The following is a 144179-nucleotide window of genomic DNA, read 5'->3' on the forward strand; positions in this document are numbered from 1 at the left end:
GAGATGAGAGGATTCACCAGAGTGGAGAGCAGAACAGGCAGACTGACTGAAATACACTGCTGAGGGGGGCAGCAGGCGAGACAGGAGAGGTCTGCTGCGCCATGTGGGCCAACCAGGGATCGAACTCTTGCTGCGTGGCTGGCAATCACTTGATAGCACTGTGTCTTTAACCCCTATGCCATAAGGGAGGCCTCTCAAGAGACTTTTCTTACTGTTCTCTTTTAGCTGTGGCACATGGAACCCTTGGCAGAAGGCAGTGTTTTGCTATCTTGAATGTGTGACCGAACTGTGCACAAAAAATATATTGTTTAGAGAAGAATGGGCTAAGTTAGAAATTAAAATTTGTCCTGTATTTTTAGGAGAGTGTTACATGGTGGTGGTAACATGTATCCTGAATGTATACTGCTATCAAGAGTTTAAGAAAAACTAGAACCACTTATGTATAAAAGAAGTTTTTAAAGCTAAAAATATAGGCCATTTAGAAATAGTTTGTAGGAAAAATTAAAGCAAAATGGCATAAAGATCTTTCTGTGTTTCTTAATAGTTAGGGTCACATGGAAGCTTGGAGAACCTAGGAGGGAATAACTCACTTCTGTTTTGTGTGGGGGGATGTCCAAGGAAAAATCCAGCTTGTGTCAGGGAGGATAAGGAAAGAGGGTGACCCTTTGGTGGGAAGCCAGACTGGTGGGATTGCGGGGGGTTACTGGAAGAAGAAGGGAGAGGATATTTTCTGGCCACAAACTCCTCTTTGGGACCTATGAAAACAGGCTTGGAAAAGTGGAGGAGAGGGAAGCAGGAAGCCAAGAGGAGGGTCAGAGGGGAGGTTGTGAGACCCTCCTGTCTCTAAGGAAGCAGCACCCCCTACCAGAGAATCAGAGAGCACATGCTCTTTCTGCATCATCAGAGGCTTAAGGATCCATTTCTAGGAGGCACCAGAGCAGAGTAGTAAAGAGTCATTTCAAAAAGCCTGTAATTTATACCCTTGAACATTGGCTTTGCCATTTAGGAGCTGTAGGAGTCATGTGATTAGGGCAGGTTTTTCAACTCTGAGCCTTATTAGTTTCCTCCTTGTCAAGGGGGTGAGCGTGTGTGGCGGGGAGCAGGGTGTCAGGAATACTGCTTTCTCCCTGAGTTTCACTGCTCTTTTGGTTAAACTGTCTCTCTTCCGCATTGAGAGAGGTATTGTCCAGCCACCCACACTCTCAACCAGTGATCACCTCTTTTTTTTCCAGAGGCAGAATCTGGCTCTCAATAGAAGAAAGGGACTTTCCAGCTTTTCTTCAAAGTCTTTGAATTCCTTTCTGTAGGTCTGCAGCTCCCCTATTCAAAGCTCATCTTAGCATTTGCATCAGAACTTTCCTCTTGCTCTGCCTTGAAAGGTAATGTTCCACAAGTTCCATTTCTTTCTCATGGCAAATTCTCATCATTTCATTTCCTTTCAATTAAGACCTGCTTGATCTGGCATTAAGATGACCTGTTAGGTTGGCCTTTCTGATCCCTTCTTCTGCAATGTTGGTGTAGAAGAGAATTGCTTCTCTCGAATGGTTAGATTTTGATTGATTTTGGAACATCAGTTTCTTCCTGCACCTTCCTGCCTGGTCATCAACCTGGCCTTCATCCCTTGATTTCAACTTACCACCCTGTTCTTTTCAAGACAAACCACCCTAGAATACTACCTGGAGATCCTAAGTCTTTCTCAGTTGCTCTTAATAGTTTTAAGTGGGATATAGCTTTTTCCTTCAGTGAGAGCCCTGCCTTGTGGCCTTTAGAAGGAATCGATCCTGTGAAAACCGAGGCCTTGGGCTTCCAGTCCCTAGAATACTTAAGATCATAAAGTTGTGTTGTTTAAAGCCATCTATTGGATTGTCGAGTCATGGTGCATTTTTGCTTGAAAAACATAGAAAAAATACATCATGACTTTTCAAAACATTCTGATAGTTTGTGATACTATTATGTCAAGGAAGCTATTATGGCAGCTTCCTTGAAAATTAATAGAGGAAGAATAAGAACACCTTCAAATCAAGAAAACTGTTTTGTTTTTTTTTTTCAAGATTTATTTATTCATGCATACAAGATAGGGTACAGGCCAGATGTACAGGAGGGTGAGAGGATTCACCAGAGACAGAGCGGGGAGCAGAACAGGCAGACTGACTGAAACGCACTGCTGCAGGGAGCAGTGGGCAGGCGAGACAGGAGAGGTCTGCCGTGCCATGTGGGAATCTTGCCGGCCAGCTGGGATAGAACTTGTGCTGCAGAGACTGCAGACAGCTTCACAGCGCTGCACTCAACCACCTGTGCTACCAGGGGAGGCTCCAGGGAACTGCTAACACAGCAACTATCAGGCAGTATACTCCACCATCTCCCTACAGAGATGCAGACAGGTTCTTGATATAGGACAAGGTGAGGGGCACCCAGAACCCTCAAACCTGCCTGCTCTAAATGGGTTCTGTCATCCGCCAAATCAAGACAAAACATACTCTTAGTGTATGAAGCCTTCAATGGAAAGGAACTTTAATACAATTAGTATGTGATAGAGAAAGACAAGGGAAAGAATATAGTTTCCAAACCAAGCACCCAAAGTGACCCATCCCCTCATGGGTAAAGGCCCAGACAAACAGAGTTGGCCCAAAGCAGGACTGTTGAGGCCCAAAGACTTGCCACAGGTCTAAGACACTTTCTAGTCAAGACCTACAGGAAAGGGGCAAAGGGGCCAGACAAGTCTGGAGGAAAAAGAGCATAATCAAAATCTAAGACAAGATGAAGGCTGCCATTGTCAGCCTCCCCAAAGGTCTCTCACCAGGTCTCTGTCACTTTCAGGTGGCTCTTTCCATGTCCCCTAAGTCCCTGGTACAAGTCCACAGCCCAGAAGCAAGCACAGCTTCTTCCCATGTCTCTCTGTTCCGTGTGCCTCCTCCTTGATTCCCTTCCTTCTTCCAATCTTCTCTCATTTTCTTTGCTGCTCAGCTCCACCCTTCCTTGGGTGGGGCAGGGAACCTGGAACCTCCCCTCTCCTTGGGGACCACCCTGTTATAGTCTCACAATGTCAAGTCCTTCTGCCTTGAACTCCACAGCACCTCCCAGGTTAACCAAAAGTTACAGCTTGGGGGAAGGGTGCAGAGCCCTGTCTGGAGCCAAACCTGGGTCATTCGACCAGGCTGACTGCCACTGGAGAGGGCTGGACGCAGGCCTGGGTTTATGTGGTATGCCAATTCCCTCAACACTACCTAGGGCTCCTTGTTTCTTATAATTAATCTCTAGGGCCCAGAGGTCTCACCTTATCCTCTGCACTCCCTTAAACCCATTTAAAATTCATCATGATTGCTATTGGATAGATTAAATAGAAAGTGCATGAGAGGGCAGAAGGAGCACCTAGTCCAGTCTGGAGGTTCAACCAAAGAGAACTTGCTGATAAAAATGAAGCTGCAACTTGTCAGTAAGGAAAAGAAAATACTACATGTAACACCTGATTTAATTTTTAAACATTTTGCAGGTGAAGAAATTGTGGCAAAGAAATTGTAGACTAAACATTTAATGATTGGTCCAAGGTCACACAGCTTGTTAGTGGTGGAGCTGGACTTCAGCCATGGGCACTGTGGCATCCCAGGCCACACTCAGGAGGCAGGGGTGTGCGGGCAGGGAGAAAGGGATTGTATGAACTGCTCTCTCCAGCCACAGGCAGCAGACTGTGGTTTGTCAACAATTGCTACCAGTACAGTCCCCACCAAGTTCCCAGTTCTGATTGGAGGGGAGCCCCTGTCTCTATAATGTACTAACATTATAGAGCAGAGGTGACTGCTGTCTCCCAATCTAATAAATGGCTGAGCTCTTCTTGACTTAGACCAGCTCCTGTCAATGGTCTAGATTCTGAGCAAGGCCTCATCCCTCATGTGCTCCCCAGCAGAAGCCTTTCAGAATCCTGTGACTCTAGGTTCAGAGGAGAGATGTAAGATGAACACAATTTCTACCACCAGTAATAGGGAGGAATTTTCCTTCACAGAAGGACTTGAATTTTTTTTTTATTTCTCAGCAGTGAGGGTGATTGAAGAATCCACAAATTATGATGCAAGTTATTTGGGAGGGACTGTCAATTAAGTGATTTTAATTTAGACTTTTATTATTTAATAGCCGAGGTTAAAATTTGGGGAAATATCTCAAGGGAGAACTTTCCAGTTTGTGGGTGTCCCCAGAGCTGGGCTCCCTTTCCTCTGCTCCCCAAACCCTACTTTACCCTTTTTTGGTGGTTCCCAGCCCCGGGGTCCCTATACCTTTCAGTCAGACTATTTTTTAGTTTCCTTGTTTTTCCTACAAAATCAGCCATGGACTTTTCCAGTACCTTAACCACCTGCTATAAGGAGTTGCAGGGAAAGGTCAGAAGCTTTTAGTTGTTTCTTGTTCTTGCTTGCAAAGAAAAGAGGATGGAGGAAGGTCTCTTATGGGATTGGGTGCCATGTAGGTTGTGCATTTATCCTGGTGTGAAATTTATACCTGAAACTTATATCATTTATAAACCACTGATAAATCAAGAGGTATTGGGAATAGTAAAAAGGACAAATGGGAGAGGTGGCAGGGAGGACATGCTGTCTGTGGAATGCAGATACATGATCTCATTTATAAATCATCCTATGTTGTTTTCTTATTCCCATTGTACAGATGACAAAATAGATTAAGAAGGACCAGTAACTTGCCTGCTGCTCCCCTCAGCAGTGTATTTCAGTAGATTCACCACTCTGTCTCTGGTGAATCCTCCCATCCCCACCCCTCCCACCTCTGGCCTACACCCCCCCCCTTTTTTTTTTAGATTTATTTATTTATGCATACAAGAGCTGGGATATAGGCCAGAGGTGCTGGAGGATAAAAGGATTTACCAGAGACAGAGTGGGGAGCAGAACAGGCAGATTGAAATACACTGCTGAGGGGAGCAGCAGGGGAAACAGGAGAGGTCTGCTGTGCCATGTGGGTCAGCTCCCTGGTCCGGGGATTGAACTGGTGCTGCAGTGGCTGAGGATAGTTTCATAATGCAGAGACTTAACCCCTTGCACCACCAGGGAGACCCTACACCCCAGTTCTTGTATGCATAAATAAATAAATCTTAAAAAAAGAAAAAAGAGAAAAAGAAACAGGAATAGGCTTCTGAAACAGGAGGCTGCTGCTGGGGGTTGGGCAGAGAGCTCCCTGACATGTATGGGTTGGGTGAGAGGGCAGGATTGGAATGACAGATTTGGTGGCCTCCATTGGAGAGGATGGTTTAGGCCCAGAGTGAATGCATCCTGAGGACGACTGGGAAGAGAGGAGGCTAGTTTGGGCTAGGGTCCATGAATGAAACTAGGAGAACTGGGCCTCTCGGGTGGCGCAGCTATTGAGCGCTGGGCTGTGAAGCTGCCTGCAGCCTCTGCAGCACCAGTTTGATCGCTGGCCACCGGTGAGGGTCCCACATAGCTCAAAGACCTCTCCTGCTGAGCCTGCTGCTCCCCTCAGCAGTGTACTTCGTCAGTCTGCCTGTTCTGCTTTCTGCTCTGGCTCTGGTGAATTCTCTCACCCTCCTGCACTTCTGACTGTACCCAGTGCTTGTATAAATAAATAAATCTTTAAAAAAAAAAAAAAAGGAAAAGAAACTAGGAGAACCACAACTGCTCTCTCTCTGGTGTTTCTTTGACATCATGTAGTCTGATTTTCTCGGTGTTTGGTTGGGTCACCTGAGTAGCAGATATTAAACTACATTTTACATAAAAAGATATTAAGGGGGGCAATGAAATGATTTCATAAAGTCAGATGGCTTATTTGGAGTACAGCTAAAAAAAAAAAAAAACAAAAAAAAAAACCTAGCTATTTCCCTAACTCTTCTACTTTTAGTTAAGACTTTTTCCAGCTCCCTGAAAAGCAGACCACATCCTGTAAAACAGCCTGTTTGGGGCATTAGTTCATTTCCATTTTTATACTTCTAAAGCACAAGAACAGTTAAAATACCCAGGGAAGAAGGATGTCCACTGTTTTCCTCCAGCAGAAAAAAAGTACAAATAATCAGTTCTTAAGGGAATGTCAGTCTGACCTGTCAAATTTTATGTTCAACTTTAATCATTCAGAAAGAGAACTTGAGCATCTCTCTGACTAAAAAACATTTTGGTTCATGTATGTTAAATTTTTAAAAATTGCTAACTTTTTCATCAATAGTTTTAAGGCGTTTCCAGGTCTCTGCATAGTTCTAAAGAATTTCTAGAATTACAAAGAAAATACCATCCAAATACACATCTGGATAGGATGGTTTGGCTAGATATTTTTTTGTATTATTGTCCTTATGCACTATTGTGAAGTCATTCACATAAAGGTGACAAGATTTAAAAACGAAAAAGTCCATAAATTAGAAAACTGAGTAATTATTAGAAAACTCATTTATAGAAGAAAAAACAAAATCTTTCTAATTTTTTGCTAGGACAGAATTCTTTCCCTAATGAAAGACCTGATATTTTGTATGGGATCATCATGTAGAAGAATCACTTTGTAAGGGTTGTATGTTAAATACATCAAAAATTCCTATAAAAAACAAAACTTTAAAATATGCCATTTACAAAGTACTGTGTCACTTTCACTGTAGTAAAAAAGCTTCCACTGGGTAACAAGTTTAACTTGATTTTTCTTGTTGACGTGCATTCTTCAGTTCTTATTTGAAAGGGTTGTATAATTTATCACGCGTCATTAGAAATACAATTTATTAGAACAAAGACTGTTGTGTAAGTGTAATTACATCTTCCTGTATGATTAAATGAGGGCTGTATTGGAGCTCTTTTCTGCAGTGGCAGCTGTAGCTAACCAAGTTCAGCTATAAAAGAATTCCTGTGACTAACTGGTACTAATTGTTTGCAGAACAGCCAGTGGGAGTAATATTCGTGAATGCTATGGAAATGAAATATTCCAAGACCAAATGGTTTATTCCTTGTTTTCACCACTTTGTTGTGATCAGATTATATTATTTGTATAATCAGACCAAGTGATATAGGAGCATTCAGTCTTGTTGTTGAAGATAATTTAATATCCCTCTATTCAGGCCTCTCATAAATGGGGAAACTGAGGCTTAGGGAGCAGTTAAAGGGTCATTTAACTTACTGACCTTCAAATTTTTTTGCTCACATCCCACTGTGAGATGGTTAAACATACTCTACAACACATATGTTGCTTTATATATTTTTTAATTTCTTTTTTTAATATTTATTTATTTATGCATACAAGAACTGGGTTGTAACCCAGAGGTGCAGGGGGTTAAGAAGTTTCACCAGAGACAGAGTGGGGAACAGAATAGGCGGATCTACTGAAACACACTGCTGAGGGGAGCAGCGGGCAAGACAGGAGAGGTCTGCTGTGCCATGTGGGTCAGCTCCCTGGCTGGGGATCAAACTTGTGCTGCAGAGGCTGCAGATAGCTTCATAGTGCTGAGACTTAACCCTTTGTGCCACCAGGGAGGCCCCCACATATGTTGCTTTATAAATGATACAGCTTCATGTAATTTAAAATGTTGGTTCTCAGGGCCTCCCCTGGTGGCACAGCGGTTGAGCACTGAACTGCAAAGCTGCCCGCAGCCTCTGCAGTGCCGGTTCGATCCCCGGCCTCAGGGTGAGGGCCCCACATGGCGCGCAGACCTCTCCTGCCGCCCGCTGCTTCCCTCAGCAATGTACTTCTTCGTCAATCTGCCTGTTCTGCTCCCTGCTCTGGCTCTGGTGAATTTTCTCACCCTCCCGCACTTCTGACTGTACCCAGTGCTTGTATAAATAAATAAATAATTAAAAAAAAAAAAAAGAATGAACATATAAAAAAATAAATAAAATAAAATGTTAGTTCTCAAAGTAAATATTACTAATATTTACTAACATACGCACTCAAACTGAGAAAAAGGAAATAGATGGTTTAATATTTTCTTCCCATACCCCAAAGACTATGAGTTTGTGTGCATCACTTTAGGTCATTGAAGTTAAAAAAAAAAAAAGAAAAAGAAAGGAAGAAACAAAGAAATTAGCTACTGAAGAAAGAGAATCTGTAGGAAGGTTCAAGATTACCCTTTCCTGGCCACTATGTCTCCTTAGTCTCATTGTTCACTCCTCCTCTGTCCCAATGGCCTAACTCTCTTCCGCATTCCCACAGAGAACATCTTTCTTTCACTCAAGAAGGCTCTTGGCTTCATCAAGATTCTACAGTGGATTACTTCTGTTTTTGCTTTTGCCACCTACAGCTACTTTTGGTCATCATTCAGGCCTCAAGTCAGACACCTTCACAAGTAAATGTGTGTAATATAGATATGGAATCATCATGTCCTTATCAGAGATTTTTCGTTTTCTGCCCAATTCTGTGTGACATTTGCCATCTCTGTCTTTCTGGTCTGCTCCGCTGCCCTTCTGTTCTGTCTCAGTTAATGAACATGCACGGGGAGAATTGAAAACATCCCATGGCTGACTTTACTGTTACTCTCGTTGCCACTTTTTGTAGTCGCTGAGCACTTCAACCTGACTAAAGCTCTTACAAACTATTAAAATATTTACTGGTCCCAGTGTTGTCCAAGAACTTTTGCCTTGTAACTATCAAGGAGAGATGTGTCATTTCAGTTCTGTGAATAGTACAGGATCCCTAATTGTATCTGTGCGCTTTTGCTTTTTTTTTTTTTTTTTTAAGATTTATTTATTTATTTATACAAGCACTGGGTACAGTCAGAAGCGCGGGAGGGTGAGAGAATTCACCAGAGCCAGAGGGGAGAGCAGAGCAGGCAGAAGGACCGAAGTACACTGCTGAGGGGAGCAGCGGGTGGCAGGAGAGGTCTGCGACCCATATGGGACCCTCATCTGATGGCCGGGGATGGAACCAGCACTGCAGAGGCTGCAGGCAGCTTCACAGCCCAGCGCTCAACCGCTGCGCCTCCGGGGAGGCCCCATGCTTCTGCTTTTTGAATATGATACTTTGGGGAAGGAAACACATGGTTTATGTAGAGGGGACTAACTAACATAGTCCATCAAAACTTCTGTTTCCCATAGCCAGGGAGGTATTTACTTCTGAAAGGGAGAAATGTACTAGATGAAATACATGATAATGTATTGCCAACATTTTGAGAACCATAATTTGTTTTTAATAAACTAATGGCCTTTTCAATAAATTGGCGGATTTAAGATTTTGCCACTTTTTAACATATAGGCTGTGCCTTTTCTAGAAATTTATATTCTCACAATTTGAAATTTCAGGGACCTATACACATTGTTAAATAAATGGTATGAATGGTAATTTCTTCAGTAAATTGTTTACCTTCCAAAGTGTTTACATCTTAATCTTTAACATGTATCTTCACATATCTGTTGCCATATCATAATAGGAAGAAAATCTCTATTTGGCATATATAAGACCATATAGCTGAGATCTTCTTTAAGAGCCTTAATTACATGAATCATATTTAGAAAAAAAAACATAGTTCAGGTTTTACTTCTCAACCTCGTTTTTTTGTTATGAAAATATTGTAATTATAAAGACTGGGTATATGTTTGATTTCTGTTGCTCTAAATGACCTACAGTACTTATAAGGTGTATTAATATTGTTTGGACAACAGAAATTTCTAATAGATGTTTAATTAATTTAGTAATTCTGTCCCATGAGGCATAAGCTTCCATAATGTTGGCCGTTTAATAGACTTGCTATATAAATATAAAGAACATGTTTCAACTGCATATTCTGTACAGTATTACTCTTAGCAATAGTTGTCTGTTACCCTTTGTTTCGTTCATGCTACTTACATGCAGGCTGAGACCTAGTTTCTTTATGAGTAAAAATAATCTTTTTTAATAGACCCTATTCATAGGGGTAAAAAAAATAAGATTGCCCTTTTCTTTTGGAACATTTACTATTTAAATTCATTTTGATTTTAACTTTGATATTGTGAAAATAAATGAGATTCAAATTTCAAATAAAAAGAATTTAGGGGATGGGGTGGGTATGGAGATCTAGGGTAGACAGAATTGCTACAGCATGACTCCTATTTTACTTCCTCTATATATATGAATTTGTTTAGAAAAGGAATAGCATAACTCCACTCGCATAGTAAATAAGAAAAAAATTGCTCTAAGAAGTTAACAAGGGAGATGCATAAGTCAGAACTCCTTTAGGGTAACAGAAATTCAGGTAAAGCTAACTTTCACAAAAGGCAGTTCATTACCTGGGATATTCCAGGGTGATTGCAGCTTAGGCAGAGCTGGATCTAGAAGCTGTAGTGATGGCGTCACATTTCTGTTGTACTGTTTTTCTCAACTTCTAGTGAAGAACCCCGCTGTACTTGGTGGGGAACATGAATGTCAGCAGTCTTGCCATCCTGCCAGAATCTGGTTAACAGTGGAAAAAGGATATTTCTCTGTGAATGTCATACTTGCATCCCAGAGAAGATAAGTCAACCCTGTCTGGGTCATGTGTACCATGACCCATTAGGTTGACCAGTAGGATGGACTTTACCCCAAGGAAAGAGATGAGGAAAGGACTTCAAAGCCAAGGGGAAGACACATACTAAAAAGGGGGAGAGGTAAGTTTTACCTCCAAACTGTGTTTTCATGCTAATAGAGCTCAACCATGCTGGGTTCTAGAGATATTTTTTAAATATATTAAAAAAACAAATCAGGACCTTCCTGGTGGCTCAGGGGTTAAAGTCAACACTATCAAGCTATCACCATCCACTGCAGCATGTCTTCACATATTTTGATTGCTGGCCAGGGAGCTAACTCACATGGTGCTGCAGACCTCTCCTGTCTCACCTGCTGCTCTCCTCAGCAGTATATTTCAGTAGATCCTCCTGTTTTGCTCCCCACTCTGTCTCTGGTGAATTCTCTCACCTTCCCATACCTCTGGCCTACACCCCAGTTCTTGTATACATAAATAAATAAAAATAAATCTTTTTTAAAAATGTAAAAAAAGAGACAAATCTAGAATTATTTCTCTATTGATTAATTTTTGTTTTGGCATTGACTCAAATGAGGAGTTTATAGTTTAGAAAAACATTAATATAAAATGACAGCTAGAACTCCTTCATTTGTCAAAGTGCAGCCGTGCAGCCTTTTAGCGAGCGTTATTTGTAGAAGGAGAAAATTTGCTTCTGATTTAAGTCCACCCAGAGGCACACAGGCTTTTTGGACCAATTATTACTAGACTTTGAGATAAATCATCTCTTGGACTATAAGTATTTGAAGGATTATCGGCCTCAAAGATTTATGTGTGGCTTAATTGGGGAGTGTATGTTAGCTTGCTGGTGTTTAGAGCCACAGTCATCCTGCAAATCATTTTCATTAGTGCTTTATTTAAAATTCTTCAGCCTAATAATACTGACATTGCTATGGAGTCTGAAGGAGCTTTCATTATTTATTAATATTTGTGGTTTGGCCTCCCCCATTCCTCCCCACTGTAGAGTTGAATAGTTATAGCCAGAGATACACTAAAAGCACAGCGGCATCTAAAGGCACAGCAGCTTCCGGTATTGCAGAGATTACTTCTGTTGCTTCCTCTGAACAGTGACTGAAGTTTGCATGGCCTTGTTCTAAGATAGACAGGATGAGGTACAAGAAATACATGGGTATTCTGGAAGCAGCAGTTGGTATCACTCCACTTAACAAAAGAGAACTTCTACCTGAGAGCAGAAGACATGTGAACCTTTGGCAGTACCCCGGGTAAGTGAAGGCCAGCGATGGGGGCTTTGGGGTGCCTAGAAAGATGAAAGCGTCATCTCTGCCATAGAGGAACAGATTTTGAGTGTTTCATTAAGAACTTGCTTCTTCCTGGTGGATGTGGTCTTCCCAGACTGATATGAAAGTCATGGTAATAATACTCTAAGAAAATTCCTGGTCTAACAGCCAGGAAGATGATGAAGTAATGGGTGTGTCTAGAGCTGATTTTTAATCCAGATATTTAATTTTTTTAACCTGGTTTACATATGCAGCATTCTTGAAAATATGCCCTGTTATTTTCCCCTATAGTGCAAATAGTTTTCTGATTAAAGTGCATGTGCAGACTGTGGGTTAGGTAAATACTTTTCTTTCTTTCTTTTTTTTTTTTTTTTAAAGATTTATTTATTTGTTTATACAAGCACTGGGTACAGTCAGAAGCGCGGGAGGGTGCGAGAATTCACCAGAGTCAGAGCGGAGAACAGAGCAGGCAGACTGACGAAGTACACTGCTGAGGGGAACAGGGGGCAGCAGGAGAGGTCTGCGCGCCACGTGGGACCCTTTTCTGGCAGCCTGGTATCGAACTGGCACTGCAGAGGCTGCGGACAGCTTCGCAACCCAGCGTTCAAACGCAGCGCCACCAGGGAGGCCCTATTTATTTATTTTTTAAAGATTTGTTTATTTATACAAGAACCAGGGTACAGGCCAGATGTGCAGGAGGGTGAGAGGATTCACCAAAGACAGAGTGGGGAACAGAACAGGCAAACTGACGAAATACACTGCTGAGGGGAGCAGCGGGAGAGACAGGAAAGGTCTGCTGTGCCATGTGGGTTTCTCCCTGGCCAGCCAGCAATGGAACTGGTGCTGCAGAGGCTGTGGACAGCTTCACAGCGCTGCGCTCAACCGCCTATGCCACCAGGGAGACCCTGGACTGAATTTAATTTTTAAACTGAATGAGCCACACATTGGCACTCACCCAAGGATCAACTAAAGGAATCTGTTAGCTACTGATACTTCTTTTTAAAAAGTAGAATCACTGTCTTATTTTTATCATGTAAGCACTATATATTCATTATAGAAGGTTGAGAAAATAAGGGGGAAATCACCCATTGTTCCATCTGCCTAAGAGAATGACTATCATCTTTCAGGTAAGTTGTTCTCAATTGGTATTGATGGGAGGTGGGGGTATTCATTTTGCCTCCAGGGGGCATTTGGCAATATCCAGGCACATTCTCCTTTGTTACAATCCCCGAGGTTGCTGCTGGTATGTAGTGGGTCGAGGCCAGAGATGCTGTCCCACATCCAACAATGGAGAGGACAGACCCACAACAGTTATCCAGTCCCAAATGTCCATACTGCCATTGTTGATTTAGGTAGTTTTCCTTTCCATCTGTAGAAGGGAGTTTTTATTAGAAATAAATTAATATTTCTTTGTGAAAATTTAGGGTTGCCTTAGAATGAAATCCTGGGACAGTATTCTCATTATTTTTCTGCGCTCTTGAAAGTAAAGGAAGTATATATGTGTGTGGAAGGGGCAAAAGGCATATAGTGACTCCTGAAGTGTCCCGGGGGTTACTGTTGTTTCACAAGGATGATGCAAAACACATTGTGATTCTTCAAGTACGCCCTGGAGACTGAAAATACTGTAGTGTGGTCTTTTGTACCCGAATGACAGGAACTTAGAGCTGGGAGGCTTTTTTGTCATGACACCAAATAGGTTTCATGTGGCTTGCCAAAACCAGTCAGTGGGTGGGTTGCTTGGAGTGTTAAGTTAGGGAGGACCCTCTATCCAAGTCTAGGTTTAGCAAAAAAGGAACACTAATTTATGAGGGATGTTTGTTCTGTACACACAATTGGATAGTGAGGAGCTATGCCACTTGGTTTATCTCTTTCTGATTCCTTAGTTCTAGTTGAGTCTTTGGATTCTACAAGTATGGAACTCAGCCTAATGGGTCATCATGATCGAGTGCTTGGCCCTTAGACAGCAACTGGATGTTCTTAGTTTTTGGCTAGGGATCATTCATTAATGGATTCGCCCTAAACAAACTTACAAGATTCAGATGTGTAAACTGATTGCCAAATTATTCATTTTGCTTTGGAGACAGATAACCTTTCCCAGCAGTTGGAACGAGTAAGTACTCTAAATAGAACCGTCTCTGCTTCTCCTCATTTCCCAAGTCAGGCCAAACAGAAGTCAAATTTTTCATTTCAAAGTGATCCTTAATAAGGGGCGTTGAATGTTCTTTTTTTAAAAAAATGAGAACTTTATATTAAGCCTAATGAAATATCATTGCATCATGGGATGTTGTCCTTTGGACGTTGTCCAAAGTATCTATAATACTTTGTCTTCTTTAAAAATACCCAGAAAAAATGTTGCTTTGCACATCCTTATTTTTTTTGTTGCCTTCGTTGTCACCTGACAGTATTAATATCCTTCACTAAGCTTTGACATATTCATATCCTTCGCTAAGCCCATAGTAAGCTCTCCTTTCTGGGTATCCTAGGAGAGGTGTCTCCTGCTGATTAACCTCATTAAACCAGTTTTAAATCCTTCAGAGGCACCTTGATGTCTTACTTCTCTCACTTTAATGTGTGCATGAATTCCTGTGTTAAAATGCGCAGTTTAATTCTATAGGTATGGTGGGGCCTGAGAGGCTGCATTTTAATTAGCTCCCAGGTAATGCTGACAGCCCTGGCCATGCCCAGTGGATGTCCAGGCGATGCTGATGGCTCAGTCCAAGAACCACACATTTAGGAGCAAAGAGCCTAGAGAAGCACTTTCTGTCATAGTCTACTTACTTTCTCTTCATCTGGATTTTTTCTGACCTTCCTGAGGGCTTTTAGAACCAATACCGCCCCTTCCTGCAGTTAGAAATCCCCGTGGGAAAGTAGGTGTTTGGCCAGGCTGCTGCAGAGAGGGATCTTCCTGGGAGCATTCTGACCTGAGGTTTCTCCTGGACTGGTTGCCTCAATAGTGAGGCACTGTTTTTTGCAAAAAATCTGTCCTTTCATTCTTGTCAAGATGTGTTCCAATTGCTGCAATATATGCAGAATATTGCATAGTTTTCAGGAGTAGCTGCTTTTGTGTTTTAAGAAATAGTTGAAAGTCTGGTTATGATCAATCTTCAGACCCTCAAGAAATTCATGCACCACTAGTGACCTCCTCCTTATAGGACTTTGTCTTGATGTCTGCAAATGGGCTTTCTTTCTGTAAATTGTAGTCACACGATAGGCCAAAACACCCCATGGGATGACTAGGTGTGCATATTGGCCCCTCTATCAGCAGTGGTAGGCGTTCAACAAAAACTTGCTAGTGCTGGGGCCTTCGTGGTGGCGCAAGGGTTAAGTCTCAGCACTATCAAGTTATCGCTGGCCACTGCAGCACCAGTTCGATCCTGGTTAGTCTGGAGCTAACCCACATGGCGCAGCAAACCTCTCCTGTATCACCCGCTGCTCCCCTCAGCAGTGTATTTCAGTCGATACACCTGTTCTACTCCCCACTCTGTCTCTGGTGAATCTGCTCACCCCTGACACCTCTGGCCTGCACCCCACTTCTTGTGTGCATACATAAATAAAATAAATCTTAAAAAAAATTTTGCTGAAGCTTACTAGATTTCAGTGTAGCCATAAATGAAGGAAAAATTTTGAAAAAGGAATTTATACCCTAACACAAAAATACTGAGCCATCTTTGGATTCACCTTTTAAGATTTAGTCCAATTTTCCAGTGCTAACTCCTGTTACTTGACAGTTTTCCATATCTGTCAATACTGTTGAAAACCATGAATGTAATTTATTTCTTTCTGCCAGGGTTTTTCTTAATTTAGGGGAGGCCCTAATCAAAAAGGTGTTATTTTAGAAATGGGTAATTGTTACTGGTGGTTCCTACACATGGTGAAAACCTCAGGAATATTATAAAGGAAAGTTAAAACTAGGATGTTTTAGAAATGCAGGGAAATAATTTAATTAAAAGCAAGTCGTTTCAATAAAAGAAAAAGGTTGTCCTTGGAACTGATACCTGTTGAAAATGTTCATATTAAGTCCAAAAGCATAACCAAGCCCATCTTGATTTGCTGGTCATTTATTTATCTTTGAAAGTAATAACAGAAGCCAGAAGCCATGTATGGGCTGGCTCTAATCCTGTTGCTTGGTTTGTAGGATGTCCAGATGGCCTTGCTTTCACCAGTGTCTACATTTCCTGCTGCTCTTTGGAGAAGGGAAATGTGTCCCCTGCCTGTACAAATAAAAACGACACTATCTTTTATTTCTATTTCATTGTGTAGGGTGTATTTTGCACCGATGTCACAATATGACTTTGTCTAGCAAACAGAAGAATGTGCCTGGAGCTGGTGAGAGGCCACATTCTTCCTCCCACTGGACGTGTCCCCTGTGACTCTGCCCCTCATGAAGTTGCCGCCTCCTTGTGCTATTTGAAGGGCACATACAGGATTAAAAATGTCCAGAAGGGATAGTTCTTGGATTGTCTTGGGATGTGAGGTTAAAACAAAAAGTATTTGCTATTTTTTCTGGTTAGGGATCACCCATACATTAAAATAAGATAACCGAGTATTATAAATGCTTTGAGAAATAAATGTCCTTTTAGTAAAATGTTTTCTCTATTGTACACCTTAAAGTGGCAAATTATTTGTTATGTGTAATTTATAACAATTAGAAGAGTTTTCTCTAGATACTTTCTCACCTGCTAGGCATTTTGATAACCTGAAAAGTGAGGGGTTTTTTTTTTTTTGTTTGTTTGTTTTGAAAAGTGAGATCTTACAAGATCTTGTTCCTCAGATGACTCCAGCTTGGGTGGATTTTTGATGCCAAATTTTCCATGGTTACTCATTTTCTCAGTTTTTTTTTTTTTTTTAAAGATTTGTTTATTTATGAATACAAGAACTGGGGTACAGGCCAGAGGTGTGGGGGCCGGGGGTGGTGGTGAGAGGATTCACAGAGACAGAGTGGGTTGCAGAACAGGCGGATCTACCAAATACACTGCTGAGGGGAGCAGCCAGCGAGACAGGAGGGGTCTGCTGCACCATATTTGACTCCATGGCTGGGGTCAAACTGGTCCTGCAGTGGCTGAGGATAGTTTCATAGTGCTGAGTCTTTAACCCCTAAGCCAGCAGGCAGGCACTGGGGGTGAATTTTAAAGGATGCAGGATTTCTTTTCGAAAGGAGTGTAATGTTCTAAAATGGACTGTGGCGATGGTTCTTGGTATCTGAATATACTGAAAACGAGGCTGTAAGCGGATGAAGTGAACATACAGTATATGAACTTGAGTGCGTATAGCAAGATCTCACCTTGCTGGGAATGATCACGTTGGATTTCTGACGGCACTATCTGTTTCAGGGTTCGGAGAGCCACACTTTTATCATCTCCCTGTGAGTGGGATCGGCACCTCAGCGGCACCTCCTGCCACGAGTCCTCCTCGAGACTCAGACGTGGGCTGGTGGACCAGCCGCCTCACCAGGTACTTGCTTTTTTGTCTCACATTGACCTGGTTACTGGCTTCTTCCATCAAAAGTTTGATATAGATTATTTCACTTCCAAGTATAGTCAAGGTACTATTTTTTATGTTACTGAGAAAGAAATTGTTCAGTATCAAGGAACATTTAATTGTAGTGTCCTACTTACCAAAGAACAGAAATATCTTTTCCACATTTTTAGTGTGAATTGATAGATATGAATTTGCCATGGTTGAGCGAGTGCTAATTGAGATTCTTCTTGGTGAAAGTATATGAATACAACTCCTGAGGTTCAGAGTAAATGCCTAGTGAGGGATTTTGGTGTCTCAGGTCATAGGTCATCCTTGTAGTCCTGTTTTTTCCATTATCTTTGGGGTAGTAGAACTAAATAACAGTGTAAGCACTTGCTGAGCATATAAAGACATCAGTCACACTGGTTTCTAAGGATTAATTATGTACAAGCTTTTAGTGAAAGAGCTAAGAGTGAGCATTATCTATTTACTGATTCAATTTAAGTATGAGTTAAGTGAGATTTACAAGGTATTAAATTTTATTTTGACAGATGCTGGGATTATATTTATTCTTAGTTACACTTTAACCCCTGATTATAGGCCAGTTCATGGCTCACAGGAATGTGGTTGGAATTTTTTTCATGCACTTGTTTCATAATTCCTGTCTATTTAAGCTTACAGCCCCTGCCTGGGTGGATTCCAGCTAATATCAGAGCAGGAATTCAGTGGAGTATGAAAAGCACACTGCTATTCTCAAATCCCAATGCTACCACCTTCTAATTGTGTGCTCTCGGCCACATGTATTAATGTTTCCGAGACTTAGGTCCTTCATCTGTAAAAAGGGAGTGTTAAAATAAAGACCATATGTCACAAATCGACTAGTAATGTAACAGTTATTGGTAAAAATCTGAAAGCTTTCCCCTTAAGATTAGGAGTAAGACAAGAATGCACACTGTCCCCATTTCTGTTTAATTTAGTAATTCAGATTTGGCCAGAGATAAGATTAAAAACCAGGAGATAAAGGGAATCTAAGGTGGAGAAATAAAAGTATCACTAATAACCCTTAAGGCTCTATCAAAAGCTATTAGAAACAATAGATGAATATAGCAAGGTTATAGCATACAGCATACAAAATCAACAAAAAATCTATAGCATTTTTATATACAAATAACAAATAAGAAAAGGAAATCAAGAAAAGAACTCCATTTACAATCTCCTGCCTCAAATAGAATGAAAGACCTCAGAATTAACCTAACTAAAGAGGTGAAGAACATTACAAGAACTACACTACAAGATGGTATGAAAGGACTTAGTGACATAATGAGATGGAAGGACATCCCATGCTCATGGATGGGGAGCATCAACATAATCAAAATGATTATCCTGCCTAAAGCAATATATAAATTGAATGAAATTCCCATCAAAATGCCAATAATACTTTTCAAAGAAATTGAATAAAAAATGTTGAAATTTATATGGAAGCATAAATGGGCAACTATCCAAAGAACATGAACCCGCCCCCTTTTTTGACAATGAATCAATAATTTGCTCGTTGATTCAAACAATGTATTTTTCCTAATCTAGAAATGTTTCCTTAATATTCTAGGCATTCTTAGATACCATATCTCTCGTTTCACACTTATGCTTTCCATGAGGCAGGATTATCATCTCCACTCGACAAATGGAGAAATCAAGACTGGAGAGCACTATTTGCCAGAACTTTGTTTCTTGCCACTTTAAGGGGCTTTGGTGACCCCTTTTCTAATATGGCAAAATCACCTTTGCCTCTTTGCCTTCAGCAAGAATGTGAACATCTGGGCAGAGCCCAGTTCCTAGACGTGGACTCTCATTGTCACACAACTTAGGTACCTTAGAGTTATCACTGAATCATCTCATAATATGGGCTTAGAAAAGTGAGTTGCGGGCCTCCCCGGTGGCGCAGCGGTTGAGCGCTGGGTTGCGAAGCTGCCCGCGGCCTCTGCTGCGCCGGTTCGATCCCCGGCTGCTCCCCGGCCACCGGAGGAGGGTCCCACATGGCGCGCAGACCTCTCCTGCCGCCCGCTGCTCCCCTCAGCAGTGTACTTCGGTCCTTCTGCCTGCTCTGCTCCCCGCTCTGGCTCTGGTGAATTCTCTCACCCTCCCGCGCTTCTGACTGTACCCAGTGCATGTATAAACAAAAAACAAACAAACAGACCAGCAAACAAATAAATAAAGCATGCCTCTATACAAAAAAAAAAAAAAGAAGAAAAGAAAAGTGAGTTGACAGTGAAAACTTATAACTTTTACTTCTGTACACCTGGGAGTCCCCTCTCCCCTTGGGAAAGTCCACAGGGCCTTAGTAGGAATACTTGGGAGACTCACACCAGCAGCCAGACCTTCCAGTATTATATTGTTTGAACCCAGAGCTGTAGTTCTCAAACTTTAGCTACATCAAATTAACCTGGAGGGTTTGTGAAAACAGATTCCTCCCTGGATCTGACCCCCTGAATTTCTGCTTCTGTCAGTTTAGGGTGAAGCCCAGGAGTTTCTAAAAAATTCTCAGCCAAGCCAGTAAGTCTGGTTTTAGGACCATACTTTTAGAACCACTGACCCAGAAATTACTTGCAACAGCTGGTTTAGAGCACAGACTAGATCATAGGTGTGTGTTGTTAGTTTCCTTGTCTGTGGGGAGGGGATTCTTCTTCTTCCTTTTTTTTTTTTTTTTTAAAGATTTATTTATTTATTTATACAAGCACTGGGTACAGTCAGAAGTGCGGGAGGGTGAGAGAATTCACCAGAGCCAGAGCGGGGAGCAGAGCAGGCAGAAGGACCGAAGTACACTGCTGAGGGGAGCAGCGGGTGGCAGGAGAGGTCTGCGCGCCATGTGGGACCTCCTCTGGTGGCTGTGACCCTCCTCCGGTGGCCGGGGAGCAGCCGGGGATCGAACCAGCGCTGCAGAGGCCGCGGGAAGCCTCGCAACCCAGCGCTCAACCGCTGTGCCACCAGGGAGGCCGAGGGGATTCTTCTTAATGAGCAATGCACGCAGCACTGCCTGCCACTGAGGGAAATTTAGAGAACTGTGAAGGCTCCACGCTGGGGATTTGGGAGTCTAATTTAGAATCTGTAACTGCATTGCTCTGTGAAAAGGGCTGCATTTAGAGTAGGTGTGAGCAGAAGGCCTGAGTAGGGACTAAGTGAGGTGATATTTGAACAGAAACCTGAAGATGAAATGTTGGTCAGTAGGTAACGGTGGGGGAAGCAAAGACTACATCGAAGGGTCTGGGGATGCTGCATTAGACTAGAGGAAAAGTTACCATGTTTATGGTGAGAATTCCATTATAATTCCAGTGTGAGGACATACCAACCTATCGTAATAACAACGAAAGCTTTCTGTTTATTTGGGTGCTTATTATAGTGTGGTTGGTACTTTGCTAGGCCTTTTACCTGCATTGTCTCACTTAATTCTCACACCCACCCTCTGAAATGTAGATCCAATTATAATCCTGAGCTATAGGAGTTTCCTAGGGCCACAGTAAAAATATACCATAGACCTGATGGCTAATAAAGATGAAATGTATCATCTCACATTTCTGGAGACTCTTAAGTCTGAAATGAAGGTGTTGATAGGGCAGGCTCCTGTTGAAGTTTATAAGGGGGGGGGTCTGTTCCAGACCTTTTTCCTTGGTTTATAAATAGATAGTTGTTTTAGTGTAAGGTAAAAAGTATCAGGTTTTTCTGCCCTCCCACCATCAGGATAGATGATGGAAACCTGTGGTCCTGAATGCATGCCTGATGGCGGGCACCTGGAGTAGGGTGTGGGCATAGGTAGATGGGATTCACCTGGGCTAAGACTGGGCTTTTAAGGGTGCCGTCATGGGGACGCCAACAGAAGCAGATAAGCAGAAGCGGAAGAACCACGAGACCAAGGCCACCAGAGACCACCAGAGAACCCAGATAAGAGTGAGGACTTGCTGGGGGCTGGGAGGCCTGCCAGCCTTCCGGCCCCCCAGCACCCCGCCATGTACCCGGTAAATCCCAATAAAAGCCTGCAAAAGCCACTGAGGGCTCCAGGACTCTCTCCTTCTTTTTCCCGGTATAGGGTCAAGAATGGGCACAGTGCAGCTTTTCAAAGATCCAGCAGACCGGGTAAAGGAAGAGTCAGGCTGGCAGGCCTCCCAGCCCCCAGCAAGTCTTCACTCTGGGCTCTCTGGTCTTCTCTCAGCTTCTGCTTCTCTTGCTTCTCTCTCAGCTTCTGCTGCTTGGCTTCTTTCTTGGCTTCTCTTTCTCTCAACTTCTGCTGGTGTCCCCGTGACGCCGCCCTTAAAAAAAGCAGTCTTAGCCCAGGTGAATCCCATCTACATATGCCCACACCCTACTCCAGGTGCCCGCCATCAGGCATGCATTCAGGACCGCAAGGATCCATCATCTATCCTGATGGCGGGAGGGCAGAAAAGCCTGACATTTTTCCTTACCCTACACCCGGTCTACATGGGATCATAGAAAACCTGCACTATGGCCCTGTCCTGCCTCTGCAGTTGTCTTCCCTCTAAGGGTGTCTGTCTCTGTCCAAATTAACCCCCCCCCCCCCAGCACACATACACCTTTGTTTTGGTCCATTGAGGTATTTTATCTGCACATATATTTTGTATCTCCAGAAAAAGAATTCCAGAATTTTCCCTCCTGTGCCTTGCTTCTGTATGGTCCATGATGCCCTCCTAGGTTTTTACTACATTTACATTTCATTGTACAAAGGTTATTCTGCCATTTTTCTAGATCTTTGAGTTGCCCATCAAATCTGGGGCTGATCACCCCATACTTGTTTAACCTGCTGTGCGGTTCACAGCAATTTTCCCACCTCTTTCAAAATCATCAAAGTAACCCTGCTTCATCATCACAACTGGAAATGAGGATGCCTTTGGAGCACAACCTAAAGGGAGCCTGGCATTGGCCTCTCTTCTCGACATGTGGAGGCTCTTGAGAGCATCAGCCAAGGCATTCACACGCACCGTTGTGGGGCCACAGAAAGTTGGTGCAAAGAGCCAAATTTCCCCCTTTTTATAAAGATAAGAGTCACACTGGATTAGGCCCACCCTAAAGACATCAGTTTACCTTGATTACTTCTGTAAAGGCCCTGTCTCCAAATAAGGTCGCATTCTGAGATAATGAGGGTTAGGTCTTCAACATACACATTTTGAGAGAGCACAGTATAAAACATAACACCGTTTTACAGTTGAAGAAATGGAAGCTTTGAGAGTTTAGATAGGCTTCCTAAGGAGCACAGTTATTAGAACAAACCAGGCAAACTGCCATTTTTTTTTTAAAAGATTTATTTATGCATACAAGAGCTGGGGTACAGGCCAGAGTGTGGGGGGGTAAGAGGATTCACCAGAGACAGAGTGGGGAACAGAACAGGCAGATTGACCATAGTACACTGCTGAGTGGAGCAGCCGGTGGGTCAGGAGAGGTCTGCTGCGCCATGTGGGTAGCTCCCTGGCCGGCCAGGAATCTAACTCACGCTGCAGAGGCTATGGACAGCTTCATGGGTTGCGTCTTAACCCCTTGCGCCACCGGGGAGGCCCCGCAAACTGCTACTTTTATAGGTCAAGAACAGCCAAGTACACTCTACCCTCACTTAACAGAGGCCATGGATTCTTGGAAACTGCTACTTTTAGGGAAACTACATTTAAGGAAACCAGGCCATTTTGCTTTATGTCAACTGGGATTTATTTTTTAACTTTTTAGAAAACACACTGAATGAACCAATATTATTCACACATAAGCTGTGGTTCAATGTTATAGGTTCACCCTAAGGAACAGGGTTGTTGAGAATAGTTGAAACCCAGCTCTGTCTGACTTTACCCAGGTGTTCCTGCCTTCAGTTCTTTATGACTGCTAGCATTTTTTTTTTTTTTTTTTTTTGTGACTCATTGGGAAAAGCAATGGTGTGGAGCTCAGAGGTCCAAGCCGCTTCATTTCTGGTTCTTGATTTTCTGGATAAGACACTCTTACATTTCAGTTTTCTATCCTGTTTGTTTAAGGGGACTGCTAGGAAATTATTAGAGCATATGAGACATTTAAAATTAGTGGGAAGGGCCTCCCTCGTGTTGCAGGGGTTAAAATCTCAGTGCTATCAATCTATTTCCAGTCACTGTGGCATGAGATCCCCTGCCAGGGAGCTAATCCACATGGCACAGCAGACCTCTCCTGCCACACCCGCTGCTCCCCTCAGCAGTGTATTTCACAAGTTCTGCCTGTTCTACTCCCCACTCTGTCTCTGGTGAATCTTCTCAGCCCTGCACCTCTGGCCTACACCCCAATTCTTGTATGCATAAATAAAAATAAATCTTTTATTATTTATTTATTTATTTTTTAAAGATTTATTTATTTATTTATTTATACAAGCACTGGGTACAGTCAGAAGCGCGGGAGGGTGAGAGAATTCACCAGAGCCAGAGCGGGGAGCAGAGCAGGCAGAAGGACCGAAGTACACTGCTGAGGGGAGCAGCGGGCGGCAGAAGAGGTCTGCGCGCCATGCGGGACCCTCCTCCTGTGGCCGGGGAGCAGCCGGGGATCGAACCGGCGCTGCAGAGGCTGCGGGCAGCTTCGCAGCCCAACGCTCAATCGCTGCGCCACTGGGGAGGCCCCCAAAATAAATCTTTTAAATAATAATTATAAAATTATTGGGAAAGGGACTGTAGTTTTCACGATGCTGTTTTCCTTTTGTTATTAAAATGTTAAATACCCGTAAACACCTAGGTTTTCTGAGTGCAGACAGCCTATTCTTAACTTTCTGCTCAAACTGGTCTATACATTTGTTAATAGTGTGTTCATCTTATCCTCTTAAGTACATTTTCTTGCAATGATTTTAGCATTCAGGGATTCAAGCAATTTAATTGTCTGTCATAGGGCTTTCACATAAGTAGTTTTGCCTTGTTTCCACACAATAATTCCATATCTCCCTCTATAAGTATTTAAAATGAAAGCATTGCGGCGCCTCCCTGGTGGTGCAGGGGTTAAGACACAATCTATGAAGCTCTCTGCAGCCACTGCAAGCACAAGTTAAATCCCCAGCTAGGGAGCCACCCACATGGCACAGCAGACCTCTCCTGACTTGCCCAGTGCTCCTCTCAGGAGTGTATTTCAGTGGATCTGCCTGTTCTGTTCCTCACTCTGTCTCTGGTGAATCCTCTCACCACCCACACCTCTGCCTGTACCCCAGTTCTTGTATGCATAAAGAAATAAATCTTCAAAAATAAAATAAAATGAAAACATTGCTTTGAATACTTACGTACAAAGACTTTGTCACTCAAGTAATTCTCACAAAATTTCCTTCAGGATACTTGGGCATACCATATAAGAAGAAAAATAAAAATAAAAGTGGTATGTTCTTGCTTTTGCTTGCTTTAATTATACTCTAATGTGTTTTCCTAACAAAAAATTCAAGTGTGTGATTACTCACGAAATTAACAAGGCAAAGTGTTGGTCATCTGGCCTATCTCTGGAAATCCAAGATGTCTGGACATTTTAAGTATAGCACATAGATGAGTAATACTCAAAATAGGTTCCAAAACATACATTTAATTATACTCCTGCGTGTTTAAGAGACTCTGGAACCTAAAAATTAAAAGATAACTAGAGGCTTAAAAAATCCAGAGCCCTATCGTCTCTCACTGTTCACTGCCATATTCCTTAAAAGGTTTCTCTCTGTGTTTCTCTGTGTTTCTCTGGAGCCCTTTGCTCCAGTACTTTCTCCTCCACCTATTGCAGTCATTTAGGGGGCCAGTAGTCGGTTTCAGGTTATTCACCTATGGGTTAGGCACTGTACTGCCTGAGGAAATTTGCACAGAGAGGACTCTTCCCGGCTTGGAATTGGGTTCTAAGTTGCAATCATTGGACCTCCCTGGTGACGCAAGAGGTTAAGACCCAACCTATGGAGCTGTCCACAGCCACTGCAGCAGGAGTTCGATCCCTGGCCAGCCAGGGGGCAACCCACATGGCACAGCAGACCTCTCCTGACTCGCCCACTGCTCCCCTCAGCAGTGTGTTTCAGTTAGTCAGCCTGTTCCATTCCCTGCTCTGTCTCTGGTGAATCCTGTCTCACCCCTCTGCACTCTGGCCTGTATCCCAGTTCTTGTATGCATAAATAAATAAATCTTTAAAAATAATAATTTGCAATTAGCAGCTGTGGTACTGTTTGTGCTGTCTATACCCACCCGCTGTGGTGACGATGTGTGGGGCAGCCTAGAGACAGTTTATATTTTGATTCCTATCTAACCCAGTAAAGATGTGATAAGGAGGGCGTCCCTGGTGGCACAAGGGGTTAAGCACAGCACTGTCAAACTATCTGCAGCCTCTGTAGCACGAATTCAGTCCCCCAGCCCCCTGCCAGAGAGATGACCCAAAAGGCGCAGCAGACCTTTCCTGTCTTGCCTGCTGCTCCCCTCAGCAGTGTATTTCAGTCAGCCTGCCTGTTCTGCTCCCCACTCTGTCTCTGGTGAATCCTCTCACTCCTCCTTCCCCCGCAACTCTGGCCTGTACCCCAGTTCTTGTATGCATAAATGATAAATCTTAAAAAAAAAAAGTTGAGATAAGGACTTTCCAAGTAAGTCACTTGTGGTTGAGAAGGGTGGCATCACTGGAGCCCTGATTTTGATACTTCATCATCTTGTCATCAGTTAAGTCTTCTTTTTTAACCAAAATTTTCATCTTGAAGAAAATCTGGTTGAATAGTGAGATTGGACAAATATCCTAAATAGGATTCACCCATCATAATTATGTGGTACTTGAAAAAATTACGGATTTTTGAAAAGATATATGCATAATTATGTGTGAGTATAATTATTCTTAATATTTAATGTCAATATTGGAAATATAATTGTAAGTATTAAAAATAACTTATTTTGATGTTAAGTTTGGTTACTTAAATAATTAGCTCTGCCAGCACACTTTGAAAGAGACCTTGTAATAAGTTAAAATTAAATTTTCCTGAGCTGATGACTTTAGCTCAGCAGAATAAATACAAGAAGAAAGAATGCTTTCCCAAGACCTCGAATAAGAACCAAAACCCTTTGGCAACTGGAGGATGGTTCTACAGAGGCAGAACTAGATCAGGGAGGGAAAAAAAATACGTAAAAAAAAACTGTGACTGGGCATCACAACTAGGATTGCTTCTGGAAAGTGATAGGAAGATTGTTTGTTTATGTGATTTAATGTGCAGAATGTAAACCTCGGCAAACTTTTACTCTCTTGGAAATAAATGACAAAGTTGTATAAAAACTTACATAAGCACGCTATTTATTCTGTTTATCTTTAACACATCTTACAGGTTACCAACTTCTTAATTTATACATTATTCACTTTGGATGAATTCTGCCTGAGTCTTATAAGCCATTTGCTTCCTTGTTATCTAGATAAAATAAAGATTTCATCCATCTGATTTTCACTTTGTCCTCTCTCCCAGTATTAGAAAGAACTTTAAAGAAAGGTATTTTTCAGCAAATTATAATGTATTCATACAAATGGAATACTATAGAGCTAGAAAATTATGAGATAGATCTTTATTGCTATGAAAAAAGTAGTCGAGTAATTTTTTTTTAATTTATTTTTATTTATTTATGTATACAAGAACTGCAGTGCAGGCCAGAGGTGCTTGGGGGTGTGTGAGAGGATTCACCAGAGACAGAGTAGAGAGCAGGGCAGGCACTTCTACTGAAATACACTGGTGAGGGGAGCAGTGGGCGAGACAGGAGAGGTCTGCTGAGTCATGTGGGTAGCTCCTTGGCTGGGGATGGAACTGATGCTGCAGTGGCTGAGGATAGCTTCATAGTGCTGTGCCTTAACCCCTTGTGCCACCAGGGAGGACCCAAGTAATATTTTCATGTATAATTAACAGCAAGCAAAAGAGCATGTGTGGTATAGCCCTACGGGTACACCATGTGTAGGACACACCATGTGTAGGACAGCCCCCTCTGTTCACAGATTATTGCCTGGGAGTGGCACAGGATGAGAGATTATTCAAAGTCCGTGTGAAGCAATGAGAGGCCTAGAAGGGCTACACTGAGAAGTAATATGTAGCCCCCATCCAAAGGCAGTCTCGTATTTATTAGCATCAAGTACAAAGGTAGGGCAAGTATATAGGAGTGTGCATGTGTGTGGGAGCAGTTATTGGGGATATAAGCTAGGGTGGAATGACCAGGGCCTATTTGTTCCTGCTGACCAACAGGAACGATGTGGACCTTTATTGTTCCTGCTGGTCAAAGCATATCATCTCTATTCTAATATCTGCCTGCTGTTTTCAGCAGATACTGGTTTCCCAGTATGTTCCTCATACCAGGACTTTTGCACTTGGTGAGAGGCCCCGGGTATAACCCCACACCTAACTGATGAGCAGGAACTCTGGGCACCAAGACAGCAGCCCCAAGAACAAGGGGTGCTGGGAATCCTACAACAGATGTATTCAGAAGGATTCTCATCTAATTACCAACAGTAGTGGGCTCTGGATGTCGACATTTTCACTGCATTTTGCTATGTTTTTATGATCTACTGTATGATGTGGGTAAATAAATTTTTAAAATATTTTATTTTATATATTTACATCATTTTTCATCTTTGCACAATTATGCATATTCATTATGGTTATATTCCCCATACAATTGCACACCCCCCCCCCTTATTTTGACTCTAGTCCTTCCCTCTCCCCCCCGTAGTGTGTGTCTGGTTTATAGTTGCTTGTTGATTTTGATTTTTACTTTGTATTGATTAGTCTTTTTCCTGGTCTCTTATTTAAGTTTTCTAAATTCTTGCTATGAGTGAGACCATCCAATATTTTTCTTTTTCTTTCTGATTTATTTCGCTGAGCATGATCCCTTCCAACGCCATCCATGTTGCTGCAAATTGCATGTGTTTATCTTTTTTGAATGCTGAGTAATATTCCATGGTGTATATGTACCACATCTTCTTGATCCAGTCATCTATTTTTGGGCATTTGGGTTGTTTCCATATCTTAGCTATTGTAAACAGTGCTGCTATAAACATAGGGGTGCAGGTGCTCTTTGGAATTGGTGTTTCTGTGTCCTTTGGGTAAATACCTAGGAGTGGAATTGCTGGATCATATGGAAGCTCTATGTTTAGTAGGTCCAGAAATCTCCACACAGCTCTCCACAGTGTTGGACCAGTTTGCACTCTGTGGGTAAATAAATTTATATAAAAATACTTGAATCCAAATGTAGTATGTATACAAACATATATGTAAATAAACAAATATAAATCACTGTTGGATCAGACCTTTTCTTTTGTAAATCAAACACAAGACTTTTTCAAATAGAGAATTATTTTCTTACCTAAACAATGTCTTACCTGTCTTTTGCCAGAGAATAGTAACAATGCCCCTGTAACAGAATTTCCCAAACCTCCGTGATGATAAAACTCACCTGGGGTGCAATTTAAAAATACCAGTTCCCCAGGCCCGGGGACTCACTGATGTGATTATCAGAGAATTTGAGGTGGCTGTCCTACTGAAACAGAAATGTTTCTTTCTTTCTTTCTTTTTTTTTAAATCCTGGAAGTATATTTTCCAAGCCCAGCTTTCTTAGTTTTAAGAGGTAAATTTGCATGGCTGCCCTGGAAAGCTATCAGTTTGCAGACTTTTTCAAAGTTTCCTTTCAGGTCTGACAATGCTTTATAAATCTAGGTGACTTTTCAACACCTTTAATCTGTGTCAATCAAGGATGCTGAATTCTCAGGGCAGAGGATTCTGCTAGCCATTTTTTTTTTTCCCAAGCAAGTCACGTGTTGCCAGAGGCCCTGCTGGTTTCTCTTGAGGACTCAGTATCTGACAGTCCACTGGGCCTCTCTCACCTTAGATTCCCTCCCTGGCCTGTGAGGCGATGGCCTTTTTGCTTAGTGGACATTTTAACTTATTAAAGTGCTTTTTCTTAAAGTACTTACTTAGGGAGAGTGAGCACTGAAATTCAGTGACACCAGAATCCCATTTGAATCAAGGATTCTGATTAACTACAATATTGCATGGAGTTAAACACATTTGCATTTGTGGCATTTGCCTTTTTATGTTGCAGAGGAGAGTTTTATAAACCTGTTTACAGCATTGTTCAATTGCTGTATCAACAAAAACCCTCTCAGGTTCTGAAAAAAGGGGCCAAAAGAAAGATAATGACAACAAAAATCCCACCTCTCCCTTCACTCCGTACAATTGAAGTGGAGCCAGCAAACATGGGCCATGAAGCAGTGATATGAACAGGCTTTGAATCCATTTTTTGCAGTTTCCTCATCTCAAAAGAGGGGCAGTAATACCAAATATTTAGGGGTGGTGGTGAAGATTTACATTAAATGGATTAAAATAGTGTTTGAAAGATTTTCAGCACGCAATGTGCATTTGACCATTATTAGGGTTTCTGTTTTTACTTATTTATTTTTTAAAGATTTATTTATTTATGCATACAAGAGCTGGGGCGCAGGCCAGAGATGCAGGAGGTGAGAGGATTTACCAGAGACCGAGCGGGGAACAGAACAGGCGGATTGACTGAAACACGCTGCTGAGGGGAGCAGCGGACAAGGCAGGAGAGGTCTGCTGCGCCATGTGGGTTTCTCCCTGGCAAGCTGGGGATCAAACTCATGCTGCAGAGACTGCAGATTGCTTCACAGTGCGGTGCTTAACCCTGCGCCACCAGGGAGGCCCTGTTTTTACTTACTTAAATGGAGGGTTAAATCATGGCATCTGTCCCTGACAAGAGAGTATGGATTTCATATAGCCTATATGTAAACAGTAGTGAAATAATAAAAGCTGTGGTGAAACAGAGTGCAGGCTAGACAGGTGCCTTTGCTAGGAAGGGAGGCTCCTCCATAGAGCAGAGCACTCTTCTTCCCAGGATCTCTCTAGACCAGGCTACGATCTTCACTCTTGGTGTCGCATCTAGAATCTTCAGGCCTGGAGTTGGCTTATCCTCTACTGCAGCCCCCTGTTGACCAGGCTACTCACCTTGACCTTGCCTGCCAGCCTGAGAACACCCCAACAACCAACCCACTGAGTCGGCCACGGGAGTCAGCCCAGAAGATACGAGCCACCACCTTCCATCCCCAAGTCTCCCAGCCCCAGCCTTGGGCCTCCGCAGACTTACAATCCAGCCAGCCACAGCTGACTCTGAATCACACAGCTTATTCTTTTTCCAACTTTGTAACCAGCTAAACCCATCATGTCCAGAAAAGCTGTAGTGTTTGTACATTAGGGGAGGGTGACAGGGTTTGAGGTTTGTGCCAGCAGCACAGAGAAAGCAGGAAAATAAAGCCACCATCCACTGAGAGTCTCCCTAACTGATCGCTGGTGTGTGGATTATTTTGGCACTTACTCTAACATTGTTTCAGTCTAGTAGTAACAACATCTCTGCCAATGTATTACCAATAATAACAATAATCATAAATTGAAGAGAGAGAGAGATGTGCAAATAAGCTTCTTTGCTTTCTTGGGTTGCTCTCCCATCCTGCTATTGTACTTCTCAGAACTGTAAGCAGACCACCCACTGCCCCCACTTTTTCATATCCCTGCACTGTGTTCTCTGAAACCTGTTTCACAGAAAGTGGAACATTAGCTGGACTTTACTCTTTTTTACACTGAAACTTGGCTTCCTGATAGCCACAGTGGACGCTTCCTACTTTAGACAGAAAAGAGAACTCTAAGCAGGCTCTGGCTTTGTGGACTAGGCAGAGAAGCTCACACAAAGGCTCTGGGGTAGGAATGACTTGGCAGGGTCTCAAGAACAATAACCATAAAGAAAGGCCTGGGAGAGTCTAGGAAGTGAGCTGGGGAGAGTGCAGGATGAGCTGACCTTGCAGAAGGCAGCAGGGCCCACTCCAGCATGGCTTGGAGGTTGTATGTTCAGGCTCTTACAAGAGGGTGACTTAAACAACAGGCATTTATTTGTCACAATTCTGGAGGCTGAGGTGCTGGCAGGTTGAATTCTTGGTGTGAGCTTCTTCCAGGTGCTGGGGAGAGCCACCTTCTCTAAGTGCTCACCTGGCCTTAGGAAAGGTACTTGCTCATGGACATCGCGCTCTCTCTCTCTCCTGACCTTGTTCCAGTCTCAGCACTTAGTGATACCTGTACTTGAGCAATTCTCAAGCCTTGTCATCATTTGGTACTTATCTTCCTCTACATCACACAGTGAATAAGCCTCCTCTTATGCATTCCCTTTGTCATCTCTTTACCTACTCCAGACATAGTAGGCATTCAAGACATGTATATGGGACTTGTTTGTATAATTCCAATATGCCATTTAGTGTGCTGGCCAACTAAATCGCTCAATTAAGCCATATACTTTTCAATGTCAGGTACCTTTGCCCCCATTTCATAATACTTTATAACCATATTGCTAATATACAATGTGTATGCATATTTGTATGTGTTTATATATCCCAGATCTTAACATCCTTGAGGAAATCCAATTAAAAGTATTTATCACATTTATTTAAGGTTTTTTGACCAATGTGTTTCAGAGACCTTATACATTGTGATACATCCTGAAAGATGTTGAAAAATGTCCATCCTACAAATAGTAACTGCGATTTAAAATGAAAAAGACAGGGCCTCCTTGGTGGTGTAAGGGTTGTAAAGCATCAGTACTATGAAGCTATCCGCAGCCACTGCCGCAAAAGTTTGATCCCTGGCCGGGGAGGTGACCCACATGGCACAGCAGACCTCTCCTGATTCACCCACTGCTCCCCTCAGGAGTGTATTTCACTCAGTCTGCCAGTGCTGCTCCCCACTCTGTCTCTGGTGAATCCTATCTCCCCCTGCACCTCTGGTCTGTACCCCAGTTCTTGTAGCATAAATAAATAAATCTTTTAAAAAATGAAAAATACTGTAATCCTATCCTTACAGCAAATCAAGCTCCCATATAATTTCTAATTCTTTTATACATTATTCATTATTTCTTCATTGTTGTCAGCATAGATAGTAAGATTTATGTTCTTTTTTATTATTTTGTTGTTTCTTTCCTTTTTATGTTCTTTGTCATTGATGACTATTGTTATTCTTGCTACTATAGAGAATTCCTTGTTATAATTTTATATTTTTAAAGATTTATTTTTATTTATTGATGCATACAAGAATTGGGGTGTAGGCCAGAGGTGCTGGGCAGGGGTGGTGAGAGGATTCACCCGGGAGAGAGTGGGAAGCAGAAAAGGTAGATTGACTGAAATACACTGCTGAGGGGAGCAGCAGGTGAGATAAGCGAGGTCTGCTTCATCATGCGGGTTAGCTCCCTAGCCAGGGATTGAACTTGTGCCAACTCATGCCCCAGTGGCTAGTGATTGCTTGATAGCACCACCAGGGGGGCCACCTTGTTACAATTTTAAATGGCTTCCATCTTGCTTTATTGTCAGTGGACTGCCAAGAAGGGCTGCCGAGCCTTCATCACTTCTGTAATCTAAACTCCAGTCCAGTCTTTTCATTTAAACAGGCCTGGCCAACAAGAGCCGTGGTCCTGTGCTTAGTGAATAGGCATCATCAGTTTTTTCTTAATTAACCTCTTCAAAGTTCCATATTGTTGCCTATTTTTCCCTCCTTGAAATTCAATCATCCCTTGAATTTTGGGATGCTCTGCTCCAGAGGGCTTTTTCCTTTCTGCCAGTTCCTCTTTGGTCTCTGTCCTGGGAACTCAAGCTTACTCCCTAAATATTGGCATTCTCAGGGATGGATCTTATCCTTAATCCTTCTCACCTCAATCTACATCATGACTCTGAATAGTCTCAGCCACTCCTATGACTTCAACTTTCTTAATCCCTCAATGATCCCAAATTTGTTCCCTCACCTCAAATCCCTCTACCCAAATACTCATCAGTGAGTAGCACATAGTAGACATTTGAACACCTCCACCTGCAGGATCCCAAGCCCTTGGAATTCAGTTCTTTTTTTTTTTTTTTTTTAAGCAATTATTAGAATTACTTTTTTTTTCACATTTTATTTAAATTTTATTTTTTATATTCCCCGTACAATTACAACCCCCTTATTTTGACCCCAGGCCCTCCTTTCCCCACCCCCTCCCCCCCATAGAGTGTCTCTGGTTCATAGTTGTTTGTTGATTTTGATATTTTTTTTCCTGGTCCCTTATTTAAGTTTTCTAGATTCCTGCTATTGTAACAGGGTGGTCCCCAGGAAAGGGGGAGGTTCCCTGCCCCACCCAAGGGAAGGTGGAGCTGAGCAGGGAGAGGAGAAGCTACAGAGGAGACTGAGGAAGGAAGCAGGATGGAGGCAGGAGGAGACCTGGAGGAGGCACATGGAGCCTAGAGACACATGAAGAAACTGCGCTTGTCTTTTGGTTGTGGACTGGGTGGCACAGATGTGGGTTAGACACCCATGGGGAGGTGACCATGGCGGTTTTTGTCTTGATTTTGATTTTGCTCTTTTCCTTCTGGGCTTGTCTGGTTGTTTCTGACCCTTTTCTGTGGGTCCCCACTGGAAGTTGCTTTAGATTTGTGGCAGGCTTTGGGGCCTTGCTTTGGGCCAATCCCATTTGGATGGAGATTGGTGAGGGGACGGGTGACTTTGGGTACTTGATTTAGAAACTATATTCTTTGCCTTTCCTGTATTGTTTCCTAATTGTATTAAAGTTCCTTCCCATTAAAGTCTCATATGTTTTGTGTTGATGTGGCAGATGGCAGGACCCATTTAGAACAGGCAGGTTTGCAGGGTTTGGGCTGCCCCTCTCCCTGCCCTATAACACTGAGTGAGACCATCCGGTATTTTTCTTTTTCTTTCTGGCTTATTTCACTGAGCATGATCCCTTCCAGCTCCATCCATGTTGCTGCAAATTGCATGTATTTATCTTTTTTGAAGGCTGAGTAATATTCCATGGTGTATATGTACCACATCTTCTTGATCCAGTCATCTATTTTTGGGCATTTGGGTTGTGAAACTCAGTTCTTAACTAAATTCTTCATCCTTCCACAGATCCTTCCAAGATTTGTTCCCCCTTCTGCGTTCTCTATTTGGTGAAGTCATCATCATCTACTTAAGCAAGTTAGAAGCCTGAGAGTCACTTTTGACTCACTTCCCTCTTTCTTACCTCAAATCTAATTGGGTAGTCATCCAGCCTGCTGATTCTGCTTCCTTAATTTTTCTTGAACCAGCTCCCTTTTGTCAAATACTGCTTAACTGTATAGACACATCATCTCTTATCACATCCACACAAGTGCATTTTTTACTGGTTTTATCATATTTACGGACACTCCTTCCCCCAACCTTCACCTGCCAAATCCATCTTTCAAGAAGTCCACAGGTGATGTTTACACAATGTCAATCGCATCACACTTTTACTTGTTCACAAAGGAACACAGCCTGTTTGCCTGCAGGACCTCACCTCTGGGCACCTCAAGAGCAAGTCCGCCATTTTCATCATTCCTTAGGAATTATTATTCCCTTCACCTGCAAAGGCCAGTCTGCCCTTTTTGTCTCACAAATTCATTCCTATCCATCCTTTAGAATGCATAAGCAATTCCTTCTTGGGAAGGCTTTCCTGAAACCTCCCCCAGGCCTTGGCTTGGAACTCCTGAAAGCCCCTAGACCACCCTGAGCCTTCCAGGAATCTTAGCATTAACATAGTTTCCATTATTTGCTGATTGTTTATTGTAACAGACAGAGTTTCCTGAGACAACTGCCTAAGGCTTTTTCTGTGGGGGTACTTCTGGCTTGACAGGGGTGTTCTGTAATTACTTGTACAGAAGTTCTCTGGAGAAACAAATTCTAAGAGTGGGGTTCACAAAGATGCAATCCCAAAAACACATACTACCAATTGTTTCTCCAAAGAGTTGTATTGGTTTATACTGCCACCACCAATGCTACTGTATCAATTGAGTCATTTTTCTTCAACAACCATTATTAAGTGCTTGCTATATGTCAGGCATTATGCCAGAAGAATAGTATTTTTAGTATGTGAGTCATCATTTGGAGTGGTGCATTCCAACAGAATTTTTTGTGATAATGGAAATATTCTATGTCTTTGTTGGTCAATATGGTAGCTGTTAACGCAGGCTGCCAATTGAGCACTGGACATGTAACTAGTGTAAACTATGAAACTGAAATTTTCATTTCCCTTTACTATTTAGTTAATTTAGACTTAAATGTATTAAATACCCACAGATGACAAGTGAACTGGGCAGCTGTAGAGAGAAAAAGGGAATCATTAACCGGATAGAATTGTTACATCTGGATTCTTTTCTTCCTTTTTAAATGTTACTGGTACAAGCTCACATCACTAATGTGACTAATTGACAAATGCTGTTGTTATTATTATTATTAGTCAGCACATGCTCATTCAGGAAACATTTTTTAAATCTGTGCTAAGATAAGGAGAGTAACACCTTACCTCAGAAATACTACCAAATGTCTGAGATGTCAAGGGAAGTGAGAAATGTTACTCACAGTGCTGTTTATTTAGAGGCGTGCATTTAGATACTTAAAAGGACGCCAGAAGTCTAACACTTTCTGAGAGGCAGCTGCTGGACTTGTTTTTCCACCTAAACTGCCAAACTTGTTTTGATTAGGCAGGAAGTGAAGCAACTTTTCTGGAGAGAGCACAGCATCTGTATCTCCTCAGCTGGTTGGACCAGACCTTTTACCTTTTTACCTTTTACCTTCTACTTGTGAGCCTGGGTTGTTCTGCTTTTCATTTGAGGACAGCAGGTTGAGTCCCACTTTTTTCTCTTACAACATGTTTTGTAGATTTCAGTCCAGTGTTTAATCAGTGTACCTGTTTTGATTCTCCACATAATTTACATGCCCCTCAAATAAAGAAACTTATCTATCTCCCATAGTTATTTGTTCACAGAAGACCCTGCGTTGAATTGGTTGAATCCTGTGGGATAAGCAATTGTGAACTTCTGGTGGTAGCCTTTCCTAAGCTGATGACAGGAGTGCCAGTGTTTTTATTGGAAATATGCAGAACAGATAACCTGGAGTATATTTTCCTCAAAAGTCTTGTTTTATTATTGAACACAAATATTTTACACGCTCGGAACTCAGGCAGTCCGTTCCTGAGCCGAGAAATATGGGGTACAAGGCCGGGTGAGTACAGACTGGCAGGGCGGGCCTGCAGGCAGGACAGAAACTTCGGGGTTCTTGGTTCGTCCCTTCGCAAGAGATGGAAGTGCTGCCAGGGGGAGCCTCCGCGAACCTCTCCAAAGACTGTCTCCCGGCTGCGACCTCATCCCGAATGGCGAGAGCAGGCCAGTCCCCCAGCTTGTCCCGCACCCACAACTTGGGGCGCTTCCCTAGGCGCGCGCTGGGAGCTGGACCTGCTCGCCCCAGTGCGCGCCGCGGCGCGAACCATCGCGCGGGCCGGCGAGGGGGAGTTTGCGAGAGCGGGGGCGAGGGACTCCGGCCTTCCCAGTCCCTCTGCTGCCACCGGCCCCTGCCGCTCCAAGCGGGGATTCGCGCCCGACGCGGCGGGCGGCTGGGGCCTGGGGGCCGGGCTCCGGCGATCCCTCCCCCTGCGCGCGCGGGGGTGGTAGCGGCCCATTTGAGAGTTTCCCGGGCCCGGCCGCCGGCTCAGAGGCGCTGCGCTCCGACGGGGGGGCGGGTCGACGCCGCCTCCGCGGGAGGAGGGACAAAGGGGTGGGTCGCCGCGGACCGGCACCCGAGCGGCCGCCGCTGCAGGTCCCTGGGCTGCCGGCTGGCGCGGAGCAGGAGCAGCAGCGGGGTTCGGACCGGCGCGCCCGCGGGGGACTGGGGCCCGACATGCCGGTGCGGAGAGATCGCGGGTTTCTCCCGCGGCGGGAGCTGTCAGCGTGGCCCCGCGTAAGTGGCTTCTGGCCTGTGCTGGGTTGGGAGAGGGGCGCGGGGACTGAGCGTGGAAGCGCGCGGGGGGCTCCCCTGATGCGCCATCGGTGGATTCTGCCCCACGGACGTAGGACTCAGGGCCGAGGGTCTGTCTCACCGGGCGGGAGTAGTGGTTACTGGCCTCCTGGCTTCCCGGATCCTTTGCCCTGCTCTCCAAAAGCCACTGGAGCTTGAGGTTGAGTCGCGAAGTAAGGGAAACTCTTCAACCCAGCCTTGGAGCTCTGCTACTTTGGAGTAACTCGTTGTGCCTATTGTATGCTTTCGTGTTTTCCTTCTGTTTCAAACCACGTTTCTACTTGATGCAAAGTTACAGGTTTGTGTGCGGGAGGCAAACTGACATCTCTTTGGATTGCAGAATCTTCATTTTTCCCTTTTGATCAGTTGGTTCTGCAGTATAAGTAAAAGTTATTTTCAATAGGGAATAGATGGGATTTTGGAAGAAGCCACAGCCGGGGAGTGATGAGTGCTTTCTACTCTGATATTATCTTACCTGTCACTGGTTCCCTTTCTTTTGTGGCTTCATTTGTCAAGTTTCCCCTTTGACACAGGAGTTTAAGTTATAAATAATCTGGGTTTTGACTACAGGGTTTTAACATTCTTGAAGTGTGGACGGATTTGGGGAGTGAATACTCCAGGGCTTAGTAATGGAATATAGCCTCCCACCTCTATTTTAGCTTTGGTTCTTAGGCAGAGCTGCTTCCCTGGCAGCTGTAGGGGCTGAGTAATGGCTGTGGTTTCCCTGAAGTTCCCGGTGGAGACTCATCCTATCAGAGAAACTGCCCTGTCGTTGCACACTCTCTCCCTCCGCTTGGGGAATCCTGGCAGAGCTGGAAAGAGGCCCTTTTGTTCAGATCTTTAGGATGCCTGTGCTGGGGGTGCTGACACTGGGGGAGAACCCGTCCGTTTTTGTCAGGAACATTCTGAAAGACAGCTTACAAGGTTTATCCAACACACCTAAGAAGGAGATGTTTTCAGTGAGGTGTTGGTGGAAGTAAATTGCATTTGTAACTTAGTGGCATTTAATATCCTGCCTAAGAGAATGAATTTAATTATTTGATACATTTCACGAAAACCTCATGTTATTGTGGGGAATACAAATGTTTAAGTGTGAGCCCCAGTCTTGTTGAGAAATCTTGCGTATAATTAAGAATCCCTTGAGTTCCAGTTAGAAACATGGACAGGATGCTGTAGCTTCCCCTCTCTTGGGAGATGAAAGGCAGGCATGCTTCGCTAAGGCAACAGTGGCTTCTGAGATATTTAAGTTTTTCAGAACTGCTGCCAGACATTGATCATGAGGAATTTTCACCCTGAAATGTTGCTGCAACTTTTTAGGGCTATGGAGCTATAACCTTAATGAACACCTAACATTGCAGACCCCTCAGGGGATATTGAAGTGATCAAGACTCACTGTCTGCTTTCAAGAATCGGTTAAACATGAAAATTTTAGACTGAGTTTTAGATTCTGCAACCCTCTATGGGGATCCCTGGGGTTGAGGGAGGGAGTGTGCAGTGGGGAAATGCCACCAAGGGTGAGATTGTCCTGTATACTTGCCCTTCAGGGATTCTTGCTGGGGAGAAAGGGCAGTATCTGAAGAGATAGCCCAGGCAATGAACTACCTTAAAAGTAGGTAGTGTGCACACACATAGGACTAAGTGAGGACTGAACGAAATGATGGAGGGTACCTTGGTAGGTAGTGGATGCTAAGTAAGTCCTCAACTTGATTTGTACAGCAGGTCCTCAATTTGTTAATAAAGTTGATGAGCAAAAAAGAATCCTAGGCAACTTTGAGCAAAAGAATGTTTTTTCTAGGACCTGGTTTCCATTATACCTGGTTTTGCTTAAATTCTCAATTTCCAAGAACCTATCAGCTTTAAATGAGGACTTACTGTAATATGAACCAAAAATATGCTGAAAACAAAACTCTGGGTCCTGGTTTGATCAGGGAGGTGTGATCTGGAAGTTTAGGTAGGAGGTACCAGGTGTCGGTGTCAAGGCAGGAGCTGAGGCAAGAAGAAAGAAATGCTCACACACTTGTAAATGCTAGTAAGAGAATATTGAAAGTCATAGGAATCCCTTAATGTATTAAAGAATTCACTTCCTGAGCCTCCCTGGTGGCACAGGGGTTAAGCACAGCATTTTGAAGCTAGCCACACCCTCTGCACACCCTTGATCCCCAGCCAGGGAGCTAACACACATGGCACAGCAGACCACTTCTGTTTCACCTACTGCTGACCTCAGCAGCGTATTTCAGTAGATCTGCCTGTTCTGCTCCCCACTCTCTCTGGTGAATCCTCTAACAGACACACCCCCCACCCCGCACCTTTGGCTTACACCCCAGTTCTTGTATGCATAAAAAAATAAATTTTTTAAAAAGGAATTCACTTTCCCTACAAAGAAGTGAACCACTTTCCCAGTAAACACTTCACCCCACCCCCTACACATGTAATATTATTATTTTTATTATTGTTTTTGAGGCTCTCAGAGGCGAGAGGCCAGTACATTTTTACACCACCCCTCTGGGAATTCCATTTGCAAGGACATTTGCCTACATCTGTTTAACTTTTGATCTAGTTCTTTGTGCGCTCACAAAAGGTGACAGCCAGCCATTTATCTCTGCAAGATAAGTGTGGGATTGCAGGGGAGATGATCATATCCCCACAGTAACTTGAGTTTCTCTCCTTAAAAAGGTTTTCTTTTTAGAAGACAGATAAGTTCTTGAAACTGGGTGGGACTTTAGTCCTGTGAAGTGTACTAGTATGTTCTGTAGTTTTAAAAGATCTGACGTTTAAACAGAAGATTTGTTTGGGGAGTGGCGGGAGGTGTGGGAGTAGAGGGGGTGGGGTAGAGGGTTGGGAAGGGTTAGTTATCATTGCTGAAGCTTTCAAAATACTTCCACCAAGAATATGAGCCATCAGGGAATTCCTGGCCTAATCCCTAAAACAAATCCCATTAAGGAGTAGTGGCTACACATTGATTTACTAGGTTGAGCGCTGACTCCCTATAAAATAATAATAAAAAAATAAAATAATCTTGCTGATTAGACTATGAGCAGTAATGGGGAACCAACAATTGCTGGAGCCAAAATAGCCTTAGATCAGCCAGTCTTGGTATTAGGAGGTACTTTCCATATCAGACGTGATTTGGGGTGTGATAGGGTGTGAGGGTGTAATTGATGCAGATGTGGTGTGTGGGTGGATGGGGGGAGACAAAATCATCATCTCAGGTGTTTTACTGAGTTAAGTTTCTTGATTCTAAATCCAGGGTCAGGGTCAGAAATAGACCCAGAGGTCATATTTAATACCTATTTAGTGGTTAAAAATTTCAGTGTTTACACGAACTCTTTTAAAGCTAAAAAAAGAACTTCCCCAAATGTCCCCCCCTACTTTACCCCCACAAGAATTGATTTGATGACCCGACCCGTCTTAGTAGAAGCCCAGGTAGCTAACAGATTTATGAGTCTGAAGTGGTATTACCATTGAAATTTTTTTGAAAAACTGTGTAACAACAGTGGGAAAAAGTTTTCAGGCACTTACTTTTAACATCCAAGATTGGCAATAGCTAGTTTCTGGTTTGAAGGTTACCTGTGAGACAACATCCCAGAAACCATAAAGCTTATGCACGACCTACCTTACTGCCCCAGAGCCAGAGTTCTGAGTTGCAAAGTGCTGTTCTCAACTTGGTTAGGAAACACACTTAGAACTTAGTGTCTGACTGCTGGAGCCCCCAGGCCTATGGGCCTTCCTGTGGCCGGTCTGCCTCCTGGTTTTAAAGGGGGCTAGTACCTCCTTCATGCATCCATCACTGCACTCAAAACTTCATCTCCCTCTTTCCTTGTGAGCCCAGAAAACTGCAGGCCGTCCTATTGAAAAAATACCTAGTAAATTACTGTTTTCCCTGTCTTTCTACTGTTCCCCCCAAAGTATGCTCTACACAACAACAGGCACAGGGAGGGGCATAGCCTGTAGTTCAGTTTCTGTGCATGATTGTTTTATGTTAGGAATAAAGGGTCTTCACTTTTATTTCATGGTCAGATTGCTTAAAATGAGGCAAAATGAGAATTAAAATAATTCAATTTAAGAAAATGTGTAAGGTATCAGGCTGGGTGGTATTAAGAAGGTAAACATTGTGAAGATAGCCCTCGAAATCTCAGACATGGGGAATACTTCTTAAAATATCAGTGTAGTGTTGATTATGGAGAGCATGGCATACCTTGACCACAACTTCAGGACAGTCAGACACAGAATGGCCTTTCAGAAAAGCCAGGAAAGTTGAATTTGATGGATTTGCTGTTGGAGCACGTGTTTCTTGCTCTTGTCCACCCAACTCTCAGCTATTATTGCAGATACTGTATTGATGAAGCTAGTTAATATCTTGCCTAATTTTTATTCCTTTCTCTCCTTCCCATAAGCCATTCTGCAACCTTTTTTTTTAAGATTTATTTTATTTGTGCATACAAGAGCTAGAGGTAGGCCAGAGGTGTGGGGGGGATGGTGAGAGGATTCACCAGAGACAGAGTGGGGAGCAGAACAGGAGGGAGCAGAACAGATGGATCCACTGAAATACCCTACTGAGGGGAGTTGCTGGGGAGACTGGAGAAGTCTGCTGTGCCATGTGGGTTAGCTCCCTGGCCTGGGATCTATGCTGCAATGACTTGCTGATAGCTTGATAGTGCTGAGACTTAACCCCCTGTGCCATCAGGGAGGCCCCCATTCTGAAACTTTTAAGTTCTGTTGGTGTGATGCTTGTGAGAGACTCAAATGAAAAGGGGAGATATTTCAGAACTATCTGGAGGCTACTGTGTTTGGGAATGCATCCTGGTCACACCTATCAGTGCTCACAAGTAAATGTGTTTAACTTAAAAAAAAAATCCTTCAGATGGGTGCCAATTGGAGAATTTTTTTTAAAAAAAACATTTATTTATGCATACAACAGCTGGGGTACAGGCCAGAGATGTGGGGTGGTAAGCGGAGTCACCAGACACACAGTAGGGAATGGAACAGGCAGACTGACTGAAATACACTGCTGAAGGGAGCAGCAGACAAGGCAAGAGAGGTCTGCTGTGCCATGTGGGTTTCTCCCTGGTCAGCTGGATATCCAACTGGTGCTGCAGAGGCTGTGGATTGCTTCATAGAGTGGTGCTTAACCCCTTGCACCACCAGGGAGGCCCTGGAGATTTTTTTTTTTGGGGGGGGGTATCTTTTATTGGTCTCTAAAATATGCTACAACAAGGATTGTCATTGGGAGTCTTGGGAAAAAAAGAGACTTCCAAAGCAACTTTGCCTTGACCTAGAAAGATGAACTATTGAAGTTCACTGTCAAGTATGTAAATACAACCATCTAACACTTTGTTTTGGTCATCAAAATCACCAATTTTGTGTTTTCTCACACTGCATTTATGAGAAATCCTAAGCCTTCAATTAGTAACTTGTACTTTAGTCATTTTAAATCAGTATGATATTTGTTTACAGCCTGTGCCATATAGTTACAGTTAAATCAGGTTTTGCACCTTAAAAACATAATGCGGCTCTCCTTAGTCACACAAAGTTGCATGTTATAAATTGTACCTAACTTCATTTTCGTAATGTTTACTATAGCTTTCAGACTAATGTTTAGTCTGATTAGGGTATTCTTGGATTATAGGTTCTATTTTGGTTTCTCTTCCCTCAACACTAGGTGGGGTGGGGAGAATGGGGTGTGGCAGGAATGGTTATGGTGAAGTGAAAGCTTGCCTTGATAAATCCTTTAAGAATAAATGTTTGTGTTTTAAGAAATCAGCTTATCAGAGAAAATCAAATTATATCATTAATGACAAAGATTGTGACATTCCTTTGAATGTTTACTAAATTTTGCCTGTATGCATATGTAAACATGGTCTTCTGAATTTATTAATATGGTGTTATTATGTCTATTGTAGATTTTAATCATCCATAAAAATATATACATGGTGTCCATGGGGGAAAATGGCATCTTTTGAAAGTTTAAATATACTATGCCTCATCTGATAAATATCCTAAATATATACTTAACATATTTATAGTTAGTGACAATAAGATTAGTGACAAGTCAGATATGTTTGAAGGAATATATGTTTATATAATATATTGTGGGGGGGATTTATTGGGATACTTATTTTTGCTGGTAGGCGATACTAAGCCATAATTAATAGATAATGATTAAAATCCAGTTATATCATTGCCTTTGTATTAAAGAAAAACTTTGTAGGGATGAGAGAATACTGAAAACACTCTAGATTTTGTCATGTGAGCTGGAGGTGAACAGAAAATAATGCTTTCTAGTAAGAATCTTTTAGGACCTGCAGCTTCTAGGACCTTTGTTCTTCCCAGGCGGAAATAATGTTCTTAATGTAGTTGTTTCAATTGCTGAGAGTAATTTTTTATCAGAGTCTTAAAGGAAGTGTTGGAAGTTCTCCGCTATGGCTGACTACGGCTATCTCAAATATATCTGGCAAAGCAGAATAGCAAAGGGAATTAGCAAAACTAACCATTTCAGCTTTTAAAAAGAATGAATTGTTAAGAAGAAACTTCCTGGTGAGCTCATTTTTAGAAACCTGGCCCCACCCTCACCCTGTTTCACCCAGACTGAATCAGCTGCCTGTTGCCTGTGGCTGGTTAGTGTGCACAGGCCAGTATTAAGGCCTTATCGCGGCTGCTACTTGCCAGTCACTTCCAGTCAGCTGGAGCCTCTCCCCTGCCTGAGTCATCACACAGCCCCAAAGCTGACAGGGCACCAGACACATCCCCAGTGCATTTACCACATGGAACTGACTCAACCTGGGGAGTCTGGTTGCTTAATCCCATGAGAACTAAAGACTTACTGAGAAGTGAGAAGTGAGTGACATTTCCATAGTGAGTGTATGATAGTGAGGAAGGGAAACACCTGTACAATGACACCCCCACCGTTCCTGTAGTGGCTCAGAAGCTGTACCAGTAATGAACTAGGTGCTTTAGCTAAGCCATGTCATTCTAGCCCTCAGTTTCTTTACAGAGAAATGAGTAATATTTTATGATCTCTGGAATTCTTTTGGTACTTTAGAGGGTTTTGAATGTTTGGTTATAAAGTAGAAGAGTAATTTCTCTTGGTTCTAAACATCTTTGAGTATGTCTGTGCTCCTTAGACAGACAGCTTCTGTGTTCTTCCTCCTTCCCTCCCTCCAGCTCTTCCTTCCTTCCATCCTTCCTCTCTCCCTGCCTCCCTTCTTTCCTTCCTGCTTCTTTAAAAAATGAGAGCCAAGGTCATTTTTCTAAACAATAAGTTAGAGAACCCAAGAGTGACTTTTAGTCGTTTAACTCAGCAAGTGATGGAAAGATCTATTATTCAGTTGCAGCTTAAATAATGTACCAGCACACTGCATGCTGGATTGTCTTCTTACTCTGTAGCCCATGCCAGCAACCACCATCCTCTTCCAGAGCTTCATGAGAATTGTTTTTTCTCCTTCCTCTACCCCTCTGCCCTTCCCAGTAAAACTTGCGAACTGGGAGCCTGCAGCTCTCCTCTTCCTGTGGCCTTCTCTCCCAGGGGCCACCTTGCTGTAGCAGGAAGGCCTGCCACGGGGAACCCTTTCTGATTTGTTCTTCACAAATGCACTTCAGATGAACCTACAGGTTCCTGTCGTGAAACTTCATTATCCACTGACTAATGCAAAATCCTCACTGTCACCAAGTTTCAGCATTTCTTCAGGCATTTCAGGGTTTTGTAGCCTAACTTCAGGCAGAGCACTTTGCCTACCTCGCGCTGATCTGCTCAGTGTCCGGATGAGTTTTAAGAGGAGAGAGAGATTTGTGGCCTCTGAGACACCCATTGAAATTTTCCAGAAATGGAATGGGAAACATTTGTTCTCTTCCTTCTGGTGTTATTGTTAGAGCCTGAAAACAGGCAAGTGGTGACACATTGAAGTGAAGAGGCTCTGAGTTCGTTTTGATTTTCGGTGGCCTTCTTTCTGGTAGAACTTCAATGTGAACTTTAATTAAAGGTCTGGGAGGATATTTAGTTTACTGACACTGCTTAAGCGCACAGTTTGCGAATGTCTTTACTCAAGAGTCATGAAAGATAGACTCAGTTACCAAAGAAATGAGGTTCAAAAAATTAGCCTGAAACTGAGAAAAATTTTCCTGTACTATAGTAGTATCCGAAGCCTGCCCTTCCAAGCCTGCTTATTCAAAATGCAGCTTTTTCTGTATTTCTGTTGTTACGGTGTTTTGTTGAAATGTAATTTACACAGAGTAAACTACACAAGCCTCCAGTGAGGAGTTTGAGATTTTTTTTTTTAATTATGGTGAAACACAGAATGTAAGGTCCATCATTTTAACCATTTTAAGGAATACAATTCAGTGGCATTTAGTATATTCACAATGTTGAGCAGCCAGTGCCTTGACCTAGTTCCAGAGCTGGATGAACTTTTAGGTGAATGTATCCACCTCTGAGATTACCACCTAGATCAAAAACAGAACTTTCCATCACTCTAGGTTTTCCCTTGCCACTTTTCTGGTTGTTACCACCCCATCCGCAAGGGAGCACAGCATAACCGTCTGTGAATCACCCTTTATATGATTCAGTAATTCTTTTTTGTAGTTGAGTAGTGTTCCTTTTAAATGGAATTTATATGGAATACCACAGTTTGTTTATCCATTTCCTCTGTTAATATTTGGTTTGTTGTTGGTTTGGGGCTTTGTGTGTGTATGTGTTTTGTTTTGTTTTACTGCTATAATAAAAGCTGCTCTGAAAATCACCTACACTTTGTTTTATGCACTTATGCACCCATTTCTCTTGTGTATTTCCAAGGAGGTGACTTCATGGAGACAATTAAGTGCCTAATTCAACGCCTGTCTTGGAGGCATGACAACCAAGGAAGGGCCCATGACTAGCTTTCAGATTTGCCCACAGAAAGTTAGAAATCTGCTACCACTGATCAAAGCTAGAACCTTCAAAAGTTCCTTTCATTTTCTCAGACTCTGCAGCCCTAATACAACTAAAATGATGGGGACTTGGGGATCCCTACAAAGCTCAGATCAGGGAAGTGCATTGTTCATCTGGGACTTCTGCTATAGTGCAAAGGAAAACAAATAGCATCTGCTTTCATCCTTCTGGACCTTAAACACCAGCACTGATCGACTCCCTCTTGGCAAGGGAGGCAGGGAACTGAGTGCCAGAAAACAAAGTTGGCATAGATGCCTCCTGGGCTTGCAACCTAATGGCAAGTGGTTATAAATTCTTTGCATCATCGTGACTGACAAGACACAATGCCACTGCAGCCAGAGGCTTCCGCCCCTAACACGTGTTCAGAGCCAGTCTTCTGACTTGATAATCACCTGCTGGAGTCTGATGTCACTGTAGCACTGACCAGTCAGAGGAGGCATTGCTGCTTTAAAGGGCCTCAGTTTCTTTACTGACTACTCTTTTCTATATGAGTACTTTTCTATGTGAGTAAGCTTGAGAAATTATAACTTGCAGACCTACAAATGAATGCAGAATCTGAAAGTTGCCTTAACTCTAAGAATTGTTGCTTTGACTTATGAGTTTAGGAAACTTAATGTATGACTTCAAGAAACTTAATGAGTATTTTCTTTTTGAAGTCATTCTTTAATTTGCTAGTTTTTAGTAAAGTAAAATTTAATGTAGCACCTTTAATAAAGTTGCTACATGGATCTGTTTTATGGGTGGACTATTCCTTTATCTTTTGACAATTAAAATGGAAAGAGATTGGAATTTTTAACGTGTTTTGCTTCTCAAATCTCATGCTGACAGCATGCACCAGTCTACCACAACTTTCGACTATTGTGTATGTCCTAGTTCTAGCTTATTTTATGAATTGTGAGCTAGACTGTATGACTCTTGAGGCCTTTAAGCATCTTGAATCAATTTTGGCAAAATCCTCCCATCATGGACGTCAAATGTGAAAGGACTGAGTTAATTTTTTATTTTGGGATGTCTGTGAATCTGCTCTCTCATTTAAATAATTTTTCCAATGACCCTGATCAGTTTTAATTTCTAGGGCCCTATTATTTCTTGGAGGTGGATTTTTAGAAATAAAGTGGGCAAATGATCAATAACTTAACTAATATTATTTTAGACTTATGTCTATAATGCTACTTCTAAAGGCTCTTTTGCAGAGAAATTCGAAGCAAAACAGAAAGCAAATATTCTCCTTGCCAAGACAAGCCTGCCCAGTAACTTCATTTTAGTTTTTAGCAGATAGAACTGGCTATTTGCAAAGCTTGCTTACTAGAAATACAATGTAGTAGAAATACATTGACAGAATTCCCTGTTTTATCTCCTTTTCTCCAGACTTATCCAGTCAGCCAGGGCTACAATGGATGTCCAAACAGTTTACAGAGGCTAATACAATGGACAAAGGGTTTCACTGTTTGGAGAGTGGAAAATAGAGCTGAAGGGGAGTTCTTAAAGGCATTGACCTAATTTACTCTTTCGATAAAAATGATAGGTTTTAAGTATATGTTTTTTTGATCTGATATCTGTAAATATTTCAAGCAGTAGTATTACAGCTTGAGGAAGGTCCATGTGGTGTTGCTTTGTGTATTTTTGTAAAGCACAGTCTTCAGTTTTATTTGACAGTATGCTATAGTTAAAAAAAAAAAAAAAAGGCCAAGTTAGGGAATTAAGAAAGGCAATTGCATTGCACTGTTTTCAGTTCCTGAAATCTCATTATTATCAGGAATTGGTTAGTCTTCCACTTTTTAAAGATAAAATGTGGGGAACTGGAACAGTGAAAAATAAGTTCAGGCATTGCTAAATTTTGAGTATGGTGTTTGTGATTTCCTTTGTCCAGAAAGCATAAGTTGGTGGTGTTTTTGCTATTTATTTTTGCCCCAGAGAGAATATCCATCAACTTGCCATGCCTTTCAGATACTCTTCCCTTTACTACAGCAGCAGACAAGAATATACAAGTCACTGTGGGGGAAAGGCTCCTTTGACTTAGTTGTAAATCCCAAGGAACAACTGCATTGTTGTTGTGAGTTGTTGCAGAGTGTTTGGATGATTAAGTATAATGTTGACCTGATTGGATGATATCCCAGCAATGAACTGTCCTGAGAAAACAGCAGTAACATAGCACTCCAGATAGTCCCCAGATGTGTTCTTTTGGCTTTATCTTTGGGGTAATGATTTATGCAGGGAGGTAACTGTATTGCTGTCATGTCTGTCTGTGTGTCTTTCATGTGTTCCTACTTGGATCTGTGACCGTGTGTGAGGTCTGCTACACGGATAGTCACTTATCTTCATGAGGAGCATCATCAGCTTTTGATTGGGATGCGCTTAATCAAAAGAAATAATGGGAAACAACTGTAAAAAATGGCCTTGGTTACAAACATCAGTGCAGATGTTTATCCTTTTAGAAGAGCAGTGTTTTCAATGAGGCCTAGTTGTTGGGAGTGTTTAGTGGGTCAGTTTTGACATGGGAGATTGAGTGTGAGTTCAGCAGGGCTGGTTCTTTTTTTTTTTTTGAATATTTTTTTAAGATTTATTTATTTATATATACAATAACTGGGGTACAGGCCAGAGGTGCAGGGGGTGAGAGGATTCACCAGAGACAGAGTGGGGAACAGAACAGGCAGACTGACCGAGGGGAGCAGCAGGCAAGTCAGGAGAGGTCTGCCGCGCCAGGTGGGTAGCTCCGTGGCGGGCCAGGATCAAACCCGCACTGCAGAAGCTGCAGACAGCTTCACAGAGCTGTGCTCAACTTCCTGCGCCTTCACAGAGCTGTGCTCAACTTCCTGCGCCGCCAGGGAGGCCCAGGGCTGGTTCTTTGCATTAGTAAATGAAGGAGGGTGGAAGGAGGAGAAAGGAGTAGTTTAGTCTCAATCCCCCAGGGCTGAAATGTGAGCAGCACAGGTGTGTATTTTCTGCCCTTTTTCTAGTCTCCCCAACGCCAATTGGAACAACAAATCTAAAATATTTATTAATAGAGTACTTCCCCCAGGACTCAGAATTGATGAGTTAGACCAACATCCATAGACCATCTAGTAAGACTGACACTTCAGCTGTGAGAAATGGTGGACCTGTAATTCTCATCCCTTTGAAGTCCAGTTTCACAGTGGGCAGTGGAAACTTACACTGTTTCCACCCTCTCTTTAAAAAATTTCTTCTAACCAGCACTTGCCTTAGTTTGTGGGTGCTACATCCTTGTTGTCTGGGCGGGGACACAGCAGCTTCCCAACATGACATCAGGAACCAAGATTTTTCCTTCTCTACGTCCAGCACCTTTCTCTGCACAGTGTCTTGCCCAATAAATGTTGAGAATACTGACATGTAGTTAATGATCTACTTGGAGGATTATCTGGAACAAGATTCTGATCTCAGGCCAGCTTTCCCCATCGTATGGGATTGGGATCTGTGAACCTTTCATATTTTAGTTTAGGTAAAATATAACCAGAAAGTTGGTGTTGCCACCAGAACCAAGTGTAGTTTACTTTGAATGATCTTCCTTTTGGATTCTGTACCCATTAACTTAATCCTTATTAGTTAAAAAAAGAAAAGAAATGAATAAGAAAACTAAACAGAATCATCCTAAATGGTGACGGATGCTAAGGACAGTGCTAAGGTTTCTTGAGGATCAAAGTGACAACATGGGCCTCCTCGGTGGCGCAGCGGTTGAGCATTGGGTTGTGAGGCTGCCCGCAGCCTCTGCAGCACCGGTTTGATCCCCGGCTGCTCCCTGGCCACCGGAGGAGGGTCTCACATGGCGCGCAGACCTCTCCTGCCACCTGCTGCTCCCCTCAGCAGTGTGCTTCGGTCCTTCTGCCTGCTCTGCTCCCCGCTCTGGCTCTGGTGAATTCTCTCACCCTCCCGCGCTTCTGACTGTACCCAGTGCTTGTATAAATGAATAAATAAATCTTTAAAAAAAAAACAAAACAAAACAAAGTGACAACAGGTGAAGGAAAGCAAGAATCAACAGGTGTCAGCCTCTCTGGCCATACTGGTGTCAACACCTTGCAGGTAAACATGAGTTATCTATTACTAAATTTTCATAAATTTAGAGTAAGGGTTGGCAAACTACTGCTAATTGCCTGTTTTATTTTGTTTTATTATTTCCCCTGCCTACAAGCTTTGTCCCTAGCTTTTATGTGATTACATATTAAGTGGTTATCTAATATTTATATCATATCTCACCTAACTGCAGAGCTGAAAATATATACTTTGTGCCTCCTTAAAAAAATATGTGCTGGCTGGGCCTCCCTGGTGGCTCAAGTGGTTAAGACACAACCTATGAAGCTATCTGCAGCCACTGCAGCACGAGTTTGATCCCTGGCCAGGGAGCTACCCACATGGCACAGCAGACCTCTCCTGTCGCACCCGCTGCTCCCCTCAGCAATGTATTTCAGTCAGTCTGCTTATTCTGTTCCCTGCTCTGTCTCTGGTGAATCCTTTCATCCCCCCCCACCTCTGGCCTGTACCCCAATTCTTGTATGCATAAATAAATAAATCTTAAATAAACAAAAGGAAGAAAACATGCTCTAGCCCCTGGTTTTCAGCTCCCAGAGTGGTAAATTTCAGTTTTTGCCTCTTCCTCTGCTTTCTGGGTATAGACATGTCAGGATGATGACTTACGGAAAATTGTAGCTTCATGAGGACATGTTCATCTGAAGTCCCTCTGCGCTGTGGGAAATAAAGGTGGCGGGGGGACACGCCTGAGCACCGAAGGGCTGGTTTGCTTCTGGCTTCACAGGAAGGGGCAGCTGATAAGTTATGAGTGGACATTTCCTCTCAGTTAAGCAGTAGCATAAATAACAAGAAAACATTGGAGAAAATAGACTTCAAAGTGTATCTGTTTTCAGGATGCCAAAAGGCCATATAAACCTGAAATTCCCTTCTGTGATGACACGTTTTTCTCTGGATTTAGATGTTCTTATTTCTCTGGATTTTGGCTTTGGGATGGATAATGTCTGCTGTATTTCTACTTTATTGACTATTTCAATTTCAAGCAGCCTCATGTCTTCAAAATCTTGAAGAAATGTAACGCAGAAGAGGAATTAGTGATCAGGAGATCTGGAAAGGCCTTGAGCTAATAGACATCTCAGTGACTAAGAGCCCAGCTCATGTGCATTAATTGCCACTGTTCTCTCTACTGTTCCAGGCCTTTCTACATTCTTTGACGGTAGGGACTGCTCGCTCTTTCATCTCCAGTGCTCATGCAGAGCCTGGCACAAAGAGGTGCTTCATAAATATTTATTGAATGAACCAATGAATGGAGTCCGCCTTAACTCCTGCAGTTTTGAAAACCAAAATCTGAACACACAGTCCATCTCTAAATTTTTTAAAAAGATTTATTTATTTATTTATTTATTTATTTATTTATTTATTTATTTATTTATTTATTTATGCAAGAACTGGGGTACGGGCCAGAGGTGTGGGGTGGGGAGGGTTGAGAGGATTCACCAGAGACAGTGGGGAACAGAACAGGCGGATCGACTGAAATACACTGCTGAGGGGAGCAGCAGGTGAGGCAGGTGAGGTCTCCTGTGCCATGTGGGTCACCTCCCTGGCAGGGGATCGAATTCGTGCTGCAGAGGCCACTGATAGCTTCACAGGCTCCATCCCAGCCCCTTGCACCACCAGGGAGTCCCTCTGCATCCCTAAATGTTGAATGACTGAATGCAATCTGATTTGTAAATCTTGTCCTGATGAAGATTAACTGCACCAGGACCCTTTGTAGAGCAGGGCTCTACAAATATAGGGAGCACCCCGCAATTTTGTTGTACTTTATAAAATCTACCATCTCAACTCACTTGATCCTCATGTCCCCGGTGGAGATGGGGACTTGGAAAGTTTACATGTCATGCAGCTGGTCAGGGACTAACCAGGGACTTGAACAACTGATGAACTAGAACAATCGGAGAAAGCTTCAAGTGGGGGTTATTGTCTGATTGAGTGTTCCTGGGGAACCAAAGTCTGACTCATCTTGGCAAATGATGTTACCTGAATTTTGTTCCCAGAGACAGGCTTGCTGGTTGTTGTTCTCCTTTAGATGATGTTCTTCATAAGCTGTTTCTGTGGTGCTTGGGCTTACTGGGGTGTGCATCCATTTCTCAGAATGTCTAGTAAATGAATGTGTGTTGTATGCCCGGACACTGACTTCTTTTTTTTTTTTTTTTTTAAGATTTATTATGCATACAAGAACTAGGGTACAGACCAGAGATGTGGGGGTGAAAGGATTCACCAGAGACAGTGGGGAGCAGAACAGGCAGATGCACTGAAATATACTGCTGAGGGGAGCAGCGGGCAAGACAGGAGAGGTCTGCTGCGCCATGTGGGTTTCTCCCTGGCTGGGGATCAACTTCATGCTGCAGAGGCTGTGGACAGCTTCACAGTCTGAGACATATACCCTTGCGCCACCAGGGAGGCCCCCTGGACACTGACTTCTTACCCACTTATCCACTGCTCAGTAACGGACCACAAAGGTGTCTTTGGAACCTGCCCCTGGATGGCCCCTGCACCGGGAATTCCATGCCAGCACTCATTTTCCCTGCTGCCTCCTGTATTCAATAACCTGCTGAAGACTTCAACCCAGGCTTACATTTCTTCCTGTTTCTTAGTAAAATGAGGAATTTGGCCTCAACTATATAAAAATAACCAGTCCACTTGTGCTATTGACTTGCCTAGACTTTTACTGATTATATTTACAGATGAGACCAAGAACTGTCCTGAGCTCCAGGCTCCTGCATCTGCCTCCTTCTGTGCCTTGCCCTACCTATGGTGGGCTCTTCTCTGTCCTCCTCAGTGGTTTGCATTCTGTTTTCACAGGGTCACTAAGAAGGAAAACCTCCCTGGTCTCCCAAAAGGGGCCAGTTTCTCCTCTGCCGGTCTTTCTGTGCTCTCCCTTCACAGAATGCATCATATTTTGGTGACTGGCTTCTTGAAGGCAGTGAGCGTGTTTCTTACGCTCACTCTTATCATCTCCAGTGCGCATGCAGAGCCTGGCATGAAGAGGTGCTTCATAAATATTTATTGAATGAACCAATGAATGGAGTCTCCCTTAGCTCTTGTGGTGTTTTCTCCTGGAAATTATGTTCCATACCAGTTAGGTCCAGTCATCAACAATTAGAAAGTGCTGTTTTCCAGGCCTCCCTGCTGGTGCAAGGGGTTAAGCACTGCACTCTGTAGCAATCCATGGCCTCTGCAGAATGAGTTCGATCCCAGGCCGGCCAGGGAGCAACCAACATGGCGCAGCAGACCTCCTCTGTCTCGCCCGCTGCTCCCCTCAGCAGTGTGCTTCGGTCAATCTGCCTGTTTTGTTCCCCACTCTGTCTCTGGTGAATCATCTCACACCCCGCCCCCCGCATCTCTGACCTGTACCCCAGCTCTTGTATGCATAAATAAATCAATCTTGAAAAAAGAAAGAAAGTGCTGTTTGCCAATGTCCAGATGACTTTATTTCCTGTCCCTACCCCAGAGCACCCAGAAGTAGGGTCAGAAATTTTGCAGGAGTATTGATCGTCAAATGCTTTTGTGGGTTTTTTCTTTGCTAATGAAGCACAAAAAGAGTGTTTTGAGCACCCATCCTTGCTTCTTAAAAAGTTAGAATGGCAGGCTGAGAAAAGAAAGCAAACATTGTAAAAAAAAAAAAATGAACAATGATGTAAAATACATATAAATAATTAAACAAGTTATAATGACAGGGTTTTATTGTGATTATGAAAGTTCTTTTCTAACTTCCACTAAATTACATTTTGAAATTTTAATTTTAAAAAGGGAAACAGCTTTCCTTTTTTATTTCTGCATCGGTGCGCCACCTAGTGGACTGTGTCTGTTACTAGGCAGTGGTCTTTGCTGGTTTCCTGATGACCACAAATTCCACAAAAGGGAACTGACGGTTGGATGCATTTTTATGCTTTAAGATCACATACAGTTTCTGCCAGTAATTTGTTACTCTTATTGAAAACTGGATTTTTTTTTGAGAGGAGTGCAACATTGTTTAACTCAGAATTTAAAAAAAAAAAAGTTGACCCAAATTTCTGATGTTACTAATGAAGGATAAACAGTGCAAAGGAGGGAGGGAGGGAAAGAGGTGTCCTAAGCACTCTTTTTGCACTGTCCACTTAATTCAGTTTATTAATAATGGCATACAGGATACTCGATTAAAGAATGAGCTCTTCTTCTCGGTTTACATACATGATTGCTTCAGACAGCATTTCTTTTTTTAAAATATTGTCCTGAGAAAAACATTTAGGAGAAAACTATCTATTTTGATGTGACTTGCTTTAGTTTCCTGGGCTCTGTTTAGTTATGAAGTCAGAGTCATTAATAAGGCTTGTTTTTTTTTTAATTTAAGTTTTTATTTTTGTATTTCACTGTAGTGCTGTGACAACAAATGACATCTGTGTACCAGAGCATATATACATCAACAGTAAGATGTAACTTCTCATTACACCACTGCTAAAATATTTAGCTTTCTGTAGGACACATAAGCATGTAAGATGGCCACACCAAATAATTTTCTGTTTTTTCCTTAGATAATCTTAATTTTTTAAATCAGTAATACTTTATCAACCTCACTGTTAATATAACTGTAAATTATCTGGGTGATGAGGTGTGGGGGTCAGGGAGGAATCATTCAACTGTGTTATACTGTAATAAGCTGCTAGAATAAGGCTTGTTGATTTTTGCATTTTCATTATTTTTATAACTTGGCTTGGGCCCTTCCGTTTCATCGGTGTTGGAGGTGGATGCAGGAAGCCTCACCTTTCCTCTTCCTGTCTTGGTCTTTGCTGCTCCCTTCCCTTAATGGAGCGTGTGCTGTTACCACCAGGCAGTTCTTTGTTTTTCTCCATTAATTTCCTTGAGATGCAGTGCACTTTCATTTTGCTAACATACATTATTATTTACTGTATTTAAAATAATAAATATGCAATCCAAGTGATACATTGTAAGCTTTTACATTTTTTTTTAAAGATTTATTTATTTATGCATACAACAGCTGGGGTACAAGCCAGAGATATGGGGGGGGGGTGAGAGGATTCACCAGAGACAGAGTGGGGAACGGAACAGGCAGACCGACTGAAATACACTGCTGAAGGGAGCAGCGGGTGGGCGAGTCAGGAGAGGTTTGCTGCGCCATGTGGTTTGCTCCCTGGCCCGTGCGGGGATGGAACTCATACTGCAGAGGCTGCAGATTGCCTCATAGTGCAGTGCTTAACCCCTTGCGCCACCTGGGAGGCTCCAGCTTTTTAATCTTATCCATTGATTAATGCTTTAGTATAAAATGTGACTCTTACTGAAAACTGGTTGGTGTTTTCAGTGTGTCATTTGCTAAGTTTTATCAACATGCCTACAGAGGAGTTCAAAAAAATATTTTTCAGGAAAAATTTTAAAAGATTACTCACCAAATCCTATTTCTGTAAATAAGTAGTAATTCCTTTTTCTTCTCAAAATGACATTTGAAAAACATGGTCTTTGACTCAAATTGGTGCCTCTCTGTAAAATGCTAGGACTTCAGTCAAGAAGCTTAGGAATGTTTAGGCTCTTTAATCCGGAAGTACTACAAAAGAAGGGTGGGGGACTCTATGCACTGCAATGTTTGCCATAGTATTAGTTATAGTAGCAAAAAATTGGAAACAGCTTGAAGGACTGCTAGGGATATAGTTAATAAATTAGGTAATATATGTGGTTGGACAGCGCAGCTGTACAACCTTGTCAGCATGGCAAGAGCTGCTAGACCAATGCTCCTCTGACTTCAACATAGTTAGTCATCCAGGGGCTCTTGGGGGAAAGCATATTCTTACTAGCAGGTCAAGAGTTGAGGTTCTGCATTTCTGATAAGGTGTTCAAGCAATGCCATCTAAAGGTGAGGTTCTTTTAAGTACCTGCATTTATTCCCAGGTTCTGGTAGGAAAGACATGTCTTTTAGGCTTAGGACGCTATAGTTACTGGCTTTCTGGGGGTGAACCTGGTACATTGTGCTTAGCGTGTCCCCTTCTCTGTGAGCCGCCATGGTGCCTTGGGGTTGGGCAGGACCAGTTCCCCTGTGTGTTTCAACAGGGCCAGCCCTGCTGCAGGATTTAGCTGAGCACTCTAATAATTAGTTTTCTAACCTGCCTTCCGACAAGATAGTTTATAATTTTCTTTATCTTGGTACCTATCCCAGGATGGTGGTTTTGTGTATATGTTTATTTTTTTAAGGGAACCTTTGTTTTAATGTTATATGGGCTTGGTCAGTTTAAAATCATAATGTAGCCAGGGCTGTGTCTCTGTGGCCAAATTATCACCTTGTTTTTTGACTTATTAATGGCTTCTTTGTAATTACAAATAAGAATGGTCTATTTAAATTATAATTATACTTTACAGCCCAGTGTGCAAGAAGTGTAAAAATAGGGGTCTTAAGTGTAATTATCTGCAGGTGGTTATTTTTTTGCTTCATATTTTATTATAATTGGACTCATGCAGATCTGGATTCAGATTGTGATTAGCCAACTACCAGTTGTGGAGTCATGTGCAAGTTCTTATAACAGGCTGTGTGTGTGTGTTTAGTGAAGGATTAATTTTGTTAAAGTAATTGAAGCTTCACAGCACAATTGAGGGGAAGGTATAGGGGTTCCCTGTCTACCCCCTGCCACCACACACATAGTCTCAATCCCACCAGGTACGGTTGTTCCAGTTAATGGTCCTACATCATAGTCACACACTGTCCATACTTTTCATTATCATTTACTCTTGGTGTTGTGTGTTCTGTGGATTTAGATAGATGTATAGTAACATGCATCCATCATTCTGGTATTACACAGCAATTTCCTCTTTCCTCCAAATCCTCTATGTGCCACCTGTTCGTCGCTCCCTCTAATAGCCCAGATGCTGATCTTTTTATTGTCTTAGTAGTTTTGTCTTTTCTAGAATGTTGTATAGAGTCAGACAGTATGTAACCTGTACATCCATGTATGGGCTTTGTGTGCACATAAGTGTTCCGCTCCTTTGGGTAAAGACCAAGGAGCATGGTTGCTGGATAGTGTGGTGAGAGTATTTAGTTCTGTCAGAACCTGCCCATTTTTCCAGAGTGACCATACACTGCATTTTTATCAGCAACGAATATCCCTCTTGCTCCATGGTTTCTCCTGCTTTTGCTGTTGTCAGTGTCCTGAACTTGGGGCATTCCAATAGCTGTGGTGTGTATCTCATTGTTCTTTTAATTTGCATTTCCCTGACATAGGATATACAGCATCTTTTCATATGCTTACTTGCCATATGTATATCTTTGATGAGACATCTGTTATGGTCTTTGACCCATTTTTTGATTGGGTTGTTTTTTCTTATTATTGATTTTTAAATATTCTTTGTATATTTTGGGTAACAGTCCTTTATTAGATGTGTCTTTTTTTTTTTTTTTAATAGAGGCATGTTTTATTTATTTATTTATTTATTTGTTTGTTTTGTTTATACATGCACTGGGTACAGTCAGAAGCGCAGGAGGGTGAGAGAATTCACCAGAGCCAGAGCGGGGAGCAGAGCAGGCAGAAGGACCGAAGTACACTGCTGAGGGGAGCAGCGGGAGGCAGGAGAGGACTGCGCGCCATGTGGGACCCTCCTCCGGTGGCCAGGGGGCAGCCGGGGATCGAACCGGCGTCGCAGAGGTTGCAACCTAGCGCTCAACCGCTGCGCCACCGGGGAGGCCCTAGATGTGTCTTTTTAAATATTTTCACATGATCTGTGGCTTTTCTTCTCATTCTCTTGACCTGGTTACAAAGCAGAAATTTTAAAATGTAATGAAGTTTCATGACTCATCAAACTTTATTTGTGAAAAAAGAAGAATCCTAGTAGGTCTTTGGAAGGGTTAATGGACAACAGCCATAAAGCACTCAGCACAGTGTCTGGTACTTTAGTTCAAGAGCGTGCATCTCACACTCCTGGTTTATATAAACTAACACCTGACGAGCAATTGAAAGAGCCAAAAATATAATCTGATCTAAATCTGATGTAAATAAAACCTGATTTTTTTCTGCACCTTCTTCCTACTATTCATTGTTACTGACCTGGGTTGACCGAACCTAGACCAGCTCATGGAAATGACCATCATGCTTGTTAAGATGTTTTGAGTTGTCAGAGTAATTGGATCCATCATTGGTGCCCAGGCATGAAAAACTTTAGCATTTTTTATTATGGTTTGAAGGCCAGGGACCATTCACCGGCAGGTTTTTTTGTTTTGTTTTGTTTTGTTTGTTTCTTAATATTTAAAGGGCAGGTTTATTAGGGAAGGGATTAAACAGTTAAAGACACTCGCATAGACACAAGCGGGCAGGAAGAGCTGCCCCAAAAGGGACAGATTTGCTAAGAGAGGCCTGCATGGTTGCAGGCACGTGGCCTTGACAGGTCATGGGCAGGCAGGAAGGCTGCTGCCCCGCAGAGGAGAGTTGGTGAAAAGAGGCACCTGCATAGTCACAGGTGCGCAGTGGGATTGCTGCTCACTGGTAGGTTTTGAAAGACGTGATCAGTGTAAAGTGAAAGAGGCCAGGCTCTTCATTGGAAAGGATATAGACTTTGTTTTTTGTTTTTGTTGGGGGATTTTTTTTTAGAAGGAAAAAATATCCTATGGTTTCACTTCTAGGAGGAATATAGGGGAACTAAATAAGGGATCAGGAAAAATAAATAATAAATAAACAAAATTAGCAGGCAACTATAAATCAGAGACATTCTGCAGGGGAGCGGGAGGAAGAGGATATAGGCTTTGTAACCTGGGTTAGCATCTGTCCTCTGCTACCTTTAATTTTACTTTAAGCACCTTACTTCACTTCTCTGACTTCCGGCTCCCCTTCTGTGGAATGAGTCTACTATTAATATTGAAAGTGCTGAAAATGGGCCTCCCTGGTGTCCTAGGGGTTAAGGCTCAGCACTGTCACTGCCATGGCCTGAGCCAGGGAGCTAACCCACTTATGGCGCAGGACACTTCTCTTGTCTTGCCCTCCCCTCAGCAGTGTATTTCAGTAAATCTACCTGTTCTGCTCCCCACTCTGTCTCTGATGAATCCTCCCACCCCCCACATCTGGCCAATACCCAGTTCTTCTATACAAAAATGAATAAATGAAAAGAATTTAAAAAAGAAGGTGCTGAAAATGATGGAACATTTACTAGATGTCAGAACTGTCCTGAGTTCTGTGTGTGCACTGTCCTGAGTTCTGTGTGTGCACTGTCTGATTTAAATTCTTGCAGAACTAGAGAGATGGGTCTAGTAACTGCTCCTGCTTCACAGATGGGAGAAACTGGGGTAAAGAGAAGTAACTTGCCTAAATTAAGTGGTGGAGCTAGGATTAGAATCCCTGCTTTCTGGTGACAAGAATCCATGGTACATTTTTTAGAAGCTTTATTTAGAAATAATTCACATATCATAATAAAGTGTACAATTTGTTGGTTTTTAATATATTCAGAGTCATGCAACCAACACCATATCAATTTTAGAACATTTTCATCACCTCCAAAGGAAACCCCATCCCCATTAACAGCCATTCATTATTTCTCCTCATCCTCCAAGTTCCCTTATCCCTAGGCAATCACTAATCTACTTTCCTCTGTGGGTTTATTAGGGGGAAAGGATGTCCTGAGATAATCTCATACAGGCTTTGTGGACTTCACCCCCACTCCAGACTAAAGCCATCAGGACATTGGGAAAGACAAATCCCATCACCACCAAGGGGAGGGTGGCTAGGACCTGAGGGTGGAGTTGGGCAGCCAGGTTGGATATAAAAACCAAACACGTGGGCCTTGCTCGCTCTCTGGCTCGCGATCGCTCGCCTCCTGGCTTCACCGCTCCTGGCTGGCGGCCAACTCTGAGAACGCCATTTTGGGATTCCTGATCGGCGGATCGGGTAGGACTCATTTAAAACTTTGTCTCCCACTTTTCTCCCAGAGCTGTACATTTCCTCATTCCCCTTCCCTTGTAAATAAACCTTTTATTAACCTTTCACGTGTGCCTGCAGTAGAGCATTGATAAGTCCTTTTAAGCGCGCGGGTGAGGACCCACAGTCAGGCACCCCGTTTTGTATCGGGGTTGCTCTATAACAGGTTTGCCTTTTCTGGACATTTTACATAAATGGAATCATACTGTGTTTGTCCTTTTCTCCTGGCTTCTTATTTTTTCATTCATGTCGTAGCATGTATTGCTACATCATTCCTTTGTATGGTTGAATAATAGTCCATTATATGGATATACCACATTTTCTTTACCCACCGATCACTTGATGGACATTTGGGTCATTTCCACTTTTTTGTTATTATGTATAATACAGTGTGTGTTGCTTAATGGCATTTTGGTCAATAATGAACCACATAAACAATGGTGGTCCCAACGTGCTGAGCCACACAGCCTATGTCTGTAATAAACTGAGCCATCTAAATTTGTATAATTATACTCTGTGACATTTACACATGGCAATATTGCCTGAGGACACGTTTCTCAGACCTGTCACAAGTGTCACATGACTGTGATGTTGTTATGAACATTTGCATCCAAGTTTGTAGACATAATATTTTCAATTCTCTTGAATTATGTGATGAGTTTTTAATTATGATATGGCTCTTCTGGGGGAAATTAAAAGGCTGCTCTTACCTGGGTGTGGTGCCCCTAAATTGCGACCACAATACTGGCTGTGAGCACCTTGACAGAGAGTGCTCATTTGTGAGGGAACACTGAGCAGCACTCATGGCAGGCATTGCTTTGTTCTGGCCTCTGCTATTATACTGGGGTAGTGTCTATGAGACCCATTTTACAGATGTGGCAACTGAGCCCTCAGCAAGCAAATTGCCCAAGGTCACAGAGCCTGAAGAGCGTGGGAACCTGAGCTTGGACCCAGGTGTAGGTGGGTGTGACAGAGCTCTTACCTTCACCTCACATGGCCACCCTGTTAGGGCAATTTAAGATGATGTCACTCCCCCACTGAAGGTTTACTGACCTGGATTTCACAGGCTGCTTTCCTGGGATGGGAATTTACCTCTTTTCACCCTGTGAAATAAATGATGATAGACAGCCTTGTTTTCACCCAGTGGCAGTGGAATTGAGTGGGCGCCCAAGGTCATGGTTGACTTGGGAGAGGCAGACTCTAGGCTGGAAATCTCAGAGCCTCGCTCCATTGCTTTTTGGATTTCAACACAGCTGCTTTCAGAACTACAGCCTGTGCCCCCAGACAGTCACCATTCCTCTCTCAGTTCATATTATTTTTAAAATGTAAGCGATATATTTAAATTTAATTTATTCCTCTAGGTAAATAAGGAACAATGGGGGGGGGGGAGAAATTAAAAACCCCAACACCTCAGTCCCTCCGGTTTCTTCATTAAAGGCTGGAGTCTGATCACGTGGATTCTGATGTCCTCCCAGAAACCCCTCCTTAAACTTCTGCCTGTAGATTTTCTCTTCAGCAGCTGTCATACTCAGGCTGTGCCTGTGGTCAGGTCTTTGCTGTGAGCTGTGCCTGCCAGCTTTGTTTCCTGTCTGCACTTTGTGAATTTTGAATTTTGATTATATAATATTATATTATCACATCCGAAAGTGAGTCCTTACCGGAAAGATTTTATTGATAAACCAAAAATTATATGAGGAATTATTTAATTCTCTGGTGACTAGTTTACTGCTGTCAAGAAGGGTTAGCAGTCTTCCCTGGTAGCCTAGGGGTTAAGTCTCAGCGCTCTCACCACTATGGCCTGAGGCCATCCTGGACCAGGGAGCTGACCCACATGCAGTGCAGTAGACCTCTCCTGTCTTGCCCGCTGCTCCCCTCAGCAGAGTATTTCAGTAGATCTGCCTGTTCTGCTCCCCACTGTCTCTAGTGAATCCTCTCACCACCACCACCCCCGCACCTCTCGCCTACACCCTAGTTCTTCTACGCAAAAATTTTAAAAAAATGGGGGCTTCCTTGGTGGCAGCACTATGAAGCAATATGCAGCCACTGCAGCACAGTTTGATCCCTGGCCAGGTAGCTAACCCACATGGCACAGCAGACCTCTCCTGTCTTGCCCGCTGCTCCCCTCAGCAGTGTATTTCAGACAATCTGCCTGTTCTGCTCCCCACTCTGTTTCTGGTAAATACTCTCACCACCACTCCCACCTCTGGTCTACACCCTCGCTCTTCTATGCATAAATAAATAAAAATAAATCTTCTGAAATGTTTTTTAATTAAAAGAATAAAGAAGGGTTAGCTTTCAAAGACAACAGGCAAGCCCAGGACTTTTAGAATTACTTCAGGAAGAGTGAGGGCTGAGCTCATCTGCCTTCCCTGGGAAAAGCAGTTCCTGTTTACTTTACTTGACAGGTGTTCCAAACTTGTGTGTCCTGTCAACAGAACCCTCCTCAACCTTAGAATAAGACTGATTTCATGGGGAAAGAGAGGGGAACCACAACAGCCCATTCTCAGCTTGAAGTAGGAAGTGGTTTGCCCACCCATCCTGAGACTGACCATTTATTTGCACTTGTCTCTCCAAGGGTTTGAGATGCCCTCTAAGATGGCAAAATGGGCACAGCGTAACAATACCAGAGGAATCCTGATGTAGGAGCCATTGACTCCTTTTGTTGGGGTGATCTCAGGGTTTCTGACCTGCTGTTTGGAACCTCCTCAGCACCTTGAGAATTTCCATTTGTGTTCCCTTCTTCTTGCTTTCTTCCTCTGTCCTTTTAGTCCCTGCTTTCCCCTTATCTATGACATTTATTAAGGAGTTAGTGTCTACAGAGTCACATTCTGCTTGTAGAAAAGGAAATCAGATCTAGAGTCAGATACCAGCTTCAAATCCCTCTCTGAGAATGGGCAACACTGTGAACAATGTGGCTTCAGCTTTCCTGTTGGTAGAAGGAGAACAGTTGGGGCTAACTCTTGGGGTTAGGGGCCTTCAGTGATAGAGTGATGAGAGCCTGCTGAACGTCGGTGACTTCTTTCCTTTCCAGTTCCCATAACCACCTCGTCTTCTGTTTCTGGGATATGTATGTGTTTTCAGATTCCCAAACTGTAGGCAAACCTGCCCGTGCCCAGGTTGAGTCCTGGCTGCCTACTCACCTTCACCCTGTGGCTCCTTTGTTCTTTATGTAAGACTGGAGAGAAAATTGCATTCATTTCCCATCCTGTTTTGCTGTTGGAATATTCCTGAAGAATATATTCTTTTGGAGTCCAAGGAGAGGACACGGCCATGTTCAAGTTCAGCACACGTGCTTTGTAGAACTTGCCTAGTTTTCTGCTGACATTGGCCCTCTGAGGTCTAGGTGGTTATTATCTCCATTTCATGAAGGGGACCGATCATCTCTTGCCCCATAGCTAGTGACACAAGGGTTTGCACCCCAGGTCTTGCCTTTAAAACTCACACTCTTGCCTCTGCTTCAAGTGATTTCCTATATGCTTTCCATCTTGTGGTCCAAATTTATTATGCATCTCACCCTTGAGGAAATTGGATGGTGCAATCTTGATTTGCCAACTGCATGCTCTGGTAGCAAGAATGATCCCTGGCTCCCCCAAATCAGATTTCAGAAATCCCACAGCCCTCAAACCTGAGGTACCCCATACAATATTTTTTTCTTTTTCAGCATCCTGGAATTTTATTAGAGTTCTTTCAGAATTAGTCATCTATTGGGTGAGAGGGGGGGAAATAAGATTGGGCACAAGGGGAAAGTGGGCTACCGAGTAGGGAGTGGGAAAATATAGGAGCAGCACTCAATGTCCAAGTTGAGGAGGTTTCAAACTATTGGAACTCAGGTAAACTTACTAATTATTCATCTCACCCAACCTAACTTTTAAGCTGAGAAAACAGAGATTAAATTACTTGTTTAAGATTGCAGGGCTGGAGATAAAATTGAAGCTGAAACTCATATGCTTCTCTTTTCCATTATTCATTCTTATATACCTAAAGTTTTTCTTATGCAGAGTTAAAACAAGTAAAAGCAAAACAAAATTAATCAAAGCAAAACAAAAGCTGAAGCACTTAACTCATTGGAATAAAGGCAGGAAGACTACTTGAATTTATGTAACTAGCTTCTTTTCTAAGTAACCCCCATGTAAATGCATTTTAAATTCAAACAGCATTTTTCATAAATGTAACACCGTACAATTTTTCTAGATTTTTCAGAAACCAAAACTTTACTTTACCAATACTACCCCCCCATCCCACCCCTATCACCACCTCCCAGTGGTGAAGATAAAGAAAGAAACAGCAAGACTCTTTGTTCTCCTTTTATCTGCTAAATTTACTGAGAGAGGCTAGCCCTAAGAGAAAACTGTGCTGAGTGAGCACTGGCTCCCAGTTACACCAGCGGCTCAAATCTTAGGTTCCTCTGCTCTACAGACCCAGTTATCGCCAACGATGTAAGACATCTTATCTTCACGCCTTTTAATTTCTATGTAACATTAGCAATTCCACTCAACTGAAACACCACCACTACATTTTTATCCAGCTTTTACGTGTGTGTATGTTTGGGGGAGGTCTATATAATAAATACTCGTCCATAGTATTGCTCTAGAATGTCCTCTCCTTTCTTAATAATTTCTGTTTAGATACTGAGTCACTGTATATGTCTGTAAAGTCATTTCATACAAACATTTAATTCTGTAGTTCCCTCCCACAGGGAAGAGGGAGGAACAGAAAGCTCTTAAAGTAGTACAAACCCAGACTGCTTTTCTCCCCCTCACAAGTGGTTCTTTTCAAAGGGTTTGGCGTGCCTGCTGTATGGATGTGTCTCTGTGTGAGATGACAACAGGATTTGCTGGGAATGTGGGCCACTATTGTATCTGCCTTACGTAACCACGTGGAGTGATGGCAGTGGGTGACCGGCCTGGGATGTAGGCAGGGGCCTGGCTGATTAATCTCCAGAGGCCATGAAGACTGCCCAGGCCCTGCAGAGGATATGGATCCAGGCTGTTAAAAAGTTGGGGCTATGGAAAGACCATGTGAGTCCCTTTACCCTCACCCCCAGACTTTCTTTGTAGGAAGGAGGGTGGGAGGAAAAACCCCTCTCACAGAGACTCCTTTCTTTTTGGATTTATTTGTGCTTCTGGCAGCTTTCAGTAATAACAAATTGGGAGATGCGGGTTGTTTTTGTTTTTGTTTTTGTTTTTAATACTTGTGTTTTTAGCTAACTCTGAGACTAACTGCCTCTCAGAGGATTTAGGAATCAAGGACTGCTGTTTTCCATGTGTTGGGAATCGGCCAGCAGAGTTTGGCTTCCTGGGTTCTAACTTAATATACTGCCTCGAATAAGATGGTTGTATTTGTGAATTTCTTGTTTTGGAGCAAAACTTTGTTTCCTTATACTGCAGAAATCTATACTATTACTCTTTATGTCTAGGCTTCTAAATTTTGGGAAAATATAGTCATTTTTTTCCGTTATTGTTTATGATTTCTTATTTTATAGCTTTGGAGTTTTATCAAGTATGTTCCTTATGGGCAGATTTTGGCTAAGCTCTAACTGTGGCCTCCAACCACTTAGAAGCTGCAATTTGTGGACAAAGTAAAAACTTGCCTTTGCGGGGGCAGGGGTAGGTGGGCGGGGGAGTTGGGACAATAAAGATTTGGCATTTGCCTTCTGGTTGGTTTTTAAACACTTTTCCATATGCTTATGTAAAATACAGAATTTACCTATTTTTAAAAGGAAAGAAACTTTATAACAACTCAAGGATATTCTTTAAATGACAGATCAAAGAACTCTTCTTGTCCTTTCCTCTTCGTTCATCATGTAAATCCCTTACCCTTAGCACAAAGCTTTTATTTACTAAAAAATGAGCTCACTTTTAAATATCCTTTTTGTATGGTTATAACATCCAAGGGATTGTTATTCACTCTGCTAACATAGGAGGTGAAAGGGAGGGGGATAAAGTGGTGAAAAGCAACCTGAAGATCCTTGTGTGTGGAATATTGACTGATGGGGTCAACAGGAGGCCTGGGGTCTTCTGTACACTGTGCTCCCCCAGCTAACCAGATTCTCTCACTTGCCTTCTTGCCTTCCCCACATCTCTCAAATTACTTCTAGCATTTTCTACTTTGTCCTCTCCCTACTTTGTATTGCATTAACAAAATTATTTTTTTTTTAAGATTTATTTCTTTATGCACACAAGAACTGGGGTACAGGCCAGAGGTGTGGGGGGTGAGAGGATTCACCAGAGACAGTGGGGAGCAGAACAGGCAGATCTGAAATACACTGGTGAGGGGAGCAGCGGACGAGACAGGAGAGGTCTGCTGCACCATGTGGGCTGCTCCCTGGTCGGCTGGGGATCGAACTCGTGCTGCAGTGGCTGTCAGTAGCTTGATAGAACTGTCTTTAACTAACCGTGCGCCACCAGGGAGGCCCCAAAATTCTTTTTGGTAAAAGGTCCTGGGTCAGGAGTAAGGTGGTCCTTGATGTTTACTTACATGCCCCCCCCCCTTTTTTACGTTGTGAAATGTATGGTACATGAAAGAATGATGTATCTAAATCAGAAAGCATAATTATAAAACAAATACCCATGAACCCATTACACATATCCATGGGGCTTCATCGAAATAGACACAAGGGCCTTTGTATCTCACACCTCTGCCTTGTCCCAGGTCATTTCATCTTGAATTTTGTGTTTTTCATTCCCTTGCTTTTTCTGCATAGTTTTATCACATACCATACATATGTCCATATATAGTGTTAGTTTTGTTTGCTTTTTTTTCCATTGAGGTTAAAAAAAAATGAAACATACAACTTAACCATTCTTAAGTGTACAGTACAGTAGTGTTAAATATATTCAAATTTCATGAAACATTGCTTTTTAACTATATAAAACTACTCTAGAGTCAGCTGTATGGTTTGCCTTTCTTCTATACAGGCAAAATTGTTTTTTAAAACCCCCTTCTGCCAAAGGGAATAAATGATCTGCTCTAATATGTCAGTCGATAGAATTTCTTTTTGTCCTAAGCTTCATTCCCCCGCGGTCCTAAGAGTTTAGTAACAGGATAAAGAAGTACCTTATCTGGGCATTTTTCAATTCTTTATTTCCTATTAATATTAGTGTAGAGGGCCTCCCCGGTGGCGCAGCGGTTGAGCGCTGGGTTGCAAAGCTGCCCGCAGCCTCTGCAGCGCCGGTTCAATCCCCGGCTGTTCTCCGACCACCAAAGGCGGGTCCCACATGGTGCGCAGACCTCTCCTACCGCCCGCTGCTCCCCTCAGCAGTGTACTTCGGTCCTTCTGCCTGCTCTGCTCCCTGCTCTGGCTCTGGTGAATTCTCTCACCCTCCTGCGTTTCTGACTGTACCCAGTGCTTGTATGAATAAATAAATAAATCTTAAAAAAAAAGGCAGTTGGTACATAAAGCCTAAAAAATAACAATGACAAACTGCAAAAAAAAAAAGTGTAGAAATGTAAATTTGATTTAAAAAATGCTTAAATGTAAAACAGTTTTTCTTAAGTTATTTTAATATGTACATAGTAAATGCAGAAAGACTTTATTCTCTAATTAGATTTATTTACTTTGTGTCCTTATGTTTTAACTATTCGTTACTACAATATAGTTGCATCTTATTTTTAATCCATTCTGACAATGTTTTTAAATCATTCTTCTGTATTAATTTCCACAGTCTATGTCTGTATTTCATGGTTGCTCTGCTTTATAAAAATTTCCCCTTTTGTCTTCCTTTACCTTCTATTGGATTGACTTTTGCTTTTTCATTTTACTCTTCTGCTGTCTTGGAAGTTATGTTTTTTAACTCTTATTGGTTTCTAACTAATAGTTACATTAGAAAATTTTACATGAAGTTTTAGCTTACAAACTTTAATACCTTCACTGTACCCTCAAATAAAATTATTTAGAATACTTTAATCATGATAAAAACTTTCAAGATTTTATACTGTGTTGCCCAGTGCTTTAGTTCTAGCCTATGATTTTTGAACTCTCACATATTATACTTTATTACTATAGTTGTGTATAGCCAATACGTATGCATACTTACATTCTTTATTGTGTCTTAGGTCTTATTTCTGGGATTATTTTCCTTTCTGAAATTTCCCCTTTGAAAATTATTTTATTGCTTATCTGTGATAATCTGTCTCAGTTCTTTGACTTTTTTAAAAAAAATGCCTTTCTGACCCTTTAAATAAACATATTTTAAGGATATTATTCTATTAACTTTAGGCTTCCATTATTGATGCTGAGAAGTTGGTTGTCATTCAGACGGCTGTTCTTTTGAAACTAATCTCGTCTAGCTACTTTGAAGCTCTATCTTTTTTACAGTGCAATCACTATGTGTTTAAACATGCTTTGTTTTATTTTGAAAATTCATCTTGTTGGTGATGTATTGAGTTTCCTGAACCTGGAAAGTCTTCAATTCTGGAAAACTCATTATTTCCTCAAGTATTGCACCTTTCCTGCAATCTTACCTTTCGGGAAATCGAAGTAGACACTTTGTGAAACCTCTTAACTTCTCTTTAATATTTCCCACTTTTAAAAACACTTTGTGCTATATTCTGGGTAATTTCTTCACACCTATCTTCCAATTCATTAATTACTATTCTCAACTGTGTCTAGTATGTGGTTTAAATCATTATTTATCTAATCAGTGATCATCTTTTCATTTCTATAAACTGTATTTGCTTTTTTCAGGTTTGCTCTGTCATTTTTTATGGTCTCTTGTTTTTCCATTATGCTTTCATTTTCCCCTTTTAATTCCTTATAAGCAGATGATACATAATATATGTACTTTTATACATACATAATATATGTACTTTTTTTGGTTTGGGACATATTTTTAATATTTACGGTCTTTTTAAAAAAGATTGATTTATCTATGCATACAAGAACTGGGGTACAGGCCAGAGGTGTGGGGGGTGAGAGGATTCACCAGAGACAGAGTAGGGAGCAGAACAGGTGGATCTACTGAAATACACTGCTGAGGGGAGCAGCAGGCAAGACAGGAGAGGTCTGCTGCACCATGTGGGTTGGGTCCCTGGCTGGGGATCGAACTCAGGGATTGAACTCATGCTGCAGTGGCTGCGGATAGCTTCATAGTGCTGCTTCTTAACCCCTTGCGCCACTCGGGTGGGGTCTTTGATTTACGGTCTTTGATTCTGTGGTTTTTGTTACTTCTGGCTATCACTCATGATGACATGTTTTACCATCTATGTGTTTAAATTGTGAACTCTTCTTCAGGGGATCCTTGGAAGCCTGCATTTTAGTATGTTCCTTGGAAAAACCTGGCATTTCCTCCCATATATGTATGTGGATGGTGCTACCAATGCAGAACCATTTTGAGTGGGAGTGTTTTTCAGGGGTGTGGTCACATCATTAGTATCCACCTCAGTCCCTAACCCGTGTGAGTACATGTCTGTTTATTGGTATTCTCCAGGGGGATACTTTTAATTATTTCCATTCTACCCAGAGCCAAGGATGACGTGGGTGTCCCTGCTGTCTTCATCTTTGTAGAGGCATTTTTTTCCCCCTAGTACATTCACTCTGATCTGATCTCCACATTTTGGGATCCTACAGTTTATCTCTTTCCCCAGGCTCATGTTTAAATGCCTTAGTCACTCAGCAGTGTCTTTTCTCTCTGACTTTGAGCTTCTTTGGACTTTCTAGCCTTTGAGGATTTCCTTATAAAGGTAATCTGCGTTTAATGGATCATTATTATTTTTAAAATGATATCCTCCATTTTCAAGTTTTTCAAACATCTATTTTGGAATGTTTTCATAAAGGGGAGCTCAGGGGGTTATTTCATACAGGCATTTTCTTCTACACAAAGAGATGTATGTGATACAGGTGGAGAAAAGGGATCTTACAGATTACACATTAAAATTTTTCTGTGATAGGGCCTCCCTGGTGGTGCAGGGATTGAAATCAGTGCTATCAGCAACCACTACAGCACAAGTTCCACCCCCGCCCCCCTGCATAAGACACCCTGCCCACCCCCCCAGGTAGGTGACCCATATGGCACAGCAGACCTATCCCATCTCACCTGCTGTTCCCCTCAGCAGTGCATGTCAGTAGATCTGCTTGTTGTGCTCCCCACTCTGTCTCTGGTGAATCCTCTCACCTCCCACACCTCTGTCCTGTACCCCAGTTCTTGTATGCATAAATAAATAAATCTTAAAAAACAAAACAAAACAGAAAACTGTGATAAAGTCACAGGTGCCTTGCCTTGAAGGTCAACTTTCACAGGAAGAGAGGAGAGTAGTTAAATTTTTTTTTTAAAAAAAGTATGTTTGAAACTATTCAGATTTTTTAAAAAGGAAATTTATTATGACAGTGTTTTGCAATGGTGATAACAAAAGGACTCAAAACTCAATACTTCATTTTTTTTGAAGATTTATTTATTTATGCATACAAGAACTGGGGTATAGGCCAGAGGTGTGGAGGGTGAAAGGATTCACCAGAGACAGAGTGGGGAACAGAACAGGAAGATCGACTGAAATACACTGCTGAGGGGAGCACTGGGCAAGTCAGGAGAGGTCTGCTTCACCTGTGGGTCACCTCCCTGGCCAGGGATCGAACACATACTGCAGTGGCTGCGGGTAACTTAATAGTGCTGCGTCTTAACCCCTTGCGCCACCAGGGAGGCCCCTCAATACTTCATTTTTTTAAAAAGATTTATTTTTATTTATACAAGTGCTAGGGTACAGGCCAGATGTGTGGGAAGGTGAGAGGATTCACCAGAGACAGCGGGAACAGAACAGGCAGACTGATGAAACACACTGCTCAGGGGAGCAGCGGGCAAGACAGGAGGGGCCTGCCACACCATGTGGGATTCTTGCCAGCCAGCTGGGATCGAACCCATGCTGCAGAGGCTACAAACAGCTTCACAGCGTGGCACTCAACCACCTGTGCCACCAAGGAGGCCCGATACTTCATTTTTTTTTTTTTTTAAAGATTTATTTATTTATTATTTATACAAGCACTGGGTACAGTCAGAAGTGCGGGAGGGTGAGAGAATTCACCAGAGCCAGAGCGGGGAGCAGAGCAGGCAGAAGGACCGAAGTACACTGCTGAGGGGAGCAGCGGGCGGCAGGAGAGGTCTGCGCGCCATGCGGGACCCTCCTCCGGTGGCCGGGGAGCAGCCGGGGATCGAACAGGCGCTGCAGAAGCTGCGGGCAGCTTCGCAACCCAGCGCTCAACCGCTGCGCCACCGGGGAGGCCCCCGATACTTCATTTTTTTAAGTGTATATCTCTCACTGTGATTTCATGAATTTTCCGGTTTTGTTCAGACTGCCATTTAATGAAAGAGAGTATGTTGAAAAATATGTAGCTTAAAAAGAAAAAGAAAAAGAGAGTATGTAGCTTAACATTCCTAAAAAAATCAACGTTTTTGGTATGTAGAATATGTGAGCTAGACTTTATATTGAGGTATTTTGAATTATAGTTTTATTCCTAGCATTGATATGGTTTTAATCAAGTTGGTTTTGGTTGTTTTAAAACAGGCCCCAGGCATGGAAGAACTGATATGGGAGCAGTACACTGTGACCATACAAAGGGTGAGTGTTTCACGTTACATTTATGCTATAGTCGTGTTCTTGAATTTACTGTCATGGATCGTATTTATTTTTCCTAAACACAATTTTTCCCCTTGAGGTGGTCGATGACTGTTGGTTAGAGCTGGCAATAATTACCATGTTAACAAAGGTTTGCACGCTATGTTAGTATTTGGTGAACTCTTAAAATGTAGAAAATTTTAGAAGTTAATTTAGTGCTTTCACCTATTTTTCAGACAGAACAGTTAATGGAAAAAAGTGAAAATGGAGAGGAATGGACTGTTTAAGGAAGTTGAAGTAGCTTCTGTACCTTTTATCATTTTAATTACATCACATGTATCCTATCACTCCCTCAGTGGTTTTAAGTCCAAACTTAATTTAAAAGCATTGCCGGGGATCGAACCGTCGCTGCAGAGGCTGCGGGCAGCTTTGCAGCCCACCTCTCAAACGCTGTGCCACCAAGGGAGGCCCTGGGTTATATTCTTTATTCCAACCCTAATATACTAAACGGTGTTGAATTAATCACAAAAAAAAGTTCCCACACCCCAGTGGGATTAAGTACTACATGTAATATATTTTACTTAAGTTTTAAAGTGATCTCACAGGTATTTCCCTCTCTTATTAAATGAGATACTATAAATAGCTTCCAGGACAGGGGGTTTAGCCAATAATTATTGCCTAATAGATGTTACCTCCTCTCCTTTCTATTCTGTGAGTAAGGTTCAAGGTAGGTATGGCAAGTGTTAGCCCTGCTGGAAGTAAGCTTCAATACAAGAGTTTCAAAGTGATTTTTGTCCACCTGAGCTGAACTTGGACTATACACCTGCTTCTGAAGTCTCCCTCTGTCAAGCTACCTTGGCCAGCATTTGCTGTGATTTTTATGAGCCACAGAAGTCTTATTCCTGCCCTGAGTCCCTCAAGTCTCCCTCACTGCTTAGAGGGATTATAAGTTCCACAAAAGGAGATTTCCTTTGATCTTCAGAACCCTCAACCTCGAACCATGTCTTCAATGAAAATTTGGTTCCTGAAGAAATGTTTATTAAAGTATTCAGGCAGAAAAAGAGCATCACTGGGTCAGTGCTGAGGTGCCCAGACCTCTGGAGCAGTAATCAAGTTTCTTTCATTGAGGGGTTTCCCCCTTTAAGTCTTACTTTTCTCCCTGGACATCTTTCTGGTTCTTCTCTGTGCTCTTTCTGCCAGCATTTCACGTGCCCCTAGAGCTGTGGAGCCCAAATTAACAAAGGTCAGAGATATTTTAGGCCTGGTGTAGAGTGTGGACCTACCTCTGTGTAAAATCAGGCAGGCAGTGATGGTGCTGCCCAGGTCAAAGCTGTCTGTCTCGTGTTGGGAATTGTTTGTCGTCAGTTGGCAGACTGGGTCCATGTGTGAACTTTTCCTTGTGAGGAAGGATTGTCTTAAATTTTTCTGAATAGATTGTCACATAACTAAACCCTGTTTGGGGTTATATCATCATATATACTCATCTCATATGGATGAAACCAGGAACTTAGCTTTTTTTTTTTTTTTCAAGATTTATTTATTTATACAAGATCCAGGGTACAGGTCAGATGTGCAGGAGGGTGAGAGGATTCACCAGAGACAGAGCGGGGAACAGAACAGGCAGACTGATGAAATACACTGCTGAGGGGAGCAGCAGGTGAGACAGGAGAGGTCTGTCCTACCAGGATCTTAGCTTTTTTAAACACTGAAATGAATTAGGATTATGTGTTATCTGAGTTCACTGTTAGACTCTAGTCTTATATGGACAGGACTCTTACATAGGAAAGGGTTAAGTGCTTTGCTCTCTCATACGATCTCTTACCACCATGAACACTAAATTTGTGTTTGGATTTAATATTTTGTCTTTAAAATTCAATTACTTCTTTTTTGCCCTATATTAAAATGAAACCACTAAACTCACCTAATCTGAAGTTAAAGGTATATTTTAAAAATACAGATTTAGCACAGATTCAGTTGTATCTGAGGCTTTCCAGGTCAGGCCAGCATGCTAAGGATAGGTGCAATCATGATTGGAATATCATATCCCGTTTGGACAAAATTCATTATTTTCCACCTCCTGCCAGCTTCTGCTGATTACTCCAGTCTGTGCTATTAATCTTTTTCAGCTTTTACAAGGCTGTTTCTATTAGATAAGGAATTTCCTTTTATAAACCTGTCAGCTAACCATGATGAGGCTTTATTTTGCTTCTCATTTGTTTCTGTAAGTTCCTGAACTGTCTTTGGTTATTTGCATGACTTTTATTTTATTGAGTGAGTGCTTGTAATAAATGCTGAAAGCCATGTATGGAAGGATTTTTGTACTTTTCTCTCACCACCAATGAACAGCATCCTGAAAGAGGATTTGGAATTGCAGTATCCGGAGGCAGAGACAACCCCCACTTTGAAAATGGAGAAACGTCAATCGTCATTTCTGATGTGCTCCAGGGCGGGCCTGCTGATGGGCTGCTTCAGTGAGTGTCCTCCTCTCTGCCCTCAGCCCCTGCCCTCCCCATGTTGAACCCAAGACAGGGTGCTTTGGGTGGTGTTCACTTTTGAAACTAAAAAAAAAAAAAAAAAAAAAACCAAACACGAAACCATTATAAAAAAGAACTTTTATATATAGAAATGTCTTTCAGTGGATTTGAGACCTCAACGCATCATGTTTTAACAAAGCCCAAACCTTTGGGAACATCCTCACTTTGGCTGGAGAACAGTCTGTTCCATTGGGAGACAGTTACGACTGTCAATCCTGGGCTTGGGAATCATCTCTGAATATGGAGTATAAAATTGGTCTGCTTCACTCCCCACCCTTCCACCCCCAGTATCTACTCAACACTATTTTCTTTTTTAAAGATTTATTTATACATACAAGAACTGGGGTACAATCAGAGGTGCCGGGGGGTGAGAGGATTCACCAGAGACAGAGTGGGGACCAGAACAGGCGGATTGACTGAAATACACTGCTGAGAGGAGCAGCGAGCAAATTAGGAGAAGTCTGCTGCAGCATGTGGGTCACCTCCCTGGCCGGGGATCGAACTCGTGCTGCAGTGGCTGCGGATAGCTTCATAGGTTGCATCTTAACCCCTTGCACCACCAGGGAGGCCCGTACTATTCAACACTATTAATGTTTATTTTAATTTATCATCATTAAGAATTTAATGAGGACATTCTGATTTAAAGATTATCTGATTTATGAGAGGGTTGTAGAAATTGGGGAAATTCTCTACATGAGAACATGGGCTTGCCAATTGCTAGCCTTCTGGTCTGTAGAGAGAGTGCCTTTTTAAATGATGCATGCCTGAGTTTTCCCAGAATAATTTCTCAGGGCAGACTCTAAGACTGCTTGACCAGCTGTTCAAAAGTTGAGCTTGTTCTGATATATCAAGTTTCTATCCAAATTAGTAGTGTTTTACATAGAGAGCAATGTGGAATTGTAAAATAATTTTGGGGATGGGATAAAGTAAGAGAATATTGTGAACCCCAAATTTCTTAAAGAAATCTGAAGCAAGCTTCCAAAAAAAGCACAGGTAGAAATACACTTACTCTGGTGTATTTGCACCAGACTTCCTGAAGCCCGTGGTGCATGTTGGGTGAGGAGGATCTGATGCAGAATTCCTTTTCTGCCCAGACCTCGTTGCTATTGTCTCCTAGGGGACCCTGTGGTTTGGGCCCTTTTCCTTAGCTGGTTTCCAGTGTCAGCTGTCAATAATGTGCTGAGTGGCTTCTGGGTTCCTTCTTCAGAAGAGCTCAACTGGGTTGGCTGAGTAAACTTGGGGAGTAAACACACACAGACCTTCAATAGCATTTCAGGGCCATTTGCTGATTCTATTTATTCCTAAGTAAACAATTTACAGTGTCAGTATTACTTTTTATTTGTTGTTTGCAGAGAAAATGACAGGGTGGTCATGGTAAACGGCACCTCCATGGAAAATGTGCTCCATTCATTTGCAGTTCAGCAGCTGAGAAATACTGGGAAGATTGCTGCTATTGTAAGTGCTGGGTTTACTTCCACCTCACCTTGATAGCATTTTGTTTTTGTGGCCAGAAAAAAAATTACCACTTGCTTTTAAGCATTTGACAGAATTGCACAATTTATGGGTGATGTTTTGATATAAAGATGTATAAGTAATACACTACTGTCTTCCTTTCCTCTTCCTCCTATCTTCTTAAGATCAATGATTATCTGATCTGACTGAGTTTGCCTTCAGAGCCAGGTTAGATGATTATTCCTTAAGAGCATTAACTGAATTGAGAACACAGGTAAAACAGCATTTATTTAGAAACAATTTCAGCACAAAAACCTTATTTGGAAAGGTCTAAACAAGATATATTGTAATAGAATTTCCTAGGAGACAGTAGCAGTCTGTAGCATACACTTAATGTGTCCACTGATTCATTCCGCACACATTGGTGAGAAGCAGCTGTGAGACAGATGTCACTTAGCCAGGGAGCCAGTCAGAGCTGCAAGGACAAGTGGATACACAAACAGTACTTCTTTTAAGCACTGTTTAAGGACAGGGCTCGGGAGATGGACTGGCCATGAGCTGTTTGTTTTTAACTTCATATTATGAAGATTTTCAAACAGAAAGAAAAATGGAACAATTAGTGTAATAAATACATATCTTCTATAATGTTAATATTTTGCCATCTTTACTAGTGCTTTCTATGTATATAAATATCTGTTTAGTGAACAATATGGAGGATGCTTACATACATATGCTGCTTATGTGTGTCCTAAATAAGACATTTCAATTTAACTCTACTGCAATTATTCTAGCTCAGAAAATTAATAATAATTCTAAAATATCACCTAATATCCAATCCATATCCCCAGGTGTCTGATAGACCTTTCCCTTCCCCATCCAGGATCAAATCAAACTCTACTCTTTGGTTCTTTTTTTTTTTTTAAAGATTTATTTATTTAGTCATAAAAGCAGGGCCACAGGCCAGAGATGCTGGGGCGGGGGCATGGGGCCATGAGAGGATTCGCCAGAGACAGTGTGGGGAATAGAACAGGCAGATTGACTGAAATACACTGCTGAGGGGAGCACCTGGTGAGACAGGAGAGGTCTGCGTGCCATGTGGGTTGCTCCCTAGTTGGCTGGGGATGGAATTTGTACTGCAAAGGTTGCTGATCCCTGGCTGGCTGGGGATCAAACTTGTGCTGCCGAGGTTGCTGATTGCTTCATAGTGCCGTGCTTAAACCCTTTCACCACCAGGGACGCCCGTACTCATTGGTTCTTACCTCTTTAGTTCCTTTTACTCTGGAAGGAAGCTTTCTTCCACCCTCTCCCATCTTGCTTTTCAGTAACATTGACTTTTGGAAGAAGCTAGGGGGCTGTACATAGAATGTTTCACATTCTGCATTTGCACTTTTATAATGTAGTGATTTTTAAGTCCCTTGGTGCCTGTTGTACCCTGAGTAGAAGGGGGTTTGGGAGCTACTCTATAGTTATTGGCTTGTTGGGAGGCACTGTGCTAAAAACTTAATACTCATTGTCTTAATTTACTCGCAACTCAGTGAGGTCCCTGGTTTTCAGGGAAAAAACCCTAGCTTGGAAGTTGGGAGGGTCAGGCAGTTTTATTGGAATGAGAACAGGGCTCTTAGCCACTAAATACTCCACGTTTGATTTTGACTTTCCGCCTTGCCACTGTTTGTTTTGGTGATAGGTGGTCAAGAGGCCCCGGAAGGTCCAGCTGGCCCCGCCGCAGGGCAGCCCTCGGGTGGGTGAGGATGACCGGGGTTTTGAGGTGATGGATGAGTTTGATGGCAGAAGTGCGCACAGCGGATACAGCGAGAGGAGCCGGCGCAGCAGCCACGGTGAGCGCAGCCGCAGCTGGGACGAGAGCCCCGAGAGGGTGAGGTCCAGGCCGGGACCCTCCAATAGCCGCGGCCGGAGCCTGGAGCGGGGCCTGGACCACGACGACTACCGAGAGCGTAGTCGCGGCCGGAGCCTGGAGCGGGGCCTGGACCACGATGACTATGGGCGAGCCCGAGAGCGGAGCCGCGGCCGGAGCATCGACTATGACCCGGCTTATGACCGGGTCTACAGCCCAGAGGTGGAGTATGGCCGTAGGGCCCAGCACCATACCCGGTACGAGGTGTCCCGGAGCCGCAGTCATGAGCACCTCCACTCCCGCAGCCCCAGCCCCGAGCCGAGGGGCCGGCCAGGCCAGTCAGACCAAGACAGGCCCATCGGCGTTCTTCTGATGAAGAGCAAAGCAAATGAAGGTAGTCATCCTTGATGAAGAAAAACACTTAGAGTAATAATAGCTGACTCTTATCTGGGACTTTCCATGCACCAAGCACTGACCTAAATGTTCTGTGTAGTTTATCTCATTTTCATCCTCATAACTGCCTCCTGGGGATGTTGCTCTTACATCTTGATTTGATAGACAAGAAAGCTGAGGAACAGAAAATCTTACTGATTTCCACATTGAAGTTGCATGGGCTGCAGAAATTGAGCCTTAAACTACTAGGCCAGTGGTTCCATGAGCAACATAATAAGTACCACCTGTAGCTATGGAGCATCTTAGGCCGCACTGAATCGGAAACACCGGGGTGGGTCCCTGGAGTCTGTGTGTTAACAAAGCTCTCCTGATGGGCCTGGAGTATCTTAAATTGATGAAAGCACACCAGAGAACAGTACTCCAACTTATCATTATTGAATTTTTTTTTAAAGATTTATTTATTTATTTATACAAGCACTGGGTACAGTCAGAAGCGCGGGGTGGGGGGGGGGGGTGAGAGAATTCACCAGAGCCAGAGCGGAGAGCAGAGCAGGCAGAAGGACCGAAGTACACTGCTGAGGGGTGCAGCGGGCGGCAGGAGAGGTCTGCGCGCCATGCGGGACCCTCCTCCAGTTGCCCGGGAGCAGCCGGGGATGGAACCGGCACTTAGGCTGTGGGCAGCTTTGCAACCCAGTGCTCAACCGCTGCGCCACCAGGGAGGCCCTCATGATTGAATTTTGCTCTATGCCTGGGCCTGTGCTCAGTAAATAGTCTCATTTAATCCTCACCAGAACCCTGTGTGACAGGTAGGAGACATCATTCCTGTCTTAACAGGTGGGAATACTAAGGCACAGAGATGTTTGTATGCCCCTGGATGAGATGGCTCTCACCTGGGCTATGCGATCTGCATGTTCTCACAGTACCTGTGCACATTTAATCACATCCAAAATTTTGGAAGCTAGTAGTATCTGAAGATTATAGGTGAGAATTCTGAAAGAGACCAGTGAATGTAACCCACCTGTATTTTGAAGCTAGTAAGTAACTAGAAGAGCTCAAATTCAAACTATCCTAGAAATAGAGGGAAGGAGATAAGGATGAGAATAAACAGGGCTTTAAAGACCAGTGTGATTTATTCCTCACATTGACTCTTGGCTTCTGACTTTAAATTCTTTGTAATGTATCTTATATATCCTTTTGTTTTCAAATTCTTCTTCTTCAAAGAGGAAAAGAGACTAAGAGCACCCAAGAATGCAAAGTGAAAGACTTCTTGCTTTTTCAAGTTCGGAATTATAATTAAAATAGCTTATCGGGTGAGCCTGTTTGTTTCCTCTGGTGCTTCTAGAGAAGTATAAAGAGTTGAGTTACAGAGCAAGGCACCTGTTGACATGACCGAAGAATCATGCAAAGATATGAGTAATGGGGTGTCTGGAATCCAGTTCCACAAAATACAGGGGAAAGTTAGGATTGCACTACTTCTGAGGAATGTGCATCTTAGGAGGTTGTAGGATTCTATAAATCTTTATAACCACTGATAATAACATATTCATTAGCCCTAAAGAATTGCAGAGTAAAAGACATTCTGCTTCCTGATTGAGATATTTTGAGAAAGATGGTTTGGTATGAGCTTTAGAGAGGTCTGATGCTGTAGGGGTAGGATGGACACAGTGCAGGTTTTCTATCATCCCATGCAGACCAGGTAAAGGAGGAGTCATGGAGCCCTTGGTGGCTTTTGCAGGCTTTTATTGGGATTTACCAGGTACATGGCAGGTAAGGGTGCTGGGGCGGGGGGTTGCTGGGAGGCTGGCAGGCAAGTCTTCACTCTATCTGGGCTCTCTGGCCTTCTCTCGCAGTCTCTCTGCTTCTGCTTCCTTCTCTGCTTCTGCTTCGTTCTTGGCTTCTCTTCTCTCGGCTTCTGCTGGTGTCCCCGTGATGCCGCCCTTAAAAGCCCAGTCTTGGCCCAGATGTACCCACTTCAGGTGCCCGCCATCAGGCATGCATTGAGGACCACAGGGTTCCCTCATCTATCCTAATGGCAGGAGGGCAGAAAAGCCTGATACTTTTTACCTTACCCTACAGATGCCCATTCAGTAGGATGTGTACCCCAAGTGAGTTATCTAAGGCAGTGCTTAGAGGTACTTCACCTCCTCACTTTCTTCTCCCCCTCCCATTTCTTTGTCATCCCCTTCTGCTACAGCAAGAACCTCATCTTGCAGTCATGAATGTACCTAAATATCAGAAACCTGAACACGTATTCATGGAAAATACTTACTCTGTAAGGCATGAGAGGTTCTATTACATTAAATTTAAAAGTGATGATTGCAACTCATAAAATTGATTTCAGGACTCCCTAACTGATTGTGACCCATACATTGAAGACATTGTCCTCAGAGACTGCCCAAGTCCATGTGTGGTCTTAGTAATACTATTAAGAGGAAAAGGGGCTAATCCTTTTTTGAGACAATTTTACTGTCTCTGGCTAGAGGTGTATCAAACTTTTTTTTTAAGCAATGGGTACAGTCAGAAGCGTGGGAGGGTAAGAGAATTCACCAGAGTCAGAGCAGGGAACAGAACAGGCAGACTGACGAAATACACTGCTGAGGGGAGCAGCAGGCAGCAGGAGAGGTCTGTGCGCCATGTGGGGCCCTTGCCCAGCGGCCGGGGATCGAACTGTCGCTGCAGAGGCTGCGGGCAGCTTCGCAACCCAGCGCTCAACCGCTGCGCCACTGGGGAGGCCCTTTTAAGAAATCTGGCTGTGGCCAAGATCTGCATTTGATTAAGGGAAAGATGGATCTTTCATACGGGCCAGCTATTATTATTCAGGGACACTAAGTAACTTTGCTGGTAAATTCTTAGAAACTGGTCAACAGATATTTTTCTTTGTTTAAGACATGTCTGCATAAAGACTAACAAAATCTGTTTACAAGCTTACAGGACTGCAGTTTTTAAGAGGTTAAAGGAATTGATATATGAGAAAGAAGTTACAGCTCAAACTTGTCTTCGCCTTCTGTCCTGGACTGTGAGAGTGTTAGGCCACGGGGAATTGCCATCCAGGAAAGAAGACAGAAACTTACCCACTCTTTCTTAAGCTACCGCTTCCTAAAGTGGGTGGGGGTAGGTTTTGACACGTTGTCTAAGATCTGAATCTAACTTGCTATTGTCGCTAAAGCATCTACTCCATTACTTTTCTGAATGGTAGAAAACTAGTTTGATTTGGAACTACAAGATTTTCAGCCCAGAACAACTCATAAAATTTGTGCCTCTTTGAAAACCTGCTAGATTGTGAGAACTTTTTAAAATCATCCAAAGTCATCCTTCAGATACACATTTTTACAGATTTAATAAGTAAAATCAAAATAGTCTTAGTAATATTTAAAATATTTAAAGTATTACAATAGAACATTTTTACATTACAATACAGTAGTAGTGAATTCAGTGTTTTTCTTTTAAAAGAAAATCAAAGTTCCAACCTCCAAAAGCAATGCTGGCTTTGGTTAAATACTTTTATCACTTTGTCTGGCTTATTCGTCCCTTTCTGTACACACTGTATTTTTTTTTTTTTTTAATGCCAAACAGTCTGCATTGTTACAGATGAAGGTTATGCTGTTTGTTGTGTCTTCCTGTAGGCAACTGCATTGTGGGCAGAACAAGCTTATTAAGATGTACTAAATTGCCTTTTTTCCTCCAATATTTTATTTTGAAAAGTATTAATTTTATAGCAAATACTCATATAGCCTTCACCTAGTGTTACCATTTGTTAATATTTTGCAACATTTGCTTTCTCTTCCTCCTCTTTTCCTTTACTCCCTCTTCCCCACTCCCCACCCCCACAGCGGTTTTGGGAACAGCTTGTGAGTTGTAGGCAATGTGACCCTTTTCCACTACATATTTAGGCAGATACCTTACTAGGATAAGAGCATTCTCCTGTATAACTATAGTACCATTATCACACTTAAAAAAATGCGCATGATTATCCTTTTTAATATAGTACATTCATTTTTTTTTAGATTTATTTATTTATATTTTTTATTTATGCAAGTACTGGGTATAGTCGGAAGCGTGGGAGGGTGAGAGAATTCACCAGAGCCAGAGCGGGGAGCAGAGCAGGCAGAAGGACCGAAGTACACTGCTGAGGGGAGCAGCGGGCGGCAGGAGAGGTCTGCGCGCCAGGTGGGACCCTCCTCCGGTGGCCGGGTTGCAGCCGGGGATTGAACCGGCGCTGCAGAGGCTGTGGGCAGCTTCTCAACCCAGCGCTCAACCGCTGCGCCACCGGGGAGGCCCAGTACATTCATTTTGAATTTGCTCAGAGTCATAACCATTCCCACTCCAGTTTGGATCTCCAATCTAGGGAAAGTCCATGCACTGCATTTGGCTGTTAGTGTCTTTTTATCAAGAACAGTTTGACTGTCTCTTTTTCATGACATTGACTTTGTTGTTGTATCCAGACCTGTTGTCTTATAAAGTGCAAAATTAATCTTTCATAAATATTTTGAAATAACCCGAAAAACTAGATTAAGTTTTCAGAACTGGTTGGTGAAATAAATATGTTTATGTTTGCCTCTTAGAGTATGGCCTCAGGCTTGGGAGTCAGATCTTCATAAAGGAAATGACCAGAACAGGTCTGGCAACTAAAGATGGCAACTTGCACGAAGGGGACATCATTCTCAAGGTGGGTGGACCAGGGCAAAGGACAATTAAAGAGCAACACTTTCATGCTTGGCTTGTAGGCTGTATGCCAGTGCCAACAAAGTCAAACTTTATGACAAAGGCTGGGAAAATCAGCCGACTGAGAAAGCTTTGTAGAAAAGCCAGACTTGGAGATTTGTAATAAATGTTAGTGGTTTTTTTTTTTGTTTTTTTTTTTTTTTTTTTAGTCATCAATGAATACTTTTTTCTTCTTTGTTTATTTAATGTTTAAGCTCCTATTCTCTAAACTAAGGAAAGATGAGAGGGAGAGTTGGTGGTATATGAATGCTGAATATTTAATAGTTTGTGTAAACCTCTCCAGTTAAGAAACACGTTCCAGTGGTAAACCAAGCCTTCATCTAGAGCTTGGAAGTTAAATAAATTAACAGAGTAACTTAAGTATACTACAGATCTCTCACGCCGGTATTTGAGATCTAAGCACATAGGGCTATATTTAATTTAAAGGATAATTCATTTTTATGCAGGCAGTCATCCTAAAACCTGTGTCTGTTTGACTAGTTGCATGACACCTTTAAATTTTAGAAGGGTAGAATAAGAATTTTCTGTTTTGCTGTGAATAGCTGTATTGCATGTAACATTATCTCATTTTTTATAAACACAGATAAATGGAACTGTAACTGAGAATATGTCTTTAACGGATGCTCGAAAACTGATAGAAAAGTCAAGGGGAAAACTCCAGCTAGTGGTGTTGAGAGACAGCAAGCAGACACTGATCAACATCCCATCGCTGAATGATAGTGACTCTGAAATAGAAGGTAAAGGGAGAGGAAGCTGTAAACTTAGCTGGAACAAGGCAGGCTGTTAGGTCCACATTCTCATCTCTAGTTAGCATAGCCATCCAGCCAGCCAGCAGTTAAATTTCCAAAGAAAGCTTCTCTTCTAAACTCCAATTCTAAAAGATAAGTGTTTGGTTGTTATTTTTTTTGTTTTTTTAAAGATTTATTTGTTTATGCATACAAGAGCTGGGGTACAGGCCAGACATGTGGGAGGTGAGAGGATTCACCAGAGAGTGGGGAACAAAACAGGCAGACTGAAATAAACTGCCGAGGGGAGCAGTGGGCGAGACAGGAGAGGTCTGCCTCGCCAAGTGGGTTGCTCCCTGGCCAGCCTGGGATAGAGCTTATACTGCAGAGGCTGCAAATTGCTTCATAGTGCGATGCTTGATCCCTTGTGCTGCCAGGGAGGCCCTGGTTGTTATTTTCTTATCAAATTGTCGAAATTGAATTTTCAGTTTGAAATTCCAGCATTCTTTTGACTTGTAAATTAGCGTCTCAGTGGACTCTGGGCAACTAAAGCTAAAACTTATTGGTAAAAAAAGGGTATATATGAGGATTTCAAAGAACTATTAACAAAAAAATTTTATTTTTTATTAAAAAAGATTTATTTATTTATTTATACAAGCACTGGGTACAGTCAGAAGCACGGGAGGGTGAGAGAATTCACTAGAGCCAGAGCGGGGAGCAGAGCAGGCAGAAGGACCGAAGTACACTGCTGAGGGGAGCAGCGGGAGGCAGGAGAGGTCTGAGCCCCATGTGGGACCCTCCTCCGGTGGCCTGGGAGCAGCTGGGGATCGAACCGGCGCTGCAGAGGCTGCGGGCAGCTTCACAACCCAGCACTCAACTGCTGTGCCACTTAGGGAGGCCCCAAAACATTTTTAAATTGCTCATTCTTTTTTTTTTTTTTTTTGAAGATTTCTTTATTTATTTATATAAGCACTGGGTACAGTCAGAAGTGCGGGAGGGTGAGAGAATTCGCCAGAGCGGGGAACAGAACAGGCAGACTGATAAAATACACTGCTGAGGGGAGCAGCAGGCACGGCAGTAGAGGTCTGTCATGCCATGTGGGACTCTCTCCGGGGGCCGGGGATCGAACCGGCGCTGCAGAGGCTGCAGGCAGCTTCACAGCCCAGCGCTCAACCACTGCGCCACCAGGGGAGGCCCTAAATTGCTCATTCTTAGACTTTCTCATGTGGCTGTTTTAAAAGGTTACTGCTATTTCCAACTGAGAAGGCAATATAGAGGATAGCTAAAATGAGTAGACACTATAATAATCAAAATGATTGAATATTGTGTATTCATTGCTGAGCAATGTGTCACATCTTCTCTTTTGTGATGCTATATTCAGTGGTTGCATATGAATTGTACCTAAAATAATTGGCCAAATGAAATCTATAAAAATCGCCAATAAGTATTCATATTTCCTGTTAACTGTCTAGTATTACTTTGTGCAAAACAGAAGAGATTAACTTCATAAAGTTTTAGTTATCTATCTATCTATCTATCTAGAGAACAGAAAAGGCGGATTTACTGAAATACCTTGCATAGGAGTGAAGGGTGAGACTGAAGAGGTCAGCTATGACAACTCCTCAAAGTTTAAAGGATTGGTTGGTTTTTAACAGGATAATGTTTTATAACCTAGTTTAATTTCCATGACATCAAAAATATAATCAGTTGGTTACTACTGTGAGTACAGTGCAGGTAAACAAAGGGAACATGAGAAATAATCCAGCATGTCTGGAGCTTATAGTTTATTTCCTTGCTATTTAGAGTGAGGCTCTCAGTCCACCCACAGTCTCAATGTCACCGGGGAGCTTGATAGAACTGCAGAATCTCAGGCCCCACTTCAGAACAACTGTATGCTAACATTTCCAGTGGTTATACGTACATTAAATCTTGAGAAGCACTAGTCTGTGTGATAAATATGAGCATATACGTATAGGATCCAGTAATTCATTCTGACTCTTAGTAACAGTATTGTTGGAAAGTGTGGGGAGAGAAGAACCTAAAATTCCGAATTTGACTTCCTCTTTATTAATTCATGCCTTTCCCTTCAAATGATCAGATTTGTTTCCAAGGGACAAAAATTAGACTAATAGCACTTTTACTGTCAGCTTGTCTTCCCTTTCCCATGTTTCTTACCCAGAGAAGAGTATCACTTCTGGTGCAGGTCTTAAATATTTTATTAAGTCTTTTCTTATTTCTGAAACCAGATGTCTCAGAAATAGAGTCAAACCGATCGTTTTCTCCAGAGGAGAGACAGCAGCAGCATTCCGATTATGATTATCATTCTTCAAATGAAAAGCTGAAGGAAAGGCCAAAGTAAGCTGATGTGTATTTCCCCTTGCACACCTCACTGTGCATGGACACATGCCTATTTGTGAGTCTGTTACATTGTGAGACATTAACGTGATGTGTGCTTAAGTTCAAGAGAGGACAGATGGTCCAGGATGGGCGCCACTCCTACTCCATTCAAGTCCACTGGGGACATTGCTACTGCGGTTGGCGTTGGCACTGAGATCAGCAAGGAACCCCGACACCAAGAGGAACCCCCAGGTGAGGTGCATTTTAAATAGCCGTGTTCAGGAATCTGTGCTTGGTAATTCTGGAGGCAAGCTGAAAAGAGTCTGCAAAGTTTTTTTTTTTTAATTCTCATTATAGAGGAGGGACTTTTGGTATTGAATATTTTTATATGCCAATAAATTAGACCCATTTGTTATATTCAGTTAGTTGGTGGTGTCCTTTTGCTTCCCATTCCTGATCCAGCCTGAACTGCTTCTCCTTACAACACTCCTGACATGAAATGAGTGGGGCTTTTTTTCCACCCAATAATCAATTCTAGAATTCTCCAGACACTGACTGGGTGGCCTACAATTGAGTTCACGTCTGACACTGACTACCTAAAGACCTGCAAGTTAAGGCCCAGTTATCCCCCACTTCAGATGCCAGACCCAGGTCACCTCCTATGCTCAGCTGTAAATCTGGGATTTCCTTGAGCCACTTTTCATGTTTGATTATTTGTTCGAATGACCTATAGAACTCAACAGTAAGTAAAGAAAACGCTTTACTTACTATACGAGGTATTTTTTTAAAGGATATAATTTATGAATAGCTGAAGGAAGAACAAGGCATGGGGGAGGAGTATAGAGCTTCCATGTCTTCTCAAGATGTGTCACCCTCCCAGCACCTCAATATGTCCAGCACCCAGAAGCTCTCAGAACTTGTTCAAGGTTTATGGACTTCCACTATGCAGGCACAATTGATTAAAACATTGACCATTGGTGGTTGAGCTCAAGCTCTATCATCTCTACTCTTCAGAGTTTGGGGGAAAGGTGTTTGAAAATTTTAACCCTTAGTCATGCCTTGGTTTGTCATTCCTAGGCACCAGTCATCATTAGCATATAAAAGACATGCTTGAAATTTCTAGGGTCTTAGGAGCATCCTCTGTGAAACCTAGAACAAAGGTTAAATACGTGGTGAGTGTGGTGTGGTAACATACACCTGAGGATGCCATCCAGTTAAAACAGGAAACTAATAAATATGCACTTAGCACACCACCCCATTCTCCTAGCCTTGCCCTTATCACCCTAGAATTATCATCGTGATCTTACTTGCATAAGCATTGCACTTTTAAAAAACAGCATTATTTATATGATTTTTAAAAAGTTATCCCAAATGCCAATTTCTGTGTATGTGATTATGCACCTTGCATTTTGAAGGTTCATCTCTCCTTTATTTTGAGAAACCATGGGTACCTACTAATGCCTTAAAATTAAACTTTAAACTTTATTTTAAAAACTTATTTTTGTTTGAGTGATGACATATGTATAGTGTAAGGTACAGACTTGAAATGTTTTTGGATTTTGTCATATTAATATTTATAGACAAACTCCTGTTAGTCCAGATTGATAAAAATAAATGTTTTTTAATCCATAGCTTCTCAACCAAAGGCAGCCCCAAGAACTTTTCTTCGTCCTAGTGCTGAAGATGAAGCCATTTATGGGTATGTATTTCAGCCACTCTTTTTTCCCCTTTTCTTCTTCCACACAGCTCTGTCTCCTTAACTAAAATTTATAAAATGGTATTTTAAAATTACAGATGGTGATTTTGCCTACCCTATTTACAAGAAAGAGAAAGTATTAGCAGGAAAAGCAAAACATGGAAGTGAATGAACTTTGTGATAATTAATTTGGCTGACTTGTCTCCTTACCTGAGTACTTTTCCAGAATGTTGTTCTGAATATTTGAATTTGCTAGATCAGTAATACCCACACAGGTGTAGTAGTATTAAGCTACACCCTATTTACTGCACTTGATAGCAAGAACCCCTAGTTCAGTGTCAAAAACTGTGGCTGCTTGGCTAGGGCCCAGCATCTGTGTGCCCAGGCTTTGTCTCCATTTGACAGGGCCCCTGTGGTGGTGGCAGCAAACTTTGAAGAATCCTGAACTGGGAGTCAGATGGCCTCGATTTTAACCCTAACCGTATCCTGTATTTGCTTCCTAATTTTTCAATGAGTGTCTCTTTCTTTTTCTTTTCTTTTTTTTTATATATATACAAGAATTGGGGTTCAGGCCAGAGATGCGGGGTGGTGAGAGGATTTACCAGAGACAGAGCAGGGAACAGAACAGACAGATGGACCAAAGTTTTACTGCTGAGGGGAGCAGCGGGTGAGATAGCAGAGGTCTGTCCCGCCATGTGGGTTTTTCCCTGGCTGGCCGGGAATCAAACTCGTGCTGCAATGGCTGCGGATTGCTTCATAGGTTGCATCTTAACTCCTGCGCCACCAGGGAGGCCCGAGTGTCTCTATTTCTATTTCTTCACTGGTAAAGTAAGCCAGCATGTATTTACCTCATACTCCCAAGGAAGATAAAACTATAGATTACATGCAGAAAATGAACACTCTTTAAAGTATAAATCATGCTATATATAGAAAAATTAAATCTCTCAGTGGCTATTTTGATTCCCCTTTATCAAAAAAACAAAAACAAAAAACCAAAAAAAAAACCCCTCCGTCTCTCTTTCCTGAATCTGAACTCATTGCAGCCCCAATACCAAAATGGTGAAATTCAAGAAGGGAGACAGCGTGGGCCTCCGTTTGGCTGGTGGCAATGATGTGGGCATATTTGTGGCTGGCATTCAAGAGGGAACCTCAGCCGAGCAAGAGGGCCTTCAAGAAGGGGACCAGATTCTGAAGGTAAGGAAAGCCTAACTGTGCTTCTAAAAGTTACTGGGGAAGAATGTGGTTTTCTAGGGATTCTTCCATAAGGGAGGGGGAGGTGGTTTGGTTGTGAAAACCAACCAGCTGCAGGTTCCTTTTTGCCAAGCAACAAGGTCTCGTCTTCTAGTAAGTTCTGTTGTCTCAATACGGGAACCAAAGCTCATCCCGATGTTTTGGGAAAGTTGAATATTTAAGGCCCTTGCAAAGAGGCCTTACTGATTTGCTTATCAAGGACATTGAGACTGTAACTTAATGTCTAGGATTTCCAGTCTTTCAAAAGTCTCTCTAATGTTTGTTTTATTTTGTTTAGTCCCCTGCCTGGTTATCACTCTTAAGGCAGTTTGCCGTAATTGAGTACACAGTGGGTGTTGGTATTAGCTTGTCCTGTTTTTTTTTTTTTTTTAAAGATTTATTTATTTATGCATATAAGAGCTGGGATACAGGCCAGAGATGCAGGGGGTGAGAGGATTCACCAGAGACAGAGTAGGGAGCAGAACAGGCAGATTGACCAAAGTACACTGCTGAGGGTAGCAGCGGGCAAGTCAGGAGAGGTCTGCAGCATCATGTGGATTTCTCCCTGGCGGGCCGGGAATTGAACTCGTACTGCAGAGGCTGTGGACTGCTTCATAGTGCAGTGCTTAAAAACTTGTGCCACTAGCAAGGCCCATCAGCTTGTCCTATTTGAACCTTGTTCCAGCTTCTCAGTTCTGTAACCCCAACTCAACCTCTGAGACTCAAGTTTCTTTTGTCTATACAAAGGGGATAAAAACTCCTGCCTCTCAAGGACCCTAGGAAGATTAGAATAGATAACACCCTTAGGCACCTCACAGAGCTCCTGGTACAAAGCAGTAAGGTCAATGTCTCTTCTTTGGTTCTCCCCCATGAGAAAATAGCAATTTGGTACCACTCTGTATTATTGACAATTAAAGTTGTCCAGGAAGAAAGGGATCTCCTGATTAATCAAATATTGGTACTTTTATTTTATTTTTTTTTTTTTTAAAGATTTATTTTTTTTATTTATTTATACAAGCACTGGGTACAGTCAGAAGCGTGGGAGGGTGAGAGAATTCACCAGAGCAGGGAGCAGGGAGCAGAGCAGGCAGAAGGAACGAGGTACACTGCCGAGGGGAGCAGCGGGCAGCAGGAGAGGTCTGCGTGCCATGTGGGACCCTCCTCCAGTGGCCAGGGAGCAGCCAGGGATCGAACCAGCGCTGCAGAGGCTGTGGGCAGCTTCGCAACCCAGGGCTCAACCACTGCGCCACCGGGGAGGCCCGAAATATTGGTACTTTTAAAGTTAAAATCAACTATTGGTTTTAAAGAGTTAAAAAATGATACCTAGATCAGCTTTGACGTTTTCTGACATGCATATGACTAATTTTCTGTTGACTTCACTATAGACTTCAGGAATGTCAACTACCTCATGGTTATGAGAATACAGAATGCTGGGGAACTGACTTCATGGACATTTCTGTGTCAGTAAATTTGCAGTTTTTATGAGAGTTTTTTTATTGTCAACTATAGTGGAAAATCTATATATAATGAACTCTGTCATAAAGAAAGGGGGTCTGGTAAGAACTTCTAGGTTTAAAAGAAAGGAAAGGAAAATAGTTGCAGAATTCCAGAGGAAACAGGCAACAGAGCACAAAACAGGCAGTTTTCGTCTTGCTGGGCTTTTGGCTCCGTTGCTGTAGTTTAGATTTCATTTCTGGAGCAGATGAAGGGCAAACCTTGATCGTGAGCTTTGCTGAAGCTTTCTAGTGACATTCTAGACCCTCTTTGGCTCAGGTCAGGATCCTAGAAGACTAACTGTACCTGAGTGAACCTCATGGGACCACATGATCCTAGGAAATACCACTTAGCAAGCACTACCGATAACAATCCCATCTAAGTGCCAGCTCATACCAGATTACTCTTGGGCTGATGCCAGGGAAGAAAAAAACACATATTTCCTACTAGTGTGGGGCCCTCAGATGTCAGCTAGAAATTTGGAAGACTTGCTTATGAAAGTTTAGGGATAAAATACTTTAGTACCTTGGGGAGGGGGGAAAAGAGAGATTTTCTAAATTTTTCATGAAGAAAAATAGTGAATTCACCTAATAGCTAGACAGACTTGGCTTCTCTGTAAGTCATAAAAGGCAAATGGAATTGCTCCCACAGGTAAAAGTGGTATTTTTTGTGATATACTTTGGTGATATTCAAAAATTAATTCTTAGGACAGTGTGCCCTGGGCCTTCCTGCTGGCTTAGGGATTAAGTCTCAGCACTATCACTGCTGTGGCCTGAGTTCGATCCCCCAGTCAGGGAACTAACACACACGGCACAGCAGACCTCTCCTGTCTTGCCTGCTGCTCCCCTTGGCAGTGTATTTCAGTAAATCCGACTGCTCTGTTCCCCACTCTGTCTTTGGTGAATCCTCCCATCCCTGGCAACTCTGGCTTACACCCCGGCTCTTCTGTGCAAAAATAAATAAAAATCTTTTTTTAAAAATTAGAAAAAAGTAAAGTACGGATTTGGTTTACTAAAACACAAAAACAAAAAATAGTGTGTTCTATTTTTTACCCTGGACACAGGAAGGGATTATGGGTACCAGTCTCTATAGCAGTGATCCCACATGGAGATCGGGCAGTAGATCCCAAAAGGAGCCCTCCATTCTACAAAGGGGAGAAGATTGAGCTCACTACTGGGGTGATGAAGCTGTCCTATACTGTAGCTGATACAGAATCCTCTTTCGGCTCCCAGCAGACACGCCAGGCCCTGTAGACTACTGAATAGATAATGAAAGAGGATATTTATTGAAAAGGACTGTGCCACCTGACCTTCAAGTACCAAAGTGCTGCCCTGGCCCTTTGCACTTGACTTTGTCTTTTGGCTAAATGGGAATATACGTGGTGAACTAAGTACATACACTAACACTTTCTTCTGTAGTGGGTTTTTTTTTTTTTAAGATCTATTTATTTATTTATTTATTTATTCATTCATTCATTCATTCATTCATTCATACAAGCACTGGGTACAGTCAGAAGCGCGGGAGGGTGAGAGAATTCACCAGTGTCAGAGCAGGATGCAGAACAGCCGAAGTACACTGCTGAGGGGAGCAGTGGGCAGCAGGAGAGGTCTGCGCGCCATGTGGGACCCTCCTCTGGTGGCCGGGGAGCAGCCGGGGATCGAACCGGCGCTGCAGAGGCTGCAGGCAGCTTCGCAACCCCACGCTCAACCGCTGCGCCACCGGGGAGGCCCTGTAGTGGGTTTTTAAGTGGAGTTCTTCCTTGTGTGGCAGCCTGATATGTGGGATGAAAACATGAGTGTGCAGTCCTGTGGCAGAACACATGCCTTATCAATAACAGAAACACACACGCTCCAAGCTTGGCTTGTCTATCTCTTTGCTTATTATAGATCTGATATGGTTTTCGCTTCTCTTTTGGAAACTTCTGTGGGATGGAAAAGAGAAAAAGAGTTTGGTTAGTAACCATGTGTAATTTTAAAAATGTTGCCACCGCTTGTGCTTTAATTTTGACCATTGTAGTTTTGACTTGATGGCCTCATGTGGCCAGAGAGCTGGACAGAGCCCCTATCTTATTTAAATAAACAAATACAAGCATTTACTGTGCATATAAAAACACACATGTGACCATCTGTATACACAGGTGTAGTTGCACAAAGGACACAGTAAAGGATTAGATACCAAACTGCTAGGATCCTTAATTGGGGTGTGGAGACAGGAAAATGGCAATTATCTTAAATGCTAAATATTGTTTCCAGGTAAAGCTGACATGATAGCCTTAGTGAACCACTTTAGTTGAGATAAGATAGCAAGTAAGTTTTAGTCTGAACTTGACTATTTTTACCTTTTTAAGTAATAAAACTCTACTCTCTGATTAAAGGATTCTACAGTCCTCATACCTAAAGAAACTATTTTTTTGTAATTTTGTGTCTTCATTTATGTAATATGTTATTAAATATTAGGTACATTAAGATAATTTGTGTTTAATTAATTTGTAATTATTTTGTTTTACCATGGCTTTAAAGAAAAAAGACAAAATGTCCTTTTCTTTGTGCCACGTTTCGATTTTACTTTGCTTTCTAACTCATCTTCCAAAGCTATTTACAGTGTCTCCAACTCACTTAATGGGGAATAAATATTATGGGCTTCATGCCAAAAATGTGTGGCAGAAGCTTAAATGTATATAGGCTAATATATTAGGCTAATAGCCACATAGATGAATGTTCTTCAATTTCATAAACATGTTAAACACTTTTAGGTGGCAGCAGCTGTAAGAGAAAGGTGGAATTGGTTAGAATCTTTATTTTCTGGCATTTATTTGAACCAATTTTAAAACAGTGTTAATGCCTTTCTTAGACTGGTCCAGCATACTTGTTGGCCAGAGACCCCAGCATTCCATTAGCATAGTTACAGGTTTCCAAGTTGTATGTTACCTCCCTGGCCAGCTCTGTTGGGGACTCAAAGGAGAGAGCCCCAAGTAGAACTATGAGGAATTCTAATCAGATCCAGAGGCAAGTCCCTGATGCAATGGCAGAGTCTAAGCGATGGGCAGTGTGGGGAGGCAGGAAGGTGTGGAGACTCACATGCAGCCGGGCCCTGGCAGGACACAGGACTTGAGCTGGGACACTGCACATATCTTCATATCTGGGATTTGCTCTGGGCCACCCCTGTTGAAATCAGATGAAAAGCTCAAGTGGGGCCTCCCAGGTGGTGCAGTGGGTTGAGGGCCATGCTGTGAAGCTGTCTGCAGCCTCTGCAGCACAGGTTCAATTCCCGGCTGGCCAGGGAGCAACCCACATGGCGCGGGCAGCAGACTCTCCTGTCTCCCCCACTGCTCCCCACAGCAGTGTCTTTGATCCATCTGCCTGTTCTGCTCCCCATTCTGTCTCTGGTGAATTCTCTCACCCTCCCGCGCCTTGACCTATACCCCAGTTCTTTATAAATAAATGAATCTTTAAAAAAATAAAAAAGAAAAGCTGAAGTGGCCCCTTGTTGTAAACTTCTTTTTTGTCTTTTTTTCCATGTTTGCTCTTCTTATCAGGTAAACACACAGGACTTCAGAGGGCTGGTTCGGGAAGATGCTGTTCTCTACCTGTTAGAAATTCCAAAAGGTGAAATGGTGACCATATTAGCTCAGAGCCGAGCTGATGGTGAGCATGTTTCATTGTTAGTTTAATGATGAAGAGAGTGGGGAGTTTGGGAGAGGTTATCTTGAGACCGGAATAGACAAAGCTGGGTAGTTAAATAAAAGTGGGTCTTGACACCTAATTATCTGGGTCACAGTTATGTGGAGGAAAGTGGATAGGTACCATTTAACTTGATAGAAATGTTTTCTATGCACCCACTGAAATATCTGCACTAGTTAAATTTACTTTTCTGAACAGTGAGCCATAATTTTCCATATGACAGATGCAGAGGGCCATGCCTCCTAGGTGGCTCCCACATTAGCCCTTATCATGACAAATGGCTCTACCTTTCTAAGCCTTATAATCACCTGTAAAGTGGGAGTTGATAGTATCTTCTCTTTCCGAGAGTTAATTGGCAACACATCAGGTTTCTCCAGAGAAACAGAAGCCATAGTATGTTTGTATATTGTACATTACTTAAAGTACACACACACACACACACAGATTATTGTAAGGAATTGGTGCTTGCATTTGTGGAGGCTGGCAAGTCCCAAGTTGTACAAGGTGAAGTCTGCAAGCTGAAGAGCTGCTGATTTGGTTGTAGTACAAGTCTTGAAGTGTAGGAACCAGGGAAGTTGATGGTATAGTTGCAGTTTGAAGGCTGGGGGTGGGAAGCCCAAGACCAGCAAGAACAGATATTTCATTTGGAGTTTGAAGGCTAGAAAAAGATTGTTGTACTAGTTCAAAGTAAAGAGCAGTTTATTTTCTCTCGCTTAAGGGAAGGTTCACCTTTTTGTTCTATTAAACCTTCAGCTGATGGAAGAGTTCCATCACATCAGGGAGAACAATCTGTTTTATTCGGTCTACTGATTTAAACATTAATCTCATCCAAAAATATATCCTCACAGACACACCCAGAATAATGTTTGGCTAGAGATAAAGTAAACACATAAAATTAATCATCACAGAAACTCATAAATGTGCTATTTGTCTTCCTGTTTGAGCTGTGATTCCCATAGGCCAGTACATTGAGTCCACTAACTGAAGAGAAGTAAAGAGGGTGGTCAGAGATAGCAGAAGCTGTTACCTTGTCAAATAAGATCTTTGGCTAAGTTGAATGCAACCTTCAATGCTTTTTCTTTTAGTGTATAGAGACATACTGGCTTGTGGAAGAGGGGATTCATTTTTCATACGAAGCCACTTTGAATGTGAGAAGGAAACTGCACAGAGCCTGGCCTTCACCAGGGGGGAGGTTTTCCGAGTGGTAGATACACTGTACGATGGCAAGCTGGGCCACTGGCTGGCCGTGAGGATCGGAAACGAGTTGGAAAAAGGCTTAATCCCCAACAAAAGCAGGTATCCGAGATCACATGTTCCCACACACTGCTGTTAAACCTCACTCGCTCCCAAAAAGAAGCCCCCCTTGACTTCATTGTGTGTAACCATGGTCCTCTCCCCCCATCCTCTACTTGTTATTGTGAAGTGATCTGGAACTGTAGACTAGCCAGTAGCTGGTTTGTGGTGGGTACTTAGCATCACGTGGTTGGTTGCTGCACTTGGCTGGCACTTTCCTAGAGTGCCCACTACCAAATTTGAGCCAATACTTAGTGGCTGTAGCAGATCAGCTGACCTCTGAGACAATTCGCCCTTGTCTGGTGCCAAGCCCTCATCCTTAGAAAGGGCATTGCGACCCCAGTGGGCGCCTGTTGATTGGCTGACAGTGGGGAGACCAAGGAAGTATAACTACTTTGGCAGGGGTTCCAGTATGTTTGCTGTGTAGCAGCCTGTGAGAATGGGCTTCCTTTAAGTGTTTATTCTCAGCTGCTTCTGGTGGATTTTATGTGCTCCGAAATTTTTCTGCTTCCACTGGGAAGGGGATATCATCACATTTCCCATGCTGTGAAACTTCCTCATCAAACTGCATCTTCTCTAATTCAATCTCAGAAGTAAAATGGACTGATTTCACTAGTGACTGCCATTGTGTGATTGCAGAGATTTACTTCTTGTGGTTTCTCCTCTTAGAGCTGAGCAAATGGCCAGTGTTCAGAATGCTCAGCGGGACAATGCTGGGGACAGGGCAGATTTCTGGAGAATGAGAGGCCAGAGATCTGGTGTGAAGAAGAACTTAAGGAAGAGTCGGGAAGACCTGACGGCTGTCGTGTCTGTCAGCACCAAGTTCCCAGCGTATGAGAGGGTTTTGCTGCGAGAAGGTAAGGAAGCCAAAGGGCACCAGGAAATGGTCTGATTGGGCTCCAGGCTTGTTTTCCTTCATTTTCAGACTTTAATAGTCAAGTTCAAACTTATTAATGTTGTAATAAGTTTAATGAACACTCATATTTGAACTAAATTAACTGAGATCAAAGACAGGTTGTACAATTGGAATCATATTCAAACATGAAACAAGACTTACCAAAAAGTGAGTTATGCAAACTCCTGAATGGGGGTATATTTCTACAACCTCACTTATTTCTTTCTTTATTTTTTTTTTAAAGATTATTTTTATTTTATTTATACAAGAACTAGGGTCCAGGCCAGATGCGCGGGAGGGTGAAAGGATTCACCAGAGACAGAGTGGGGAATAGAACAGGCAGACTGACTGAAACACATTGCTGAGGGGAGCAGCGGGTGAGACAGGAGAGGTCTTCCACACCATGTGGGTTGCTCCACAGCTGGCATAGATCAAACTGGCACTACAGAGGCTGCAGACAGCTTCACAGCACCGTGCTCAACCACCTGCGCCACCAGGGAGGCCCACTTATTTCTTTAATACTATCTTCAAAAGTCTTCATTTATTGAGTATAGCAGAGTTTATCTATAATAATGGTGAGGGGGTGAAGGCATATTCTTCAGTGAGGAGCTGGGCTGAATTGAGGGTGGGAGAGCACACCATTTCTTTCACGTAGCTGTGTTATCAGTCACCTGTGAAATGCTTTTCTTCCTATCTTAATAACTATAGATAACTAAGGAATTTTATGTGTTCTCATGGCCTTTCTTGTCTCATTTCAGCTGGTTTCAAGAGACCTGTGGTCTTGTTTGGCCCCATAGCTGATATAGCACTGGAGAAGCTGGCAAATGATTTACCTGACCTGTTCCAAGCTGCTAGTAAGTCTGTCAGTGACATGATCTTTTCAAATTTTATTTAGGAAAATATCCAACATATAGAAAAATTGAAAAAATAATGAACAGTCATATACCCTTCACCAGTCACTGTCACCAGTTCTTAATATTTTGCCATATAGACTTCCTTCAAATTTCTCTTTTAAAAACTTTTTCACTGAACTCACATTTGTTTATCACATTACATAGGTGTCCATCAGATAGCATTATAAATCAACCTCTGTATGTACTACATATAACCACCTTTATCTAAAATCCTTACTTCTGATAACCACTGTTTGTTCTTATACACTAAGAGTTTGTTTTCCTTTTGTTTACTCATCAGCTTTTTTTTCTTTATAAATTTCTATCGAACTATTTGAAAATTTGGCTTTTGGACTTTGCTAATAACACTTTTTGCCACTATGAATCTCCTAAGAGTAAGGAGATTCCTCTACACAACAATACCATTCCTCAATCAAGAAATTTAACATTGATGCAATACTGATGTATAATATAGAGTCTGTTTTTCAGATTTCCTCACTTGTCTAACATGTCCTTATAGCATTTTTTGAAATTCAAAATGCAACAACGGATCATGTACTACGCTTGATTTTTTTATGACTTTCTCTTTCCCTCCTTTTTCTGAATTACTTTATGACATTTATAATTTGAAGAGTCCAAGCCAAGTGTCTCACTGGTCTATTTCTTTCTGGCTAGATTTCAATTAGATGGGTAGTGTGGCTCCTTCCCATTGCTCTTATCAGGAAGCACGTATGTCAGGTGTCCCGTCATTGGTGATACTGGCTTGGAATATTTGATTAGTCGCTGATTTCACCCTTTTTATTTACTTCTAGAAACAGAACCGAAAGACGCAGGATCTGAGAAATCCAGTGGGGTGGTGCGTTTAAATACCGTGAGGCAAATTATTGAACAGGTAAGCCGCAAACCATGTTGTCAGAAAGAATTGGGTCATGGTTTGCTGTCTTGTCTAGAATAGAATCTCTGTATTAATAATCATTAAATGTTAATGATTAAAAATGAATATATCTATAAGCTGTGTGGAAACCAGTCACAGTTCTGTGTTGGTTTTTTTCAGAGTTCTTAGCATTGTACCAAATAACCTGTTACTTGATTTTGTCAGAAGTACTAACAGGTTGGTAATATTAAAGTGGACATAATGTGGAGAGAAACGTTTTCTGCTTTTTTATTTGTTTTTTAATTAAATTTTATATTTATTATTTAATTATAAGTTTTATTATATTCAGCCTTTATTAAGACAAACTCTTTGATACTGTATGTATGACTTTACATACATATTTACATAACCTTTTCCCACTTCTGACAGAATAAGCATGCGCTGTTGGATGTGACTCCAAAAGCAGTGGACCTGTTGAACTACACTCAGTGGTTCCCGATTGTTATTTTTTTCAACCCAGACTCTAGACAAGGTGTCAAAGTCATGAGACAGAGGTTGAATCCAACATCCAACAAAAGTTCTCGGAAGTTATATGATCAAGCTAACAAGCTTAAAAAAACTTGTGCACACCTTTTTACAGGTAAGTGAAATTTAATGTGTGGTCTCTTTGTCCAAAGGAGAGATACCGAGAGTGGAAGACATAAGAAAATAATATGAATGGAGAATAGTGATCAAAATCCTAATGATGACTCTTTGAAAAGTAGTTAATCCTCTACAATGGGAATATTAACCCAGTGGCATTTGTATATTTACCTTTGCAATTTTGACTGTTTCCAAATGATTGTAAAGATCTGTGACATGTTATAACTGGTCATTTCAGTGAGGTTCAAATTTTTGTGGGTGTCTGAAAGGCTGGTGAGCCTAGCATACCACACAGTACCCACGTCTTTGTACAGACTACCAGATCCTTGACGGCTAGGACTGTCCATTATCCAGTTCTTTGTGTCTGAGGAGGCCAGCATCACTTACGTGAGGCATAAGTGTTTGTAACTCCAGTAGAACTCAATGCTTGCCTGACCAACTCAGGAAGTCAAAGGTTTCAGGGTGACTGAAGTCCAAGAACAGGACAGGGATGTAGATACTGAGTGTGGAATTCCATCTGGAACTTTGAAATGAGCTGCTCTCACCATGGTCTCATCAGTCTCCAGCCTCTCATATGGAATCATATAGTCTTCAGGACCTTAGTGGAACAGCTTTGACCAATAAACTCAAATTGTCTACCAAATGGCCTTTTACAATGTTCTTCCATACTTGTAAGTTTGACTCTTCAAAGCTGTGTGGATTACTACATGCCTTCTGTTCGCCGTGTCTCACGCAGCCTGACCACGTTGTGATGTGAGTGTGTGTGCCGTGGCCAGAATCAAAGGTTCTTTTCATGATTTTACATTTGTGAGTTGTTATAAACTAGTAGGTGGGAATAGTAAGGCTGCCGTGAGGAACACAGTAATTTGAAATCAAGGATTATGTTGCATGTAGGCTCACTGAGTTCAATAATCTTCTTTTTCCTCATCACACAGTAACAAAACATTTCCATTTTCATAGATGAGTATTTAATGAGGACATAATGTAAATAACTGTCCTGGTAGTCTAATGGTGCTCCTCAGCTCAGTGGAGATGACATGGGAAACTTTATTCTGAGATTTGCCCAAAAGCTACTTGACTTGTTGACATAAGTTGAAATGTTAGACTGCCTCTTCCCCATCTGTTAAATCATTATTGAAACATCTTACAAAAGTTATTTTTAAGTGCTTCCCTGGTGGTGCTACGGGTTAAGTCTCAGCACTATGAAGCTATCTGCAGCCACTGCAGCATTAGTTCAATCCCCGGCCAGGGAGCTACTCACACCAGAGGTCTGGTGCAGCAGACCTCTCCTGTCTCACCCGCTGCTCCCCTCAGCAGTGTATTTCAGTCAGTCTGCCTGTTCTGTTCCCCATGCTGTCTCTGGTGAATCCTCTCACCCCACACACACACGCCTCTGGCCTGTACCCCAGTTCTTGCATGCATAAATAAATAATAAATCTTTTTTTAAAAAAGTTATTTTTAAAACATAAAGCTTGAGTTCCATGTTTCTTGGAATTCCTGAAGCACTCATTTCATGATTGAAGGACCACTGACATGGAATTAAGCACTTAGAGATCCATGTAGGGATACACTTTATGAGCAAATAGGGAATTTTAAGAGCACCACAGTATATTCTAGCACTTAGAGCAGTTTTCCTCATTCTCGCTAAAGTGAAATTTGAGCAGTTCAGTACTGGGACTTTGAAAGTATTGAACAAATGCTAGTGATTATTATTAGACATATTACTTTAATAGTGATACTGTTAGTGATCTTATATATTTAATCTTTCAGTATTACATACTGTTAAAAACAAACAAAAACTTGTGTCATTATGTGGTCAGAAAAAGCTTGAATGGAAAAGTGACTTTTGTACGAGTTGGAAGAACCCAAACTGCAGTCGGCAATTTTTGGTTTCTTGAGGGGGAGGGTAGAAACTGGTAACCACAGGAAACAGATGAAAGATGCCCCAGTCCCTGGCCAGGCAGGGACTGTTTGCTGTTTAGAGGGGTCCCTGCCACACAAATAGTTTCATTGAGATTTAATTTACGTGCCCTACAATTCACCCATTTAAAGCGTATGATTTAGTAGTTTTTAGTATATTCAGTTATACTACCACAACCACAATCAACTTTAGGACGTTTTTTTCACCCCAGAAAGAAACCGCATACCCACATGCAGGCACTCTGCAGTTTCTCCTAACTCCTCCCAGCCTACGTGACACCTTTTGCTGTTGCTCTTGGCACTGCCCCACCTTGTGGGCTGGGGAGAGAGTACTGACCTTGTGCCAGGGAGGGACATGGATGCCCTCTGAGTCCCAGGACCACAGCCAAGCAGAGGATGTGGAGGTCTCTTCACTATTTCTTGCAGAGGCCTAGTACAGAGGCAGGAGCAGTAGGAATTCACTAATGTGGTTGCAAGTCCAAGTATCTGAAAAACCTAATGCTCAAAATCCAACAATAAACGAAAGGTACTTTGGGAAGGCAGCGTCATGGTTGTACACCCTCCTGTTAAAAAGAGGCCAAGTGCCTAAGTCGGATATTATCATTATATGGGGCTTTGAAAATTAGCTACTGTGAACTTTTTCTTTTCTTTGTCATGTATGTGATTCAATGTGAATTCAGTAAGAGGCTTTCTGACTTTTTTCATTTTATCAGGCAGCATGAATATATTTTCCACATTTCATAAACAGCCCATTTTAAACTTGGTTTTCCTTATGGTAAATACAGACTACATTTATATCAAATATTTCCATCATACAGGTTAGTATACTGTGTACATTGAATACAACTCACCTAGTTGGTCTCTGGTGTCATAGTCTCACTTCTGTACTTGGCCAGGAGCACAGTAGTCTTTGCAGAGTACCACAATAAGGAGAGAAAGAATCCAGATTATTTTCCTTGAGTCGCCCAATGTATCAGTTTATTCTAATGCTGTGAATAATTAATAACCAAGGGAACTCTAAGCTCATTCAGGATTTTTCAAGGTCGGTGTTAGAACTTCTTAAATGTAAGAAGGGTTTGTATTACTAGGAAGAAATTTTGAAGCATAATTGCTTATAAAATTTGCTGAATGTTTGTTTTCAGTATGTATATAGAATTAAACAGACTTCAAACTTCATGCAGCAGGATACCAAGTAGCCTTTACCAACAAGCCCGATTTTCTTTTGGGTGATCTACTTAATACAGTAAAAGCCCACAACAAAGTACTTTTTAAAAATCCTAATTTATCTGAACATTTTAGGCCCAGATTTGTTTATCTGGTTTATCCTTATGAGGTCCATGAATACATATTGCAGAGACATGATGGCATATGTTTTACTTGGCTGGAACTTATATCAGTGCTCTAAATCCATGTGTTCAGATGGGCTGTGTGGTGCAGTGGCTAAGGCCACAGGCTCCAAAGGCAAACTTCTGAATTTGTGTTCAGGCTTTTCCACCTGGCTTAGTGTGAAGCCTTGGGCCAGTTTCACTGCTGTGCCCTGGCTTCTGTTATGCAAGATGGTGATAATAGCAGTGCCTACCTTGTAAGGTTTGTGTAAGTATGAAATGAACTAATCTGTTGAGGGTTTTTAAGAAAAGTATGTGGTTGAGCCATTGTAAGTACTACCATGTAAGATGTTTTTTGTTCTGAATAGAAAACGTATATTCCTTGAATATATCCTGTGGAGTTTGATTAATCTGTTTGTGTATTCTGAAATGTCTAAGCTTATCAAAGTGGTATACATTTAAATGTTACTTTTAGTATTTTATAGGTGCTATCTAACATTATATTAATATATATTTTCTTATTTATAACATACATGTCAATGTAATGATCTTTTATATTAATTTAGATGTGGATGTATTATTTTTGTTCCGAAAAGCATACTCTAAAAACATTTTTTCAAGATAGCTTTTCTGATTCTAAAAAGGATTCTAAAAAGGAATTACAGTCCTCTCTCGGTAACTGAGGGGCCTTGGTTCCAGAAACCACCCCCCTCCACACACACACCTCCATGTGTATCAAAAGTTACAGATGCTCAAATCCAATCTGAAACATGGCATAAGATTTTTTTGTATAAAATCTGTGCACATCTTCCTGCACAATTTAAATCACCTCCAGATTGCTTCCAATACGGAAAACAATGTGAAGACTATGCTATGCTGTATTATTTAAGGAATAATGACAAGAAAAGTTTGTGTACATGTTCAGTACAGATACAGCCATTGTAGGACTCATGCTTTTGATCCACAGTTGTTCATCCGGCAGTGCAGAAGCTCTGGTACCATGGCTGAGTGTAACCCATTTTCACCTCTGCCACATTCATCTGCAGGGTGAGCTCCAGCAGCTGGATGACTAACCATTTTAATTCATTCAACTAAAAGGGATCTAGTGTTCAAATAGGTGCAAACATTGACTTGCATTTGCCAACATCCTTTTTTTCCAAAATCTTAATTTAAATGAGAAAAATTAGTATAAGTTATATCAAATAGCATTTTTAATAAAAATTATTCTGGAAATTGACACAAACCTTTTGTTGTTTACATCCTGTAGCTACAATCAACTTAAATTCAGCCAATGATAGTTGGTTTGGCAGCTTAAAGGACACGATTCATCATCAGCAGGGAGAAACAGTTTGGGTCTCTGAAGGAAAGGTATGTGGCATAGTGACTGCTCGGAGGTGAGAGTGCGTGTTCTGAATCTTCTCTCAAGAGGGTAGTGAATGTAGTAAAACCAGGCCCATTTGAAGTGATTCCAGCCTATGTGTTCATCAATATTTGCAATTTTGTACATATTCAGAAAAAGTACTACAATGTTGGGGCTTTCAAAAGAAAAGCAGAGTGTGATGTCTGCAACCCTACATTCACTTCCCTTTTACTTTTAACGTAGTAACTAGTGTTGTGTTCCAAGCACACTAATCAGAGCTTACAAGATCTTATGCTGAACTCCACAGCTTGCTAAGGACATGGGAAACTCAGAGTGGAGGTGAGAGGGGAGGCTGAATAGCATGGAGAACATGGTTAAAAATTAATAGAAGAAAAGCTCATAGAGTTGGGAATATTTGCTTAGAAAGAAGGTTGGTAAAGAATGTGTCTTAGGAGTTTGAGTACGTGATAAGAGGGGATTAGAACTTGTTTAGACTTCTAAAATTGGCTAGCTTCTCCTCTGTGAAGGTAGTTTATGCACAGCCCTACTGCAGGGAGAAAGGGAAGAAATGATACAATTTCCAGAAGTCAGCTGACTTGAGATAGTCTGCAAGGTGTTTACAGGTACAGTTTTGTTACAGAAATGACTCCATCTCCAATTTGATTATTGAGTCCTAGTCTTGCTCTTTGGGAACTGCATGTTCAGTCACTATGTCTCATATCTACTGGGTGCTGACACCTGCTGAGGCTCTGTGGTGGCCTCCATGTGAGAATAAGTTGATCAGGTCATAGCACCTCAAAGATGTAAGAGCTTTGTTGAAAGAGTGGTGAGATGTGTGCAAGCCGGCTCGCCTTACTACCAGAAACAAGCACCAGGAGGAGAACCAGGAGAGCACCCAGATTCTGGAGGAAAAGCACTGCCATCTGAGGAAGCGTGGCTCAGGAGTGGCATATGAGGCCATGGCAGCAAGGGTAGATAAGGTGGAGGGCACTTATTTCAGTCCCTGCATAGAAATTAACCCAGTAATTTAAAGCCAAGTGATTTGAGGAAAACAAAGTGACTTCCCTTCCTAGACTATGTCAAGGTTTCCGTCACTTGGCTGCGTCCTTGGGAATTTTCTTGAGTCCTCACTCCCAGGATCCGTATCAGACCCCACTGACCCTCAAAACAAATTCCTCTAGATGGAAGGGCTGGATGATGATCCCGAAGACCGCATGTCCTGCTTAACTGCCATGGGCGCGGATTATCTGAGTTGTGACAGCCGCATCACCAGTGACTTTGAAGACACCGACGGTGAAGGAGGCGCCTACACTGACAATGAGCTGGATGAGCCAGCTGAGGAGCCACTGGTGTCTTCCATCACCCGCTCCTCGGAGCCGGTGCAGCATGAGGAGGTGAGGTGAGGCAGGCCAAAGACTGCGAGGCCACGGGCAGGCAAAGGAGGTTCTGGTGTTTCACTCGAATTCTTCTGGAACCCTGAGTCTTATTCAGGGTGCTGTGGAAGGTATTCCTAAGGGTTGGAGCAGGTGACTTCTAGGGAGGCACTCATTCCAAGTCAATCCTGTGTGATGGAGGCTGTGGTCCACGGGGAAGAGGGCCAGGGACTAAGTGCTGGGAGAGGTTGAGTGGTCAGCATGTATCTTACCATCCCCTTGGGCGTGATGGATGAACCAAGTGGCTTTATGTGCTGCCTGTCCAAATTATAAGTGGAATGTTATTTTAAAATACGATGTTGTATTTACTTGTAACCTTTGATTAGGTCTCTCTCTCTGTACTCTTAGATTCCTTGCTTTTTCTTCTCCTCCCTACCTTTAACCTTTCTAATCTTGCTGAAGCCCTTGAGAGTTTCCCCATCAGTTTCCTTCTCTTTCATATTACAATTTTTTAATTGAGTTCATGATCACAGATACTATGCATTCACTAGCTAGTAAATAGAAAGCTTCTGATCCTAGAAATCACATAGCTAGGCACTAAATTAGGACCAGAGTAATTATTAGTTGTGCCTCAGAGAACATTGGAATAATGATTTATATAGATGAGATTATCCATGTTTTTGGATAATTATGGCTGTGGCCTTGCCTTTAGCAATTTAGCTCATTTCACTGATTGATTTTATTCCTTTTAAAATAAAAAACACCGAGAAAATAAGTAAAGAGTAGGAAAACGCACCATGACAAAAAAAAAAAAAACTTAGTACATACTGTTGAGCAAATTCTAAAGAATTAATTAACTCTGAAATGTCAACAGATAGAAATGAGCTCATGCTTTAAAATGTTAGCAGCTCTTACTGACTAAGAGTTTAGATTTAGGAGGAACTTCTTTTAAACTTGTTTTGTTGTACTTTAAAGGAAGAGATTACTGCAATGGATACAGCCAGTTTTGTTATTTTCTTAATATTTCTTAAGCATTTATATATAATAGGAAGATGCCTGGTATCTCCCTTTTAAGTAAAGAAGCAGTGGTTCACAACCTCTGCTTTTGAACTTACTCTACCAGTTGGCAGAACTCCAGCAAAGCAGACAAATGCTCTCTTTTCTCTGCTGGGATTTTCTTGTTATGAATGAACCTTTATGTCTTGTAGAGCATAAGGAAACCCAGCCCAGAGCCACGAGCTCAGCTGAGGAGGGCTGCTAGCAGAGATCAACTTAGGGACAATAGCCCGCCCCCCGCATTCAAGCCAGAGCCGCCCAAGGTACGTGGCTGGGAAGACCAGGATGGGAAGACAGAGGAAGCAGGTGCCCCTGGAGCTCCCGGCAAGCAAGGGAGGAGGAGCACACACAGATGGTGTTATGTTTTTAACTCATGGAGCCAGTCTTTTGGCCGTTGGTTGGACCCCAAAATTAGGGAAAAGCAAAAAGATAGGAGGGAAAGGCAGTTTAGGAGAACAAACGATTTCAGGACTGTTAAGGATTTAAAAAATTTTTTTTGGTGAAAAGAACAAAAGTTTGACAAATACTGCATGCCCAGAATCATTAACCTTGGAATCTATTTTTCTTTTTCTGTCCAATTAAAATTTTCTGCCCAGTAATCTGGTTTAAATGCACCAGAAAATCCTTACTGGTGATTTGCTAAAGAAAACAATCACTAGCAATTGTTTATAATGCCTCTCTTTATGAATAGCATAACTAATTTTGAAAATAAATCATTATGCAGAACAGAATCAATATAAAGACAGCCGGTCATATGTCATATAATTCTTTACCTTTCCCTGAATCAAAATTATGACTTTTCCCCCTTAACACCCCTCTCCCCCAATTCTCTGTTTAAATCAATACTTTATGACAAGAAAGTAAGTGAGCCAGCAGGAGTAGTGGTTTTAGGAAGTGTATCAGTGAAAATCGGGGAGCAAACCTCAGAAGTATATGTGAAGGGGAAGTGACCCTTAGCATGAAACATTGCCCACCCCATCCCCACCCGTCTGCGTTGCTTCTGCCTGGACACCAGCCTCACTTCTGGGCCAGGGCAGCTCCTGTCTGTGGGGCATGAACTTGGGAGCCCACTTATCAGGTGTTAAGCCTGCCTTATCTTGAGGTCTTCTCCAAGATTCTAATCTCCTCTATGAAATGAAGGTCTAATTTACTTCTAGCTCTGGGATGCCTCTCGGTTTCCTGGAGCTCTTGAAAGTCTTCTGGAGGAAGCAAGTTAGGGCTCAGGATAACCAACCAGTGGCTCAGTGCCCTAAGTTCTTTGATTCCTCGTTGGAATGGTATATGTTGCCCACCTTGGAAACTGATCAGGAAACGGAATGTATTAAATCACTAATACAGATATGAAAATAAACCAAAAGCCCAAGCTAAAAACATGTCATTGCTCTCCACAGGCCAGAACCCAAAGCAGAGAAGAATCCCTTGACTTCTCCAAACCCCAGGAACACAAGTCAAACCCCTCAGTCGTTGCTGGCAATGATATTCCCGGGGCATCTATGAAAGGTTATCCCCCTCCTGTGGCAGCAAAACCTTCCTTGGGGAAGTCGATTCTGAAACCGTCCACTCCCGTCCCTCCAGAGAGCGAGGAGGTGGGAGAGGGCAGCGAGGAACAAGACAACACTCCCAAGTCTGTCCTGGGCAAAGTGAAAATATTTGAGAAGATGGATCACAAGGCCAGATTACAGAGAATGCACGAACTCCAAGAAGCACAGAATGCAAGGGTACTTGTTTTTAAACCACGGGTTTGTCTTTGCACTCAACAATAAGGGTTTTAAATCGGTTGCAGTTCAGTGTAATGGATTTGCAGTCCTTTCTCCAGTGCTGCCTGTGTACCAGGGATGTTCACATGCATGATACCAAAGGCGTGTCTTGCATGGTGTCGCTGCCTGCTCTCCATGCAGCCTTTTTCCTTCAAATCAAGAAAACTTACCAGGTCCTCCCTGGTGGCCTAGGGATTAAGTCTCAGCACTGTCACCACTACTGCGTGAATTTGATCCCCAGCCAGGGAGCTGACCCACTTATGGTGCAGCAGACCTCTCCTGTCTCTCCTGCTGCTCCCTTCAGAGGTGTATTTCAGTCAGTCTGTCTGTTCTTCTCCCCACTCTGTTTCTGGTGGATCCTGTCACCTTCCCACACCTTTGGCCTATACCCCAGTTCTTCTATGCAAAAAAACAAAAACAAAAACAAAAAATACACCACCTACCAATATGGATGAATATGGTTCTACTCTTTGTACTTCAGGACTTTGCATCAGGTTCTAAGATGTGGACGTGTGACAAGAGACTCAGTGCTTCTGAGAAGTTATTTTTCTTTAAAGTAATTGTAATGATTGGTAATGGAGTTTTACTTTTCTCCCAAATATTCCATAGAAGCCAACAGACTTTGTATACTAAAATTGAAAAAGGCCCAGAGATGGTCCTTTTTGATACCATTTTAATTTTTTGTGACATGTGCATATAAAACCTTTCAAAGTCAAAGAGGAATTAAAGAAAAATCAGTGGAGAATGACTGATTTTTTTTGTTTTCTTCCTTCAAGTCTGTGATAACAACAGTAGTGCCTCTGAGCACTGTTCTTTGTGTGTGTGGTAAAGTGCACATAATATAAAATTTACCATTTTAACCATTTTTGGTATTTATATTAAGTACATTTCACATTCTTGAGCAACCATTACCACCATCCATTTCCAGCCCAGCTATTGAATACTTATTTCTCATTTTCCCCTCCTGCAGCCCCTGGTAACCCCACTCTTACGTTCTGTAAGAACGTAACATGAACAAGGTTGGGGTTACAACATCAGTGTTCTCCCCGCCAAGTTGATAACCCACACAGTTGATAACCCACACGTAACTCAACTCCTCCAAACGTTCACTGATAATCTGCCATTGATAACAGAAACAATCAGCACATTCTGTGTATTCTATTTATTACAGATTGTGTTCTTACAATAAAGTATGCTAGAGAAAAGATCATGTTATTAAGAAAACGTAAAAATACATTCATAGTACTATAATGTGTTTATCAATATCATCAGTTTATATCATCTGTCTAGAAGAAAAGCCACATGTAAGTGGATCCATGCATTTCAAACCCATGTTGATTTGCTGTTCTTAGGAACCTCGCAGGACTGGAATCATACACTGTTTGTCCTTTGGTGACTGCATTATTTCACTCAGCATAATGTCCTCAAGGTTCCTCATGTTGTCACAAGTGACAGGATTGCATTCCTCCTAGACATTTTTTCTGTGTGACTTGTACCCCTAGGCATCCCATACAAGCATAGAAACTAGAGAGATGCTTCCATTTTTCCTCATTTGGCAATGGGGTAGGAAGAGGGGCCTGTGGGAATCAGCAAAGTGGCCATCCAGTGGTTCATTCTTCATTTTTGTTCTTTTATTTCTTTATCATCACAGATCGAAATTGCTCAGAAGCATCCTGACATCTATGCAGTTCCAATCAAAACACCTAAGCCTGAACCTGACTCACCCCAGTACACAAGGTAAGGGCTGCTTGGCACCTATGGGTCTAAAAGGGGGCCTGGTTAGGGCTTGGATTCCTAGGGCAAGAATTTTCTTCACCTCCCTTTCAGAGCAACAAGAAAATTTGTTTCCCTAGTGAACTATTTAGGTTACTCATTCAGTCAAATTTAATTGCAACAACCACTGAGTCAAAATTTCTTGGGAGTTTTGCTTGTGTGCTCAAATGGACTAAGTGTGATCATTGACGTTTCACATCAGCCCTCTGTGACATGCTGGAGCACACAGTTATGTTATATGGTGTGAGGACAGCACCTGCGTAAAATTTCTGGGGCCTGGTCTGGTTTTGTGCTAATATTTTCTGGCACTTGGGCAAACTCCATAATTCATTTACATCATAAGCCACATCCGGTCACTTGTACTGAGCTGTGGTCTGGGAAGGTGACAATTAATTGACCGTATTGGTAAGATGCTCTATATTAAAGGCTACATGAGCACAAGGAATGATCAGTGTCTTCTTGGTGGTGTTTTATTCTGGATAGTTTCCACCTTCCTGGAATATAGGAAAAATCCACAAATCCTATATTCTTGTGGTCATTCTGACTGGAAGCTGGAGTCTAGTTTTATAGGAATAAAAAGCCAGAGGCAATTTTTTTTTTTTGCTTTACTATTTGAATGGTGGTAAAACCAGGCAGGTTGTTTCTGGCAACAAGGAGGCATTGGTATAATTGCAAGTGGCAGAGAGCAACTCACTCTGCTTGGTGAAGCTATAGCTGGGGAGCTTAGCGGTAGAAAACGTACCCCCGTCCAATTCTTAGGTCAGTCAGGGTGCCCTTGGCTGGCTTCCTCACTGAGTGTCCAAATGGGCATTGGCTTTCACCTGTTACTTCCAGCCCCACCCATTGTGGCCACAGGGTGTAACTCAAAGGTCAATGATCTATCTGGCACTGTGCTCACTCCTTGTCACACCTCTCCAGGCCATTTGAGGCTGTGGATGTGCTTTGGGATGCATTTAGCCCTCTCCCTTTGGATGCATTTAACCCTCTTCCTTTGTCAGTTCCAGAGCCCCTGAGCCACAGAAAGTTCCTTCCAGACTCTATCAGGATCCTAGGGGAAGTTTTGGCAGTGATGCCGAGGAAGAAGAGTACCGCCAGCAGCTGTCAGAGCACTCGAAGCGCGGCTATTACAGCCAGCCTTCCCGCTACCGGGACACAGAGCTATAGGTGCTGAGAATGGAGCCCCGAGCGCTGCTGCCCCTACACTCAGTACTCCTGCTGAGCCACGGAAAGTTCTTTCCAGTTAAAATGCACCGAAGTGGGACCTGAGCCCAGTTTCCTTGTGGGGTGGGGAGGCGAGGGGCAGCTACTGCAAATGAAGAACTGAAGGCTCTGTGTATGGGCCCGGGTCTAGGGAGTTTATGGCTTTTTGCTCAGAATTAAGAGAAACACTACACAGTCTGATACTGTTACCTGCTTCAGTGGACCAAAATCTGTATTAATTTTGTTTGTGTATTTTTAACATGTAAATTAAGAAGTGATAACTATTTTTCCTCATTAATAGCTGCCTTTGTGGACTGTTTCAATGTGAGAAAGAATAAAAATACTGTCAGATGCAAACTAAATTCAAAGAAGTATTTTATTACAACTCTAAGTGCCTTTGATGAGAAGTGTCTTAAGTGTTTTTCCTCTGAAGCTTTATGCAAAGCCATAATGGACTAAAACATTTTGACTCAATTTTTATATGCTAAGGTTTTCTCTGCACTGTGTCATCTTTTGAAGGAATTTGTCTTTGTAATATTTTCATAAAATCTGACTGTAGATATAATAGCTATACTTGGTAGTTTGTCTACCAGTGCTAAATCGCTTGAAGACCCAGAAGTTGGTATAGAAATTTTTTTCGTTTAAAACCCACATACTCCACAAAAACAGATAATCAAGAAAAAACACATTTTATTTCCAAAAGTGTGTGTATTGCCAACAGTTATATAATTTAATAAAAAGGAGGACATTGCAATCAATAACTTGCTTTGGGGTGAATTTCTTCTTCACTTCTGTTTTAAATGCAACTTTTATTTCAGTTACTGATCATAAAAGTGAGAACATTGGAAAATGAAGACATGAAAAACAAAAATTACTCATAATCCTGTCTCAGATCATTTTGGTGTATTTCCTCCATTTATGTGTTTGTTGGTAGTATAGGTATGTTTTCAATGGAGGGGGCTACTGTGCTTGGAGCTTAGTTTCTACTTTTTCTATTAATAGTCTGTCACAAACATTGCACGTAGTTAAAATGCACGCACACACATCATTGCTGATAACTGCAGAATAATAAATCCTATGACTGCTTTGTAAGTAGTCAGTTTTGCTGTTGTTGGCTATTTGGACTGTTTCCATCTTTTTGCCTCTTTTACATGAAATATACTTCTTTGTATATAATCCATTTTTTAAATATCAATTGATCATCATTTCAGTCCTTTTCTGTGGGCAGGTTATTTTAAGTGTAATTATTCAATAAAAGGGTAGGAACCTTTTTAAGTCTCTTGATGTTTATTGTCCAATTGCTGAGTAAAAAGCTACATCCATTCATACACCCACACTCACTCTTTAAAGGCTAAAATATGGTTAGAATTTAAACAGGGGAGCCTAGAAATTGAGGCTCATACGAATAAAAAATACACTGAATTTAGGAGTGGAAAAGTCTCAGTGATATTAAGAATCTTTTATAATATGAATTGATACAAAGGTGTTAAGCTTGTCAATATACAGATTCAATGCTATTCCAATAAAAATCTCAATGACATTCTTCAAAGAAATAGAACAAATATTGATGAAATTCATATGGAACCACAAAAAAACATGAGTAGCCAAAGCCCTACTGATGAAAACAAAAGAGAAAGGAGGTACCACACTTCCAAACTTCAAGCTATACTATAAAGCCATAATAATTAAAACAGTTTGGTATTGAAACAAAAACAAGACACATAACCAATGGAACCGAACAGAGAGCCCAGAAATAAAGCCATAATTACATGGAGAACTAATCTTTGACAAAGGAGCGAAGAATATGCAATGGAATATGGACAGTTTGTTCAATAAATGATGCTGGGAAAACTGGACCACCACATGAAAAAAAATGAAACTAGACCACTACCTTACATCATGCACAAAAATCAACTCAAAATGGATAAAAGACCTGGACATAAGACCTGAAACTGTAAAATATATAGAAGAAAATATAGGTAAAACACTAAAAAGCATACATCTCAGTAACATCTTTAAAGACTCATCACCCAAAGCAAAGAAAGTCAAGGAAAAGATTAACACCTGGGATTACATCAAACTGAAAAGCTTTTTGTCCAGCAAAAGAGACATTAACCAAAAGAGAGAGACACCCCACTGATTGGGAAAACATTTTTGCACTCCAGTCAACTGATAAAGGACTGATCACAAAGATAATAGAACTCACAGGACTCAACAAAACAAAGTAAACAATCCAGTCAAGAAATGGGAGAAGAACTTAAAAGACATTTCTCCAAAGAGAAAATATGAAACACGGAAAAATGTTCACCATGTTGGCGAGGTTGTGGTGAAAAAGGAACTCTCTTACATTGCTGGTGGGAGTGCAACCTGGTCCAACCATAATGGAAAGCTGTGTGGAGGTTCCTCAGTCTACTAAAAATGGAGCTACCAGATGACCTGGCAATTCTATTAATAGGGATCTATCCAAAGGACACAAAAACATTGATTCAAAAGAACACCTGTGGGGGCCTCCCTGGTGGCGCAGGTGGTTGAGCGCAGCACTGTATAGCTGTCCACAGCCTCTGCAGTGCGTTCGATCCCCGCTGGCCATGGAGCCACCCACATGGCATGGCAGACCTCTCCAGTCTCATTAGCTGCTCCCCTCAGCAGTGTATTTCAGTCAGTCTGCCTGTTCTGTTCCCCACTCTGTTTCTGGTGAATCCTCTCACCCTCCCGCACATCTGGCCTGTAGCCTGGTTATGTATAAATAAATACAATGTACCCCTATGTTTATTGCAGCACTATTTACAATAGGTAAAACCTGGAAACAACCCAAATGCCCAAAAATAGATGACTAGAATCAAGAAGATGTGATATATATACAAAATGGAATATTATTCAGCAATCAAAAAAAGATAAACTCATGCCATTCGCAGCAACATGGATGGAGCTAGAGGGAATTATGCTCAGTGAAATAAACCAGAAGGAAAAAGAAAAATATCGGATGGTTCTACTTATAGCAGGAATATAGGGGAACCAAATAAGACATCAGTGTAAAAAAATAATAACAGTACAAAACACAACAAAGCAAAAACAGACAATTATAAACCAAAGACATCCTGCAGGGGAGGAGGAGGGAGAGGGATCAGAGGGAGGGAGGGAGGAGCACAGGGGACTGAGGTGATGGTGCACGGGTGCATTGGGGAAGGAAACTATAGGGACTACACCTGAGGGGTAGGGTGAAGCAAATATTGTTTAAAAATGAATGATGTAAAAAAATATTTAAAAAAATTAAAAAGGTGTTAAGCTTGTGTATTAGTTGAGTATAAGATACAGCTTAGTCATTAGTTAATTATGTGTAAAAATGTTGTATCTCCATCTGGATGCCATAATTTGTAAACCATGCAGTGTATGGTGCCTTGAATTTTTGAGTTACCCTAAAGGTCGTGATTCAAAATCTATATATTCTAAAAATGTGACCTTATTGGGTAGAATAAAAAATTGCATTATTTAAATATATGGTTTATTTTGCCCATATTCTTTGAATACAGGAGATTTCCCCCTTGTAAGACCAGGAAGGGGACAAGAAGAAACTTTTCAGCAATATCTGAGCTGTCACTTAACTCTAGCAATTTTTAAGAAAAAAAAATTATTGAAATAACATTGGCTTATAACTTCATATTATAACATGTTATTTATTGAAATAACATTGGTTTATAACTTCATGTTATTACACCATGCCAGGTATACATGACATCTTTATATATGTATAAACACCTACATTTGGGTGTATAACTAAATCTGTATATACCACATTTTGTTTACCACTAGACCTAGCCACTGAAAACTATAAGACACTGAAAGAAATCAAAGACACAAAGAAATGAAAAGATATTCTGTGTTCATGGATTGGAAGAATTAACATTGTCAAAATGGCTACATTACCTATATCAATATACAGATTTCAGTGTAATCTGCATTAAAATCTTTGACAAAGGTACCACAGTCATACAATGAAGAAACAAAAGCCTCCTTAACAAATGGTGTAGGGCAACCTGAACAGCCACATATCAAAAAAGTGAAATGACCCTTACTTTTCTCCATACACAAAATTAATTCAAAATGGATTAAAGGTTTCGATATATAACCTGAAACCATAAAATATATAATAGAAAACAGGTCATACACACCTAGACGGCAATCACAGACTCAACACCAGTGAGGAGCTTTGAAAAACATGTTGTCAATATGCCAAGTCTTCTAAACTGAGAGGTATTTCCTATATGGTGTCATAAGTGGGAGAGATATAAGAACTAGGGAGTAATTCCTAGAGAGAATGGGGACAGAGATGTCTTTTAGCTGGTGTTCTCTGGAGAAACAACCATCAGAATATGTGTGTGTGTGGAGAGAGATTTTAAGGAATTGATTCACATGGAGGACTTGGTAAATCAAAAACCAGCAAGGTTAGTTGGCAGGCTAGAGACCCAGGGAAGACTGCAGCTTCCCTGACATTCTAAAACCACTCCATTTGGGACTACAGGAAATACAGAAGGGCTGAAGGGTTATGTGGGAAACAAATGATAGATGCAGATAAACCTCATTAAAGCACGGAAAATGGGAATGAACAGAAATAGGAGGGATGAGTCTGAATGCTTTCCAGATGAATGCACCTTGGAGACAAAATGTAAAGGATTCATATTTCAGTGTTTTAAAGCATCAAAATGATGTTTTACACCAATCAATACACTGGAATTTTGCTGTTTACAGATAGTATGTTGGGGAGAACACATCAAAGTCACCGATGCAGTTTCGACCTCAAAACACATTAAGTACCCTGAGTGGGTTCCTTTCCTACCAAAGCAACCCAGAGAGGCTATGATAGAAAACTATAACACCATGTCATATATTTTCTGTAACACTTAAACAGGCTGGTGTGCATAAAATATTTGCAATAGTTGGCACAAAATAAATGCTCAATAAAAAAGCTAGCATCTCTATCAGTAGTTTCACCATGCTAAATTAGAAACCTGCTTTGATTTTCTTACTCTGCCAAATGATGACCTACTTTAGTCTACTTTAAAACTATTTTTAATTTGTCCCTCTATCCCTTTTCCCATAGCCACTACCCTACTTCAGATGGTTGTAAACACCCAACTCGCTAATCCTCCATCCAAATAGTAGAATCATCTTTCTGTAATCCGATCTGAGGATGTTTCACTTCTATTTTAAAAAGTTTTAAAAAACAAAACAGTGATGATATCCCCTTGCCTGGAGCAAAGCAGTGTTTTGTTCTCGTTGTTGTTTTAGATATAATTGACATGCAACATTGTATAAGTTTAAAGTATACAATGTTGATTTGATAAATTTATATGTTGCAATATGATTACCACCTTGACTTCAGCTAACACTCATATCACATCACTTAACTTCCTTTTGTGGAGAGGACAATAATGATCTAGTCCCTTAAATGCAAAGATTAATTCTTTATCATGGTATTCAAGGTTTCTACTATCTGTGCCTATAGCAGATTGCATCACTGGTTCCATGTCTTCACTGCTCTCTCTGTCCTTTGCTATATGACTTTGCAGTTTCTTCCACTAAAGACTCAATCTATTTCTTTTACCCTGGCTTTGGATTGACGTGGTGACTCATTTTCTTGCACTCCCTCCATCCCATGAGAGAAAACTCAGGCTACCTGCTGTTTCCTGAGCACCAAGAGAGATATGGGAAGAGAAACACTCTGAGCCCAGCTACATCAACTGATGCTCAGATGTGTGAAGGATAGTTATACAAGTGTTGTTTTAAGTCGCTGAGTTTGGAAGGGTAGTTGGTTATACAATAGCAGAATCCTTTTCCTTATAACTTTCTCCTACAAATCCCAGGTATGTTCTAATTTCACAGGATGTCTTGTCCTTAACACATTCCTTGAATTCTCTGCTGTTCCCCCTACTGAGGGTACCCTTCTATTTCTTCACCATGTTTCAAAATCCTACTCATCTTTGGGGTCTAGTTAGTATGCCACAGTCTTTGTCTTCTCTGATGCCTTTGATAAATTTATCACAGACGCAACACCGTAATCTCTGATATTCTAGTCATCAATGTAGAGATCTTCTTCCCACTCACTCAACTCCTTTAAAAGGAGTGTGTGTCTGTCTGTCTGTGGGTGGGTGAATGTTACTTATCTTTCATTTTCCTCAGTGCCCTGCACACATTCCAGAAATGTTTGATGGAGAAAATGGAAAGAACAAGGGACCAATACATTGAAGTGCAATGTCTTTTTACAAAAGCAAGCCAGTGCCAATGATTTTCTGACATTTGTGCTCAGTTTAAACTTCAACATTGATACCACTGATATAAACTTGTAATCATTAGTAAAACATGTCAATAAAAAAAGCTAAGAACTTAGTAGGACTAGGAAAAGAGAGTCTAATATTAAAGTATATTTTCAAAAGGATAAAATTGTGATTCTTAGGCAAATATAAAATTAATATCAAAGATGATATACCCACTACATACAAGAAACCAGTAAGATGTTAAGCCTGGTCTAAAGGGCACTTGAGGATTTAGGTATATATCAGCAATTAATTAAGGAATGTTAGAATAAGAATTTTGAGTTAAACACAAAAGTGGTCAATGTAAGTACAGAATAGTAAATAATAAATATTATAGAAATCTTTTCCACCAGACAAATTATTTGCATCTCTACCAGACAAAAATCTATACATTAACATACAATTCCATTGTCTAGAAACTTTGATCAATAGTTTTAGCACTAATCACTCATCATGTGGATTTATTGCCCTTAATCACACAAACTTTTGTAGGTCATTAAAAAGATTAATTCTCTAAATTTGGTTTATAACAGGAATTTTGGCAAACTAAGTCAATTAAAAATGTTTATTGAGTGTGTCTGTGTGCAGATAAACACAGGCATTATGTACTGAATGTGACCACTTCTCTGCCTTCTAGAAGTTTACATTATAAATTCTTCTATTTGCATGAGAATTTCTGGAGTTGATAGCTTGATTTGTTCTTTGCACCAGACTTGTTTAGTAAGAATGTTAGGTGTGGCTGTGCCAATTTTATAAGTAACTCATAACTTAGTTATGCTAAATTGCTGAGAATACTTGAACTAATAAATCACAAGTACACTTTGAATTCAAAACAAAATTTCTTATTTTTCAGACCAGGCTTCCTTTCTCAAAATAGTTTGTTGATCTTGTATGTTTTTCTATTTTCATTAAAAAACAAACAAACAAAACCGGTTTAGAACTGAGTCAGCAAATTGCCGGAACCCATGAAACTAATCTAGTTCACAAACAAGTTTTGTTTGACCTGCTGAAAATTTATTTTCAGCAGATTTTTACATACAAGCCCAGATTTGTGGTTTTTTAAAAATGATGGATTTGATGGTATTTGCCCCACATCTTTGCAAAACAACTGTAAGCTAGAGCTGGGTAACTGTTGTACGACACAGATTCTGTTAGCATTTGATCAAGAGGCACCCCTAATTTATACGTTCTAAAGGGAAACAGCTGTTTGTGTGCACAAAGATAGTGCATACTCTTAGTGTGAAAGAACTTTAAGTGTGCATAGGGAGAGGAAAGAAGAAAAATATTCCAAATAAAACATCCAAAGTTACTCATCCCCTTGTATATAAATGTCCGGCTAAAAGGTGGATGTGGGGCCTCCCCGGTGGCGCAGCGGTTGAGCGCTGGGTTGCGAAGCTGCCCGCGGCCTCTGTGGCACCGGTTCGATCCCCGGCTGCTCCTCGGCCACCGGAGGAGGGTCCCACATGGCGCGCAGACCTCTCCTGCCGCCCGCTGCTCCCCTCAGCAGTGTACTTCGGTCCTTCTGCCTGCTCTGCTCCCCGCTCTGGCTCTGGTGAATTCTCTCACCCTCCCGCGCTTCTGACTGTACCCAGTGCATGTATAAACAAACAAACAAAACAAACAAATAAATAAAAAAAAAAACATGCCTCTATTAAAAAAAAAATAATAAATAAAAAAATAAAAAAAAAAAGGTGGATGTGAAGCAGGGCCGTTGAGGCCCAAAAGTTTGTCACCAGTTGTAGAGGCAGGACTGACCACAGTGCAGGTTCTCTGATCCCATGCAGACCGGGTAAAGGAGGAGTCAGAGTCCTCAGTAGTTTTGCAGGTTTTTTATTTGGGGTTCACCAGGCATATGGCAGGCAAGGGTGCTGGCTGGGGGGCTGGGAGGCCTGCCAGCCCCCAGCAAGTCTTCACTCTATCTGGGCTCTCTGGCGTTCTCTGCTTCTGCTTCGGCTTCTCTTTCAGGTTCTACTGCTGCTGCTGGTGTTGCTGCTGCTACTGCTGCTGCTGGTGCTGCTGCTGGTGCTGCTGCTGGTGCTGCTACTGCTGCTGCTGGTGCTGCTGGCGTCCCCCCGTGACGCCGCCCTTAAAAGCACAGTCTCAGCTCAGCTGAATCCCATCTACCTATGCCCACACCCTATTCCAGGTACCCGCCATCAGGCATGCATTCAGGACAAGAATCCATCATCTATCCTGATGGCGGAAGGGCAGAAAAGCCTGATATTTTCTTTACCCTACACCAGTCTAAGGCACCTTTTGGTGGGGAACCATAGGAAAAAGACAAATGGGGCCAGGCCAGTCTGGTACCTGAGCAAAATCAAAGTACAAATCAAGATAAAGGCTGCCATTGTCAGTCTCCCCATGTGTCTCTTACCCATGTGTCCCTGCATGTCTCTCCTTCACGGGTCTCCTCCAAGCCCCCAAGTCCCTGGTGTAAGTACAGAGCTAAGAAACAAGTGAGCCTTTCTCTACGTGTCTACCCTGTCCTCCTGTTGTATAGCTTCACCTGTAGCAGAGCTCTGCCCTTAGTTAAGTATGGGTGGGGAAAATGGTACCTTCCAGAACAATGGAGTCACCTCCTTAACATACCCTCTTGGCCTTCCTGATGGCTGCAGGCAATGAGTTTGCAACCCTCCCACACCCAGTGCCCTCTCCTCCCTCACTTCTTTCCACAAGGACCAGCATGCAGCATCCCCACTGCTGTGGGGGAAGTCAGCATCTGAATAAGCAGAAGGAGCTCAGCAGCTCCTAAAGTGATTTGCAGCTTACGAAATGGCCAAAAATTAGAGCTCTCCAAAGGTAACTAGTGCATTTATCTTTTCAGTTTTTCTGTGGCTACAAAGTTTAAATGGGTTGGCATAAGAAATAGAGATTTGGGGAAGACTAAAAGATTTTTGTGGGTGTCTTGAAAAATAAGCTTCTGAAGCTGTACTGATTAGGAGCACATGGGATTGCTGAGAGCTCGTGGCTCACCTTAATTAGCAAGCTTGTTGCAGAGGTCAGATCTGGGGACTCATCCTGGGGAAATGCATTCTGAAAACTTCTCTAGAGAGATAGAATGCTGTCTAGAACATTAACAGGAGATCAGGAGATTAGGTAATAGTTTTAGGCCCTGCTGCAGGACTTGTCCATGTTCCTGTATTCCTCTTCAGGTCTAAATTAATTAGCATCTCATAAATTAATCAATATATATTCATCAATGGCTATGCATATGACAGAGGGAAAAGGAAATGAACTCTACAGTCTTCTCCACTTGGACTAACTGGGTGCAGAGGCAGTCACGTGGAAGGATGCAATGCTCATCTGTGGTACGGGAAGGGAAGGCGAGCACTTCTTGTTCATCATTTTCCTTTTTTTAAAGATTTTTTTATTTATTTAAGATATATTTACTTTGTGCAGGGTGAGAGGCTTCACCAGAGAGAGTGGGGAGCAGAACAGGTGGATGACTGAAATACACTGCTGAGGGGAGTAGCAGGTGAGACAGGAGAGGTCTGCTGAGCCATGTGGGTAGTACCCTGGCCGGGGATCCAACTCCCCTATTGATAGCTTCATAGCACTGAGACTTTAACCCTTGCACTACCTGGGAGACCCCTTGTTCACCACCCCTTGTGATGCAAATGATCAATCTAAGAGAACAAAGGGTCCTGTAAGAGAGGCTGGGGTGAGAGGGTGCTGGGGAGAGTGTCACCTTTATTCTCAGCTCAGAGCAAGAGTGGCATCTCACTTGATCTGGCTACTGCTGCTTCTGGGACCTGGGGTAAGATGCCCAGCCTTCCTGAGCCTCAGGCGCCTCATCTATAAAATGGGCACAGCAGTTACTCCTTCTGTGGAGTGAGAATTAAATGAGACTTTAGGTAAGTGACTGGGCCAGAACAGGGCCTACAAAAATATTAGTTCAGTCCAACCACCATTACATACTAGCTTGCTTTCTCTGACAAAGTTTAGAGGGAATTTTTCTGAAGCCTGTGAATTAATGAAACACACTGAGATTTTGGCTCTGAACTAACTGTGTTTGAATTCTTCTGTGAAAACTACTGATCATGTGATCTTGGGTTAATTATATTACTTTTTGTTTTAGATTGAGTTTCCTCATCTGTAAACTAAGTATAAAAATTGCATGTACCTCAAAGGGTTAATTGTGAGGATTATGTGCTGTGATATAGGTAGGCACATAGCACAAGGTCTGGCTTGTAACAGATAGTCAATAAATGCATGGCTTTTAAAAAAACTAGATGCAAAATTTCAACTTTTTTTAAATAACTGAGGTAAAATTCACATAATATAAAATGAGCCATTAACCATTTTAAGTGTACAATTTGGTGGAATTTAGATATTTACAATGTTAGACAAGCATCACTTCTACCTGGTTCCAAGACATTTTCATCACCCCAAACAAACCCTATACCCACTAAGCAGTCACTCCCCAGATGCCCTACCCCATCCCTGACAACCACTAACCTGCTCGCTGTCTCTATAGTTTTGTCTGTCCTGATGTATCATGAAAAGAAGTCATAGTGTTAGGGGGAAAAGGATGTCCTAAAGCTAATTCCATACAGGCTTTGTGGACTCCACCCCCACCCCAGACCAAAGCCAAAAGACACTGGGAACTCCAAATCCCATCCCCACCAAAGGGAAGGTGGCTGGGACCTGAGGGTGGGGTTAAGCAGCCGGGTTTGGTATAAAGCCAGACATGTGGGCTTTGGAGGGGATCCCCCATTTTGGCTCCCCGCCAGCTCCCAGCATCCGGCCAGCTCTGAGAGTGCCTTTGGGTTTCCAGGTCGGCTGATAGGGTAGGACACATTTAAGACTTTATTTCCCTATTTTCTCCCTGAGTTGTATGTTTCCTCAATTCCCTTTCCCTTGTAAATAAACCTTTTATTAACCTTTTGTGTGTGCCTGTAGTGGAGTATTAATAAGTCCCTTTTAAGCGCGCGGGTGAGGACCCACAGCCAGGCAACCCGTTTTATATCCGGGTTGCCCTATAACAATAGGTTACCTTTTTTTTATTTTTTTTAGAATGAAGAAGGCAGATAACACCTTTTTTTTTTTAAATTTCTTTCTTTATTTTATACAAGCACTGGGTACAGTCAGAAGCGCGGGAGGGTGAGAGAATTCACCAGAGCCAGAGCGGGGAGCAGAGCAGGCAGAAGGACCGAAGTACACTGCTGAGGGGAGCAGCGGGTGGCAGGAGAGGTCTGCGCGCCATGTGGGACCCTCCTCCGGTGGCCGGGGAGCAGCCGGGGATCGAACCAGCGCTGCAGAGGATGCAGGCAGCTTCGCAACCCAGCGCTCAACCGCTGCGCCACCGGGGAGGCCCAATAGGTTACCTTTTTAGCCTTCCAGTTGGTATAATACTTTTGCGTATCGAAAGCCATTATTTTGATTATTACTACTCTCTGATTTCCTCCTGAATGATTAGATTTCTTTTGGAGAGTGAAGATATTTTTTAAAATGACCTAATAGTTTAAATACTCCTCTCAGACAAATAGAACTTCCTTCTCTGCATGTCTGCGGGAGACAGCTGTTCCTGGGTCTCTGCAGCTCTGCAGAGGCACTAGGACAGGGCTAGGAGTGTCTTGCTTGCCTTGCTGATGGGACGAGTAAGAGGGCCTGGTCCAGGCTCCATTGTTCCTTACTCACACCTATTGTATATGAGACCGGAGAACAAATACCTACATTTCAGAATGAGAATGCTAAGACCAGCCTGACAACTATGTCTAGACTTCTCCAAGTAACCAGTCCTCAGACAGGTGCTGAACATTGAGGGTCCACAAATGTCACCCCTAGAGAATGAGAGAAAAATTCCAAAAAAATTCCAGAGATGACAATGCAAAGCCTTGCCTAAGTGAGGAGGTCCATTAAAAAGGTCATCAACAATGAGATAAAAAGGTTGTAGGTCCTTCCTGTAATATGCACTTATTGACCGCCTGCGGACTAGGGCCATTAAAGTGAACCAAATGATAATAAAGAAGTTTCTGATTCATGTAACTGATAGAACAAAGTTTCCAGAGGCTCGATAATATCTCAGAGGGTCTGATTTCCTTCTGTCTTTCTCTTCTGTAATCTATAGACCTGTTTTTTTTCTCTCATGATGCCGGCGATGGGCACCAACAGTTTCAGGGGTCGTGTGTTTTCTTATTCATGTCAGGGAAGAAGGTGAGAACATCTTTGTTTCATCTCCCCAGAAAGACAGACCTTCATCTTTATCGGACTGGCCCGGGTCACATGACTTGTTCCGAACAAAATTCCTTGGCTAGATCCTTGGACCCTAATGGTTAGCATGAGCCACTGAGTACTCAATAATGGAGCTGAGAGTGAGGCAACAGCTAAACCACCAGCCTGAGGATGAGGGGGAGAGAATAAGTCCCAAAGGAAGTTTGAGGGAAATTTTCTAGAGGGAATGGGGAAGTTCTGGGTAGCAAAGTGTGTGTACAGAAAAACACCAAAAAGGAAATAGTGTTTATATTTCTGAGCTTTGGATAATGGAATTACCAGTCAGTTTTCCTCTTTTTTATATTTTGCTGTACATCTGAATTTTTTATAGTGAGAATATGCTAATTTTATAATTATAAGACAGCAAAGCTATTTCCATTTTTTAAATCTGGCAAAATGAATAAAAGGAAATAAATGGATAATGACCTTTTTTTTTTTTGGTCTATGTTGTAACTCTCTACTTTAAGTTGTTTCTCCTCCCTTGAAGTATTGTGCTTGCAATAGAGCCTGCTGTTCTGACCTTTTCCCTGAGTTAAAGGAAGGCCTCCTCAGACAGGCCCTCTGGGATCTTGGTATTCACAGAATCACCCTCCCGCCCCGCCCTGTCTCACTTTAGCCTCCCTGTCTGCTTGCTCTTCCCCCCTTCAAATGTGCTATTCTGGGCCACTGTAATTATTCAAGCCAGTTGAGAGTTCTCTTCGGTGACAACTGAGATACCTCAAACTAAGAATAGGACTCTGACTGATGAAGGAAGGCGACAGCAAGGGGGCCAGAAAGAAGTTTTCTTCCTGCCAGGCCTCTTTTAAAAGACCCCAAACTCAGCTTTGTTCTTTGCTTCTAGGTTTGCGCTTGGTCTGTGCTTGGCCTGTTGTGTACACTTCTGTGAAATCTTGTCAGCTGCATAATCATGCAAATAATAAGGGCTGGAGAGGCTTATCAAGGGTCTCAGAGAATATTCTTCTTAATCAGGCTTCCAGCTGGGAGCACTGGATCTACGTGTATCAAACAAAAGAGAAACTACAGAAAGTTTCTGCCCACTTTGCACACTGTGCATGCTATAGAGTGGCTAAGGATCCCGACGTTGGAGAGATGGGTCTCTTCCTTCATAGGCTTTGTAGCTTTGGGAAGTTTAGGCTTTTATTTCTTTTCTTTTTTTTTTCAGTTTAAGCTTATAAAGTTCAGCTTTGTCATCTATAAAACAGGAGTTATTAAAACTCATGAATACCTAATGTGGTAGTGACTGGCTGTTTGGAAAGTACATAGTACAGTATGTGCACAATATATGTTAATATTCTACAGTGGAGAAATTCCAGGTGCTGCTTAGGGAGTCCCTTGAACTCAAGCTGCACTATCCAGACTAACCACCTTGAAAATACTCCTTATATTGAATTTTCCACCTTGCAGGTCTCATTTCTTCCTCTCCATTTCTCTGGCGCACTGGGATCACCTCTCAGCCAGTCCTCAAGCACATGGGTCCTCGGCTTTGGCTAAGCTTTTTATAAGATTAAGCAATGTTTGGTCATATCAAAGAGTGTGATAACAAAGTTGATCATGATTATAGTGATTTGAATTGTTTGGGGGAGCAGTTGTTAATGGTACCACTTATATTGGTTATTCAGTTTATTAGATTCCACAAGATGTGGGGGTTTTTTTGTTTTGCAAAATAAGCAATGAGGACTGAATGTGTACGAACTGGAGACACTGAAGGAAGCCAGGAGAATGTACTCCTTCAAAATCCCATTGCCCACAACCGTTTTCTTCTTTCTTAAAAAAAGTGGAGAGGGTACAATTATATGCCAATGCCAGAACTAGAGTTCTAGCAGATACAACACCAGGGGTAGAAGTGTTAGAGAAATACATTCTGTATACTGTGGAGTCAGTTCCCAGTTATCCTTATGTTTCTGCAAGTCTCTTCCCATTTTCTATTTCTTTGCTCCTCTCATGGCTGAGCTGACTATGGCAGCAGAACCAGCTCTGTGATCATCCCTCCCGTCTTGGAGCTTTGCTGCTATGACATGGGATGGGATGTCTGCAGACGCCGAAGGGGTGAAAGAAGTTTTATGCTTGGTTTGCTGTTCTAGTTACTATGTCTGCCTAACAGATGCAATGTTGGTCATTTATAATGCTCTAGGATTCCGTGGGTCAGGAATTTGGATGGGACACAGCAAGGACAGCTTTTCTCTGCTCCATCAGGTCCTCGGCTGGAAGTCTCAAAGCCCGGGTGCTAGAATCATCTGAAGGCCCATTCACACACAGGTCTGGCTCTTGGCAGGCCTCCCAGTTCTCCTACACGTGTGCTTTTATTTCTCTGTGAGAGTTGGTTTGGATTTCCTCACAGCATGGTATCTGAGTTCAGAAGGCAAGTCTTTCCAGAGAGGAAGCCAGGAGAAAACAAGGTCTCCTTCTATGACCCAGCCTCACAAGTCATGCCTCATTATTCCTACTTTATTCTATTCATGGAGGCAGTCAAGAGTTAGCTAACCGGTGTGATCTTTGAGAGAAAGTTAAAAAAAAGGAATGGAGCCTCCCTGGTGGTGCAAGGGGTTAAGCACAGCACTGTGAAGCTCTCCGCAGCCACTGGAGCACAAGTTCGATCCCCGGCCAGGGAGGTGACCCACATGGTGCAGCAGACCTCTCCTGACTCACCCACTGCTCCCCTCAGCAGTGTATTTCAGTCATTCTGCCTGTTCTGTTCCCCACTCTGTCTCTGGTGAATCCTCTCATCCCCTACACCTCTGGCTTGTACCCCAGTTCTTGTATGCATATATAAATAAATCTTAAAAAAAAAAAAAAAGAAATGACCAAATGTAGGATCACTTAGTGGGTTTAAACACGCTGGCCATGATAAGACCTGAGGTTTAAACAGTTGAATCTTCTGACAGAATTGAAGTACCACGTCTGCCTCATTCTAAGATGTGTTCAAAAAGCTTTGCATGTCCTGCTCCAGCAACGCATGCAGACAAGGGGACCACAGAGGCGGGAGGGGGTGTGGGAGGACCTGAGAATGAAAATGCATGCATAGCCTCACCAGTGGGATTATAATTTGAGTGTCCACAGTCACATAGTGCTATTCCAAAGGTAGCACGAGGATTGCAACCCTCTGCGGTGCTGTGTGAAGAGGATCCTTGAGATCTACATGTGCCTTTTGGTACGATGCTTCCGCCTGAGTATTGTGGATGACTTAGAAATTCAGTCCACGCTGAGAGGGAGCCTGGCTCCTGGCGTAGAGCATGTACTCTGAATTGACTGAGTGCTCATTAGGCACCAAATGATGGCTATTGTATGGTGTTATCACCATGTATTCCTGACTCCACAGGGCTCTCGGGCCTGACTAATGGGGAAGTGCTAGCAAAGGAGGGGAGAAGAGCAGGGTGGGGAAGGTGACCTGAGGCAGAGGGATGAGAGGAGGTAGAGGCTGAAGCTTCCCCCTCCATTTCTTTTACCACAGCTTCTAGGCGGCATCCTATAGAGGAGTTCATGAAGAACATGTACAAATTGGGTTCCTGACACCATCACTCACAGGTAACCTTCTGCTGAGCCCAGCCAGGGCTTAAAGGTGGAAGAAACTGGATGGCAGGGAGGGGCTTCTCTCTTAGAGACCTACGCTTTATGGGCTTTTTCTTCCTACTGTAATGAGCACATCCTCTTCTTACTCCCGCTCAAGTCATGGGGCTGCAGGGATGAAACTGCACAGAAATAAGTTTCAAATTGCTCAGGGCTCTTGGCATGTTTCACAGCATTCGTCAGGCTTTTCCAGGTGTCCTCCTGGTTAGACCTCTTGTCTCATTTCCTGGATCAAATGCCTGCTTCTTCACACCCACTCTCTCATGCCCAGACCCAGGTAGTATATAATTCCTCCAGACCATGCACACATCCATGAGCTATGAGAGTCAAAAACTCTGGAGGATTCAAAGGGAAATAGGAGAAAGCAGTAGGAAAACCTCAGGCTTGGAATATTCCTGGGAGTGGGGCTCAGACCATCAGTGCTGTACTTTTTTTTTTTTTTTAAGATTTGTTTATTTATGCATACAAGAAGAGGCCAGAGGTGCCTCTTCCAGGGTGTAAGAAGATTCGCCAGAGACAGAGTGGGGAACAGAACAGGCAGACTGACTGAAATGCATTGCTGAGGGTTGCAGCAGGCGAGACAAGAGAGGTCTGATGTGCAATGTGATTGAACTAGCCGGTGATCAAACACATGCTGCAGAGGCTATGGACAGCTTCACAGTGCTGTGCTTAGCCCCTTGTGTCACCAGAGAGGCCCAGTTAATTGTAAACTTTTAAAGGCTATTTTCTCCTCTAGATTCTAACTTCTTTGAAAGAAGGAACTGTTTCCCTTTCCCCCCGCCCCCCCCCCTGGTTTTTCTTTTGGCACTGGGCACCGGGAGTGATTTAGTAAATATGTGTCATAAGAGAAAAAGATGCATCAATTCATTTTCTTCCCTTTAGATTTTCAGGGCAAAAAGAATGAGTAGAAAAGGTGAGAACTTGCATAAGGAAGTGATATCCTAATATGATTTGTTTCTGACACCTGCACTGAAATTGGAACTCTTATGTTATGGTGAGATGTAGCAAAATGGAAGCCATCTAGCTTCAAGACTTGAGACATCAAGTTTCCGAGAACAGGGACTGGGTCATCCTGTAAGGGTAGATGGTCATTCTGTGTATGCTTCTTTTAGGGTTAGCTTTAAAGTTCAGAGAGTAAATGCTTGAAATTCCTGGCCAGTAAGCTCTGAGATTCCCAACTATGCATCCCTAGAGAAAAAAATTTTGTGGTTGGTTTGCTTTCACTTTAAAAAATTAATTTTGAGGGCCTCCCTGGTGGCCCAGGGCTTAAGTCTCAGCCCGTTCACACTATCAATGCTGCAGCCTGAGTTTGAGCCCCGGCCAGGAAGCTGACCCACGTGGTGCAGCATGTCTCCTGTATATCACCCACTGCTCCCCTCAGCAGTGTATTTCAGTAGGTCCACCTATTCTGCTCCCAGCTCTGTCTTCGGTGAATCCTCTCACCCCTCCACCCCGCACCTCTGGCCTGCATCCCAATTCTTCTACACAAAGTATAAATCAATAAAATCTTGTAAAAATAAAACTTAATTTTGATTGTATAGCACATCCTCTTTATTCATCCATCTTTTAATAGGTTCTTAGGTTGTTCCCAATTCTTGGCCATTTAAAACAATGCTGCAGGGCCTCCCCAGTGGCGCAGCGGTTGAGTGCTGGGTTGTGAAGCTGCCCGCAGCCTCTGCAGCGCCGGTTCGATCCCCGGCTGCTCCCCTGCCACTGGAGGAGGGTCCCTCATGATGTGCAGACCTCTCCTGCCACCCGCTGCTCCCCTCAGCAGTGTACTTGGTCCTTCTGCCTGCTCTGCTCCCCGCTCTGGCTCTGGTGAATTCTCTCACCCTCCTGCGCTTCTGACTGTACCCAGTGCTTGTATAAATAAATAAATGAATCTTTAAAAAAAATAAAATAAAACAATGCTGCAAAACTCCCATGTGTCAGATGCCCAGGAAAGTTCTTCAATGGCTTGTGTTAAATGGCCTATATGAATACTGCTGGACACACAGCCTGCTTTGAGGAGACCACTGTCTTGAGAGAAAGGAAATTCTGAATTCTGACTCTCAGCCCTGTTCCCCTGAAGAACCTGGGCAAGTTGGGCAACTCTGAAAGTGACAGATGAAACATCACAGAAAAAGGTACTAAAATCGTTCCCATAAATAGCAGGTTGGAGATGAAAGTAAGAGATCTCAACTTACAAATAATCCAAATACTACACTTTGCAGGGTTGTCATCTATGCCGGAAGAAGTTATTATTCTGTTTGTTTTGTCTGATTGTGACAATGTAGTGTCTTCAAAGGAATGCTGCCTTCAAATTTCCTCTATAAACTGATATGCTATTAGTTTTTGAAAATAAAATAATGCTGCAATGAACATAGGCATGCATGTATCTTTTTGAATTGGTATCTTCATATTTGGATACATTTATTTATTGGTATTTGGATAGACACCTGGAAGTGGAATGGCTGGGTCACATGATACTTCTGTTTTTTTGTTTTTTTTTTTCACTCCATAGGTAGGCCTGGAGCACAGCTATCAGCTGGATTTTCCTTTACTGCTCTTCCAAGTCTTTCATTCTTGGTTTACTTATTCACTTATGGTTTATTTTTGTGAGGAGACATCTTCAGTAGCTTCCTGAGAAAGAGTGTGAGGCAGATAAAATTGTAAAGGCTTTGCATATCTCAGAATAATTTTGTTCTGTCTCTGCATTTCATTTTTAGAGTCACTGGGCAGAGAATTGAATTGAAAAATACAGCACTCAGTGATTCTGGAGGACCAGTGCTATTCTCATTCCTGTTTCTTTGTGTGTGAGCAGTTTATTTTTGATTTTGAGATTATTGTAGGCACTTTCTTTATACCAGATGTTTTCACATTTCCTAATTATGTGTGGATGGATATTTTAATTCACTGCACCAGGTATGCAGTCTTTCCAATCTTTCAATTGGAAAACTTAAAGCTTTCAATTTAAGAATTACCACAATTCTTTATTAACTTTCTCCCTTCTTTTTTCTCCTTTCTTTTTCTGGTCTGCTGATAGTACATTCACATACTCACTCTGAGCCACAGCAGACACAGATGTGCTTTCTGTCTCCATAGTTTTGCCTTCTCTAGAAATTTTATATAGAATCAGGCCATATGTAGTGTCTCTTTTTTATTTTTTACCCCTCACTAATGGTAAGTTTTTGAGGTTTGTTCATGTTTCATATATCATAATATTTTTGTATTTAACATTTTGTTAGTGGACAATCTAAACTCTCCTCTATTGACTTAAAACAGCTTTATTGAGCTATAATTCACATATACAATTTGCCTGTGTAAGTTGTACACTTCAATGGATTTTAGTATAGTCACAGACTTGTGCAATTATCACTACAGTCAATTTCGGAACATTTTTATCACACTGACAAGAAACCTTCCAGCTCTTAGTCATCTCTCCCCCTTCCAGTCTTCCCATGCCCTCCATCCCCTGGCAATCACTACTTTCTGTGTCTAAAGATTTGCCTATCCTGGACATTTCTAATAAGTAGAATTGTCACATATGGTCCTTTGTAGTTGGCATCTTCCACTAGCATAAAGTTTGTAATGGTCATTCACATTATAGCACATATCAGTACATCATTCCTTTTTATTGCTGAATAATATTCCATTGCATGAATACACCAAATTTTATTTATGGATTCATCAGTTAATGGATATTTGTGTTGTTTGCATATATTGGATAACTTGAATAATGCTGTTGTGAACATTTGTATACAAGCTGTTCAGCACACATATCTTTATTTCTTTTGGGTCCGTAGCTAGAGTGGAATTGCTATGTGATATAACTCAATGTTTAACCATTTGAGGAACTGCCAGACTGTTTTTACAAAGTAGCTGCACAATTCAGCATTCCCTCCTGGAGTATTTGATGGTTTCAATCTCTCCATATCCTTGCCAGCGTTTGTTATAATCTATATTTAAATTTTACCATCTTCATGTATTTGAAGTGGTGTCTCATTGTGGTTTTGATTTGGATTTCCCTAATGATGTTGAATATCTTTTTATGTGTTTATTAGTGTTTCATATATTTCTTTGGAGAAATTTTTATTTATATCCTTTGCTAATATTAAAATTTAAAAATCACACATCTTTTTATTGTTGAAATGTAAAAGTTCTTATATACTCTCTATCAAATATTTAATTTGAAAATACTCTCATTCAGTGATTATCTTTTCACTTTCTTGTTATGATACTTTGAAGCATGAAGTTTTTAATTTTGGTAGTTATTTTAGGAATTATAACTTTCATCTTTATCTTATAACAATCTGCTTTAACTTGATGCTGACTAATTTTACTAAAATATAAAATTTTGCTTAAATACAATTTCATTTCTCCCCATTGTGCTATTGTTGTCACATATATCACGTCCTTATATTTTATACAAGCAAAGTCCAACAGGCTTTTTTTGTTGTTGTTGTTGTTAAAAGAAAAGGTAAGTTTTAATTCAAGAGGCAATAATATGAAGGGATTGGAGGTAGGGAAGAGAGTTTATATGCAAACAATGGTGAGGTCTTTTTCAAGTCCCGGAGTTACATAGAGACAGTGAGTAATTTTTGACATTCATAGAATAAATGGCTGGCATTAATATTAACAGCAATGCAAATATAGCATAAAACCAGTAGAAGGGGAAAGGGAAAATGCAGCAAATTATTAATTCATCAGTCAGGAAAAGAGGAAATGTTTAACAAGGAAAAAAAGATGCTAAAGAGAAGTTACACAGTATAATAGCAGAAATAAGTCAAAATGAAAAGTATAATAAATTCAAATGTATTAAATTTACCCACTAAGCACAGATAATCTAATTGGGTCTTCACAGTATAATGCTACATCTAAAACAAACCAAATAGAAAAATTGAAAATAGAGGAATGGTAAAAGATAAAACAATCAAACACTAGGCAAAACAAAATTTCTATGGCAGATAAATTTGAAAAACAAAAGAATTAATAAAGGTAAAAAGGCTAATGTACTTAATTTCATGACAAAATATGAAACTGAAAGAATTACAAGAAGACGTGAACAAATTTACAAACTTAGTGGAAAAGTTTAATAATACTTTTATAGAGGGATATTTAAAAAAATAAGAGGTTGTAATTTCAAAGAGTTAGCAATCAAATTAGCAAGTAAGCTTGATTTAGACAGGAGGGATTTATAAGATTGCCCATATACTTCTTTCAAAGAAAATCACAATACATTTCCAATAATTGATATTTCAACTTAGACATTTCACTAATCATGATGAAATTAAATTAGAAATTAAAAAAAATCACACATATATTATTATAAACTTTAAAAATTATCTGTAACTTATGAGTTTAAGAGGATTTCATGGAAATAACAAATTTTAGAACTTAGTGACTATGAAAGTAATCCGTATAAGTTTACTGTCTTGAAAACAGAATAGACAGTCAATTTTAATATTACTTTTTAAAGTTAAACAGATGTTAAAAATAAATAAATTTCAGTTAAAGAAGCCAGGAAAAGAAAAACAGGTATCCTAAAGTAAGAAAATGAAATGGAATAACAAAGAAAAGACTATGTAGCAACATATAGGAATAAAATAAAGAGCAAGAAGCAAATACAAAATGTTAGAATCAAAATAGTGAAGATTATTATTTATGCAATTTTAAAAATAAAAAGAATACTACAATTTCATGTCAGTATTTTTGAAAACTGGGATGTGGCAAAACTGCCAGTTGTGTGAATTCATATTTCTCTTATGCCTCAATAATGAAATCTCTGATTATTCATTGACTGTGTGACCACCTGGAATAAAGAAGCTTCTTGTTCCTTAAAACTACGAAGTGGTTTCCTAGGAGTAGCCATGTAGCTATTCTCCTTCTGAGCCATGAAATAGAATGTAGTGTGGCAACTTTTGAAAAACTCTAAAAAAATGGGGACTACACCTGAGAAAAGAAAGCAAACATTGTACAAAAATGAACAATGATGTTCAATATATATAAATAAATTATACAAAAAAAGACAAAAAGAAAATCTCTAGAAAGGTAGCTGGCACTGCCCTTTGCTCTTTTTTTTTAAGATTTATTTATTTGTTTATACAAGGACCAGGAATGCAGACCAGATGCACAGGAGGGTGAGAGGATTCACCAGAGACAGAGCGGGGAACAGAACAGGCAGACTGATGAAATACACTGCTGAGGGGAGCTGTGGGCAGCAGGAGAGGTCTGCAGCCCCATGTGGGACCCTCGCCGGCTGGCCAGGATCAAACCGGTGCTGCAAAGGCTGAGGACAGCTTCACAGGGCGGTATTCAACCGCCTGCGCCACCAGGGGAGGTCTCCTTTTTTTTTTTTTTTTTTAAGATTTATTTATTTATGCTTACAAGAGCTGGGGTACAGGCCAGAGATGCGGGGCGTGAGAGGATTCACCAGAGACAGAGTGGGGGAACAGAAAAGGCAGACTGACCAAAGTACACTGCTGAGGGGAGCAACCTGGAGTCAGGAGAGGTCTGCTACGCCATGTGGGTTGCTCCCTGGCTGGGCGGGGATTGAACTCATGCTACAGAGGCTGTGGATTGCTTCATAGTGTGGAACTTAACCCCTTGCGCCACCAGGGAGGCCCCCTTTGCTCCTTTTTTTATTCCTTCCTCTAATCAGCTAAGTGGAATATGGACATGCTGTCTGGATCTGAATCAGCTGTTTTCTGTTTATGATTTCTGTTATTTCCTTTCATTTTCTTACCTTAGGTTACCTGTAATTCTTTTTCCGATTTCTTTATTTATAGCCACGCTATTGCTGAGCCAACAGTATTTTGTTTTTGTTTTTTGTCAGTCATCAAGAACATTGAAGAGGTAGAATTCCTTTTTTTTTAAGATTTGTTTTTATTTATTTATGCATACAAGAACTGGGGTGTAGGCCAGAGGTGCGGGGAGTGAAAGACCCACCAGAGACAGAGTGGGGAGCAGAACGGGCAGATCTACTGAAATGCACTGCTGAGGGGAGCAGTGGATGAGACAGGAGAGGTCTGCTGTGCCATGTGGATTAGCTCCCTGGCTGGGTAAGAACTCAGGCCACAGTGGCTGCAATAGCTTGATAGCACCCGAGACTTAACCCCTGCGCCACCAGGGAGGCTCCAAAGAAGTAGTATTTCGTAAGGGATTACTCAACTATTGATTATAGGATTTCTTGTTAAACTTCTGAATCCCATTTGAGAAATTTCTCAATATGTCACGGGCAAATCTATTGCATGCGTCTTAGTTACAAAATGTAATACAGTATCATTTAATCCTTTCTTAGGTCTCATGCTCCCATTCTTGTGCTAGGAAAGTCTATTTAATCAAGGTCAGTTCTCCAACAATGAAAATTTGTTTCACTAATATCAATTTTCTACCCAACTAATCTGGTTCAACACCTTTCTGGATACACAACACTTTCTAATTTTCATGCTGAACTATGGGGTAACCTTTTTGAAGATAGCTTAAGGAAACATGCAGTCAACAATGCACACTTCTCAACTGATGGGGTAATAATGTGAACAGCCTTGACCAAATTCAGTTTTGTAAAGTCAACAAATATGTCCTGACTGCTGTCTGGTTAAGAGTAACTATACAAGGTCATAGATTGTTAAATCTATGCAGCCTATTTTCAAAGGTCATAAAATGTGCCTTTGAATCAAGGATATATAAGTTTTGATATCTGCTAGGGAAAATCCTTCCATTTCAATGGTTATTTTTTTTTAGTTACTAAATTTGGAAGATGATTTTTTTTTAATGCAGCAAAAGCCTAGTGATGCAGGCATTTGTAAAAATACCCAGGAAGTGCATCTGTTTCTAAAATTATACAAGTTCCCCATTAAATAAAAAGACATCTGTACAGCATCAATTCTTGGCCACATATTTTCTGTGCTTATGATAAAAGGAGAAATAACTTCTTAGCCATGCTTTTCTTGAAATGTCAGCTTGTTCTTTCTGTAAATAATCAGCTAAGTTAGAGAAACTGAAATTAACCCAGACTTACGAATCGTATTTGTGGCTGAGAACTCAGACTGATATTTATGAGCATTTATAACAAAGATTAAAATCATTCAAAAATATCTTCTTTTAGTTCTTAATAATAAAAGTTTCCAGAATTGAAAGGATTCTTCCTGCTATCAGCTCCATTTCAGTCACTGTATTCTTTTCCAGAGGAATAAAATATCAGAATATCAGTTAAGCAATCTGTAGTTTACATTTTAAAAAGGAATGCCATTCTGCTATTGAGAGCCATTGAATTTGGGGGATGGGCACATGGAGGTTCTTTATTCAATTTTCTTGAGTTTGTAGTATGTTTGAAAAGTTTTATAATAAAACATTTCATTAAAGGGCTGCCACTTTCTTTTTTAAAAATATTTATTTTATGCATACAAGAACTGGGGTACAGGTCAGGGGTATGGGGGGGGTGAGAGGACAGAGACAGAGTGGGGAACAGAACAGGTGAATTGACTGAAGTACAATGCTGAGGGGAGCAGCGGGCGAGTCAGGAGAAGTCTGCTGTGCCATGTGGGTAGTTCTTGGGTAGGGATCGAACTCATGCAGCAGTGGCTGTGGATAGCTTCATAAACTGCTTAACCCCTTGCACCACCAGGGAGGCCCTAAAGGGCTGTCACTTTAAATGAAGTTCCAAATAATGATTAATATTCAGTGAAGATGGTTCATTCTACCAAAAAAAAAAAATTCTATTTCCCTGTGTTTCTCTAATTTTAAAGTCTAAATTATCTTAGGCAAATACTGTTAAGTTACTTTTAACTTGCTAACAAGCTATACAAAATACTTATTAGTTAAATAAAAACTTTTAAATTTATTTATTAAACCTGTAAAAATTAAGTTTCTTTTTAAAACTAACTAAACTGGTAAAATATAACGTGGTAATACAAACATTTTTGAGCTAAATTCTAAACCTCAGTATCTTCACACATATTGGTAAAATAACTATGTCTCAAAATATACATACATGGCCAAAATTTTAAATATATATCAAAAAATCTCTGTGTCTGTTTGTGTCTGTTTTTGTGTTTTTGCTTTGTTTTGTTTTTTTACCTCCGGAGGACTAATCATAAACGGCGCCTATATAAGTTCTCATAAAAACAAATTTTAAAATCATAATCCAAAATTTTTAATATACAAAAACTAGTTCAAATTTTATAATATAATTCAAAACATATATACATTAAAGTTATGTTAAATATTAATAATTTACTGTTTAAATATATCTTTAAAGTGTTTTTCTTTTCTTGACTAAAAAAAATGTGTGTGTGTGTGTGTGTGTATATATACTTACATATATAATTTTTTTGTCATATTAACTTTACCAAGTAAAACTAAACTATACTGTTTTTAAGTCAATTAAAAAAAAAAGCTACAATATTTAAAGTAACATTTTGGGGTAACAAACACACAAAATACCTCCTTGTGTTCTGGATTACTAAAAAAAAACCACTATCATAATTTATTAAAAGTTTTAGTAATGTCTAAAAAAAAAAATTAAAAAATTGTTAAACACCGTACTAATATTACTTACATAGCAGGACATAATTAGCCTAACACCTGGCCCACAAAAGCCATGCCCTTTACTTTGGTTAAACTGGGATCAACACAAAATGTAACAAAAAGTTCTCAAATTTTAAATTAAAATAATAAGCAGGTGTCCAGGACTTCTCAACCTTATGTTATTCCTTCCCTTTCTATGACATTCTGGGAAAAAACTGTGTTATCACAAATAAAAACATTAATTTTCAGCCCTAATAATATAGTTACATCACAAATGTTACAAATGGACTTTCACCCTGACCAAGGGTTAAAAAAAAAAAAATCTTTATGAAAAAACAACTCCAATTAAACCAGTTCCCAAAAACTCTAAGGCCGGTTTGGGGTACAGTCAAAATTTAACCTAGGGGCCATTGCTCAAGTTACAGCCAACCCAGTCACCTAAAAAAATAATAAACCAGTGTGGGTTGAACAGTGGCCTCTTACAAAAAAAAAAAAAAAAAAAAACAAATTGTAACAAACCTAATACAAAATCAATTAATACAAATCAATTAATTTCAAAACCATAGAATACCCCAATTTTTATTGTTAAAAAAAATTAAAAAAAAACTGTTACAAAATTTAAAAACAATAAATGTTACTATACAAAATATAAAATACTTACAACCAGACTTGCCATCACCTGTGGCCATCCCTAAAAATAAACATATTATTGTTATTAATTTACAAAATTCCTTTTTTACCATCCCTTTACATCCCCAAAACTATAAAAAATTTACATTTAGTGTCCCATCAGTAAATTTAAAAAAACTATTTCAATAAAATAAATAAAAAGTTCTCCCTCAGGACATAAAAAACAGTCCGACTTAATGTCAAAAATTTGTAAATATGGTTTTGTCATCCTTTAGGGATGAGTACCCTTCCATTTACTGTGTTCATTACAGTAAAGAAAATGTAACCAATTAATAAACATTGGGATCCTGACCAACTAAACTCTAAACCTGAAGCTATGTAAAAAAATCTCCTTTCCGAAACATAAAAAGGCCCTAATGTGTTATTAACAAATAAAAAAGACTATGCTTATATCTTTCCACAAAATTCAAATGGCCCAATTTGAATTCCTAACAGACTAATCCAACACCATGTTTCAAAAGCCTTCACCGACACATCGCCCCAAAATGCATAGGTGCAGCCCTCTGGGACCCTATCCACCTCCTCCAAAATGCCATTACTCCAAATCCCCTGCTGGAAAATCATCATCTTCTCTGCACCACCTTCGGGTTTGTAAGACGTCTCATCATAACAATTAAAATCTGCTCAAAAACCTGACCTCTGATGCTCAACAACTACTTGTACAACAAAATACACACATCATCCTAGATCCCCTCTTTCTCCATCCTACTCCTTGGGACTTTCCCTCGCCCCGTGTGTTCACTAATTATTCTAATTTACTAGGTGGCGATTCAGACTCTTTTGTTTATAAACACTAATAACTTTTCTTTTCAGGGACACATGGATTCTCCTCCTATGTGTTTTACATCTAATCTTGACTATATAAAGTCTCAACTACCTGACTGCCTACCTATTAATGACAAGTATTTTTAAACAAAATCTCCAAAAGCCTTCCTCCTCCGGACCTAACCATGATTTATGGGTACTGCTTTTATCTCATCTTGGTCCTCACAGCACTAATAAAAACATAGCTCGAGTTTCAGTGTCCTCCACTCTCCCAGCCTGTTCAATTTACAACTCAAATAACTCCCAAAATACTATTGACAAAAATCATAAATTTCCCACTTGACATACTTGTACGTTTCCCTCTGCAGGACTTCACTACCAACCTTACCAAACTAATCTTTCTGTTTATGATTTTTCAGTACTTGAAACAGGTACATCTGCCAATAATGTCCCCCAAAACTATAGGTATCTCCTGCAGAACACTCTCATCTACAACCGGTCGAGTCACCTCATCCACCTCTAAAACCTGTCACCCGGTGGTATTCAGCTAAATAAATTACTCCCACCTACATTGTCAATACTTCAAATGGTTCCCGTACATACCCGGACTTGTTTCACCTCCTTGCCGCCAATTCACCTGTACTTTTTCGCCGACCTGCACATTCTGTTAATGCTTCCACCGTACGGACTTGTGTGGGCCCAGATAGCTCAGTTGGTAGAGCATCAGACTTTTAATCTGAGGGTCCAGGGTTCAAGTCCCTGTTAGGGCGCTACTTGCCGGGGACCAGCCTCCGGCAAAACGTCGTGTCAGGGGTTCCTGAAAGGATGAGACGGCCTAGGCGAAAACGAAAGAACTGAAACTTAAGGGCTGAGGGGAAGGGGATGAGGTAGAATGAGGAGACACTGACACTTGGTGAGGTGCAAGTATCTCCTGTCGAGAGACTCAGCAGGTCTTTATTTATTCATTATTAGTAATAATAATAAGAAAATACATTCTCATGTGTAAAGCATAAACAATTAGTGTATTATGTTTCCCAGAGACTACTGGCTCCTACAGGTCTCAGCTAGACAGCAGCTTTCAAGGTTAATAGATAATAAACCAGACCTAACACTAAAACTTATTTTTTCAGCTAGACAATTATCTAAGACAGTGGATAGCCGCCAGTGCATCCCTATCAGCTAAAGCCTAAGCATCAAAGGACTATTTTATTCACATGGCCTTCAGAGACCAGCTGCTACTCAGCTATCAGAATTTTTTCTACCTGCAAACTTCTTAACACAGTTAACTTCATTTAAAAACTTTCCTAAGAAATTTCTAAATAAAAAGGAAACTTCTGAAAAAACAAAAGGATTGACTATAATTGTTATGCTGGATTGCTTGTCAGATATATACAATAAATTGTCTCCCATTGTTAATTGGGCCGAATTGTATAGTAACTAATATCTAAACAGGTAATTTTCCATGCCAATTGCTTGCAGTCTACTGATACATATAATTTATTGCCTAATGTACTTTTCTGATAAATTTTTCTCTTTCCATGACCAAGAACAAAAAATGAAGGAATGTTAGATCTTCAGCCCCACGGTGTGAGGCACAAGGAATCTTCAGCCCCATGGTGTGAGGCCCTTTACCTTCCAGGGTCTTATCTGGCTGGAGCATCAAGGCCTCCTGCAGCACCTACCCATCTCAGTGTTTAATAATTGGGCACTCACAATGTATATTACTCTCTATGAAACATCTAGGTCATTTCTGCTAGTTGACTCTGAAATACTTATGAATATAATAATCTGGTGTCTGGGGATGCTTTTTTTTTTAAGATTTCTTTATTTTTATACAAGAACCGGGGTACAGGCCAGATGCGCAGGAGGGTGAGAGGATTCACTGGAGACAGAGCAGGGAACAGAACAGGCAGACTGACGAAATAAACTACTGAGGGGAGCAGTGGGTGAGACAGGAGAGATCTGCTTTACCATGTGGGATTCTCGTTGGCTGGCCTGGATCGAACCTGCACTGCAGAGGCTGCAGACAGCTTCACAGTGCCGCACTCAACCGCCTGCACCACCAGGGAGGCCCTGGGTCTGCTTTAAAGTACCCAGTGGTGAAAGAAGTAGAGAGTATCAATGCCACAAGCTTGGCATTGAAGCTAAGGGATAGGTCCATGGCGCTCTCTCTCCGCTTGTGGGGATGTTAGAACTCTTTCATAATAAGGACATTTTGAAAAGAGATATGTCTGTGGCCCAGCAACTCCACTTTAAGGTATGTACCCCAAAGAATTGAAAGCAAAAACTTGAACAGATATCTGTACACTCACATTCATAGTAGCATTATTCAAAATCACTGAAAGATGGAAGCAACCCAAATGCCTATTTGTGGACAAGTAGGTACACAAAATAAAAACATAATGATCTGAATGAACCTTGGAGATATTATGTTAGGTGAAATAAACCAGATATAAAATTTCAAATTTTATGATTCCACTGATATGAGGTACTTAGTCAATTCATAGAGATAGAAAGTAGAATGATGGTTACCAGGAACAGAGAGGCTTGGGGAACTACTGTTTAATGTGTTTATGCAATTTGGGGAAGATAAAATAAGCTCTGCCAATGGATGGGGGTATTGGTTGCAAACAGTGGGAACATACTTAATGCCACTGAGCTGTACACTTTAAAATGGTTAAAATGGTAAATGTTATGTAGATGTTCCCACAATAAAACATTTTAAAAAGATATGTCTAGTTTAAAAAAATGATACTAGAGGTAGAGCAATAGGGAAAATGGGAAGTATATATGAAAGTGATAAATATTGCTTGATCATTAAAAATGATAATTTCCCTCTTTTTCACACAAGCCTAGTCCTCCCTGGTGGCCTAGGGGTTAAGTCTCAGCACTATCATCACTGTAATATGAGTTCAATCCCTAGCCAGGGAGCTAACCCACATGGCGCAGTGGACCTCTTTAACCTCGCCTTCTGCTCCCCTCAGCAGTGTGCTTCAAGCAGTCTGCCTGTTCTGCTGCCCACTCTGTCTCTGGTGAATCCCCCAAACCTCTGGCCTACACCCCAGTTCTTGTATGCATAAAAAAATAAGAACAAAATCTTAAAACAAACAAACAAACAAACAAATAAGATTCTCTGGTTTACTCTCTTCAGCCAAAGTTCTGGCACTTCATGTTATAGGACAGGGAGAGGGGCAGCCCAAGCCCCACAAACCTGCCCATTCTAAATGGGTTCTGCCGTCCGCTGCATCAACACAAAACATATGAGACTTTAATGGGAAGGATCTTTAATAAAACTAGGAAACAATACAGGTAAGGCAAAGAGTCCAGTTTCTAAATGAAGCACCCAAAGTTACCCGTCCCCTCGTGGGTAAAAGTCCATCCATATGGGATTGGCCCAGAGCAAGGCCCCAAAGCCTGCCACAAGTCTAAAGCACCTTCCAGTGGGGACCCACAGAAAAGAGTCAGAAACAACCAAACAAGCCCGGAAGGAAAAGAGCAAAATCAACATCAAGATAAAAGCTGCCATTGTCACCTCCCCACGGGTCTCACCCACATCTGTGTCACCCTGCAATAGGGTGGTCCCCAGGAAAGGGGGAGGTTCCCTGCCCCACCCAAGGGAGGGTGGAGCTGAGCAGGAAGGGGAGAAGCTGAAGAAGAGACTGAGGAAGGAAGGAAGCAGGATGGAGCCAGGAGACCTGGAGGAGGCGCGTGGAGCCTAGAGACATGTGAAGAAACTGTGCTTGTCTTTTGGTTGTGGACTGGGTGACACAGATGTGGGTGAGACCTGTGGGGAGGTGACAATGGCAGCTTTTATCTTGATGTTGATTTTGCTCTTTTCCTTCCGGGCTTGTCCGGTTGTTTGTGACCCTTTTCTGTGGGTCCCCACTGGAAGATGCTTTAGACTTGTAGCAGGCTTTGGGGCCTTGTTCTGGGCCGATCCCATATGGATGGACTTTTACCCACAAGGGGACGGGTAACTGGGTGCTTCATTTAGAAACTAGACTCTTTGCCTTACCTGTATTGTTTCCTAGTTTTATTAAAGATCCTTCCCATTAGTCTCATGTGTTTTGTGTTGATGCGGCGGATGGCCGAACCCATTTAGAATAGGCAGGTTTGCAGGGTTTGGGCTGCCCCTCTCCCTGTCCTATAACAACCCCGTCCATGACCAAAAGACAAGCGCAGTTTCTTCACGTGTCTCTAGGCTCCATGCGCCTCCTCCAGGTCTCCTTGCTCCATCCTGCTTCCTTCCTCAGTCTCTTCTTCAGCTTCTCCTCTTCCTGCTCAGCTCCACCCTCCCTTGGGTGGGGCAGGGAACCTGGAACTTCCCCCTTTCCTGGGGACCACCCTGTTACATTCAGAGTCAGGAGCTTATGTGCCTTACAGAGCCAGTCACAGACAAAATCGTGAAGTGGAGAGGGAGCTTCTCTTCCATGCTGCCCAGGCATCCTTCTGTCATCCTCCCAAGAGTTCCTGTCCTAAAGCCTGCCCTCTCTGAGACTCTTCAGTGCCCTTCCTGCTTTTCTGTCCTCCTAACCAGACCTAACTGACAGGGAACTCTCCTTATTTTTCTGTGGAGAAAGTTGAGGTCCAGGGGCAGAAGGTGTATCATTCATTAAGACCAGAAGGAGGAGAGCAGGTACAGATGAGCGTGGCCAGCTCCTACTCTGCCCTTCACACATGGTGCTGTAGACATCTGGGTTCTTCCACTTAGCTGTGCTTTGCTGCTGTCTGCCTGTTCTCCCTAGAACTTTCAAGGAGTCTGTTTTGTCTTGGAAGACACTCCCAGATTGCTCTTGCAGAACTCAGTAGAAGCTCTTTTTGCCATATTGTTTGGAAGAAGGCCAGTAATGGGAATAAATCCATCAGAAGTTAAACATATCCATGGTCATTAAAAACACTTTCAACACCTCAACATGGAAGATGCTGACTTACTTGCTTTTTCACTTGTTTATACCTTATTTCTTTTGCTCAGAGAATTTAAAGTGGCTTCTAGAGAGTAGAGGGTAAAAAAGGCAATGCCATCATGAAGGAAAGGTCTGGTGTAGGAAAATAAGATGGCGTCAGGGATGACTTGGGCACACACAATGCAAATCATGGGGCTCTGTGTCTTTGCTAGTGGAGAGGTACATTCTGGACTTCTCAGCAGCCAAAACAAAGTAGGCAATGCCATCAATAACAAGAACCACACCATTGTTAAAAATAGACCAGTCATTCGGGTGAAGCAGAATTTTCCTGGAACTTCCTTTCCTACAATTCCCAGGAGCCCCGGTGTGAGGTAAGGAACAATATCCTCACAATCACCTCTACAACAAAAACAATGGGTATTTCGTGGGAGTCTTTCAAAATGTGTCTCTCAAAGAGAAAGGAATGACCCAGAAGTAAAAGTCATTAAGGAATCTCCAAAGAGGCCAGAAGAGTGCAGGTCAGATATCACCAGGTGTAGCTGAAAGTCAGTATTTCAACCTCTGAGATGGACCATAAGCAGGAACTCCATAATATCCTTTCCTATAGCAACTCCATGGGCAAGACATGAGACCTGACTTTACCCTCTCTTGATGGACAAGAAAGTTTGTGGCAAGGTCAAAACTACTTCCTCTACTAGGCTGCAAATTGCTTTGTTATCTTCTCTGCAGTGGAAATGATATAAGGAAAACATTTTGATTCAGGACTATAGCAGATATATTTAAGAGATTGAAAAATGAACATTGTTTTTTCCTACCACCTCATTGATTTAGACAAAAATGTTTACAATATTCCCCTGGCACACACTTTGGTTTGATCAGTATTTTAAAAATCAAGAGTCATTAACAAAAGGTCAACGTGAGGCCAGACTAGGGCATTGTTCTGCCTGGTGCACTTGCTATTTTTATGGGTCTGATCCTGTGTGTCCCATATAGGGTTCTGAGGGGGAGAAGAGGAGAAGGAGCAGACATTGTCTGTCCTGGAGGCTCTTGAAGCTAAAGGCTCTCCAGATGCCAGACACAATATAAGTGGAACATCTTCTCAAAGGACCCTGGCCCGGGGCAGTAAATAGCCTGGCCTAGAGGAGACGGATCAATACTCATTAACTTGCTTTGGAACTTCAAGGAGTAGCAGGTAGAGTCTCAAAGGGGAACTTTGCCTCCCCTACAACAGATACGGTGTCTCATCAAATTACACACCAACGGCTCCTGGCAAAAGCCATGGGCTCACAGTGATTCCCTCACAAGAAGAGAGGGAACCTCATTGTTTGTCTCTTCTCAGTCCCCTTCCCCCAATATTTGAATGAAGTGTCCTGTCCTCTGCCTTTTAGGAGGGAGGGGTTGTTTGTTGGGGAGTTTTAGAGACAAGTCTATACACTATTTTCTTCAACTCTGTGCATAGACCTATAACTTAGACATTTTCATTGTGATAACTCCTTAAAACCACCAATTTTAAAGAAAAAACACTTATTTGAATACATGAAAATTCTGTGTACATTTGCTTAAAAAAATCTGTTGTCATAACCTTTAATATATTCAAACTAGTATAATATTAGATTGTTATTCTTCCAACTTTATTGAGGTATAAAATGAAATTTGTACATATTTAGGTGTCTAAGTTGATGAATTGATAAAGGCACACACTGGAATAATTGCTACCATCAAGCTAAAAAGCATATCCATCACCTCCACATACTTAACCATTTTCTTTTTTTTTTTTTCCTTTTTATTGTGGTGAGAACACTTGAGATCTATTCTCTTAGAATGTTTCAAATATACAAGGCACCATTGTTAGCTATAGTCACCTGGCTGTATATTGGATTTCCAGAAATTAATCCTCTTGCATTAACTGAAACTTTATATCACTTGACCAACATCAGCTGTTAGAAACTGTCCTTCTACCTTCTACCTCTATGAGTTCTACTACTTTACATTCCACATGTGAGTCAGATCATGCAGTATTTGCCTTTCTTTTTTTTTTTTAGATTTATTTATTTATGCATGCAAGAGCTGGGGTGCAGGCCAGAGGTGCAGGGGGTGAGAGGATTCACCAGAGACAGAGTGGGGAGCAGAACAGGCAGATTGACTGAAATACACTGCTGAGGGGAGCAGTGGGCGAGACAGGAGAGGTCTGCTGTGCCATGTGGGTAGCTCCCTGGCCAGGGATCGAACTTGTGCTGCAGAGGCTGTGGACAGCTCCATAGGTTGGGTCTTAACCCCTTGTGCCACCAGGGGGGCCCAGTATTTGCCTTTGAATACCTGGCCTATTTTACTTAGTGTGTTATCCTCCAGATTCATCCACGGTGCTCTGCTGGTAATTTATATTGTGATCATTT

At 41.8% G+C, this 144179-nt stretch overlaps 1 protein-coding gene across 7 annotated transcripts; it reads left to right on the plus strand.

The window, feature by feature from the left end:
• Window positions 1-36862: 36862 nt before the first annotated feature.
• Window positions 36863-109796, plus strand: TJP2 (tight junction protein 2; the record flags this gene model as incomplete). Of its 7 annotated transcripts, none has more annotated exons than XM_084238470.1 (23): window positions 36863-36922; window positions 71306-71359; window positions 73703-73827; window positions 75243-75345; window positions 77027-77588; window positions 82150-82253; window positions 82893-83046; window positions 85281-85389; window positions 85493-85623; window positions 87004-87070; window positions 88111-88261; window positions 93327-93435; window positions 94557-94767; window positions 95434-95621; window positions 96418-96513; window positions 97365-97444; window positions 97856-98066; window positions 102581-102681; window positions 103855-104067; window positions 105255-105365; window positions 106494-106820; window positions 108511-108596; window positions 109631-109796. In XM_084238470.1, the coding sequence occupies 23 exons, from the start codon at window positions 36863-36865 to the stop codon at window positions 109794-109796; spliced, it is 3519 nt and encodes a 1172-aa protein (XP_084094596.1). The 7 variants fall into 7 exon arrangements, with proteins under 7 accessions (XP_084094596.1, XP_084094598.1, XP_084094601.1 ...); XM_084238469.1 differs by lacking the exon at window positions 36863-36922 and adding an exon at window positions 64759-64830; XM_084238472.1 differs by lacking the exon at window positions 105255-105365.
• Window positions 109797-144179: the final 34383 nt, after the last annotated feature.

This window comes from Talpa europaea (genome assembly GCF_964194135.1).
Source record: "Talpa europaea genome assembly, chromosome: 7".
Taxonomy (NCBI): Eukaryota; Metazoa; Chordata; class Mammalia; order Eulipotyphla; family Talpidae; genus Talpa; species Talpa europaea.